This window comes from Xiphias gladius, chromosome 13 (genome assembly GCF_016859285.1).
Source record: "Xiphias gladius isolate SHS-SW01 ecotype Sanya breed wild chromosome 13, ASM1685928v1, whole genome shotgun sequence".
NCBI lineage: Eukaryota > Metazoa > Chordata > Actinopteri > Istiophoriformes > Xiphiidae > Xiphias > Xiphias gladius.
Genome location: NC_053412.1, coordinates 8,911,823 through 9,030,050, shown reverse-complemented (window position 1 = coordinate 9,030,050; position 118,228 = coordinate 8,911,823). Strand labels below are relative to the sequence as shown.

Here is a 118,228-nt window from a genome sequence, read left to right as displayed (position 1 = left end):
GTTGGCTTTGTTTTCAGTGTCTCTTGATGCTTGTTAGCATTATGAACGAACTGTTCTGAGCATTTTACAGTCTGGTAACAGCAGAATATGTCAAAGTATGGGTCATTGTAGAAGAAGACAATTAGGGGGATGGAGCAGGAGAGGAGAAGCAGAAGAAAGTGAAAAAAAAATTCAACATCTTCCTCAAGAAATAACTATAAACTCGGAAAACAAATGTCTTGCTGGCTCTTCAGAGAGCCTGACCAGGAAATTTTAAAGCATCCAAAAGGAAGCAAACAGGATCTGCAGGAGGAGGAGTGAAGAGGTGTAGCAGAGGCAATGGTAAAAGTGGAGCAGAAGTGACAGCAGGTTTTCATATCCTATAATTATAGCTCTGCCATTACTTCTCCTCGCTTCACCGCCTGTTCTGTCATGCCTCCTTTTTAACCCCCAACCTCTCACTTCCTCCCCGCAGTCGCCTCCTCTCCCTCTCCTCACACGTTTTCTCTCCCCTGCCATCCTCTCTTGCCCTGTCATCTGTCATTTCCATACCCCTCTTCCTTCTGCCATGCCCTGCTCCTCCTGGAAAGATCTGGGCCACTTGACTTTTGAGCTCACGCATGGCAAAGACTCACCCCTTAGCTCACCCAGCAGGGCAAGTCCATCTTCAGACTTGCAAGAGGCCTGCTGTTTTGTCACATACAACCGCCCTAGCAGGGCAAATATTGGAATAAATTCAGGATGAAAGGGTGGTTAACTCAGGGCTTGCTTGGACATGTGTACCATATTAACACAAATATAATCTTACGTTACCAGCCATTACTATTACAATACAGTAAGGGAAATACATTTAAAAATATTAAAAAAAATACATTTCACTATAATAATATTACTATAAAACATGTTCTGGATTTTAAAAGATATACTTGTACCAATATTTTTACATTTTTAGGACGATGCATTCTCAAGCAACCTTTCCAAATACTCCTATACCCACACATATACACATACTGCTGAACAATCTGTTGCCAGTTTATTTGGTACATTGAGCTAAAAGTCTGGGCCACCTCCATAGAGTCCTCAAGTATGTGCAAGTTGAGACGGAAACCAAGCTGATCAAACTTGGATAAAGTCAATGAATCGGTTGCCAGTAATTCTAAAGTGTTGGGTACCCCCATATTATACAGTGTGTATGAGAGCATCTAAAGAGTGTTTAGCAGAAACTGAATACATTTAATTTGCATTTTTCTGTCACAGTTTTTTCATCACTTATCCATTTACTGATCCATTCTTTATTATGAAAAAATTTCGTTCTAAGTGACTGCTGGCCTTAACAGTGGCTCTGTTAGCATGTTTTTTCAACTCTTTCCGTTACATTCAGGCTTTTGTGCCATAAAGCAATTCCACTAAATCCGGCCAAGTTTAAATGCAGCACAGACTGACGGAGGCTGAATGCCGAGTATCAGTTTTGTTTAATCTGTAACATTTAACATTTCCAATGTGTCAGTCAATTTGGTTAATGTCCTGTTTTAAAATGTTGAGCGACCTTTGGCCAAAAATGTGACAGAAATCAGACCCAAAGCTTGCTCACATAACCTGAAGAGTGTCTTTTATGTACCCGGGGATCCTTAGTTCATCCAGAAAAAGAAAACATTAAACCAAGGAATCCTATAAGTCGGGCAATATCCACACAACAACTTTTAAGTGGTGAATCAATATTTCACAAAGTCTGCTGTGCTGCACCATGGGCTGCAGAGGGCCTTTAGCAAACAATAGGATCCTGACCTGCATTATTCATCCCCTCACTCATTCACTCTTCTCTTACTCAGACACAGAGCACACAGGGGATTCAACTTTCCCAAATTGAACTTCAAATAAGAAAACCTTTCAAACCATCTGCCTCTCCATCCTTGAATCTCTTCGGCATTCAGAGTCGCTTCGTACCATCCCTAACAATGTTAACCACGCTGAATAATGCATCGCTGATTAATATCTCACAGTTGGGCCATGCCAGAAGCCCTGCAGTTGGACCACAAGTCAATGAGTAAAGCAAACAAAAATTTATTGGCAATTTTTACAATCTAGAGTGATTTCAGTGATTTTATTTCCAGATGGTGAAAAAAAGCAAACACCACAAGAGCCCCGGTGCATCACAAATGTCTAAATGTATCACAAATGATTAAAAATCATCCATCGAACATCTGTAATAGATACAGATCTATATTTAAAAGTACTCCATTCACCATTAAATATAACGTTGGGTATTCAATAAGGGTAACGCAGTTATTACAAAACAGTTCAAATACTGGCAGCAGATTTTTTAATGAACTTGATATTTAATGCTTCATGGCTTTTAGTAGGTTTGTCCTAATGTTTTTTTCATAACTTGTAATTAGGCACGGACTTTAAATAATGTGTGCGTGCAAAGGTTCCTAACAGAGTAGATGAGGATCACTCGGCCTCAATCAGTGCATTATCTCTGCACCAGACCATTACTGAAGTTAGCTGCTTAATAGTCCCTGAATTAGATGTGGATCTGATTGCACATTGAAGTGAATGAGGGCAGCGGATGTCAATTGCAACGTTCAAAGTGACTTTAAAGAGCATAGAGAGAGACACTGAGAGTATTCTGTGAATGGACAGATGTGTCTGGATGAATTCTACCCCTCAAGTCTGTCAATGAACTTAATCTTACAATGCTACTTGGAAAAGTGAGACCTCACCAAAATTACAGTAACTCACTTCTCACCAAAGGTCTCAAACCCAGATTTGTTCAAACATATAAGAGCAGGGACACACAGCCCGATATACAGCCTCGCAACTTGTGAGGGGCTGAAATCTTTCCATTGATTAGTTGTTGTTTTTTTAAATAGCACCCTAAATATGTCAGGTTCATTTCCAGTGGTCTGAAGGTGAAAGATTTTAGACATTGAGTTCTGGTTACTGCATTGCATACCAATTGTACCAAGGCCGTCCTCACCACAAAATGGCAGAATTGGTAAATGGTTCAAACACTTAAAACACACTACGTGTTTACTTTTACCCTAACAAATGCCCATTTATGTTTGTGTGATGACTCCCATCTATAATAGAAAGCCTGTGTTACAAACTGTGGACATAGAGTTTGAAAGAGATGTGGGTGAATGAAGAGTCTAACGATGAGATCTTATTGACTGGCATTGTGGGAAATGAAGGATCCAGTGTTTTTTAAGTTTGACCCATACTAGAAAATCAAAGTCAGAATATCTCGGCCTTTATTGCACCGGCTTTGATCATTTTTTTTAATCTACGTCCTTAGAAGTATCCCTTTTTTTGTCTTCCAATCGTGACCACAGTCTTTCCCTAATCTTTGCCATAGTTTCCGTTGCTGAAATATTAAGGTACCCTTTTAAAGCTGGTGCCAGTAAAATGTCAAGAAATGTAGCAATGCTCCAACACAGGCAAGGAACAAGATGTTTACTTATCACAAGTAGTATTACTCAGCGTGTGACTACTGTTGTATAATGCGCCCTGTTGTTACGAAGGGAGCTTTCCAAAATTAGAAAAAAAATAACCCTGATGATGTCATCATAACCCCAGTGATGTCATCAAGGTTATCTTGGGCTGGGCCTGAAATGTAAAATATTTTCAATAGAAAGCCCGTCCTATAAACCGAAAATGTGGGAAATGAAAGAAGTTGGCATTTGGAAGCAGGGAGGGTCTAATGAAAGATGCTACTGAGCCGCATTGTGGGAACCCACATTAGGGACTAAAAGTCAGGATATCTTGGCCTCTGCTGCTTTGATTTGGACCATTCTATTTTTAATCCATCTCTTGTTAGTTCCCAAACTTTGGGGTAGTGCACTAAATCACTGGAGCCTAAACTATGTTTAATGTACACTGATCAGCCACAACATCAAATATTATATATTTTCTTTACTCGTCTCTTTGCGAACCTACTACAGCAAGAGCAACACTTGAAAAAATAACCCCAAGAGCAACAGTAAAAGCAAGAGCAACATTTGACAGCATAACTCCGTGGATGAATATTGTCTGGGGCTATGAAGAGGTAGCGCTCATAAGAAATCAAACTCTTCCAGTGCTAAACAACCAAAGGGAAACCAAGAGGAAGCACTGATACCGCTACACCAACACGGCACTAGTCCCTGCTTCCTCGCTGTATGCCTGTGTCCAGCTTTAAAAGCCAGCAGGTGAAAGACAGGTGAAGTGACCTCAGCAGAGCTCTGTTTGGACGGCCGTATCGCAAAGAAGCCAAATGGTCAGCTGGGATGATGTGCCTGGGTCTAACTACAGACAGGATCTTCTCACTATCACAGCTCCGGAGACACCGCAGCACGGAGGAGGATTCAGCAGCAGTCACCTGGCAACCACGCTGGGAAGCTCAGTTGTTAAAAGCACACTTGGATGTTCAGTTCAACAAGATTATCAAAAGGTCTTTTTGGAGATTGAACGCTCAAAAATATGCCTGATTTTCCGACCAGACCAAAAGACGATATGATCACATGTAGACACCTGATATCATCTATTTGCTCACGCTATAAATAGCATCAGTGCAAGGTGTGTCACTTTTGCTAACATCAACATGTATAAACATCATTTTGTATCTTGTTGCCTTCAACGGCTGTGACAAATTTGGGACAGCACACATGACTGGCTCAAACAAACTAAGGTTGAAGCTTACCCCGAGATTTGTTCGGTGAAACTTTGAGCTGGCATTTGTAGAAAATCCACCTCTTACAAACATGCACACGGCAGTTGAAGCTAGAACCCTTTAAGACTCATAGATGATGATGCTCCGGTTCATTTGCACCACTACACATGTAAAGTGTGTAGCTGACTAATTCAACAGCCCCAAACGTGAACTCTTCATCTGCAATTTATAATTCAAATGTTTTATTCAGCTACAATAATTTATTCAAGTAAATTTATGAATGACTAACAAAGATCTCTCATTTCTCTCTCCCACACACATACCTACATTGTGAATCACCAGGCACATGGATTTACAGGATATGAAGAGAAATGACAGTCTTCAAGGACAGTTTAAGTATAATGTCCTTCACATCTGGTTTAAGGTGTTTTCTGCATAGGTTCTTATGCTTTGTATAGAGTTAGTACACGTACTGTACATCTTAAGGCCATTACCAAAGTGCAGTTTTTGGGTTGTATCACACGAATGTTTCAGTTAAGATAATTTGGTCAAACGACCATTTTTTGAAGGTTTTATTGTTTATGTATTCAAATTTTTTGTGTATGAAGAATACTTCGTCATTCAATAGGTACATAGTCTGACTTTAATCATAGTTCATTTGTCATAACCGCTTTTCCTAACCCCAACAATTTCATATTCCATGAGCAGATACTGTAGAAATAAAGGATTTTTAAAACATTGGCATTGAATTTGAAAAAACTGTTACCTTTGAATGTAAAGTTTTACAGAATAATCAAATGATTTAAAAAAAAAAATGATATTTCTTATTTCTGTTTTCATTGTGGCAGTACGATTCACAATCTGACTCAGTATATCACAATACCATTTTATTGTACAGTCTGATGAAGATGCAACCAAGATATTATTAGATGCCTCTAATGTGTGACATGCAATGATCCCTGCAAAGATTGCTGGGATTGCACAGTGTGTAATGGCCTTAACCTGATGTCAAACAGCTAAGATATTGTTAAAAAAAAAAATTTTCAATTAATCTGATAGTTATCCGACCACTGTTTCTGTCACCTTTGGGGTTCTTAAGTCTTCTTTTCTACTGTGAGTTCTACTCACATGCAGCATTTTCTGAAGCGACCGTTCTCTCTGCAAGCAAGACCACCGCTTTCCAGCTCAGAAAACAATGAAGCATGACTTTGTGACAAACTGACAGTGGCAATTTGTCTGTCGGGGTTCTCCTATAGAACTGGGCCACACGGTCAGTGGATTGGCCCATTACTTTCTATGAGTATAAGCTGCTGAGAAGGGCTGCGTGTTGATGTGTGTGTGTGTGTGTGAACATGTGTAACCGCATGCCTGTGTATTTCTGCTCCTGAGGGCAGATCAGTATATGTCATGGTTGGTTGGACAGTGCCCTCCAGTCACAGTGATGCAGTAATCACGCTCATGAATGAATATGCGCCACCGAGAATGAAGCATCTTCTTGCTCCTTCCAGTAGCTTTTCTATAGTTACGTGAGGTCTAAAAACACCTGTACAAGCCTTGTGCGAATTTAGTCATATTACCTTTTGAACAGTCTGTTTTTATTTTCCCATCATTTCTCAAGTTGTGACATTTGTGTAACATGTGTCGTCCTGGTCATCTCGAGTCATCTGCACTGGAAAAACAGTTGTTACCACCATTAAATCATAGCTTTGTGGGTTTTGGAGCCTTTTCCGTCTACAGCAGCACTTTGCAGGTATTGGACGTATGGAGTTCAACCAGGAGCTTTTCAATTATGGCAGAATTTTGGGACAATTCAAATTTTCTCGGTCATCCTGCAACCAAACAGAGGCAAAGGATGTCTGAAATCTTCCAGTGACACTCACTATGTCAACCAATGAGGATGAGGGTCTGTTTAAGCGAGCAGGACATCTCAAAAACTACATACTGTGTGCAAACTTTTAAGGTGATATGTGATTGAAAACGGTTTCAAAGGCCTAGTCAGTGAACTTTGAATGGGAGAGAATGTACCGTAGCTGGGTGTAGTGGGTGAATATATGATGCTGTGTTATTTTCTCAGGCAGTGATGTGATTTATTCGACAATGAATTACAGATGGATTAATTCAGGTCAGAACCTTTTCCGCATTTCTCAACATATCTATCTTCAGGCCAGTTTTTGTACAATAAGAGGCAACACATGAGAGTGAACCAACTGTGCCTGCTAATGAGGACCTTGTGGGTACGAATTCCTTTCAGGATGTGTGTATGTGTCTGTGTGTGGGTGTGTGTGTGGGTGTGTGACCGTGTGTTTTGTGCATTGGGCATGCACTGCACAAATTGCTGTCCTTATAAAACCTGCATTATGTCACATGACCCTCCAAAATGTGATAAAACAAACTGAAATCCACATTTTGTTTACTGCCATGCATGAGCTCTTCACTCCCTTTCGGGAGTGGGCCTGAGCTCTTGCACTGGCAATTACAAGTGTCTCTGTGTGAATGAGTTCATGCGCACCTATTTGTGCTATTTGTGCATGTGTATTGTAAATTGTCTTTTAGCTTGGCCAAATAGATAGTTAGTCTGGGCCAAGTCATTAGCCAATGAAATAAAGCAGCTTTGTTTTGTTGTCACGGTCCACAAAATTCTATTTAAAATCAGGCTCCCTTCCAGTAACCGACAAAAAAGACAAAAGAAGATGGAGGAAGCGCACTCGGAGTACAGTATCTGAAACAAGCTGCCCCTACGCCTTCATTGATCACAATTAGACACGACCTCCTTCAGCAAAAGACGAAACACTCGTTTCAAACACCACTGGCACACAGTACATGGCAAAAGCTTTAATCGGTGTCGTAAGGGATGCACCCTGGTTTGAGAGTTCATTTCCTCAGATAAACAGTAGGAGAGCTAGGTGAAAGGAGGTAGATGATAAAAAGAGAAGACAATGCATCTAATAAAAATGTCCTCAGGTTGTTCTTGTTGCTCGAAAAGTTTGTGTATCTGATGGCGAGAAGCAAGAATAAGATTCAAATGGTGCAATTTTGTTCACACCTCACATTGTCTCTCTGTGTGAGGGGGCAGAGACTGAGAGTGTACGGCTGAAGATGGGAGGCAGCTGATAACTGAAACAGAGTTAGACATCCAAATGCTCATCCATTACCGTTTTCAAATATCTCTAATGGTCTGATAGCAGTTCATTTCATTTTTCTGGAGGTTTTTAAGGTGATTTGATATGCTATCAGGCAGGGCTGAGGGGAATTGAAACCAAAGCCATGAAATGTTTTCAATCTCTTTTTTCTTCTTTTCACAAAACCATTAAACAAGTAGTCTTACTGTTATTCCCTTTCTTTTTAGTCTTTTTTAGCTGAGACTTGTATCCATTTGTCAACTTCAAAAACTAATTTTGTACATCATCAATTGCATTTTGGGAGATATAAGAGAGAAATTGTTCAATTGAATTTGAGAGACAGAGAATCTCAAACTTGTGTATGTGCTTCAAAAAGCTATTCAAGGCTGTTGACTGACCTCTAGGGGCATAATTGGGTATTAACATTACATACAACACTCCTTTTTTTTTTGTGCTGTAATGTTCCAGATGACAGCTACTCAAGGACTGAAAAAGAAACGCAATGAAGGTGCCAAAAAACAAAGAAAACAAAAAAATTAATTGAGTTAATAACAAATTGTGTAATCATAGACCACCAAAACCGCTACACGAGGCCTTGGATCGCTATTTCGCCTGTTCCCCTGCAGGAATAGCACATCATTTTTCCACAAGAAGCTTTATTATTTGGTGTTTCGGTGACACCTATGGAAATCAACACCTCAGGCACATCTACGTAATTTCCCGTCAACACTGAGCTAGGCTTCGGATGCGTTGACTTCTGGTCCTATTTGCATCAGCTTCACGCCCCAACCATTTAGTGGTCCGGTGAATAGTGGTGTTTCCATCCCGGATGACACATGAATACCGGAATAACTTACTAGCATGCTGCTTTCCTGGTAAGGGGGTAACAAAACAGTCAGATGTCTTCTCCGTGCGAAAAGAACCTCCGAGACTTGTTGACTCGCTTTGGCTCGAGCCCTGCATATACTTTTTTTCTGCCTTTTCGAGAGATGACTCATCCAACCATCTGACATTTTTCCATCGCTCACTAGATCACTGCCTCTATTCTTTGCACCCCTACGCACACAGACATGTATTTTTCAGGTGTAATAAGGGGCTTTTGCACCACAGCCCAACTACGGTACCTCACTCCGATAAGTTTTTGAGGGAGAGACAGTAACTGCCTGCTCATGCCTCACTTTGACATTTACAGTCGAGTGACTCAGAGTTGCCTTTTTTCTGTTTTACCTTGCACCTCGGGCCAGAGGCACAGCCATCCAGGTTAAGGGGCGTGTGGATGACATCTTTTGGGCTCATGCTGCTTTAGTCACTGTTCTGCAGACTGGTTTAGGAGTTGTCACTTCTGATTCTTAACCTTCTATCTCCTACCTCCTAACTTTCAGCAGTCCCTATATTTTGCTTTGAGCTCACTGTGAAGTCAGGAGCTGACAAAACAATGAAGACAAGACACGCATACAGACACGCAAGTGTAACTCAGATTTTCAACATTGAAGACTTCTTTGTAATATACAACCTTGTGTCTCTCCTCAGTTTGGAAAGAAAAATTGACTTTGCCTGCAAATATTTTTCAAAATGAAAAATATCTCTTCAGTGCATTGTGAGGTATCTTTAAAACTGTGAAAAGTAATGTTCAATTTATCTTCTATGAAAGCAAAAACTTGATCAGTTAGTGTTCTCTGGGTGAGTCGGGGAGTAAGCTAGAGAGCTCTGTGAGTCTTTGAGTGGACCACTAAAGGGAAAAATTACACCGCAGTAACGACATGCAACACAGACAATAATGGTAAGCCACCGGCTAGAGTCCCAGCTTTCCCCGAAACTTCTTTGCCGGAGCTTTGCATCGCAGGCAGACACACCCAGGACTTGTGGAATTCGGGGCTCTTTTGGGATCTTAAAAAAGAACCAAATATGTGACCTTTGGACTTAAGCAATGGTGTGATGTGGCCTTGCAGAAAATATAAACATGTGGCTACAGGTCTTCATATATGTACATTTAGGGGGGACATGAAATAGCCAACAAAAACTGTAAATCATTGTCATTACCCTCTGTTACTGTCCTTGTACACCAGCCATTCTCCGCTGCTGCGATATGTCTAATTTGATATAACAATATATGAAACTCTAGTACACAAAATGGTATTATATTGTATAATTTCCAGTGACACATTATGACATAATATTCATATACAGTACTGTATATGATATGTTTCATATAACATACTGCATACTATATATTTACATACAGTACTATGACATAATGCACTGGAATGTACGATATTCTGTAGTGTACAAATAATAAATGATTATATCAAGAAATATTGTACTATCACATCCCTTTAACTGACATTTGTTTTATTTGACATTTTATGCTGTGACACACTCCTTTGTTTCCAACCAGCGCCTGCCGTCATCATAAAGCACTGACTCCAACAGCAGGTGTAAACTTTATCATATTTAATTCCATAGTAGCATACTGATGATGACACACGGTACAAAAGCAATATACCAGATATTCCATTACAACTTGGACCCAGTAAACCCCACCAAAATATCAACAAAAAAACACCATAGCACAAAGTTGTCGACGAGACAAACGTGACCTTGGTTTGGGGAGACAAAGCTAGGACCGTTAGGATTATTTGCTCCTTTTTTCTTCTTTTTTTCTTCTTGAATAAAAATTGTTATATTGTATTTATATTTTACAACACTCAACAAAAAACAGAAACAATGTAATACAAAAAAATTCACAATATGAACCTTGAGCTATGCATGGAGAATCCTTTAAGAGTGAGACCTATGGCACGTTTTATTTCCTCACACAGATTTTTACATTTTCACAAAAGGTGCTTTTAATCACAAGCTTTGATTCTAATTTGAGCACAAATGGGGAGCAGCAGCACGCTGATGCAGATGGTCCGACAATAGATGGCGCCACAACCCTAACCACGATCCTTCCACTTCTTGCACTTGTGAGGCTCTCTTCCATTGTCTCCTCAAAGTAACTTACAAGTGACAAGAAAAAATAAAGGACAACATCAGAAGATGTCAAGTTAATTACAGTGTGTTTCCAGATTCGATACTGAAGTAGCGTCAAACGAGCAAATATTAAACCACAACTTGAGAAAATGTGAAATATTTGCCAGCAAATACCCACGTGACTGTGACATTTGAGAGGATTTGGACAGGTTGCTTGTGGTCGTGCAGAACGTAGATTTCCACCTGGATTTGTAGCAACACTGCATTTGGAGTGATGAGGAAACTTTCTGTCTTTTTAAGCACCTCAGATGGTTCACTGCTGGATCATTTACATTTCTTTTCTGAATTTAAGTGACTCCTAGAAAAATGAATCAAGCCCTTTGGACGGGTAATGAGAATACACCCAGTTGGAATATTCAGTCTAGCACGAGAGGTATAATGAAATTGATCGGTCAGAGTGTCATTCACAGAAATGCACTACTGTTAATGTTACGTTACGAGCATCTTGATTTAGTCATTTTATAAATAGCTGGAAATCCCCACACCAACGTGATAATGAAATCTTTGCGTGTGTCTCAAAATGAGCCTCCTTACTCCTTTACATTTACGCTGAAACTCCTGACAAACACCTACCAATGTCACAAGCTCTTGAGTCTCCTTAGAAATGAACAGCTGGATGAAATGAACACAACTGTACGATAAATATCCTAAAGTTAAAAAAAAAACAAAAAAACTTTGGCACATTGTTCCTGCAGTGCAGCAGGTGGCAAGAGCACATATAAGCAAACATAGAGCCAAGTGCTTTATAATTAGGTCTAAGCATTTCGCCATAAGTGAAGCATTTTACATTCAACATTAAAGACAGAAAACAGCAGTCTGACAAACACCAACATTTAGACTGCCTGTTAAAGGCCTGACTTATTTTTTAGGTAGATTGGCAAATTATATACTTTACATGTCAATTTACATATATATCGTATAAGTATGTTTGTCAACAGTTCACACACATATATATATATATATATATATATATATATATATATATATATATATATACATACATATATGCAGTCAAACAGAATCTGTCACTGAAAAGTATCGCACACAAAAAGTCTTCATTTAGCAGCAATTACTAATGCGTACGTCTTAGTGTGTTATTGTGAAACTTTAAAAGAAAAATTCAAAAATGATGACATTAGAAATATAACAAACTAAACAAATGGTGCTTTCCTATTGTTCTTAATTGAGATATGAAGACTGAACTCTCTCAGAATAGAAAATGTGGTCATGGTAATATTCTGAAGAGGTGTGAAAGAATAGTTTTTTGAGGTATTTCTGGTGGGCATTTTTTAATGCTCCCAACTCAATGGTCATTATGGACAAAACATAGGGGCTAGGAACAGAAGTAATTTTTGAACATCTATACAAAACATGAAATACTAGTGGCTCTTGGACGTAAAAGTCTATAAGGCAGCAGCTGCACACGTAAACAACAACGCCATGGCGCTAAAATGCAAGAGAAGCATAGAAGGTTCATGGAAAGGATGAAATCCATGGATGAATGGGTGAAAGGCAGGCCAAGAGAAAATATGAGGGTAAGGATGAGGACTGATTGTCAATAGGAGGGGGTTGATTATGCCATTGGTTGGCTCGCAGAGCAGAATCTCTACAGAGATTAAGCTCAAATTCATGGTCTGAGATCACACCAGTGTTTCAGGCAATGTGTCAGCATTGTCCGAGGACAGCAGTTGCCAGATCTGCCACCGGTCCCTCTGCCAGTCCTGCCACTCCGGGCTCTGCGGCAGCATTTGGGCCTCTGTCGTTGAGGCCGAGTTACTCTGCGCCGCACTCGGCCTCCCGTGCTGCAGAGGGGGCCGCTGAGCCGCTGCAGGCTGAGGTGAACTTTGCGAGCTAGCCAGCCGATGTTGGGCGTCATAAGGGGGTGGAGAGCGGCCGTCGTTAAGCAGAGCGGGGCCACTATCACCAGTGTTCGCCCCGCCTTGAGGTCTGGAGGTCAGGTTAATTCCGTGTCCGCTTGCTCGCTGGAGGCCCTGCGTGCTGTTGAGGTGGGACGTCACAGAGGGGTTGATGTTTATCTGCAGGCGTGGCCGGCCTTTCCCTACATGAGGGCTAGTGCACACCCTGGTGACTGGGGGGTGGGGTCTGCACTCAGTGACGCCGGGCGCTGTCTGAGTCCGTTGTAGCGTTGCCAGGTGCCTGCCATCGCCATGGAGTCCGTCAAGACCTTCCTGTGAGCTGCGCGAGCTTCCCTCTGACATGTTTCCATGGGAACCTAGGAAGAGAACATCAGCTACATCAGTGAAATTAATCAGGGCTCAACGAATTAACAAGGGATAAACACAACTTTTATTAACAACACTTTTGGCAGGTCTTGCATAAAGACAGAAACAAATAAAAACACAACTCCTGATTGATTTTTTTTTTGTTCCTTTTCAATGAAGGGATACTTAATTACAATTTTCTGCAGAATTTGGTAATTGTGCAGACAACAAACTTTTTTTGTACACCCCGGTGCTTTATTCATAAAATGTCGATCGCTAAACTTGTGCAGCTTTTCATTCCGGTATCAAAGTACTGCTGGTTTTCTGTCCTCCCAGCTAGTTAATCAGTTGAATGCATTCACCTGGCAGCCCAGGTGTAAATTAGCAGCCAATTAGATGACTAATAAAGTCCATAAAAACCAGCAGGTCTCTGGTGTCTGATGACCAGAGATGAAAATCGCAGAACAAACTGATTTCAAAGCCATGTCTGATGGTTAGTAACACATATACTGCTCTGGTTCATTAAGTACTAGGACCTGAAATGAGTGAGAATTGTTTACCTGTGTATGGTTGGTCCTTGAGTGTTGGTTTCAGAGTACTGTGCCACGTCCCCCAAATGTTAGCATGCTCCTCTGGTATAGTGTGTGAAGGAAGAAAAAGAAGTCAAATTTCTTTTCGTGTTCAGTCAAACAGTAAACAAAAGCACATGGAGTACAAACTGACTTGGTCTCAGTATTTCTTTTACATACGACCCAGAACGATACAGACACTGAAAACTGAGAGAAAATTATGTCCTTAGTGTGAATTCAGATCCTAAATACAGTGTATTTCTGATGTTAAAATCTATTGATCACTGAGGTTCACCTTTGGTTCCCCAAGTGTCAGCTGCTCCAGGCTCTCTGCTCCAGCCAGGCACCTGCCCCACCAGAGTGTACTGCTCTGGGACACGGAAGAGCTGCTCGCTGCCTGGGCTCCCTGGTTCCCCTCTCCGCTCACTCAGGACCGGAGAGTTGTTGTCATACGGGGACACCTCGCCACTGGACGCCTTGTTGGAGTCGCTGGAGGAACGGCGCTCGCTCAGGGTGAAGGGCTCCTCTGACTGCAGCAGGTCGGGACTCCTGTGGGGGGGAAAAAAAAAAAAGTTTGGATGACAAGGAGAAGAGAGGAACGAGAGACACGAGACCACATGCTGTTTGTGTGCGTGTAACTCACTGTGACGCTTTTCTCCTCAGAAGGTAGTCCACCACATCTGGATCAGTCTCCAACAGACTCATCAACACCTCATTTTGCAGATCAGGAGAAACCTACAACAACAAAAACAACAGCAACAACAACTTGACTAAAATCAATAAAGAACTTTTGTTCTATTTTAAGTTTTAATGCTTACTCTGATGCTTATTTTAGATTAAACCATAGACTATACAACTTTACAAGCTGGAAATACACAAATCTTTTGCCCTGAGTTAGCATTTATCTTCCAAATAGAGGAATGTTTTTAATTCTATTAACTTGCATTACATGGACCTCACCATGTGACATTAAAGTGTACTTTATTGCTAGTAAATAAAACTCCACCTGTTCCTTCTAATAAAAACAAGAATCCCGCTTGGCCATTATAAAACTTGGATCTCATTCAGCATTTCTTTCTAACATATTCCGATTTTATTAAAAGATCTCACTTTTTGCCCATTTCTCCTTTTTAGAAGGGAAGGGAGGTTTCCTGCTTGTTCAAGGGCCAATGTGTGAATACAGTAGGAGCAAACAATGAGAAAGCTGAATGTCTCTTATCTGTCTTGTCTGTTTGTCTGATCTTCAGGTAATTAGCTGAAATGTATGCTCATCAAGCGTGGATTATAATGACGAACACTGCCCGAACGCATGAAAGGACGATTCTCATCCTCAAATGCTTTGAACGTAAAATTTGCCAGGTCTTTAACAAATTCAGACATAAGCAGGTTACGTAACAACTTTCAGAAGTCATTCATAGAACTTGAGCTGCCTACAAATCTGTTTTTACTCACCGAGAATGAGCAACTCAGTCCCAATTCACTATATGCGATTAATAGCTCTTCATTGGCTTACTGCAGGAATGTAAGCCTCGGGGGAACAGCGGTGGCAGATTACAAAACATTGCGGTTTAAGGTTTCAGACCTGAAATGACCTGAAATGCCTGTATGTGCTGTTTTGCGAATCCCAGGAGCAGAAAGGAACAAAAGCAAACTGATGAGGCGGCAATCTGTGCGAAATCGTGACCTCTTCTGACACCGCATGGAGGATTTCATGCCTGAATCTTCTGCTTTCATTTTGAAAAAAAACAAGTTCAAGTATGTGGATGACTGGTTTATGATGTTATTGACAGCTATTTGGCAAGATTTTACTTTCCTGTTATCTTTCCCTCTCTTTATTTTCTTTTACTTTTCCCGCCTTTCGTTATTCTGTTTGTTTCTATCTCTTCTTTCTCTCTGTCAACTAACCCAGGCAGAGCTCTGTTTTTATTAACTAAGACAAAACTATTCTGTGTTAAGCCAGGAGGTATTGTCTTACTTTAAGTCTACTCAGGAATGTAAGAGGGAAAGTCTGCAAGCAAATGTGAGACTGTGTGTGTGTGTCTCCTTGAGGGGTAAAAGAATGAAAGGAGGGAGTGAGGTGGGATGAAGTGAGATGAAAGTTATAAACACACAAGCTCAGTGACTGACCATGAAGAGGGTTTGGAAGCTGGCGATCATTCTTTGCAGCACGGCGATGACGGCTGTGCTTTCCTCGGCTCTGGCCGAGCTCTGGACGCTGAACTCTTTGTCTGAGCTCTTCTGCTTGTGGAGCAGGTTAGGGCCAAAGATGGTGGCCAGGTTTAAAGACGTCATCTTGTTGCCTGTGATCTGCAATCGGGGGAAACAAACAGCTTGGATTCAGACACACAAAAGTACAGCATTGTTACTTTCTCCATGGCTCCAACTGAGACTGACTCCTCCACCACTCAGGAGGCCTTAATGACTAAAGACCCACCCGTGTTTTAAGTGATTAAATAAGCCACCAGAATTAATTTTCAAAATAAAAGCATATTTATGAAAAGAAAAGTGCAAAACACGGCCAGAAAAAAAAAAAAAATACGGAAAGGCATGTGACCGCTATATCATCATGACAGTATTTCGTAACCGATGAGACTGCTGAATGAAGGATTTCTCGAACGGGCAGAATGGTGAAATGAGAATGGGGGGAGAGAGGGCGGAGCTGATCAGACGATGGTGCTAGATGTGTGTGCAGTCTCAGTGATGGGCCCACCCCCTCACAAAAATTAAGGTCCAGGGGAAACATTTAAATCCTACCTATAGTTTACATTCAGTTTACAAAGAATTTTGCAGGTGATGTAATTACCAGTCTCAGTATTTAGCAAAACTGTTTCATCGCCAGAAGAACAACACTGGTGCATCTTTATAAGTTTGCCCTTCACCTTTGCACATAGAGCCTGCATTGTTGAAGAAATCAAGAATTGTTTTCCTCCCTTAAGAGGAGAAAAATTATTTAACTTTAAGTGTCACGGAAATGACATCACTGTATTTTGCTGCGATTACAGTCTTTGGAAACACTTCCTCTCATCCCTCCTGACTCTTATCTCCCATTTCTCCTCCAGTTCCCACTTAACATCTGCAGCCCCCATCCAATCTTCCATGTTGATTTCCTCGCCTCTACCTTCCACCATCTGTATCTCGTCACGTTCCCCCCTCTGTGTTTTTGTCCCTTTGAGCAATAGATGGATAAAGGGTGGCATAATGGGGTTTGTTAACCCTGAAAGTGTTGGAGTGTGCAACAGCCACCTCTGTTTTCACTGGGGCTGGGTAATGATGTACATTCTGTGACACAATTGCCATCTAAAGTTACAAGCCCTTCAAAGCTTGGATGACTCTTCTAATGATGAATTTATTTTTCTGCTTCTTTGCCGTTTTCCTCCCTTTCCACTCCCAATCCCCAAGGAGAGATGGGAGCCACAAGAAGCCAAAGGAACTGATGTGTTGTTCCAGGCTGAGTGTGAAACATTCCAACTTCCTGTCACGATCTCAGAGACAGATACTGGAGCCACGAAGTCGTGAAGGGGAAAACACACACACACATCAGTGTTTAAGTCCACTCTCACACGTATACACACAGAGACAACAAAACAGACTTCACACTGCGCACACAAGCCAAAACGCAATCCATGCTTCTCTTTATCACATACAGTAAACACTTGATCAACACACACACAGTCCCTCGCACAAAGTGGTGAGATTCGCACCCACGCACATGCAGAGACACTAAAACCGAAAGTTTCTCTGCGAAAACACACAAACACACATGCCCGAGTCCACGGTTTGGGAATTAAAGAGGGCTAAAGGGCTTGTGAGACTGAGAAAGAAGAGATCATCTAAACCATGAAGAGTCTTGATAACAGATTATGATGTCACTTCCTCTGTCCCGACGTCAACTCCCATCATGGCTGCTACCAAAGGATCAAAATCCACATTTTCTATTTCACTCTGGGCTGGTTTCACCATTTATTAAGCCATTTTAATGTCTTCAGCAGACTGAAGAGAGCACATTTGACATTACACTTAATTGTATGAAGATACAATTTAGATGGTAACATCATTAACTTTGTATATTATATTTAGGGACAGAATGGGATTTTATTTGAAACGAGTTCCGTCAGCTAAGAATTGATCACTATAACCTAGTTCTGACTGAAAAATAGTGTGTCCAACTTGCATTTATACACAACTAAAAACAGTAACATAGGTTTCCCTAAAAAGGAAAATTAGTAATCATATGGTTTTGCTACAAGGATTTATAGTAAATCTGTGGTACCCAATGGTGATATTTAGTGACCTAGTTGCACTTTTTGATCTATTATGGCAGTGGTTCTCAAACTTTTTCTCGCTACCCCCCCCCTCAGAAGCTGAAAAACTACTGAATTTTACAAATGTGATTTGTTGAACACCTCATTGAAAAACTACAGGCATCAATGTACTGTTACAACAGCCTCCACTCTGATGGGAAAGCTTTGTAAAAGATTGTGGAACCTGGCTGCAGGTATTTGCTCCGATTCAGCCACAATAGCAACAGTGAGGTTTTGCACTCATTTTGGGGGATACGGCCTGGCTAGCAGTCTGTGGTCCAGTTCATACAAAAGGTGTTGGATGTGGCTGAGGCCATGGCTCGGTCAAGTTCTTCTTTTCTTTTATTAACTTCTTTTATGAACCTCACTTTGTGCATGGAGCTATTGTCATGTTGAAACAGGAAAGTGCCTTCCCTAGTTGTTCCCATAAAGTTGTAGCCTGTAGCATTGTGATTGAGATATATTGGAAGTAAGGGGCCCAGAACCAACCATGAAAAACAGCCCCTGACCAAAAGTATGTGGATTTTTGGCCATATAGTGTATCTTACAAAGGGAAGTCCTGACCTTCATCATGGGGACCACTGTCTTGGGAAATCCATAGTAAAATCAACTGTATTACATTTCAGTGTTGACCCACAGTTTTATTGTGATTATATCCTTTCAAAATTTGTTTTGGATTACATTCGTTCTGAGCAGCACCAGAGAATATTTTGAAGTTAAATACCCTAATACAAGCTAGCCCTGTTTCTTGAGGAAGGCAGACAAACATTTACTATGACTAGATTTACCCACGTTAAGGAATGTGTTCTCTGGTCTTTAGACTAGTTGTTTCCTCATACATTTTACAGCCAGAAGCAGTTGAAAAGCTGAGTTGTCACCCCAGGCTACCAGAGTGCAGATTTGAAGTAAATGCAGCCATTCACATCATGAAGGATGTGATAATCAATGCAAGACTGTTTAGCAATCTTACTTCAACACTCGTGCTGTTTCAGGCCTGACAGGCAAAGAGAAATATGTCCATATATCAACCGCACAAACTGATTCCAATCACTTCTTTGGTAATTTCCTCCCAATGAGGTGGAAACAGAAGGCAAACAGGATGTTAGGAAACTTCCCATAAGCTGTTAGCACATGTTGCACGCGACTAAAAGCAACTACATTTGGATGTTTTGGACATGGTTGTCTCCCCCCATGTCTGTTTTGTTTGCTACTTAATTAATGGATTTAATGAAGGACTTTTAAAAAGTTTAATTTCCTAATTTGATAACAATTCCTAGGAATTAATCATTCCTAATTAATTTCGCAAAAACTTGCGCTCACCTCCTGTCCGTCTTTGTCCTGCTGGTCGTGGGCGTGATCGGCCACGGTGGACAGAAACTGCAGAAGGCGATGAAGCGTGTCACTGTTGCATGCTGGGAGCAGGTAGACCAGTAGCTGAGCTACATTCTGCTGCTCATCTGGGTCCAACACTGCAACACAGATTAGGATGGACTGTGTGAGGGAGAGACAATGTAGAAAAGAGAAAAGGAGGAAGAAATAAAAGGAGAAAGGAGGATCACGGTCAGGCAGAGAAGAGGAAGATAGGGATGGTGAAGCTCACATGTGGTGTTGATGAAGGCCGTGTAGAGCTCCTTGGTCAGGAGAGGGTCGGGCATATCCCTGAGGAACTCCTTCAGCAGAGCAGCCACATCATGAACACTGTGCTCCTCATCCAGCTGGACATCAACGCCACGATCAAACTCCTCACGTAGCTGAAGGAGGGACAAAAAGAAGAGAGAGGACGAAGAAGAAAGAGAGGAAGAAGGGGGATTCAGAAACATCCTCTGCACATAACAATGGACATTATATTCTAAGTAGCCCACACTCCCACACACGCTCACTTCCTGTTGGTCCTCTAAGGGACCTGGTAGACTCTCAGTTCAAACTAGTTTTACCAGCAAGGATTCTAATCTCTGCCATCTGACCTTTGGATGACTGCCAGAAAAAGAGAAAGTCTATTGTCGGCCATGATGATGGATACACATGGGTCGTCTGGATGCAGCATATACTCGTTTCCACATAAGCTGACAATTGTGGCAAATGCATAAATGTAACATTGGACTGTATCAACGCATGACCATCAGAGGGTTGCAAAATGGATATTTATACTTGTCGCACATAATATACAGATGTGTGAATACAAACTGTTTCATTTAGGGAGTCTATAATAAAGAAGAGGCATTATAAATGTTTGCGGAGGTAGAGCGGTCCATCCCACCACAGTAAAAACATTACTTTTATATTTATTGTAACCCAATCATGGAGTGAGTGTGAGTGGTTAAAAACAAATGTTAATTCTTAGAGAGTCATTTGGTCTCCATTCTTTTAAATGTTGGTCTGCGTGTTCCCACATAGTGACGCTGAAAACACGACTGTATTTTATAAGTCACATTCAGCAGATCAATCTATTCAAAAGAACAAAGACACATTTTACTGACTAACCAGAACCAGAGCATGTAAGAAAGTCTCTGAATGCCTCCTCAGAGAAGTAAACGGCAAACAAAACACTGCCTTTCATAACCACAACAACTTTTCGTGAGTGATTGTGCTGACAGCCGAGTTGAACTTTAAATGTAAAAAGATTTAAAAAACCAAAAAAGGGGGGAGGAAAAGTGTGTCTTCAAAAGCCTTTCTGCAACAGGCTGTATAAACTGAACTCACGCACTAAGATATGCAAACATTTTTTATTTCAATGATTTTATGATTATATTTTTCTTAACTGTTACACCAGCTGCCGTTTCTGAAACCACAAACAGAAGTGATGTGGCTCTTTCTGTAGCAGATTTCTGAAACAGTCATCTGTTCAAAATCATGTTTATCAGCAATTCTCGGAAAAGTCATTAAGGCTGAAGCTGATGAAATATTGCATTGTATATTATAAAGTATCCTTTTCTGAGCTTTTAAAGAGGGACCGGGTTCTCAAGGACCCCACACAGAAGATTAGGGTCACGGTATATATAATGGTGGAGGTTAGACACACTTTTTTTTCAAATGAGGTGGCACACCTCCTCTATTATAAAGGAAAACCCTGGACATCTACCTGAAGGTCAAACAAATCTGCTTGTGCCTGTTGGTGAATGAGTAACCTCCCGTCCCTCAATAACCAGTAAGTGTCTCTAGTACTCTGGAACTGCTACGAGTGAAATTGAGTATTTATAAAAACATGCAACAGAAAGGATTATGTAAAAATTACGCTACCCACATTGATTGAACCATAAAGCTTAACCTCATTTATGTATTCTTTTACTGTTTATCCACTGGATTCAAAGGCAACAGATAATGAAAGGTGTAGGAGTAGGCAGAATAACTTTTTGAATTATATTGTGTATTGAGCTGGTACGAATATATTTGCTTGAATAACAAATACAGCATTAGGGCCAGCTCTGTTGGATTACTGTGCGTGCATTTCTCAGGAATATTCAAGAAATGCGTCTTTGTACATGTGAGTTGTTGTTGGCTGTTGAATTGAAGACTATTTCCATTAATGAGGTGGCAAATGCAACAGAAGAAGCTTCAGAGGCATGAACGGCACATTTTGGTGCAATGTGTTGGTTATCACCCAATTTATTCTTAGAGAGGAGGTTTTGTTTGTTGCTTTCCGTTGTTGGAAAAGAATGTGGGAGGAGCATTTCGCACAAGTAATTTCACTTTCTGCAAAACAGGCCTTTGAATTGTGGTGGGGAAACTTGGAACGGTGCCTTGTGGCCTATCTGTGGATAAAAATGATGAATCATGACATCATGCTCCCACACAAGCCACAAGGGATCACTAAAGGGGGTCCGAATATGCAAATGATGTCAGTCGTGTGCTGTGGCCCTCCCAGCCACTAGATCTCAACCCAGTTAAGCACTTATGGGAGAGTTTGGACGGTGCTCTCCACCGCCATCCATCAAAACACCAAACGATGGAATACCCAAGAGCACTCACTTGACGGACTCTCTTCTTGGAGCTGCCCACTCTAAAGATCCCCACAGTCTGCAAACCTGAGTGGAGAAGGACAAGAAATCTGTCTGTAGCACCTGTCATTGTAGTAACAGATGACAGATTAAGGGGCTTGATGTACTTATATGATGGCTACAGTGGTAAAGTAGCTACTCACCATATTTCTCGATGTGCTGACAGCAGCTGTCGACCACCCGGGGCACCTGACGGTAGATGGGATTTAGACTCAGCCTTTTGTCCCGGTGCTTCTCCTTTTTACTCGGCGTTTCGGCCGGCAGAGAGAGCTGCAGCGCCTCGAGCAGGCGCGACTGGTTGTCGTCCAGGTCAGTGATGGAGTCCACTGACATGCCTCCCTGGAGGACAATGTGTTGCATTTGATTCAAACCAAGTCAAGTGAATAAAACACCTGCTCCTTGCCATGTAGTTCAGAATGCAATGAATTCTACCATCTTGTCTCACCCTCCTGCGTGCTCGTGGTGCAGCTTCAGGGGTGTTGGGTGATGTTGACTCATTGGCTGTCTCTGATGTAGAACTCAGTGAGGAGTTACTGCTGGATAACTCCTTATTGGATGGCCGCTTGGTGGCAAACTGCAGGACGCATGATCCAAGAGTTAAATTTGGCTTTTTCTTCATACAGTACAAATGGGATAATGGGATGCCTTTTTCTATATAGTCCAGACTAATAATATTTGTCCCTAAAATTTAAAATGAAAACAGAATTATCTCAACACAGGGACAAGCATGTAAATGAATTAACAGATTAATCTGTAGACCTGTAAAATAGAAGAGACAAGGTCAGAGGAGTCCTTGTGCTCCTCGCGCTGTGGAGGGTCCTGACGATAGCCATCCTGACGCTGCCTGTGTGTTCTGTCATTAGCGATGACCTGGGAGAGCGGTATACTGAAGGCCTGGGGTATGCATTCTGTAAGAAAGAGGGGGTAATGTTGGGAAAAGAAGGTGAGGAAAGAGAGATGGAAGAAGGAGAACATCAAGGTGGAAAGACAGAGGGGGCAGGAAAAGAAAGGGATGAGACCATGAAGAGGAAATGAGGAAGTTGAATAAAACATTATTCCCAGTGAAAAATGACCAACAAAAGCACAAAAGTGGCTGCAAGAAGAGGAGAAATAAAAGAAGAAGAAAGGTCTATTAGAAGCATCAAAAAAGCTGTGAACCTCAAAAAGGAGCTTCAAACACATCTCCAATTAAACTCTTTATAACATCTGTTGGAGCTTGCATTTTAGATGCCATTAAAGCATCACAACACAGGTTTACTATGTCAGTTAAAACTCTTATAGCACAACTACTAAAGCTGTTTTCCAAAATAAGACATCACAGAGAGAACGATGGAAAAAAATCTGGCTACGACAGACCACTAATTCTAGCGCTGACCAAAATTAAACAACTTGGATGACGCTCACTCACAAGCGATGTCATGTTCTCTCTAAGTAAGTCATTTTTTAGAAGCCGCTCATCACCGACACATGTTGATCGCCGCTAGCATGTAGTCTGCCTTATGCCTTTTTTCCATTTTCCCTAATTTTAAAGTATGATGGGACGCGGAATGGAGTTTGTTTTGGCAAAAAGTTGCAAGAGGCGTTTATACAATTAAGTGAAACAAAACTATAGCTATTAACTTGGGGCTTGTTTGTGATGCAAATTGGTGTTTGAGTGCTGAAATGCAAGCACGTGGGGACATGCACAGGACTCACTACAGGGAGAAATGATGTCAGACAGGGCCATCACAGGCTATATATTCCATTATACAGAATCCCAAAGCCTGGGCCAACAGCTGAGAAAAAAACAGTCCAGCTGTTCGGCGCATGTGTGTCTGAGTGTAGAAGAGAGGCAAAGGAGGACAGAGAGAGAGAGAAAGCAAAATGCATTCCACAACCACAAGTGCTGGGATGTGGGTTGCGAACAACAAAACCACTAACACTGTGACACAACGAGTTTGCTCTGCAGCCGCACACAGTTAAAAGGGCTTATGTAACCCGCCCGTATACGCAATCTGGATCGCATAATGTACGGGGCTTTGCCAACGTAATGCACAGCTCTTCGCAGTGTGTCCAAAGCCAGACCACATTTATCAAGCCATGTCAGATTTTCATAAATCTACGTTTTCCGGCCCTACAGCATCTTAGATCTCGGTTTTCAGCACTCTTTTTTTTTTTTATTTCTTATTCATGTCCATGTAGTGTGTTTGGATTAGCTGGACGTGTTCTCAATCCATTCAGAAAGTATCTCAGAGCCTCGGGAAAGTTATAAATAACATGAAACCTTTGTTTTGATGTGCACAGATGGGTGTAGTTTGCCTCATAAGACAATACAGCGCAAATGCCAAAATCTATTTAAAAGACCAATTAGTAAATCTTTGCTTCGACTGACAACCTGATTGATACTATCTAAGGGAAAAACTCACCCTTAAGGTACTCAAAGCAGATTGGAACAGCTATTAAACCTTATTTGCAAATATAGTTTATATAGTTTCTGAGGTCTGGTCACAACACATGCACAACACATGCACATGCTGTGGCTGCATCAAAGAAGGCAGCATTTTCCTGCAGGCTGAACCCGCTTTAGAGTGAAACGCAGGCCCGGTATTCAGGGACTCCCGGAGAAAATTAAACTTTGAATCCATTCGGCAGTTTAGACCACAGGTACGTCTGAGGCATCTGGGCTCTGGAGGGGTAGAGCCAGGCATGTAGTGGAGGGAAAACCCACCCACACTCAGTTTGTACTCGCAGTTTCACCCCGACACAAACCTTACGTAACTCGAAGTACGTGTCCTCAAATGGATTTTTTTCTCATCAACTGCAGGCCACACCTGTCACCAACAATGGTTGGTTATAATTGGCCAAAGCATGTGCATTACTTTCAACCACACAGCTGTGACACAGCATCACCATGCCAATATAAAAAAACTCAGAGCCTGACAGCTGTTTCTTCCACTTGTTGAAGCGGTAAATTAAGGCTCTGACATAGCTCTGAAAAAAATTCCATTTAATAGCATATAAATATTTTATACATGCTGCAAATTGTCTGTCTTATATGATTTCTCGACACTATGGTTGTTTTTGCCTACTTGGCACAGTCAACTTTTCACATCTGCTGCAAAAGGTCGCATGGACTGTCTTATTGAATGCTGTGGCAGGCTAAAGATGCAAACTGTCATCACTTCCCATGATGCAACTGGACAGCATCTTTCATTCCTGGTAAACAGTCGTGTCTTTCAAACTCCACACTTCCATTTTGTAACACAGGCTTTCTGTTACGGATTTGTAGAGTTCAAGCTTAGATAACCCTAATAAAATCACTGTGCCTTAACCACCTGTAGCGGCAGATGGCTACGTATGTGCACTCTGGGAAAAAAAAAGTCCCAGAGCATAATTAAGTTTGTGCATATTATGATAGTATGAAAAACAACTAAATCCAGAGTATCACATCCACGGCAGATGCTATTACTTACTAATTCTTACTTGAGAACATAGCAAGCTATGCAAGAATCGGCACTGGTTTCAGCTTGGCGGACTCTCACAAACGATTGGATGTGTGGTTGTATTTATGGTAAACAAAATCTGGGAGTCAGCACCCACAATCTCACAAATGACAAGAGAAGCCCATTTTATTTTTATCTCTTGCCCCTCTCTCCATCTGGGCTCCTTTTTGACTAAGATCCTCTATGCTTTCTGCCAAATATGCTTTCCTTAGTGCAGCAGAGTGGCTGCTTCTCAGGGCCCAATCCCCTTACAAGGAGTCCCTCCACTTAAGCTAAATATAAACTGTCGAAGCCCAGTAAACAAAAACTATGTTTTTATAACCTTGCTGTTCACCTGCCTGTGGGGCGGAGGCCACAGACTGGCCCTCTGCATTACTCGCAGAACAGTGAGATGTTAGAGTTGTGACAAAGAGAGACTGAAAGAGAAGAGAGAGAGAGAAAACCCTGTGAACTGGCAACATATCAGAATACATGTTAAAAGAACTTGGCGTACCTTTGTCTTTACTCTTCTCTTTTGCTAGAGAGTCCAACTTCCTCCTGAGGGACTTTTTCCTCTTCTGTCCATCTGTGCCGGAAAAAAAACAAGAAAAATAAATGATGTGAAACAAACAGTCTCCATTACTGCCACATCTTATCTCACTTATCTAATAAGCTTATAACAGGAATGCAGGCATTAACCAACCACGGGAGGGGGGGGGCTGTCGATGAAACTTAAAATCAGTTTAACTGAAACGTCAGACAAGGTCACCTATGTTATTAGTCAGCAGAAAATTATCGATAAAAACATATAAAATCGCTTATATTTTTTATCTACACTGGCCAATACGTGTTAAGAATTTTCTTTGGATACTGGGAAACGTTGCCTTGCAATACATGGTCACCCATAAACTTTCTTGGCTAGATTTCCCTTGAAAAATACATTTTGAATCTTAACATCTTTGCACTACCCTGATTTAAAAAATGTAAGAAATAAGTGGACAAATAAGAAAAGGACAGAAGAGCTGCAAGTTGTAATTCCCTCTCAATATACAGAGCTTATAGTGCAATAAGTATGAAAATAAGTCTTGTAAGCCTCCACTGTGAGACTGATCTGGGTTTGGAAGGCTATTGTTTGTTGTACTTTGCATTCTACAAACAGATGTATTTAATGTGCTACAATTTCCAAAAATGTATGAAGAAACCGCCAATGCAAAGAATCATATCAGCTGCTCTGAAAAATCTGTTTATATATGTGCATACGTGAGCACTTTGCCTCCAGATTTCGGCCTGCAGTTTTCTGAAAGGGGGAAAGCCACTTTGTCAGCATGTCAAGATGATGAATGAGTCCTGAATTTGCTGATTAATGATCAGGAAACTCTCGAAATCGTGGCACGCGCAACTTTAAAGCCCTGGAATCCTCATCTCGGGCCAGGATGTCAGTTCGTGGAAACCTCAGCAACTTTTAATGCTATCATTTGGTCGCTCTGCTGTTTGCTTTTTGGTATCCGAAACCAACTATTTTACACATCAGATCATTTGGGCTCCTTCAGAGTCTTCGCCTTGATCTTCTGGTTTAGCAGCCTCAGTTTGAACCCCAGATGTTCCCTTCAGCTGTATCGAATGAGTGACTTGTGGGGCTCGGGAAATTTTATCCAGATCCCACAGCACGCTCGATTGTAATTTTGGCCTCTTACGTGAGGGAGCAGGTTCAGTTTCCACTTGTATCCAACCGTCTCTGACAAATCTGAACAAGTTGCTGTTCTTTCATAATCAATTTATTGCCACTGTGGCTATATATGAGAAACATGCATGTCCATTTAAGCAGCTGAGCTGCAAAAAAAACTGCAGCTTGAAGTGAGAAGGACAAGAAGGGGAAATCTTGGGGCGTATGAGAGAAAAACAGGTGAGAAACAGGGAGGGGGGGGGGGGGTGAGATGGAAGGAGAAAGAAAGCAGATGTTGTGATGGAGAGCGAGGGCAGTGAGAGAGAGTGAGGAGGGAGAAGCAGAGATAGGAAATGGTTTGGATTTTTGACAGATGGCTCCCAAAGCCATACGGAAATCCCCCAAACCTCCAAACCTCCCCAGTTCAACTCCCAACTAGTTGTGAAACTGTCTGATGAAGCTTTGCTGCTTTATTGTCTCGTCACATCCTCCTCCCATCCCTCTTTGTCTCTCTCAGTTCTATCTTTCCTTAATCTGCTTGTCGTTCTTGAAGAAACACTACAAACATGAGCCCTGGTACTCAGATAAATACGAGGAACATTGAGGCCGAAAAGCCCACATTAGCGGAGCTGATACTAGTACTCACGCACACACCCACACACACTCTCTTGCACACAAGTTGAAATATTTCCCTTCGTTAGCACATGGCGGCTGTCAGGGACTCTGGAATTCATAAGCATCACAGACAAGTACGTATTAAATCATGGTGGGGAGAGGTTTAACCTTCAGCTGGAATGCAAGGCCCTGGATAATCCACTGGCTGCACCATACTGCTGCTAGGGGAGCCACTCCATTCCTGTACTGTGCAGTGAAAAAATGTTGCACTCACCGTGCATAATGTGCATTTGGATGAGCACGGACTGAGCATTCGAATAACAAAACTAGATCTTAAGCGGACAGATAGAGTAAAATGCTGATTTATACAACTCGGATCCGGAAATCTGGAGACATAGCAACAGCTCTATAGCAAAGTGCATTGGTGTTCAGACAATCTGACAGGCTGTAAACAAGCCAACGGTTTAGCCAGATTATCTAAACTAGTGGCTCCCAACCTGGAGGCCGGGAACCCCAAGGAGTCACTGGAGTTATCTGAGGGGTTGTGAAATGATTAACAGCAAAGGAAAGCGGACAAAGTTTCAAAAATTTCTTCTGAATTTCTCCTAGTCTTGGATTTTTTTTATTTTTTATCTGAATCACAGTATAATCGTACCTCCTCTGACCTTTTAAATAAATAAATCTGAGTGGGAAATAATTGTGTAATACTCTATCGCTAAACTGTGATCCATGTAGACATTTTTAGTATGGGTGAGCCCAGTGGGAGAAAAAACCACCAACTCTAGCAGTTTCAGTGCAGTGCTCTGCCCATTTCTGCTATATCTGGCTTAATTTGTCTAATTTTGTCATTTTGCAAACCCTCATTCATTTTATGGTTTGGTTTACGAGACAAAAACACAGTTGTTTAGCTTCAAGATAGGGCCACAAGGACAAACACAGCCTGCGTTTCCAACATTTAGGACATTTAGCACTCGGCCTCAGCTGCAGCGGAAAGGGAGTCGCATGTCGTTATGAGATAGGGGGGGTCAAACAGGAAGCACCTGATCCATATGTGAAGCATGGTTTACATCTAAATTCATGTGTTGTCACGACTTCCCCAAACTTATACCATACATGACTCCCCTTAAATTACACTTGAGGGATGACAAGAGGATGTGGTCAGAGGCTCGAGTGTTGGCTTTACTTTATGGGACATTTGAGAGTATCTGCACAACATTACACAGCAAACCCGGATTAAGAACGACTAGTGTTTGCAACATAGTGTAGCCCCCCCGAGTCAAAAACAAATGCAATTTGCCACATAAATGTCAGGGTCTTGAAAACCTGCTGCTATCTGAGGTATGTTGAAGCAGTAAATTTTACCCATCCGGAACTCGCAAACATAAAGATTATGTAACACTGTACAAGTCAGGCCTGCAATTTTCATAAAAACAACCCCCCACACACACACATAACACACGCTCCCACCTTTTGGCATGGTAATCTGACATCCCAGGTCATAGTCCTGATGTAAACGGGTGTAGGCCACTTCCTGCAGCCTGGCCCTCTCCAGCTCCGACAGGCTCTGGATGGCAACGGGTGTCAGGCGCACACTCCGCCCCGACAGGCTGCTCCAAGTGAAATCACCCTGGGGTAGACAAAAGAAAAATGCAAAGCATAGTTTAAGACTTTAACAAAAATGTTTGTTAATGGACACAGCAAATTAGCTTCATCAAGTGACCAAATATAAATACAACACTGACATATCATCGCCTGTGAACCAGTGTTAGTTTAAAGTTGCTTATTTACACATCCAGCATATACAGAGCAACATTAGCATTCACTTGGAGTCATGTTTCTGGCCACCCAACGAATGTAAGGCCAGTATTCACTTTTAGCTCCAGTCTGGCCTCCACTAACGCTTGGGGCGGCTCTTTTGCAGCTAAATGCTCCACTATGTACAAGAGCCAGTCGCTAACTTGGTGCTGAGGAGCGTGCTTTCAGATTTTCAAGCATTTTCTGCGGCAAACAGCTGAAAACTGGAAACAGCGCTGATGAGAGTGGTGAGACTCAACCGAAACAGAAAACCAAAGCATCGATTTAAAAACGAGTCTGGTGGGTTCTCACAAATGACTACTTTGTACATACAAATAGTGTCCTTATTTGATCGATTCTTAGCATAAAACTATTGATATTAACAGCTTTAACTATTTTTTTTCCACAATTACGCTCAATAATTATGAAAAGAACAGAAAACAATATATTAAGAGCTTTTATTTAGTCACGTAAAATGGTTTAAAAGCGCAGATCACATTTGACCCCGTGGGGTCTTCATCGGGACGGAAATTATAGAGAGAAAGAAAGACAGCATGCACCTAAGAAAAAAGTTCTGTCTTTCTCTAAAGAGTAAGTGAGAACATCTTCCAGCACTGACGTGGTCTTCCACTAATGGATTTGCAATATGCTCTCCACTAACATAAACTAGCATTAAGAATGCATAGCATATGTGAAGGAGGGGATGTGGTTCGTATAGGGAGAGAGCATATAGAAAACGGTCTGAGTCATCGCACCCATTTTTCTGCAGCAGAAAGGTTTATTCTGCAGCTTTGGCTTAATCTGTGATCAAGGTGGAATTGAAATGACGTGAATGGTAATGAAGTGCTGGAAACCTGGAGACCGCCTTGGCTTTGAACATTTGAGTCATCTGAATCTCTGGTCATGCATTCCGCTGTGTCTACTGACAGAAGAGGTCAGGAAGAGGTAGAGGTTAAGAAAGAGGGTAAAAAGAAGAGAGAGGAGACAGAGCTCCAATTTATCTAATGCTTCATCCAGACAGAGGGCTTACAAGTGGGCTCTAACGTGTCTGTGTTTTATAATGTCTTATTTTGTAATCCCGCAAGGAGAGAGAAACCATTTACATCACAGTTTCTATCCTGAGAACATAATATTTCATCATGTTGCCCCTTGAATGATGTTTATTCTTAAAAGTCCTCTAGAAAAATGTGTTTTTCTGAGCCGCACTGAAGACTTTATGTCAAGCACATCAGATGGCTTTTCATAATTAGACCTCTATCAACAATATTTTCAGGTCATTCCTCCCGCTGTCAACTCTCTTGTGATTTGACCCCACTCAGTGCAGTGAAGCAACGCGGCCATCATTCAGCCATGGGAGCAAAACAGAGATGTGGACACGGGCAGCCTGGAGAGCCACCTGAGTGTGTGTGCGTGTGTGTGTGTGCGTGTGTGTGTGTGTGTGTGTGTGTGTGTGTGTGTGTGTGTGTGTGTGTGAGTGTGAATGGGCCTGTCACGAGTCCAGCGGAAGACGGGTTGCATGTTGCCCCCTTTTTAATAGAGCATTTTATCCAGCACAGCTGTTATGTCTTTGTGTGCGCACACGCCTGTGTATGCCATTCCTTATCGCTGGTGGAGGAAAACTTTTCCCTCCCGCTTGACCTCACACACAGTTTAAGGGGCACATACACATGCACATGCCCGTACGCACACGCACTGCGAAAGAAAAGACGAACAGTTGGAAAAGTTAAATAAGAGGCCTCTCCTCGGTCGAGCTGCTTCTGCCCAGCAGGATTCCTGAAGGGGGTCGATGAGCTTCAGTTCTTAAGTGTCAACCTATGAAACCTGTGGAATGCTGACAGGAGAGCAAAGGGGGCGGACTAAATCCTGGTATCACTACTGGACTCTGGCAACAGTGAGCTGAAAGCCTGTGTGACCTGCAGGGGCACCCGGTCAAATTTACAAGCCGATACATACCAAAGCCAGCCTGCACAGTTCAATTGTTGAAAAAGCAGATTTTCGAATGAACTTTAAATTATGCGCTATGATTTTGTGTCATGTATAGTTTGTAGATCGTCTGTGGTGACAAAGAAACACCACATCTGCAACCACTGTCCATCATTTTTCTTTTTTCTTCACTCAATGTTCATTTTAGGATACGTCAAACGTTTTAATTTCAAATGTTATAATTTTATCTCCCCTGCATTTTGGAGTGTATTAAGATAAGACATTTATCACGGTTGGACTTGTAGTCTATGAGCACCAAATTCAGTCTCATTAGTCTAGGTACTGACTCGCTAGCTCTTCCTAACAATGCAGTTACATTTTGTGAAAACCAAAGCTACTGAACACGTGGTTTTGTAGTTTCACACATTGATATCGGCAGCTTTATTCGAAAAGATTTGGAAAAAACTGAAGAATTCAAAGAAAAAGAGGAGAGATTCAAACATCATGCAGAATGTGTGGAAAGTTACAGATTTCAGCTTTGAACGAGCCTCTTTTCCACACTAGCACTCGACTTAATGGAGCAAGAAAACACTGATATAAGATCCATTCTGGCCTTCAAGCCACTGGAGTTGTCGGCCAAGTTTACCCAGTCAGACATCCAAGCCTGGCCTTAACAGCAGCAGACAAAAACACGGAGGCTCATCGCCCTGGCGAAAAGTCAGTCTGAGTTCATGATTAAATTTCTAAGGGGAGAGATCTTTTGTTTTATTTTGTTTTGTTGGAAAACCTTCTCACATTCAGTAACACTCATCAAATCAAGAGCTAATTTCCTCACTTCTGAGATTATGTCTGTCAGCTACTATTACGTACCATAGTGAATTTTGATTTGTTTGGCCGTATAAATGGCGTTAATAAGCTAGAAACCACACATTGGTGATATGATCCACGACCAGTTTCCTAAAGTGATACTCAAACCCACAGAGGTTAATGGGATCACAGATCACATTCAAAACACATTCTTTCATTCATTCACTGCTCATAGAATGCTAATACCACAAATGTCAGGCCACAGTGCACCATAACTGAAAGCCTCTGGAACACACAACCAAAACATTCATTATCTCAGTATGACATGAATGGTTAGTGAGATGTAACACTGTTTAAATAGCCTGTATAGAGACAAATCTACCACACAGCTACTGTCACAATCCTTTAACTCCTTATGTTTGTCTCCAAAATATGGTTGGTTGCTAAGCCTCTACACAACTGCCATCATCTGTTTTCCTCCTGTATTTATTAGAGCCATTGAACCCCCCACAGATAATGTTTGCTGGAATGGCTGCAAAGATCTAATGAGATAATCTCGAGTCTAACAAATGGTATTTTCTGCCAGTTTGCTACACTTAATCAGATTTTTCATGAGCAGAGGTACGTCAATACAAATCATGAATATGCTTTGCAGGAAAGAAGGAAAGAAAAGTATTAGACACACGGGGCAAAAGAATGCAAAGTGATTTATGCGTGCAGTTCCTCAAAGCCAAACAACAGCTTTGGTGAGACGTGTATGTTATACGGTATAAAATGTTATGTAAAGCCCCAGCAAAGCTTCGATTTAGCCTGGGATTCAGCTCTTGTTGTGTTGTCATTGTTGCTGTTTCTATGTGTTCTCATCTGACAGATGTTACTCTGGAAAGACTGATTACTGCGCTGACTGGACTGGCACCATGCAGATAGATGACTAATGCCATCTAGGCCCACAGTGAACTGCAGCATGTGATGCCTGTTCTATTTCAGACAAAGTGACAAACGGCGCAAAAGCCACGGGCGAAATGATATGTCAGTTTCCATGGCAACGCACACGCAGACAATCAAAAGGGCCAGGAAGTGGGAGAAATATTACCATGGTAACGCACCTGGAAGTCACACACACGCAGAGGCAGCGGGACACTTGTTGCCGTGATGCACTGCATAAATTTTTCCCAATTCAAGGTGAATAACATCACTGTGACAATGGAAAGCTTTTTTTTTTCACATTTTACGTCAAGCTGACTTGGAAACAGCAACGACATCCTTGAACATGTGCACTCACAAAACAACATCTTAATAATATCCATCATCACAGTTATACAAAGTATTATTGACAAAGTATTATTGATAATAATGTAGCCAATAACACAGCTACCTCTTTCCCGCTCAATACTCCATATACCAGCTAGAAATCAGTGTGACCATTATTGGCCTGGAGAGCTGTGGCAGTGCATTGACAAAACTTATTGGCCCCCATCTGGTCGTGTACATGTGACTGTATGACTGTGCATGTTTGTATGTGTTTGACGTGGAAGACAGAGCAAGAGAAAACAATCCCCAGTCCTCAAGTAAATACATGCATATGCGCTGCCTTCAGGTGCTGTTGGAAATATCCTACGTACAACCATAAATGGAGACAATGAAGCAAATCCTCTTTCCAGGAAAAAAAAAAATCTGTTATAAAGCCTTTAATCCACTGGTTTGAGCAATGAACTTGGTGAAAATCTTACAAGACTCAAATGAGTTTTGGCCTATAAGAAAGCCCATATGACAAATGCCAAGGCTAAAGGCTGTAAATTAAGGCTTTTTAATGAGTTTCATGAGTTTTTTGTTTGGATATACTGTAATAGCTTTTTAAGTCAAGCAATCGATTGCTGTGGTGTGGTAAAAGGTGAGGGATACAACTTTTTCTGTTGCAAAACTGATTCCAATACTTAAACTCAGGGATATCAGACCATACCTAGTCCCACTGATGACTGGCATTAGGTGATACATACTGAAATGACATTATGCACCACGGACACTGTGGTTCTAAACATTTTGTCAGCAGCTAATGACAAAATGAATGGCACAGCTATTCATTGTTCCCAGACGATGGATCCTGATGTCTTTGGTGATCCTTCGGTTTTTACTTGTGAGCCACCAGTTTGACATTTGCCTTTTTTGTGAGGGAAATGCCTCAACAACTATTGAGACGGATTGCCCTGCAATTTAGCGCAACTACAAGGTCTTAATTTTAAATTCTCCAATACTTCGGTTTATGATCAAGTAGACTCGCAATTTTGTTTACCAAGAAAACATGGAAGCGTGACGAGTCATACAGTATTCACATTTTTTTCATTTCCTTAATAAGATGTGTGGTTCGCTACAATCGATGCAGCATGTTAAATCAATCAATTTCTGGTAAAACTGAACCAATAAAGAGACAATAGGTTATATAATTCCAATTATAAATATGCCAGTGGGTGAAAAACATTTAGCCCCTCAAAGGAATGAATGCTACAGTATCCCTCTCTTACAAAAGTGTTTTCTACAACAACATTCACACACACACAGTCATCATCTGGTAATTACAAAACCATGCTGGTCGACTTCGTATGAACTACAATCACGGAGGAGATGAGAAGTGATATTCCAGAGATCACTCATGGTGAATACAGACACTAAAGGAGCATACCACAATTCTTCACATTGTACTTTTGTTTAGTTTTCTTCCCCTTCTGTGTTGCTGCTGGCTTTAAATGACCGTTGAGCAGATCTTCTGTGCCACAACACTGAACCAGAGGAATGCACGAGTATTTTTCAACACTTCTTTTTTTTCTCTCTTTCTTTTTTGCTTTTTTAGCTCTTACAGGTTGGCTTCATGCATGCATGTAATAGATTGCTTTCGCTGACCTGGAACCGCCTCATGGTTCACATCTGCTTGTAATTACTGACCACCCTCGCCTGTCAGTCGGCAATGTTAGTGTGCGTATGTGCGTGTGCATATTTGCACATTTACCTGTCACACACTAGCGATTAATAGGCCCCTCCACCTGTTTTGGGTTGTCCCCGATGCTGCCTGAGGGAACTGAACCACCAAATTATGGATCCCTGTTATCCACTCACAAGTTACGTAACCCAATGGGAAAGTAATTCAGCGGCATCCGGCTTATCTATGGTTGTAAAATGTGAGGTTATCAACCTCCCATATGGCAGGTCATGCAGCTGGAGCATTATGTGAAGTAAACAACCTGGCCTATGGCTGTAAATGCGATTATTAGACCATCCATTCCAACGCAAAGAAAATGGAAGCTGCTGTGGTTTGGACATAACTGATCATTTACAGTTCATTAGTCAGTGCTGAAATCATTAGTCTGTAGTATTTCAATTATTCAGTCGATCAAAAATTAATAAAACTGACATTTTTGATAGTCGATTAAGTCATTTATGAAGTAAAAATGGCAAACATTTGTTGCTCCAAGCCTCTCAAATGTGAAGATTTGCTACTTTCTTTTTTATATCACTGTAAATTAAAACTATTAGGGTTTTAGAGATTTGCAGATATCTGCTGATGAAAAAATGGGCTTTTGGATTCCATGATGGGCATTTTCTCACTATGTTCATATCAGAACATAGTGAGAAAATGCCCATCATGGATTCGTTGTGTCACATGGTGGAAAATGATTTAAGCTTGACGCAGCACATGCGAATACTTAGAGCTCAGCTCCGAAACAGCCCCTTTTCCACATTAGTGTTCCATTTAATAGAGCAAAAAACAATGCTTTTTGATATAAAGTTGATACTGTCTGAATTGCAGGGGAGGTGGGGACATCATGATCTAGGGAAAAGTGTGTTTTACGGGAAAACTGGCTAAAATAAGCATTTTGAGTCTGCTATTGTTAATGACTCATGCTACATACTGTATGGGAATTACAACAAAGTTTACATTATGGTTACATAAGTTTAAACCGGTCGGAACGAGAGTAGGGGTGAGTATACAGTAATAAAATACGCCTCCATAAAAGCAGAAGAGAACAAAATGCACTCACTCACCAAATTAGTTGCCAGCATGTATCTGCCCAACACTCTCCTCTGAGAATCACATTCTGACAGCATGTTTACTTCGGTATATTGTAGTGATGATTTATTCTTTTCTTTTTTTTTTTCAAAAGGAATGAAAATGCAAAACTTGGCTGAGCACAACTGTCAAAACAGCTTTTGTGTTGACTTGCACATTTGAGGCTCTTGATTTAATTAAAGAATTATACGGCTTAATCCAACAATGCACAGCTTGAATCAGTTTAAGTTTATGAGCCATGCTTATATCTCACAGTTTTTTATGCGCTCTGAGGAATTATTTTATTATTTTTTATCTTTTTTTCAGGTGGATAAAAGAATCATGACATTTTTAAAATAACAAAAATCCCCTGCCAGCAGAAGTTTCTTTCTTGGGTGCAGTGTAGTTGCAACGCCTAGTTGCATTTCTGGAATCATATAATTCACTTTCTGTATGTTATATTGATACAGCAAAAACTGCACTTTTAATTCCTATTTTATTGACATGCTGAGTGATAAAAGATTCATTTTTAATTACATTGTTCTGGCTGTGGGAGGCCACCGCACGTTAATGAGGAAACGCAGGCACTGAATGTACTGATACCTGCTCTAATAGGTGAGTAACAGCTTTGACTTCATATCGTCTGCCTTTGCAGTTAATGAGTCCTTCCTGGCTCAGTCACAGGAATGAGCAACTTGTAGTGTGTGCTCCAAATATTTCCCCCCAATCACTGGCAAGCACATCTAAAGCCTCGGGCGAACTTCAAACATTTTAAAGAAAGATTAATATGAAGGGCCAGCAGCAATAATGAGGCCCGACCTTAAAGACTTAGGATCTTGCATAATGGATTACATAAGCTGCAAAAGCAACGAAAATCAGGTATTGTATCAGTACCACGGTTGCTGGTAATAGGAGAAGTTGAAGTAATGTGTGGGTTCGTGTGTGTGTGTGTGTGTGTGTGTGTGTGTGTGTGTGTGTGTGTGTGTGTGGTATTGGCTCAAAGCAGTCTGTGGATGGCAGGGCGACTACAGCTTACATCCAAAAATCTGTCAGGGTATTTCTCTGTCATCAGCTGTCACTGGCAGACTGGGTTTATGTCACAGGCATTATACTCCTGTTTGCCGCACTGAACTTTACGCATAACAACCCCACGTACTTAAACTGGGTATTTGAGTGTGTATTTGTACTGGAAAAGAAACTTGAGCCATTTGAAGTCTGTACACAAGCTTCTAACCTTTTCCCCATTTCTGGCCAAAATGACGGCCAGCATTTTTTTGTCTCGTAGAAGTTGTCACAACTTTTTAACCGTACATTTAACATATTTGTCATACTTCCTGGTCTCTTGTCTCTCTGCCGGGACTCTTCTTTCTATGTTTTGATGCTACACAGTTCTTTCAGTATACGTGAGGAATTGTCGGAGGTAAACCATCACAGCTAGAGAGCGAAGCTCCACATTTAAATTTTCTATAACAATTTAGCTCCTGCTTCATATTATGAACTTCTCATACCTCAGTAAGCGATGCCTTAAATGATGCTGTACGTTTAATGGCACTGTGGACAGGGAGACATGTGTGGTCACCGTGAGGTTGTCTAGCAAGGTAAACCAGGGCGAGTTCAGCTGTGTTTAACATGCTAAGAATTTGTCCTCACTCCTACTTTGACTTGCAAACCAGTGATTTGCTTGCAAGGTGTGTTCGGAAACCTTTAAATTGCTCGAGGGTCCAGGAGCCAGACTATAAACACTGGATAGCTTCACTGTTTTATTCTTCTCTGCATGCTGCATTATCTGCTTTCCGCACATTTTTTCCATATCCAATTTCCACAGAGGACGGGGATTTTCAAAATCCCATTTGGTTTCTCCCAGTTTTACAGTTTCAGTTTGATTTATTCAATAATACAGTATCTCTCTAAACAGTGTCCTCTTTCTGATGCCATTATCTGATGAGTCAAGCTCTTTTTATAAAAATGTCGATACCCTCATTTTCAGTTGCTTTTTTGATCAGCGCCCTAACCCCTCTGACTGCCGATGCAATACTACATACTAACTTCAAGCACATGCTGGAAAAGTGTTGTGAACAGTGGGGAAACAGCTCTGTGAACCTCCTGGACAACGACAAAATAATACCTGCCGCATCCTTGGAAAAACACTGAGATGTCTCTACTGGTCATTAACAGTCTGAGGTCGCAGTTTCGTGTGGGTACAAAACATTTAGGCATGTTGATTTTTTTGTATACTAGCTGCAATAGCAATAAACTAAGACAGTTAGTATACTGTGTACAATTAATATGTACAACGCAGTTGGGAAACGCTGCTAGTTTAAGTTGTTGTATGCAGCCTGAGAGAAAGCCCTGCTGACACTACTCAGGACTGTGAAAACAAGGCCACATCATTTAATTATTATGTTTAATGAGTGAAAAACGTAGATAAATGAAGGGAAATGATATGCACGTCATTTCAGTATTTTTTTTGAGTTCTGCACCCTTGTCTTTAACCATTACCCATCACCCAGCTTTCTCTCCTGCTAATATCTTGTCCGCAAGCATTCCATTTCCCTCTGCTTGTTGGACCAAAACACACACAAACTGAGCCCTATCCAAGGAATGTGTGTACTCTCAATGTGTGTAATCTCGACTGTATACAAGACAGTAAATTCTCCCCCTCTCCTTCTAACCGGACTAGCGGGCGAGCTAATGAAGTCGGTTAATCATTACTAATCCTACACGAAAAGTAAAGCAATTTTAGTGATTTGCATGTGAGTGTGTGCGTGTGTGTGTGTGTGTGGGTGTTCGTGCGTGAATGTGTTTGTGTGTGCGTATTGGGAGGGGGATGGATCATGTGCGTTTTATCATAAATAAGTGGAAAAATGTGTTGTTGGCTCCACTTGAACTGAGACAAACTGATTGTGGCCTGATGGAAGCGGTGGGGACTGAGATGGCTTGAGCAATCAGCACTCAGTCCTGCGTGCTTGTGTGTGTGTGTGTGTGTGTGTGTGTGTGTGTCTGTGTCTGTGTCTGTGTGTGTTTTGTGAGTTCCTACAGGCCTCCATGTGTGTTATGGAGTGATCTGAAACTCGAATTAAGGTCACAACTCAGCTGTAGCCTAACCACTTCCAAATAAACTGTGCAGATGACAACAACCAGAGATGAGCATGATTTTAGTCAAAAGACACATTTAGCTAATTTGGCATTTTGTTTTTCAGGCTTCTTGAGAAATTGCCAAAACTTGATGCAATAACTGTAGATCATGCCCTCTTTTATTTTTGTATTTTTTTATTTTTCTTTGTTCAGTGTTTTGTATCCCCTCCAGATCCCACCATCCTCTATGCAGGTACCCTGGCTAAACAACAGGAGTCACAACTCAGGTAACAAAAACACGGTCCCTCACTGGCTGCTCATCTGTGCAGATGTGTCCAATTACTGGCCTTGGATATAGTTGAAACACTGCGGCACAGTGGATGCATACTGTAAATGTTACCAGACATTAAAACAATCACAAAAGATTGCAAATGTCGCATTCTGGGGCCAAATATACAGTATGGTAGATGGTAGATGCCGTCGATGCAGTTCAAATAGTATGGAGTGAGTTTGGAACCAAAAGTATATAGGAGAAGCACATCGTGCAGACTTGAAGCAAGCATAGTGGCCTGGGATCAGACCTTAGCCGGAAAATAATTAAATGAGTCCATATGATAAGACAAAAAATCTGTCTAAAATGCCAGTTTTGTTTTTTTTTTTTCAATTTTTTTAAATAGGGCTGCCACAAACAGTTATTTTCACAACTGATTAATCTGCAGATTTTTTTCTCTTTTTTTCTCGCTTCGATGAAATGCCCATCGTCAGCTTCCAGGAACAGATTCAAATTGTTTGTTTTGTGTAAATATTCACATTTGAGAAGCTGCTAAAAAAAAAATGGCTTAAACGACTAATCGATTACCAAAATTGTTGTGGATAAATTTTCTATTGATTGACTAATTTGTGAAACTGACTTATTGCTTAAGCTCTACTTTTATATTTTAATGGTCAGAGTAGAATCCAGATCTCACAATGCTGTGTCTAGCCACATGTTTGCTGAATGAATGTGTCTATTTTATATTTCGGGACAAAGTGTTCACTTCCAACTTCCTCTTTCTTGGCTTAATTCTTACCATTGCATCATTTTGCCTCCATACTTGTGACTTTGTGCTGAGTTTGCTAAATCCGTTATCTATCATGCATTTTTCCTTTCATATAAATGACCCTGAATGAGTGCATTGCACACCGTTATCGTATGCTCACAGAGAATCAACCACACTGCGTTTGAGTTGAAGGCTGAACTGGATATGAACAAGTATCCAGTTGGGGAATATAATGGAATAGAATAGTTAAATTCTGTGTTCCTTCATTAACACAGATAGACGCTCAATACATATAATATACAGTACATAGCGTCTGTGTGTGTGTGTGTGTGTGTGTGTGTGTGTGTGTGTGTGTGTGTGTGTGTGTGTGTGTGTGTGTGTGTGTGTGTGTGTGTGTGTGTGAGATCCAGGTATTACTCACATTGTGGGGACCTAAATCTTTTTACACAGTCACATTATGGGGACTTGTCTTCCATATATTAGTAGTTATGGTTAAGGTTAGAGTACGTTTCCAGGAAATGAAAGTAAGTCATGGAGACACAACTGTGTATGTCTGTGTGTGTGTGTGTGTGTGTGTGTGTGTGTGTGGATGCGTGTCGGTGTGCGCGTGTGGCTGTGCATGTGCAATTTATCTGTCAATCAGTCAAAATGGTTGTGTAAGTAGCCCCATGGGCATTACTTTCCCATCGAACCTTTTGCAGTCTGAGAACTCCACTATGTCAGCACCGTGAGAACAGGATCTCGCACACACGCACGCACATGCACAGGCTTCAGAGGAACCAAGCCCAGAGAAATAATGTGCCACTTCATCAATCCTGGAATGTTCTAAAAAAAAAAAAAAATAGATTCAGAGATTAGAACTGGCATCTGTGCCAAAAGGCCATAACGCGTCAGGCCTCGGATGTAAAGCCGGAATTTGGCTTATACCGTCCACTTCGCCTTCTCTTATTCTCCACAACTGTAAAGTCGCGAAATGTGTTTTTCCTCTCATACACACGCACACACACCCGCTCGAAACCTCCAAGCCTCCGACAGCTTTTAGACAACCACAATTTGAAGTATTTCAATAGAAAAATTAATGATGCAACGAGCAAAAATGTGCATGTACACCCACACACACCCAGATGAAGATACACTAAACTGTCACATAGCAACAATACCAGAGACCCACACAACTTTGTCCCGTTACTTCCTGCTGCCCAGACAGACACATGACACCTATGACGCTGGAAAAAAGAGGGGAAGCCTGTTTTTTGTTTTTTTTTCTAAAGAAAAGAAGTGTGACTTCAACAAAACCAAACAACCAAATTTATCGTGTTTTCCAGAAGTCTTCAGACATTTCCAAAAGCACATAATAAATTCAAGAATTTCTGGCAATTAACTCCTGATTCCAAACAACTAGTGTCATTAATCTGTCATTTTTGTAACAGCTGCTGTCTTCTTTACACTTTTTGTCCTGTCAAGACTCAAGATTCAAGACTGAATTGCACGTCAAACTTGATTTCACACAGTCTGGCTGTGGAAGTTTCGGCTGAGGGGTGTTTTTGCAACCATGCACTGGGCCCTCTGGGCTCGCCTAAGTAGGTGTCCTCGCTGAAAACGTCCATGCAAATCAACTTCACATGAAGGACGTGCTGGTATGTTTTCAGGAAGTGGGGTTACAAGTGGAGTTTAAGATAACTCCGACATCTGACTGAAGCATTTCAGAAGCACATTACTGCTGCTCGATAAATGCAGTTCAACTGTTTCATCTGGGCCCTTTTTTTCTTATATTTTCTGCATCTGTTTAGACCCAAACACCATCCATTATAACAGATGAGAGAGTGAGTGCATTTTCTTAACACCTCAGTCTTTTTCATGAATGTAAGCGTGTGCAAGATTATATGTTGATCCTATTAAGGAAGAGTTAGTTTGTTTTTCACACCGGTGGCGAGACCATGAGCCAACAAAAGTACAGCACATTCCCTTGGTCTTCCCTTTCTGTGCTTCTTCCACCGTATCCATTTAACACAGCAGGATCAGGGCAAAGTCTCCATAAGACTCTTTATTTTCCACATGGGTGCCAAATCCAGCCCCCCCCCCCAGTTAATCTTGTGAGGTAGTTAAAGAGCAGGGATTAAAGCATGCTGGTCTGCTCCTCACAATCCGGATGATGTTGATGATGAAGATGACAGAGTTGAGACAGAGCCGTGGTCACTTTATGAGGCACATGGCAGCGCTTACGCACAGCTTAAAAGCAACGTGCGCTCACATGTCACACATATGTTCAGAAGATTGCACATGTATGCTCCGCTTGAAAAAAAAAAAAAGGGGGGGGGGGGGGGCATATATGTGCAGACAAAATCTTTGCACACAAAGAAGCAAGAACTGCCTGGAAATTTTGGGAGAAAAAAAAAACCCAATCCGCAATCATGTACCTGTAGGGTACCTGAAGGGTTTGATCTATTAAACCAAGTGATATCTGCTGTCTGTCAAAGAAACAAAAGGAGAGAGATGTTTTGGTCAGGTATTCTAAATGTAGAAGAAGCCGCCATGAGAAATGTAGGCATAAAAATTGTGCTCTCTTGTGAGTTTGATGAATTGAGTGCTTCGCCATGTCTGGCCAAAGCTGCTCTTTGTTGTTGTTGTTTTTCAGTCTGTATCCCTGTTTTTCCAATGACACATGACAAGCCGACCGACGCGTTCCACTTTATTTTTCTCCAACAACCTCCGGGCCCCTTTTTATACCCGAGGCTATTCCTGCAGGAGGAGGCGGAGTCTGGACTGACTTTGCAGCTTCCGATGGAGACTGAAAACCATCCATGACTGGGCTGGAATGTATGACCGGGCTGACACATGGCAGATTTCAGCCCCTGGGTCCTACTGACAGTTCAACAACTGGAGAGCATTTCCTTCATGATTGATACTTGTAACTGCGCATCAATGGGGTTTGAATCTGGCCAAAGACCTTTGCCACATACAGTATCTAACACCAGATCCCCTCTTTGTCTCTCCATTTCTCCATATATCAATGCACTCGCCATTGAAAAGTTCATATCAAAATAAGAAGAGAATTGGGCATTTGGTAAAAGTTTTAAAGTAATTCTTTCACCAATAAACCCATCAGTGCTTTCAGTATTTGACTCAACCACACTCTTTTTTTTAAAGTAACTTAACTCCCAGCTTTTCTCCTTAGTTTCAAAAACAAGACGAACTTCTTAACTGTAAAATCCGTTGGTCATCCTCTTCTTTCAGCAGTAAAACACAACTTGTAGTTGCATTGGGACAAACAAACCAGATGGAAATACCTTTTTTAAAAGAAATCTTTGGATTTTTCTATGAAAATTGGTTTTAAAAAAAAAACTGAAACAATAAGCTTTAAAATTAAAACCATAAATGACCATAAACTGACTATTTGTCAGCCAAAGTAGAACAATAAGAATATGATGTAAGCCACTGAGATACAATGAACCACTGCATATAAGAGAAAACACTTTAAAAGTAATTAAATCAACGTTTAAAACCGCCAGTCTTGTTTCAGTCCACTAAGTTCTAGCCAAGTGTAACTTCCTGGAGACCCACGCCACACCCGTCACTGCCCATCAGTGCTTTGTTCTCCCTGGACAGTGGATGTGCCAGTGCGTTTGTGTGTGCCTGTGTGCATGCTCTTTGCACGTGTAACACAGGTCATAGCCGGGTCAGCTGGTCTATTATTGATTTCCTAGCGGAAAGAGAGCGAACACAGCGCTCCGGTCCCGCTGTCCATTCCTGACAGACCAAACCAACCTTCAACTGACCGAAACGTGTGTTGTGTATGAATGTGTGCCACTAAAGAACGCTACAAAGCGTTAACAATAATCACTCGGTGTAGAACACTTGAAACAGATGCTGATAAGTGCTAATGGGGTGTTTAATTAACACGATAAACTACTTATCACATTCCCACTGGCACTGCTCCGTGTGAGCCTTCAAAACTCAATCAAAGTTTGTTTCTCACAGGGTCTGTTTGATGTAGGCTTGATTCGTGCCGAGAGTCGGGAAACTAGACCGACAGAGCACGTACCACCAGGCTTAAACCGGATCCGGCACTGAAACGTGATGACAACAAAGCCGTCTAAATTTACTCCACTGTCCCCTGCTGAAACTTTGAAATACACTGAGTGAAAGGGACCGTATGAAAAGGATTGGGATGGGGAGGGGGGCTGAATCTCACACTGTACTTTTTTTAAGCAAAATCATCAGGATTAGAAATATTTGCTTCGAACACTGCCCTTGACTTCGTAAAAAAAATGCAGCACTGGTACCGCAGCTCGCCCCCGACTTCAAGCTTCACGTGTCAGTGGAACAATAATTGTCAAATAGCCCAAATTGCAAATTAGCAGTGGAGTCAGCAAGTGGTAAAATTACGGAAAAAGATAGCGCGTGGTGCTTTCTGTTTACCACACATTCCAGGTGCCGCTTATTTTTGAACCGAGAGCTTCTTAATTACTAGGAACAGTTATTACCACTGACGCTGAATGAGTGAATGTTGCGCAGGCGGCAGCTCTGTGGACGCTAAGGCGCCGTAATATCCCCATTTCACCCATTAGCAGAACATGATGGTTTGCGCTGAACATGATTTATACCACAGGATAACACTATATGGTACACTTAATGTCACTATAGCTCTGCTGTGCTGTTGGATTTTTTTTTTTTTACATTTTTTTGCCCATATTTCCTCTGCACTAACTTGGATTAAAAAAAAAAAAATCTGGCACAGAGTGAAATGTATCATTTTTTTTAAAACAGCACTTTCCAGGGTTTACTTTTGCTGTTCCTCAGTGTTTTCATAAGAGCTGGAGAGTGGATTTGTTCCCCTCATTTGTTCCCCATTTTTGGAAAATAAACACTAACACTTCTGATATACTGGGCTTGTAAAAATAATTTTTTGAACAATATAAGTCCATTAGTAAACCTAAAAAGTGTTACTTTGGACAATGCTAGTTGTAGATGCCAACTATCAGTCTACACAGTGTGTAGACTGATAGACTTAAATATTCCCACTATCTTCCACATGTTTTAAGAAGTAAACACATTGTGCCTCATATAATCACTGCAACCACTTAGATAAAACTAAAAACACGTTTTTTAAAATTTAAAAAAAAAACTTTTTTCACATGGGACATTTTCTGCTGACTTTGTTTCTTCATCCAGCAATTACTTTGACCTTCGAACAAAGTCTGTCAAAGATTGCGAGGAGATTAAGAAGAAAACTAAAACCTTTCTCTATCTTTAAGAGCCTGTTTGTTCTGTACTTTTCCTGACCACAAACATTAGGATTTGGTTTTTCTAAATTACGACCACAACATCCTCAGGGAGACAAACAATGGCTGTGTTTTCAATCAAATTTCATTTCAAGTATTTGAGGAAGAATTCCTGACCTGTCTGCCAAATCTATCACTATTCCAAAATGTTCAAAAATAAAATTTTATTATAACAGATTGATACAGATGTAACAAATGATGAGTCATTTCGGTTGCACAAAGTTTGAAGAAGCAGTAGTGCAGAAAGTGAGACACTACAAACAACACTGCCTGGTGGATGGAGTTGTTCATCCACTCATCCATCAATCAACGCGCGTGCACATCCTCGCTCAGCTATCCATGGTCAGCATACACACAAACACACACGCGGGGACTTTTTTCCCGTTTACGTACTCCCATCATTTTACTATAAGCAAGTGTCCACCAGGGTGACAACACACCCTGAGGATTTCCCGTCTGTGTAGCTTTTCTTTTCTTATGTATATCTTTGAGGTGCAAGAAGCAAAAACGAACGCCACCTCTCGCTTTTTTCACAACTCGTAGAAAAGATGCACGAGAAAAAAAAAAACTTTTCCTAAAATCAATCGGGAATGACGGTGAATTGACAAAATTTTGAGGCTGTTTTTTGTATCTGTGGAGCTCCCTGCAACTTGATAGAAGGAATCTATTACGAAAACAGCAATTAATCTCCATTTAGGCCCATGCCAAGCCATACACTGAAGTAAAGGATAAAAATAGCCACTTGTTTCCCCCTGCCACTGGTGCTGGTCTCATGAAATCCAATTTACAATACTTCCAGCAAGAAAAGATAGAGAGTGGAGAAATATTAACAGACTGTAATAGACTGGAAGGTAAATAGTAAGTGTGTCACAATGGAATGGGCGTGTGTGTGTGTGTGTGTGTGTGTGTGTGTGTGTGTATGTGTGTTTGCATGCACCACCACATTCCAGTGGCAGCCTTGAGAGCAGCAAATCCAGTCTTAGTCAAAGGCCCCTAGAACTCCAGGGTCACACTTCTTACCAGTCCACACACACAAAGACAAGCTGCAAGTTAAATGCGTTGGCACATGAATGCGCACATCGGCTGCAGGCCGAAACTGTTCACGGTATCTTCGACGTGTTATTGCTGTCACAAAAATCTGTGTTGTTCCAGGGATCATCTGCGTTATTCCTTGTCTGACGCGGAATATTCCTTTCATCGAGGCTCACTGAGATGTCGCCAGACTGGAAATGTGACTTCCGCCTTCCTGCATGTCAGCTCGAATCTTTTCTATATGCCTGGCCTTGATTCTATCAGTCCATCTGTCTCCATCTATCCGTCTGTCTCTCAGAGGTTGTTTTTTTTTTTATGCTTCCCATACTCTGCAAACACAAACACTAATGATCGATGGAGCGAGTCCCTTCGGGCAGGTCAGGTGGACGTATCGGCTCATCTCTGACAGGTCGTGACACTGACTGAGAATGAGGCAGTTTATTTAAAGTCACATAAGCAACTTGTTCACATTTGTTTGTAAAAAAAAAAAAAATACCTCGACGAGCTGTCTCCAAAACTTCGAAACAACGTTCGCTGTATTGTGTTAGCTAAATACACTCTGCTGTACTTTGCAATCTCAACATTTCCTTATAATACATTAGGCGTCTTAAGTCCGGTGCACAGCTCTAACATAGAGCAAATTAGCTCCGCTGCACGAAAAGAAGTTCGCCAAAACAGCGCGGCAAGTGGCGCGGACAGCAATAGTGTCACACAGTGTTACCGGGAAAACGCGTGAGTATGTTTCCGAGGTTATTAGCACTTTTCTCTAAAGGATTAGAATGTTTTGGTTTCGGGAACTATGCAGACAGCATTGTGAGATAGATGACGCTATCAGCAACAGCAAGCATGGGAAAAAAGATCATTAAGACGACTCCTTAAAGTAAGAAAACATCTACTTCTGTAATAATGCAATTTCTTGGAAATACATTCCTGGAGCATAAGCTTATTCTATGCTTGTCTACACAGGCATAGTAACGATGTAATATCCTATTTATTTAATTGTTAATTTTTGTTTAACTGTGTTAAAGTCGCAAAGTGCTGTAGTACATACTAATTTGTCTTAGAATATGAATAATAAACCGCTGGAACACGTTCGGACTTTTCAGAAAGACGGATGAAATTAACCCTAAATGAGAAATGGCTTTTGGACTTTGGGTCTCATCAGTAAACGTGATCCTGAACCGGATCTCTGGCATGTGAATGATGCTTAACTCCTCCTCCATTATTGCACTGAATGTCCGTCTCTGGGATTATTCTGTTATTTGATACAAAGACATCCACTGTGAGGTCCTTCAGTATGTGGCGCAGATTGGTACGTGAGCATTCGCTCAGGGAAAAAAAAACAAAACACATGCACCTCGTTAGAGAAAAGCGCTCGCGGACGCACTTTGCTGCTGAGCCTCGGAGACACACCGAAGCAGTGAAACAGAAGACCTAATGCTCGATGCCAGCGTGACCCTTTTGACTTGTTGACCTTTTGTAAAAAGTTTCCAACCCCTAATATTTGGGTAATTCTTTTTTGTGGGCAGCTTCACTGCAGCCTCAAGTCCGCAGGCATTACTATTGGTCTTAAGACTGCTAGGAGGGGCAAATACACTGTTCTTGATTTTTTTTTTTTTTTTTAATGTGCAAGGCCGTGAAGTGTATTCTGCTAAGATTTAACAGCTTTGGCTAGTTTTGGCAGAGCTGTGTTGCTAAGGTCACCCAGAGAGTAACAGCTGTCTGAGGTGTTGAAAATACAAGCAGGGTTTTCTCCACTGGACAGCACAGTCTGTTCTTACAATTTAGCATCTAGTTCTGCTTTGTGTGCATGACTCATGTGTATGTGTGCATCCATGTGTGGCTGTGCGGGTAGAGTGCAAACACCACTGTGCACGAGGTAGTGGATTTCAAAACTCTTAGCACGCAGGATGGTAGCTTTGATTAGTTCTGTATTGATTCCACTGCATTACACCGTTTTGCAGTGCAGGGAAATCAAGGAGAACATGCTGTTAGAGGTCCTTTTAAAATTGCCAAACTGTGATGTAATACTTCTGCACTTCACACGGCAACATGGTGATTGAGACCATGCCCTCATGGCTGTTACACAAGCAGCCGGGAAACATGTCTAACCGTTTCTTGAACCTACTGACCAACTCCCTTAACTTTCTCAACCAAGAAAGAAACACCACTGGATGAAGTCACGACGAAACCAGGCAAGAGCTTCAGCTGTAAATCAAACTCCTTAAAACATCTAGAGCACATATTTTCTTCAGGCCCGGAGAAAGACTCCTGCCTCTGGAAGCACATCTCCCACAGCAAACAGTGGCTCAGATCTTGCCAGAACTTTCTCCTCTGTGTTTACTCCGCTTTGTTTTCCCCTCAGCCTTCGTCCATCTCCATAAAAAGACAAGTCTTGAGGAGGGCGGACTTCTCTTTTGCTGTTGATAAAAGTGCCTTTCCCTGACGGGGTCTAGAGAGAAAAAGGAGGGACAGACAGTGTTGTCATGACAAGCCAGAGGTGACGGCTGTGGAACGTGGAGAGGCAGTTTTCGACTGTGTGGTTTCCTTTTTCCTGCCATGCTGGAATGGTGTTACACATGCAATTCCAGAGCAACGATCATCTCAAGTGCCAGGTTAATGAATGCACAGATACGTGTCTGGAGTGTCAACACATGACCTACATGATAAGGGGTCAACAAGCCCCGCATACGCTACGAAAAGCAGTCAAATGACAGCTGACATGAAAGTCGGACTTTTCTCAAAATTCACAAACGTCTTTCCCCAATATTGGACTGACAGGTTTTTGTGGTGATACCAAAAAAAAAAATCCTTCAGTATCTGTGTGCATTCCTAGCAACTGCACTCCTGCGAACAAAATGTCCACTCCTGGTAAATTCTCCCTCTGGGTCAGATAATACTTAGGAAAACTTATTAAAACTCGTTGTGCTGATGACTAAGGAGCTGTATGGATGGTTGATGCCATCCGCCCACACAAACACACACACAGACACACACGCAGACATGCATGAGCACAGCTGTTCATTACAGACGTGTGAGCACCAAGGATGGGCATTCAGGAAAATCAATAAAGATTCACTCATTCTATAAAAACCTCCTTTCAATTTGCCACAAGACTGAAGGCTTTGTGGCTTGTTCTGCCGGAGCTGTTTGCACTGGGAGTGGCAGGGGAGTAAAACAAACACACCTACTGCAATAGAACAAGGTCACACATCGGCAGGTAAGGCGAGGAAGTTTGTTGCTGAGTTGCTCTCAGCGTTATGCAGGTCGAGAAGGACAGGAGCAGGAGGAGGAAAAGGAGATTTTGAAGTCTCAGAAAATAATTGACCACAGCAAAGACAAATGTCAAGAGAAACAGCAAAGAGGAGACAAAAGGAGGGAATTTGGTGCTTGTCTAAACAGGTAGCTGCTCTCAGGATGACAAGGGTCCCTGCATGGACAGAGGAAGGCAGAGTATTTTCTATTTGGTCAGTGATGAGAGACAGACTCGAAAAGACAAAGAGAGACAGAGTCGAAGATGAAAAAAACGATAGTGGAGGAGGGTAATCAGTCATTTCATCAATACTTTCTTTGTCTGGCTCTCGGCTTCTTTACTCCTCAGCGTCAACCACCGCACGGGCACCTCTTTTCAATCCAGTATAGTCTGAGCTGATTAAAAAATCAATTCAACATCTTTTCACACTCTGCGAGCCTCTGGACAGTGATCTTTTAGACATTTTGGCTGTAAATGCACGTTCTGCGAAAAGGATGCAGCATCGCTGTCTCAAAGAAAGTGTACAAGTTGTAATAGTTGGCCCTCGTTGGCACTTGTAAACACAGAACAACGTTTCAGGACAAAGACAATCATTATTTGCCTGTTGGCAGAAGCCTCAGTGCCGGCTGGCTCCTCTCCAGGATCAGCTCACTCACATCAAACTCCCATCCTAAAACCTCCTTGTTCTTTCATTTCTCTGTTGTCATTGTTTGACATCCAGACAGCATATTCCTTCACGGTGCACGTGACCTATGACCCAACTCCAGTCCAGAACACTAATCAGAGCGTAAAAGCCATTGTTGTTCTTCCTGGTTCAGGTCAGGTTCTATGAATCTAATATTTGCAGTCATTTGAATATTACATAATGAATAGGCCCTCCAGAAAGAATAAAGCCCATGAGCCATATACTAATGAGATATTCAATGTTACGGGAGAGCCCCGTAAAAAAACAGGTTAAACAAGCCACGTTGTCTACAGAATCAAATTTTATTAATGCCGGTTTGGATCACCTGACAGTCTCCTGATGATGACTACATGACTTACATTTCCTGCCTCATCTAGTGTGATGATTTCATAATTTGTTCAGTTGCTAAATAAATTAGTTAATTGCTCATCTGCTGAAGCTTAATCAATCTACTGGGCTGAGCAAACAGTGTCGTTGTTCAAATGATTCGGACAAGCTTGATCCACTTGTTCAGCTGGTTCAATTACATTACAAGCGAGGCAGTGAATGCAGTACAAGATGACACAGTACGTGGCTCTACTGATGGCAAAGTCAGTCTGTCTCCCACTTTTGTCCAGAGAGATATTCTTTCAACAACTGTTGGATGAAACGTCATGAGATTTTGTACAGATATTCATGGTCCCCAGAGGATGTAACTACTGACTTTTGTGATCCCCTGACCTTTCCATCAGCACCACCATAAGGATGGGGGATTGTCGGGTCAAAATGGTCATTTGGCCAATATTTTGGTTTATGACCCAATACCTGCAAAGCTAATGACCTTCTCACCAACTGTTCTTTGTGTTTAGCGCTAATTACAGCCTCGCAGAGCAGCTAGCATGACTGTAGACTCCCACTCTTGTTGTTCTTTACCTAGCAAAGGCACGACCAAATCAAATGCACTTCAGCACATACGTGAGTAAACGACTGCTTCCTGGTCATCATGCAGGATTGTTACGGCACTGATCGTGACTCTCTTGACTTCAGTTGTAAATTCAGCCTGTTGTTAGTTCAGACTGTTCAAAGCACTTTCAAATTTACCTTCAATATTACTTAACACCAGATTATGAATATATATCATATCCAATTCACTTATCATATTCTAATCCGCAAAAAGGGGCCACGTCAGCTTGGTATTACTATTGCTGATAATCCATTACATTAGGAATGATTTGTTCCTCTTGGCATTTTCATAGCCTTTGCAGGTGATGAATCTTCCTTCTGTTGACTAAAAAGGTCGGTATTAGTACCAATTAATCTGTAATCTGCAACTGGAAAACAAATTCCTTCCACGACAAGACCTGAGTGATCCATCCAAATATATATATATATATATATATATATAACATAGCTATATGTTGTCCCTGATGGTATTCCATTAGTACAATGCCTTGACGCATAAGCAGAATACATCACACGTCACTACAAGTGGAACAAATGCACGGCTGCCTCGTTTACGCACTGGCGACCACGAGGTGCCTTTACACATATCTCTCACTTGCCTCCTGGTTCTGTGTCTCAGTCTTCTCCATCCCTGCGTGTCTCGAGTCTGGTAACCTAGAATCTGAAGTATTTATCTGCCCTGGCAGGAATGATGACAGCCAGCATGTGTTTATCATCAGTGGCCGACGGGCGGCTTGAAGGGGCATAATCCTCCATTAACACAAATTCAATTTTATTTGGAACTGCTTCTTTGTCATATTTTAACTGCATTCTTGTACCATGTTCAACTGAGTGTTGGGGATTTATGAGACGGCAATGAGCAGCCTGGCTGAAAGTGCACTAATATTTAAGTATGACACACTGTCAGGACATAACTCTTATTCCTCTGTCTGCTGCTTTTTGTAATAAAGTGTTGGTTTAAGTTTTCCTGAATAAAGATTTAACTAGTTTACAATCAGCGGATGCTGTCTGAATGAATTTCTTACCTTATAAAGCCTGCACAAAGTAGATTACCATGCTTGCCTTCTGTTTCTTCTGTTTACTTTACCAGATTTTTAATGCTTGCTCATGAAATGTAGAGCATCAACATAAGGTTTGCAGATGTGTTAATAAGCCTTCAGTACACCCACAGGCTCATAGTGTATCCTCATGCACCGGCTGGGCTAGTAATCTGATGAATCAAAGAGCTGTGACACTCTCTCAAGGCTCATTCAACTGAGACAACTGATATAGAGCTAAAATGATTAGTTGAATATAGGGTTATTCCAATGGCAGAAAATTAATGAGCAACTATTTGGATTCATTGTTTAATCGCTTCATTTTTCATGCAAAAATATAAAAAAAATTCACTGGTTTCAGCTTCAAAAATATAAATATTTGCTGGTTGAATATTTTTGTTTGTTTTTTTTTACTATTTTCTGACATTTTATGGTCCAACTGATTAATCAATTAATCAAGAAAAAAATTAAGAGATTCACCAATAAGGGGAATAATCGCTGGTTGCAGCCCTACTTATGCATTTCTCAACGAATATCTCTGTAAATTATCTCGTCTTCGCAGACGACCTAGAAAGTATACATTTCCCTCATTACTTCCATCCATCCTCTTCTTGCAGGGCCCTGAGGTATTCCCAAGACAAGAAGGATACATGTGATCCCTCTGCTGTACTCTGGGTCTACCCTGGGGTCTTCTCCACACTGGACTTAATTGGAATACCTCCACAGGGTGGCATCCAGCAGGAACCACAGCCCATTAAGATACCATTACCTCAGCTGGTTCTACTCCGTCTGTAGGCCGAACCGAGACATCCAGCCAAGGAAAGTCATTTTGGATGCTTGTATCCATCCTCTCATTCTTTTAGTCATTCCCCAAAGCTCATGACAACAGGACAACAGGTGAGTGTTGGAAAAACTGGTAAATCTAAAGCTATTCTCACCGGTATTGTCTCGTTTTCTATACAAACGAAAAAGAAAAAAAAGCCATTTGAAAGGTTCTATAATCATATAGTATTTTGCCATATTGTGGCTTTAACATTATTAAATGGTATTAGTGTCACTCTCAAGTCCAGTTAGATCACCCATATACATGATTATTGAGTGGGTTCACAAAAAGAGGTGCACCGAACCCTTATCAGCCTGTACTGGATGAATTTTAGACCCACTGCCGTGGGTCATGTGGCGAGCCCCACTGTAGCCCCATTGCCAAGCACTAATCCAGACCACAGCACGCTGCCAGCCGAGCCAAAGAAAATTGTAAAGTTGTTCAATCAGTGTTCGTAGGTTTATAAGGACTTCCAGCTACGGAAGTAGCCAGTGTTCATAATGAGCAGATAGACCACTGGGGCGGTCAGCAGAGGATTCCTCACCACAGGAGAGGAGACGAAGGAAAGAGATGGAAAGAGAAGGAGGGGACAGGGGAGAGAGGGCAGATGATAAGACACCAGCATCTGTGCATATTTAAATCTGTGTAGTTCACCAACCAACTCGATTCCCAAATTTGAATGAACCTGTTCTGCAAACAACCTTTTTGCTTCTCAAGACTTTGAAGGCTTTCTAATCTTTGTCGGAAAAAATGCCACCTAATCAAATATGAGCTCCAAAATGCTGAAGGTTTCATTTTGAAGGTGCAGTTCTCATCAGAGCCCTCACCATTCCTCACAGCCTTGACCCATATCTGTGTGTTTTGCCTTCATCTGGCCACCGAGCTCTGAGGTGTAGTGTCAAAAACAACACCTGCGGCTCGAGAGTGAAGTCTGATGCAGGTTTCTGTGTCTCCACTGAGCTACTTTCAGAGCAAAAGTCTCCTCTTCAAACCAGGAAACCTTGCGGTCTAGTGTGCCAGCATGTGTATATGTGTTCTGTATAACACATGTCACTTAAACTGTTCCACCACAGGAAGTTTTTGCATGTTGAGGAACCTTTGCTCTTCCCAGTTTCAGATTTTCGTTTCAGTTTAAGTGTCATTTTACAGGAGACTTTTGATTTACTAAAACCTTAAGAGTCATAATGATTTATTGCATATCTTAAAAAATTCGGAGTGTAAAGGGGGTCGTAACTGCCTGATGATACAATGATGATTGTTCACTAAAATACAGAAAATAATAGAAATTCTGCAAGAGCGCTTTCTATGCATATTATCGGTTATACACAGAGACAGACAGGCTTTATATATATTATATATGCAAACATGTCTTAAAGTGATATTCATGCAGAAAATAAACACCTTTTTCTCTTTGTTCTCCAAGCAAGCACACGCACTGACTGTACGTGCACGCGCCTACGCGCTCTCAGACAACAGAAGATGTGAGCCCTCAACCCTTCTAACTGCACATCCGAGTCAGTATAATTAGTCCATGGCTAATAAACTGGGTACTTACGAGATAGGAATTTTGCCTGTCGAGGAACACGGAGTCTCCCATGGTCCCGAATAAGTATCCACATATAGTAAACACCCCCCCACCCCAAAAAAAAAAAAAAAATGTAGATGCAGCAAATGATATCCTGTTAGAAAAGAAAAATAAGTCCGAAAAAAGAGTGTGTGCGCGTCGGAACGGAGCGTAAAGGGAAGTCTCCACGAACCACTTGTGTATTCTCTTTCCTCTGCATTAAAGACAAACAGACACCTTGGATGTTTTTTAATTGTTTCTTTATCACTGTAAGTCACCGCAGAGCCTGCGTTTTAAGAGCTGATGCCTGTACACCAGTCAGAAGCGCGTGTCAGAGAACCATCCGTGCCAGAAAGGACACCATAGTGCGTAATGCGTAACGGATCCATACTGCGCGCTCCGCGGACTCAAGACAGATGCTGACCCAGGCGAAGGGAGGCTGCGAGGCCACCGTCAAGGTGGCGACAAAACGACGCGCGGCTTCCGGTACGGGTTTTCAAAATATAATCGGCTTCGGCGAGGGTCGCATCTACACGCAAAAAAATCAGACAGGAACGTGGAAACCACCTTTACTGAAAGAAAAAAAAAATACGTTTAGACAGAGATGTTTTTATTAGTTGGGGCATTATGTTCAGTTGAAACAAAAACCGCCCATTGATGACTCAAACACGTCTGGTTCCTCAGTGCAAATTACAAAAGCTCCTAATAACAAAAATAAAACAACCCGTTCGGCCCTATTATAGGCGCTAATAAATACTTTTACATCACATCTAGTCATGTGCATCAAATAATCTGATTGCACTTTATGTTTTTCTAACGTCAGTCAGGTCCGAAATATGTGATGCATTCACCCTGAAATACCCGACTAGTTCAAACCCAAGTCACCCGCCCTATTAGTTGTATTCAGCCCTAATTTTACGCGTGCACATACACAGGCATTGTTTGTAACCCGATCCATTTAGCATACCATATTCCACATTTAGCCTCATATATTTTCATCCCTTTTTTTTGAGGGGGGGGGGGGGGTGCTTTGATTTTGAAGGCAATGCCCTCTATGTCCGGTCTAACTCGAGGTTTCTCTGGGAGATGGACGGTGAAAAGCGGAGGCAGAGAAGGAGGGGCGGGGCACTGGAGCAGGAGGAGGAGGACGGGCAGTGGAAGGGGCTTTTGATTATCAACAGCGGGGCTGCTCAAATGTTTTCAAGTCAGTGACCCACAAATGGAGCTCCACAGCTGATAAGATTTGACTGAGGAAAACCCATATAGGGAGGTTTTAGATTTTTAGGTAGTTTATATGTAGAGCTATGTTTCTGCGGTAGGGGAGGCATAAGCAGCGTGGAGAGTGACCTACAGTATCTGTGTTGTTCTGCCAGCCACAACTTTCAAATCAAATCTCTATTCCTTTCATTCTGGGCAGATTCATGTGGACCGTTTCCGCCACCCTCACTGGAAACGTCCAGAAATGCATGGTAGTCAACCTAAAAACAAACCTATTTATCTTAGCCTCTGGAAAGTTCTTATTTTAGAGACACAAGGTTTCTTCCAGCAGTGACAGATAGCTTGGCGTAGGCCTAATTGCTGTGGCAAGTAAATCACATCAGAGCGAATTTACCAAACAACCCGCAGGGCCAAAAACTGTGATCGATTGCCTCCAATGTGAAAATCAGTAGTAATTTTATTTTATGAGCATTCTCCTTTTTAAATATGCTCTTAAGAGCGACCACAAAAGGCCAGTCCACCACTAAAAGATTTGAAAGTGGAGGGGGGGGGGCTTGTCAGGGTTTGTGTAATACTTGATTTGGAACCAGAGTTGGGCAATCTGTGTCAAAAGACTCCTGCATGCATCTAACCACATAAAAAACAGAAGTATGCAAAACAAATGGAGCACAACCCAGTTTTATCAAGGACACGGTGGCCGAGGAAAATGAGCTGGCCTCATACACACGCGTGCACGAACTTGGTGAGAGTTAATGAAAACCATTTGCTTTGCTCTGCGGGAGTGGGTTTATTGAGAAGACGCAAGGTAACCACGTTCTTCTCTCTTATTTCACATACAGTATGTGTGAATGAGTGTGAGTACATGAGTCAGAGAAACACACTGGATTCTTCTTTGCTTATCAGATAGTGCCGAAACCATTTAAAGAATGCTGAAAAGTTAAAAGGAACACTTATTTTACTCTGAAATCTGGAGATAACAGATAAGCCGCTGATGACTGACTTTGCCAAAAACCACGTGTAGTAGTTTACTAGGCTGCGTATCTCACACAGGCATCATCAAAACACTGCGGTGTTATACAGTCACGGGCGACAGAAAACCTGTCCTTGCATGGGGTTTGGATTTTTCTTCAAACATTTGGGGTGTTGTTGCTCGATACAGAAAAAAGAAATCCTTTTTGCATCGAATGAAATGTCGGGCCAAAGGTGGAGTCGTGTTCAGATTCATATTGGCTTATTCAGAGTTGCAGAGGTGCTGGAGCCCATCCCAGCATGCATAGCAGAGGTAGACGCTCACATTCTCTATCTGCATACGAATCTCCTGAGTTACCTCTGTTTGGAATGGGAAGGAATACCATGAACACAGGAAGAACATGCAAACACCACCACAGTGACTCATTTCTGAATGCGCAGAACAACACTGAACAATATGCACACATTGGTCTTTAGGTTTCTGTTATGTAATCAGCTGCATGTAGGTTATTTGGAATGACTTGCAATTTCTGATTGGAGATTATGAAGCAATAAATGATAAAACACAACGGATTCATAAAAAAATCTTGTTCGAATTCCAAATATTTTTGCAGAGTTGAAGGTTTCTGTAAGGTCCTGTTTATTGTGACATATTTTTTCAATGTTGTGACACTGAATAAAACACTTAACTATGCGAACATGATTTCCGAAGGTAATCCTATATAACTACTTCAATCAAGAAAGAGAATCATAATCCAGGCACAATATTTTGCTAAAACAATCATAATTTAAGGTCCCCTTACTGGCTTTTTCCTGTGCTTTCAACTCTGACGCAAGCTCTTCATCAGTGGATGGAGTTTGCTCAGGTGTCATGGAGATGGAGTTGTTGCCATGTGAGCTCAGGAGCTGTTATGATTTAATCTATAGCAATTTTAGGGCTTCTTGCTAGTACGTGGACCTTCAAGCGTGTTTATTTTTGAAGGTGAAGAATTAACTTTCATGCTTAAATATACCTTGAATGGAAATGATTTCCACTGCATTTTAGTGGACAATAGAGGTAAAACAAAAAGAATCATACTTTTTGTCATTTGAATTGTCAAGTGCAATATTTGTGATGTTTCTGAACAGTAGTGTATTCATCCACTGTATGACAAGAGAGTCATTCAGAAGAAAAAGAGGCATAAAAAATTGGACTTAGGAAAACTGAGCTACATTCTTGGGGATGATGTGGAGGGTTTAAGGAAGGGAGGAGTAAGATGTAAAGACAGATGTAAGCTTTTCCCCCCCCCTTAAAAACACTGACTAAGTTCAGTTGTAAGGTTGGGAGCTGTTTACGGTCCTGTAGGAGGAGCCCATTGTCTCCTAAAATGGTGTTTCAATGGTCCCACTGTGACATTGGCTCCCTCTCTTTCTCACACACACACACACACACACACACACACACACACACACACACACACACACACACGCACACAATATACAGAGCCTGTGGGGGAGGGAGGGGAGGCTGGAGGAGAGGGAGTCCAAGAAGAAGAGGAGATGGGAGGAGAGGAGAAAAAGGCAGACAATAATCTATGGATAGGAGGTTCTACATACGTGTTCCAGTTGGCAGGAATCGGCTACTACTGCCAGTAGAACATGATTAAGTTGTTTGTGGAGGCCCCGGCAAAGCAAGGCCTGAATCTACACATCCCGTCAGCTGGTCATCACTTCTCATATCATCTTGAAATTGTTAAAATAATGCTGAAATGAGGCTGCGTATGATCATATATCAATTTCAAAGCACGCTCAGGATTTTCCACTGTTGAATTTGGCATGGCCTGTTTGTGTTGATATATCAAATCCCTACTATTAAGTGTCAATCTCAAGAAGAAGCAGCTTGGAGTTTGGGCAAGAGAAGTGACAGTGGGGATTATTAACAGCGATTTAAATCTACATCATGATTTCTTTTCTAATTGGCCTCTAATACACCTATTCTCCAATAAAAAAACACCAAAATATGAATACTTTGGACCCACACTGCTTAAATCCCCCCCTAAAAATGCACATCTTGAGATTTCCAATATTATTTTACAGAGAACAGATGAGGCGAGTCTGTAATTCCACTGCTATATGGTAAATGTGGGCTGCAAAATGCTAATGTTTACATTGTTCAGCTGGAGGTGCACCTCCCTCCTTCTAAAGGCCGAATGCCTGAGCTGTGAAATCACTCCATCGAATGGAAAGTATCCTGTTAAATTGCTTTAAGACAGTAAATGAAAGTGAAAATTCTCGCGAGGCCTTCGATCTGTTTAAAAAACACTTGCAAAAATTGAGGCTCCAAGACTAAGATCGAAGTATGTGCATGTGTTGCATCACACAATGAGTCTCACTCTCAGAGGACACTTGTTGAAAAGTGTGAGCCAAAGGTCAGGAATCATATCTCGTTAAAAACCACAAAGAATAGCCTCAGAGAGCTGCTATCATGGCTGGTGCTGGCCTCACCAGCATCGAAAAAAAATGAGCCCATTCCAACGGAATCACCACAATTAGTGGATCCGCGCGCAGGGAAAGTAAATCCACGCTTGCTAAGTGACTGGCAGCTTGCTGTAACTGAGGGTTCGCGAGCAGTTAGCGAGCTTGTTAGGCATAAGAGTTTTTTTAGTCCCACTTCAAGCAACGGTCTTTATTAAATGGAAGGATGCCCAATCCCGAGAACAATGCCAGAGGGGAGTAAAAGGCATAGTACAGAGGAAAAAAATAGGAAAAGGCTCAAGGAGCTATTGTGATTGACTAATGCTAGCATGTTCCCTGCTGGCTAGCTTGTTAGTAGTTATGCTACAGTAACTCAGTGACCAGCCCTGCAGGTGTTGTCACTGCGCAGCTTTTGGAACCAAATATTTCGCTAAGAAGCCGTCTTGTTTCCACAATCTTCACAAATATAACTCCCTGCTTAAAGACATGTTTTCTAGTAGTCTAAAAAATTCCTTCTTTTGACAAATGTATCTCAGTCTGGTTAGTGCCAGTTTCTACCTGTTGTTAAATCAGACACAGCTGATCAAATTTGACAAAAAAACTAAACTAAACTGACAATGGTACAGCTGATAAAGAACAAATGAGCAAAACTATGGATTTGTTTGCAATAGCCCCACGTTTGCCTGCTTATTAGCCTGTGGTCTTTGAGTTTTATCTCTGTTTCTTTCAGATGCAGAACTTTGACTTTGATTTCACAAGAGGAGAGGGTCGGGCGGGGGGGGGCTAACAACTGGGCACACATAAACGAATTTACAGCAGGAGAGGCACAAAGCAGCTCTGGGGATGACCTCAGAATTGGGGAATGTGTGTGTGTGTGTGTGTGTGTGTGTGTGTGTGTGTGTGTGTGTGTGTGTGTGTGTGTGTGTGTGTGTGTGTGTGTGAGTAAAGGAGAGAGACAGTGCTTCTCCACCAATGTGGGTTCACTGCTTCACTTTGGAAGTAAATAGAGTCACACACATCCAAACAAATATTATTAACAAATGGTGTCTTGTCAGACCACAATCTCACTCCAGAGATGACCCTTGTCCAGCGGAAAAGATGTTTTTTTTTTTCTTAGAGGAACTGACACACACACACACACACACACACATACACACACACACAAACACACAAAATCACACTCACTAAGTGACGACAGTCTGGGTCTGGTTTCAATCTGGTTGCTTCTATCAACAGGCCAACCCACTTGTCCTAAATCTCCCTACTCTGTCCTGAGGGCCAATAGACGTGGAGACGGGGAGAGAGGGGGCAGGTGGGGATGTAAGTAAAGGACTTTGGGTGCTCGCCAAGCATGGCTATATGGCTTTCATCTTCATACCACCTCCATCAGACCATGCTTAAAGCGACTGACAGGTCAGAACAGCGGGTAGGCTCCGGCCTGACCTGCAGGCCACAAGATTTTACAAGACAGACAAAGGTTTTATGCTGGAGGATATGTTTAGTGTATCAAAGTAAAGAGGTGCGCTTCTTAGTGTGAAATATTTGATTATGAGGGTTTTATGATGATTGCATTTTGTAATTTGTTCCAAACCCTGGCAGGTAGACAGAGGTGTCACAGAACTGCAAACATTAATTAAAACAACAGGAAAAACCTGTAGTAGAAAATACACATTTGTAATTCTCATCAGGTTTTGTATCCTTTTAATAGAGCAAAAAAAAAAAAATGCTACTCTTTGATGGAACCATCTCTGATCTAACAAACATGTTTGACTTCAGGAACCTTGAATCTTACAGATTGCAGGTCAGAATCTGTCAAATGAGTAATTGCATAGTTCAATATTTCCCTCAACTGACTCTCCATCTTGTGAAAATACATTAGACACTGTTTGATCGATGAAAAACCATTCACTCAGAGAAGAGTTTCCGGCAGCAGGCTTACTGAATCCGGCAGACAACTGACCAAAGTACAATGCTCTGTAAAAAGCAAAATTTTGGCTTTATCCATTGACATTATGTTTGAAACCTCTCGGTGTATTTGTTCTGTTTTGAAATTACTTTAACAATTCCCTATGCATATAATGTCGGTTTTTAATGTAGGATTGGAATTGAGTCAGGTTTGGAGGTGTGCACTTTTAGTTCAATTGGTTGTAGCCACACCCACGGGTGGGACCTAGACTATTTCTTCAATGACACACACCTGTGTCCGTTTGATACCTCTACAGCTGGCAAAGAACCACTTCGGTGCTTGAAATGTTGTGCTTTTCTTTATGTAACAAGACATTTTAAGAGGTAGAGTTTTTTTGGACTCAATACTTGCAAATGATGTGTGTGTGTGTGTGTGTGTGTGTGTTTTCACAGTGATTGTTTCTCAAACAATATCAGATAGAGCTTTGCATCCTGAGGCACCGTAGAGGTCCCACCACACTATGATCAAAGACGATCTAAAATCAACTGTATTCCACATATTTGATGGAAGGATTTGGACACCACTGATTCACAACTGCATTTAGAAATTGCTTATGTTAAGGAACCAGATGGAGAAACATGTCTGAATAGAACGGCAAGGACAAACAATTCACCCTGAGCACTTTGTCAGAAATTTATTGTGAATAATCTCACATCACATCATCTCATTTAGGTTTGACACGGAAGAACTTTCTAAATCTTTGCATGCTTTCTTGTCGTCGTTTGACTGTTGTTTGCCCATAGTTAACTTTGTCACACCAAGCTCTCTAAACATGACGAACCACTTGCTATCACATCGGCATTCATTGTCTTGCACAAATGCTTTTGTGTCTTTTTTGGCGGGCATTTCCTGTAGACCAGTGAATAAAACTAAAGGAAAGGGCGAACCGCATTTTCAAAAACTGATCCAAACACCTCTGGCATGAATGCAGCACATGAGAAGGCAATTTCATGTTGATGTCATTTTTTATTAGAACAAGAATAAAGAATTTTTTTTATCCATTTTATTAATTTATTAGTTTATTTTGCAAGCAAGCATTTTACAGCCTGTAAATGTGTTCTTGGTCCTGTTCCAGTTGAAGCATGCTCTTTTAAAAGCAGCACTGTGGTGGACTGAATGAATTGCTACACGTATAGCAACCTCTCAAATATTATTATGAGGGTAGCACCTGCAAGTGCGTGGTACCAATCACATTGGACTAGTAGATGCAAATACATGTTAGAACCATAGACATGGTTGTGCTGTTTTTTTTTTTAAAGTTTCATTAAAAACACTGTTATATTTCAATAAAAATAATCTGGATTTGGACAGGTCAAAGTGCTGACATTTTCTGCTTGGAAGACAAATGGAATCCGGTACCAGCATGTGTTTCTCAGAGTTTGTGTGTGTGTGTGTGTGTGTGTGTGTGTGTGTGTGTGTGTGTGTGTGTGTGTGTGTGTGTGTGTGTGTGTGTGTGAGTGCGTGCATGCGTGCAGATGTCATTCATGTCAGCATGCATACCTCACTGAGCCTGTGTGTTTTCATCACCTGACTTTTGGTGACGTCATCTCCATCCGAGGAAGAAAAGAAATCAGGTCTTTGTTAGTGAAGGCAGCCTGTGTGAAGTCAGTCTTTCCACTCGTGTGTGTATATGTTTATCTGTGTCTGGTCTCATCTGTCTGTCCCGGTGCTCATGTAAATATCTGCGGATCTGACCTTCCACCCTTCTATCCATCTTTCTGCCTGCTGCTCTGTCAGCTTGTTTGCCTGACTGCTTGGTTGGCAGCTTTCCCCCCCCGTGAATCCTTAAGTAATGCTGGGTAGGGTTTCCTTTAGGGCCAGGTGTTTTGAAGGCATAAATGGAGTGCAATAGGGTGTCTTTTGTTCTGTCGCTTAATCTGAAATGATCTATTGTGTGCGTGTGTGTGTGTAACTATGTATAGTATGTTGGGTTCTATGGGTTCTCTATGAACCGCATGCAGGGTCTGGTCTAAACGTATATGAATACATAGTTCAATGAAATATTAGCAAAACTTTATGGAAAGATGAAGGAATATCTGAATAAATGTCATAACTTAATCAAAAATAGCATCATTTGTTTCAACTTTGTGCATTTGATCATACTGTACGCATGAGTCCCCCCTCTTAACGTGATGTGTGACTGTTTTATCTACTTGTTTTCCCTGAAATGGATATTATGAGGAATGGCACGTGTTCATATGGAGCACATGTGCGTGAGAACTGGATTGGTCCTCAAGTGCAACTGAATGGTCTTTATAATAAAAGCTTTTTTTCCCCGTACAGATGCCTTGTCAGCTCCAGCTCCTCCACCTTAATGTGCACACACACCAGCACACACACACACCCACACACACACACACACACACACACACACTGTCCTCCACCTCCCACGCCTCCTGAATGTTTTCTGCCACAACAGTTGCCATGGTGTCTCAGCTTGCCAGCTGTGCCGGACAGCACAATAACAAGGACGTGTGTATTTCTGTGATAGTGTGTGTATGTATGTGTTTGTATATCCACGTGTCAGCATATAATAAGATGCGTTAACGTGGTCTAATACTGGATTTGAAACCCAGTATGATCCCTCAAAAACCATCAAGTATTTATTTCATATTTTATCGAATATTTGTGTAGTGTCAAGTCTGACAAATCTTGTTCTATTATCGTTTCGAATAACTGCCGCCTCCAATCCTGCCATACAGCATTATTGTCACATCAAACCAAACTGTTGAGAAAACATAGCAAGTGACCGTGGGAAAATGAATTGATGCTGTATTTTTATGCTGTGTGATGCATTTGCTGGCAACAGGAAAGCAGAAAATAGCCTTTACTTGTTGCCATAGCACCACAGTAAAAGCTCCTGGATCATTATGGGAAACAGGGAGGGTGATGTGAGATCAACATGCTCACACAAGCTTAGATTTTGGACACAAAGTCACATACGCATCTGGGGTTCTTAAATATCTCTTAAAAATATCAAAGTGCAAATTGGAGTTATGAGACTAGACATGAGGCTAGACATATTCAAGTAAAACACCAGACCAACAATAAACTATGGGTCAAAATACGCTGTAAGTCTAAGAAGAAAAAAGTTTGAGCGCAAAATTCATTTAGTGTCTGATCCACATAACACAGTGAAGCACACTGTGACTCATGCTTATTTTCTCTCTCCTGCAAACTCGAAAAAACATGGAGGTGTTCGTGCAAAATCAGAAGATTCTCTTTAATGAAAGGTGGCAGTACTTAAATAAGCAGCTCCACGCCTGCTATAAACCCTCCAGTGATCCACACTTTGAAAAACAACAACGCAAACCCCTTTTCACTTTGTCTTCTCCCTTTTGTCACTGACACAGTTCTGCCTGGCGTGGAAGGTTTAGACCGACTCTTGAGTAAGCTAGAGGAGCAGCCGTTCAGGAGTCTGTCTCTAGTGAGCAAATCTCCAGAGACGCCTGAGTGCGAGGGTTTGGAAGAGCTTGAATAATAGAATAAAAATGTCCACTGAGTGATGTGACGTGAGTGTGCTGGTTCAACCTCCGTCAGCTAAAGAATGGCATCTCTCTCGGCACATTTATCCAAACACTTTGTGTGCCGGAGTGTGTAATTGCACACAAGCCTTGTGTTTATGAATCTGCCGTCATGGATGCCTGAGATATTAATGACCATTCTAGGACGATTTGAAGACTCTTTTTATGCTTAGTGTTTGGCTCAGAGACTGAGGTGGTTTTAAGTATTCCAAGTCAAAGATGTTGACTCAGGCTTGATTAACAACCCGGCAATGGGGGAAAATGTCCCAGACCCCCAGGGGCCCCACAAGCTCCAGGTTCACTGTGTGTCAGTTGCTTTTCGGTAATTTGATTAATTGCAGATTTGTCAGGGAATTTGCAACACTAAAGTACTTTATCAACTAAGACAAAATCATATTTTAACACCTGTATGATTTTAGTTTATATGCTGGAAAATTTCTTGATTAGGAGCAGCAACTTCCTGGAATTTCCACTTATCACTTGGCAACTGCCCAGAGCCAAGAAATAGTCCGACACATAACCCTATGTAAAACAGCAAATTGTCTTTTTATACTTTGGCTTTTGTTATGTGTTCGGGATCTGCCTACCACGGGTGCTGGTAGGACTGAGCCAGGCTAGCTGTTTCCCCCTATTTCCATTCTTTGTGCTAAGCTAAGCTAACCATCTGCTGGCTGTAGCCTTATATTTAACAAACAGATATGAGAGGGGTATCGATCTTCTCATCTAACTCTTCTTCAGAAATCAAATAAGCCTATTTCCCAATGTTGAACTGGAGGACTTGGAGGCGAAAGGGTAATGCACACCACACACACATGATGAGACCTGCTGAGTGGGGGACAATGGGGGCCCAGTAGCCAGTTTTTGTCCCGTGGCCCCCTAACCATTTAATACAGCTACAATCGTGACCCTCAGGCTCTCAAGACAAAATATGATGAAAGTATGGCAGGTGATGGCACACAAATATACCATAAAGAACGATTTGCTACAGATATATCTGTCTTATGTATGGCTGCTTGCTATAATTTGGTCTGATTTTCCTTGGCTTTAATTGAGCTAGTTTGCTTATTAAATTGTTGGCACAGGTATTGGAGTGGGACCCACCAATGCTACCATAATTGGAGGTCATTTATTTTAATTTCCTCTCCATTTATTTATTTTTTATTTGATTTTTCGGAGAATTTGCTCCGTTCCTTTCGGAACAGACCTGATCCCATAGAAGACTCCTCCCAGTCAGTCATGCACTGTGAGCAGAGACTCATCCATACACACGGGGTGGTGGGTGAGTGCGCATCCAATCACCTGCTTGCATGTAAATTAGTTTGCCTAGTGTTGTCAACACTTTGTCTAATTACATGTTTGTTTATGCAAATCCGGTTTAGATGAAATCACAAAAGCACCACATGCAGAGACAATGACCCGGTAAATATGGAACTGAGTGGCTGAGTGTAACATGCATGGCTTGAACTGCCCTTATTATTCTGTTTTCCATAATAATCAGCACAATCTGACATCAATTTCACTTGTTTTTCATGCAAATCAACTCGTCTCATGAATTTTCAGGTCTCAGGTGTTTCTCTAAGCTAGTACTGGACATAGGTTTCTGTACTTGAAATGATGCAGTTGTTTAAAAAAAATATGAGATACCACGTTGAATTATTGTTCCTTTCATCTGTGTTTATCAGTGTGTATGTGTTACTGTGTGTGTGTGTGTGTGTGTGTGTGTGTGTGTGTGTGTGTGTGTGTGTGTGTGTGTGTTTGTGTTTGGATTCCGCAGATTTTTCTGATATTAATTTTTTACTAGTATGCATATATTGAATACATGCCTTCATATGCTTCCACAGAACCGCAGGCACACTGTGTGCAGCATGTTGAATAGCTGTATACACAGTCTGTGAATGCGGTAGTGTGCAGTCTCTACAGCATGTTTGTAAGTCACCTGGCATAAAGCATATCAAACCTTTTATCAAAATCAAACCAAGCAGCCTCAATTCTTCTCAGCTCAAGGTATAAATATTTAGTCTGCAGTATAAACACATCAGCCTTCTAGGAATGTTCTGTTCACAGACGACAGCAATGCTTTTATAGTTCCACTGATAACAAGGGTTTCAGACAAAATTGTTGATTCATCCGAATATGCAGCCCGTGTAGCTATGAAGTTGTGCCACACGGCTGAACTGTCAGGCTACAAGTCTGAAGCAGCTCTTTGAAATTATCAGGGTATGCGGAGATATGGTTCTTTTTTTGGAACAGTATTACAGGATTATGGTTTTGACGGAGATAAAATTCTGACATTATGAAATACAACAAAGAAGGATCCATATATCCTCATTATCATTATCTTCCGCGCTTCATACTAATACCTCAATCTATGATTCATATAAGGGGGCTTATGTATGCTTCACTCTAATACTAAGGGATTACCATTATCTTTTAAGGTGATAAAATGGGAATTTTGAGCAGCTCTAAAGCTAAATGGTAGGCGATCTTAAATAACGTGTGGCTAAGTCAGGCTGACTTGTTAAGTAAACTGGTCGAATCTATATGAAAGGCGTCTGCTGTTCTGAACTCCCGGGAACTACTTTTCTACTTCCACAGGTATGTACTGTACGAGTCACGGGCAGTGGTAGACTCTGTACAACTAAATGCCATTGCACGGTGCAGGCATGCTCACTTAAAACGGCTCCAAAATAAACCTGGGCACATCAGCAAAATAAAAGGTTCAATCAAACTTTTACTTAGTACAGTGTCAGTCCTCTTACTTTTGATTATGCCAGCTAACTGTTGGCACAGAGATACCAAAGTGAATAATATACCACATGAGATTTACTCAAAATAAAGTGCAGTGGCTGTGCTCGTGATATTGAAGGAACATGTCACGTGTGGCTAACTGTTTGTGTTTAAAAGTATTTTAATCTTAACAACAGTGGCGCTCTATGTTACGGAGGGATAAGGCTTCGGCTACATGGACATAATTTGATTATTGGATCAATCGACCTTTGGTTTTGGTCCTTTTTATGGGATTTGTTTACAATAACAAAAATCTGGATTATCGCCAGCCTCCTCCATCACAAAATTGACCTACCAGCCCCCCCCCACCCAAAAAAGGCATTGTTCCTTTATAGTATCAGTGGGGTTTTTTTCCCCATTATTCTTGCAATGCTTCGGTATGCTCCACTTGTAAATTGTTCAGCTGCTTCAACAATTTGTCCTAACACAACTCTTGCAACAGAACTTGTCCACAGATAGTTTAAACATTTACTTTGTCTGATTTGGACTTGACCACTGAAACGTCTAAATTTGGAGAAGCAGCCTAAACTAAGGTTTTTGTGCAAACACACACACACACACACACACACACACACACACACACACACACACACACACACACACACACACACACACAAACACACAAAAAAAGGTTTTATGTTGTGAGGAGGGTTTTCATTTCCCAGACGGTATTGTCATGTGGTTTAATATGAGCCTCACCAACCAAACTCAGTTTGTGTGTATATGTCTGTGTATGTTTGGGTGGAAGCGTAGAATGAGGAGAAGAAAAAAGAAGAGAGAGAAAGACAGGGGGTGGGGGCTGACAGATCCATCCCATCTCTTTTTCACTCTCTGGAATGCAGCTGGAATCCAAGCTCCACTCCCCTGTTGGCTCCACCCACACTCCCACCACCTCATATCATGCTTCACACACACACACACACACACACACACACACAAACACACACACACACACACACACACAAACACACACAAGTAGGCTGTGTTTGCACAGCTTATGTGTGTGTTATTTCTTCTTTTGGGTCATTTTAACCATGAAATAAGTGGTTGCCTGTTCTAACCTGTCAAGCTGATATGTAGCCTCATGCACACTCAGTTTGTGGTGTGTGTGTGTGTGTGTGTGTGTGTGTGTGTGTGTGTGTGTGTGTGTGTGTGTGTGTGTGTGTGTGTGTGTGTGTGTGTGTGTGTGTGTTGGAGAGGGAGTAGTTGTCCGTTCGTAGCAGAATGAAATTCACAAACTAGGCCTTGACAGTAAAGTAAGTGGTTTCCAGGTTGTCAACCAAGCTTAAGCTTTAGGTTGCCCTTTTTTTTCATGCTTTTTACATAAAAGAAACGATGAAATCCTGATATGTAAAATGTAAAAGATATTTCATATAAAAACAAATCTTTCAGGGTTTTTTTGTAGTGTTTTTTAGAGGTTTTCACCATTAAACACATGCATATATAATGGAGTTTGCTAAGAGGGGCATCTCAGGCTCTCTAATACTTTATAAAAAATGAATAACGTTAAACTTACATTTGCAACATGCATATCAGAGGGTAATGCTTTTGTAGTAAATTACAATAGACTAAAAAATGAGCCATTCTTGGCACAAAGATAGAGGGACAGAGCTCTAAAACCTACCCCACTATATTCTCCAAAGCTGGATATACAGACTGTAATATAGTGGTTAAAAAAAAAAGGACGGAAAGTCATGATCTTTAGATGATTCAGCCTTTTTCCCGTAAAACATACCAAAGTTTGAGTTACAAGGACATGTACTGATACCTCTAGAGGTCACACATTCTGCGCAGAAATCATTGCTCAACTTGTGCTGCTGAGTTACTCAAAAATGTAAATGTTCCCCGTAAGTACCACTCTCAGTCACTCCTACACATAACATTATGCAGCCATAATGTCAGGTAAGGTATAAAAGATGTTTATGGTAGATGACGTTTTCCACCTTTAAACATCTTTATTGCTATTTTCAAATCTATTTATAATTTCAGTATGTTCCTGGTGTCTGATTTTTCCATTGCCAAGAACTTGCACTAACTCCTCCAGAGCCTTTGAACATATAAACTATCCTCTTAATGCTTACATTCAAGAAGGATGCTTTCATTGTTCTCAATCCTACAGCCAGGGTCAGCGGCGTGTTTACATCGCCGAGTTGTTGCCGCGGCAACAGACGGAACCTAACAGTCAGAAAGAGGACAGTCTGCAGAGTTTAGATTTAGAAATCCTAGAAAAATAATGTGAAACAAAGCAAAACAGGAACAGCCTGTGCAGTTGCATTACGCTGCACAGAACTAATTATAAGTTATATGTCGTGCAACCTTATTCAAAATAGTTTGCTTACAAAAACAGCTTCAAATTTCAAGATTTCTGACTCCTAATTTATGCTGCCCTTTAAACTATGAAAATGATTTTGCAAGTATTGACTAACTCCTTGATAAGAGACGTGACAGGAGTTTGACAAGTAGAGAAATGAAGACTTGAACTCCCTATTGATATATAGAACTCTGTATTTGGAAGTAATAGTAAAGTAGCACACACCCAGATATGGTTCGACTCTTGAACCCCGAGCTGCATTTCCACAGAAACGGAAAAATGAAAGAAAACTGCCATTTTGTACTCTGTAAGCATCATGGTTTGACAGCATAGTGACCTGTGGCCCAACACACACACCTGTAAACAGAGAATACCTAAACCTGATATAAAAAGTCTGAAGCTGGGGTGAGGAATGGGAGGATAACTATGGCCATTACAAATACTGTACACGGAGAGGCAGAGCTATTGTAACTAGGAAAAACCAAGAGCCCAGATAAATTGGTATCAGCAAACAGCAAATCTTGGCTGAAAGTTACACAAAATTACTGTACAAAAAGATGCCTTGGAAGTAATTTAGAAATAGTGTCACCATTATAAAGTTTGGAGAGCACTGAGTAGTCAGTTTTTTAGCTGTAAAATGTGCCGCTCATTACATATCTTGCTAGTTATACCACGTTGTGTTATTTGTTTATGGTGAAAAACTCAATATCGTCCAATATATCTCTATCTATTATTGGATTTTTAAAACTCTAAAACGTCTCTAACAGTATCAGCCTTAAAAATAAACCACACTGTTCTAGAAACCACACTGAAGAAATGCTGGTACATGGTACCAGCATCCGTCACTCTTCCCAACTAAATCCTGTAAACAAAAGTCAATGAACCAAATGTAAACATCTATTTTGTATCGGCATGATTGCCCAGTATGTTTGCTTTTTCAATAGCCGGCTGTTTCAACTGCCAACAGAAAGCAAAATGGAAAGATTTAATAACTCCATAAAGTCAAAAAGCATGTAGATATGCAGGTAAACATTCAAAATACACATTCAAGCACACACTGCACATCTGCACACAGGCACGCACGCACACACACACACACACACACACACGCACACGCGCGGTATGACTGCAGTAAGTCATTTCAGAGCCTATTAAATCTCCATTAACACACAGCCTCCCTGCTAGCCTGAGCTAATCCAACCCAGGTGTGTGTGTGTGTGTGTATGTGTGTCTGTGTGTGTGTGTCTGCGTGCGTGCGCGCGTGCGTGCGTGTGTGTTTTTGCTCCATCCCTCCAGTGGTCCTGCATTCTCAAAGGTCTCCTTTTCCCACACTCTCCCTTAAACCTGGCAGCTCTGCAACAGCAAACCTCCTCCAATTAGGTCAAATTAAGGCAAATTGCAGTTCTCAGTGGGAAACCAGACTGACACACCTCACTGTTAATCTTATTAAACCCTGTCATCTCTATAGTCACCTACAGTCTGGAAAAGACATTGGTCGATTTCTCCTCTTTGAATGGATACGCCTCCCCCGTCATCAGCTCAGGTTGGGGGCCTTCATCGATTGCTTAAGTGGGCGTCCCACATGCTAATCGACCCCTGGGCTGCTACATCCATCAGTGAGCCCCCCCCCCCCGCCGCCACCATCTCTTTAGCTTTATTTAAAATGTCTGAGAGTGAGAGACAAATACAGACAGAATGAGAGGAGAAACTCCTAAAAGACAGAGCATCTGTTTTCTATTCATCTGAGTGCCTGAATAATGAGGCTGAAAGATGATGCACAGCGACAACGGGGTTATAAAATAGGTGGAAATGAACTGACTCCAGGCAGAGCATAGAAAGATGAGATGACGGATGGTGTCTTTATCTCGCGAACATAAAGCTGATACACATTAGTCAACTTTTTCCAGGTACTCTCAGCTACGGCAGCTACCGCTGCTCAAGTCAACAACCCGCCTCTTCTTCTGTTTATTGCAAGCAAGCAGCTTTTCCTTCTGCTGGAAACGTAAAATGCTCCACGTCACTTTTCCAGGAAAGACCTACTTGACGCCATGTGTTTAGAAAGGTAAAGCTCTTCGTGAGCCGGAATTAGGCTGAACTGCTCATGTGCTAGAGCACTCATCGCGCATAGAGTAGCAACGGGAGCTTTTAATTTATTAGAAAATGTAATTTTTAAAAAATCACTTTTTAGCCTCCAAATTGCATGTTTAATATTTTTACTCAAATCCAGGCCCAAACTCAAACTCCCCCTTAAAACTTTTAAAACAAAAACATATTTCCCCTACTCCAATTCCCAAAAGTAGGCCAACAACACTGGAGTTTTGGATCTTGTGGGGACTACTGGATCTCAAAAACTAATATCTCGTGCGCACACACACACACACACACACACACACACACACACATACAGGCACTCACTTTCTCAAATACACACACATTAATGTTCTGGGAAGGTACTCTGCAGGAGAGAATATGATCCCTGCTTGGAAGTGATGCCGTTCCCTATGAAAGCAGTACAAACACACATTGTTATTTGTGAGTGTGTGGGTGTGGGTGTCTGTGTGTGGGTGTGTGGACGTTGATGACAGTACAAATAACTCCACTCTACTGGAGATTTTTTTATGAGAATACTTTGCAAGTGTGTAATAATAACACTACAGGTCCACATTTACCAGAAGACTTTATTAGTTAAATGACTTTAACAGGGTAATCTATGTAACTTTACTGTATAAGTGCTCTGCAGGCCACAACGGGTCTAGTGAGGTTTATATGTAAATACTGAGGTCAAACATATTGTCACCCAGTAAAACAACCTTATGAAGTTAGCTCATTTCAGGGAGCTAGGTTCAAACTGTTGGGTTTGTCTCCCTGTTCAATGCATTTTAAAACAGTTTTATTTGGCCCCAGTGCTGTGAAATATGCTCTGACGGCAGCTGGTATCAGCTATTGTAATGTTTTTGTAAGATACTTATGACATAGAGAGGCTTAGGAGACAGATGTGCGCAGCTGTGACTGGCCACAATGCAGCCCACCCACATCTTCACTGTGATTCATCAGCCGCGTAGATGTGAGTGTGTGCCTGTGTGTCCAGATACTGCTGAATGTTCCCCAAGGCCATCCGCGTCCTGGAAGATTTAGTAAAAGTTGACTGGCGTCCTCTGTCGGCTAAATCAACTCATTACATTTACTTTAAATCTGAACTTTCACAAAAGCTTTGCCTGCATTTCACTTACATGTCCACTAGATGGGAAAAAACAGCATTATCAACAAAAATTGCAACAGAAGGTGTTTAATATCGTTGATTTATAACTGTTTTGAATTAAATCTGGCTCTTCTGAAACCTCACAGCCTTTACTTGAGACTCTGAGGTTGGATCGGACGGAGTAAAATTTCTACTGACGACTGGAGGGAATCTTGTCATTTTTTAAAGGGTCTTCATTTCTGTTTTGCTCAAACATTTCAGCAGGGAAAAAACATCGACGCCAGTGGAACACTTAAGAGTGCCTCACTTAAATACATACATGAAATAAATGTGCCCATATTTCATCAGAAATGTACATTCTATAAATTAAATATAAGGGAGAAAATGAGGGGAAGTGGGAGGGAGGAGGTTTGCCACATTTTGCTGTTTACAATTAGTTTGAAAACGCGACAGAAGAAGGCATGTCCTGCACATGCCTTCTTCTATGTATAATTGAAAAAAAAAAAAAAAATAGAAAAGAGATTGCCAAAATAAAAACGTCCAGTAGATGGCATTACCACATTATGATCCTAATTCTTAGTCAGCATTCTTATAATAATGCCTTTCTGATTAGCTAATGCCTCTGGATTGTAAGTGCGAGTTTCATCACAGTGTTACCACAAAGTTTGCACTATGAAGCTGGACTGACTGTAATCGAACGCAATCGCAGTTTAACTGCAGGTATACGCACAATCTTCAATACGCTCACACCTGCAACCAATACGCCTCTTCCCCTCTGGAACTTGAGTGTGTCAACTCATTCCTATGCTGAGCTATTTCTCTATTTATAGCCCCGCAGGTCCGGCTGTGTCTAAAATGCCTGCGGTCTTCATTCTGTTTTTTGCTTCCTTACTGTCTGACAGATCTGGGAGCCGAGGTGGGACAGTAAGAGGTCCTCCGGTTTAAATTGCTTTGCTTTTCAGGGCCAGGAGTCGTACCAAAAAAGAAAAGAGTGGTCTGTCATTTGTCTGATGTTCAAATTATGGTAAATCCATGAGTAAGTGTAGATTATCTGTATAAGTGTCACTCGAGTATCTACCTTAACATGACTTCACCTCTAATCCTTACCACCCTACTGACCTCTTGACCCTCTTGCACCAAACTGACTCCCCAGTTTGTCACTTCAGTCAATTTGCAGCAACATGGATGTTTTTCCTCTGCATTGGAAGGCCGAAACAAAAACAGAAAATCATAGCCAGTGTTTATGTTGTACTTCGTTACACAGCTGAGTTACAAATCAGAGTCGTTATGGATACACTCCCGAAGGTATTTCCAACAGAATGCAGTCAGTGTTGGCCAGTTGTTTGTTAGCCCAAGTTTACTCCCAGTAGATAATGGTGACTCCTGCCCGGCCCGGCCAAGAGGAGCGAGGAAGAGAGCGGAGGAGATAAGACTCACTCTGAAATGAGCCCAGTGTGTGTGTGTGTGTGTGTGTGTGTGTGTGTGTGCGCGTGAGAGAGAGAGAGAGAGAGAGAGAGTGAGAGAGAGATTCTGGAAAATCAAAGGAGGTACTCACACTTAGTTCAATACGAAGGTCTGACTGCTGTCTTTGTCTAGTTGTGTCTCTTGCTCTGTCTGCCCCCCCCCTTTACGGAAAATTATTTTTAGAGCTGCATTCAAAGGTTCATCGGGAGAATAAAGTTTGAAGCTGGGTTAGCGCACGAGCGTTTCTGCTGTCCGTGTCTGTTTTGGAGTATATCAGGGCTACAGCTAACATGATTCATAAATGAATCAATTACTTGATCGACAGAAAATTTTGATGATTGCTTAATTATTTAACGGATTTTTCAAGTTAAAAAAAATACCCAGCAGTTGGTGGTTGCAGCTTCTCATATTAGAGGTTCAGAAGCTTTTCCTTGTCTTACATGGCAGTAAACTGATTATCTTTGGGTTCTGAGATCAACCTGAAATGAAAATGGCACTTCGGGCTTTAACAACTTGTGATGGCCTTTTTTATTACTACTTTCTGCTGGTTTAATGATTTGTCAATTAATCAAGAAATTTATGGACAGATTCATCAACACTTTTAATGAAACGTAGCCCTAATCAGGCCCCTAAGATCCTTACCAGAAGTCTGTGAGTGAAAATGAAGAGCTAAGCTATGAAATCAAGAGACTTTTTCCTCTTAGGAATCTCAAAGTGTTCAGCAGATTTCATGGAAATGACACGTAATGGACATTTTCCTGGGGGAAGCGACAGAGGGAAACTCATGTGGTGTCAAAAACAGACAAAATTCACATGCCCAGTAAGTTTTAACATGCCCTCTAAACTTTGATGTTTTACATTTCGTCTAAATGGATTTTTGTGGTTCTGGCCTGATGGCGGAGCAAGATAAAAAGTTAGGAGGTCATCAGAAACATTAAGATTCATCATCTGGGGACCATGCATATCCACACGCTAACTCGTGGCAGTCTGACCCCTACTTTTCGAGACAGAAAGTGAGGTCGGGGAGGAAAAACAAGTGGAAACTACATAAACAACGGTTTTACGCAGCTGCTTGAAAGATGACACTCGTTTAGTTGCCCTCAGCTCCTCGGGCAGGTCAGCTCAAAGGAGCATTCATGTCCGAGAACAAATTGCTGCATGCTTTCAGTGAAATCTTTAGAGGGGCAAAGCTGGACCTGTCTAACAAACCAAGGCTTTGATCCCAGCTTGATTCTTGTTTTCTCAAAAGTAAAATCAAGCCGGTGTGAGCTCATATTTTTACTTCAGCTGCCGCATTTAGCATAAGCTGGAGATTAGAAAGAAAGGGGTTTGGCAGTCCAAATGAGAAGGAGAATATGGCCAGGATGTCTGTAAAAGTGAGTCACTAAAAGTGAAGAATGGACGGGAGTCAGCTTCCGTGTAGAAAAATGAAACCAGGCAAAATAGGGATGGGTGGGTGAAGAGGAGAGGAGAGGAAAGGAGAGGAAGTTGGGGGGTAACTCAGTCAGTAGCCACCCCTCTTTCAGTAGGAGCCCTGGGGCCTCGGCATGAAGCTCTGACCTGGAATTCCAAATAAATAATTCCCTAACCCCCCCTCCCCACTGAAAGAGACTGGAGTAACACACACACACACACACACATGGTGGTGCACCAAGCAAAATACATAATTTCTCCAAAACCATGGCTTATTTAAACTAGTTTTCCGAGTATTTGAAAGTATTTTTGATCGGCGGACACTCGTTTAGTCACTGAGGTAAAATCACAGACACATGCATACACAAAAGCGCACACGCTCGCAGGTATTAGTTCTCAAAGCCGAGTAGCCTAAATCCTGCATGTGTGAGCAGGAACAGTTAGCTAATCCTCACTAAATACAGCATGAAACAGTTTTACTCACTAATAAATAGGCCTGACACTGACACAAGGCATGACACTGAGGTCAAAATGAATTGATTATTAATTAGTAAGAGTGAAAGGAGTGACTGAGCTACCAACCTGGATAAGACAGGCAAGAATTCGCCACGTAAAACCGTAGTGCAGCCAAAATACGTAAAGGTTTATAATACCTCTGTGTGGGCTGTAAGCAAGATGTCCTACGCTGAACTGAGATGCGCTAATGTAACAAACCGAAATTCCCATAAAAACCGAAGCTTGACAAAATCAATTGGATTCTATGAACTGGATATGGACACGCATCGGCCTTTTCGATATTCCCTATGAAAAACTGCTGCGTGCGTACACACACTGGCTGAAACGCAGACGCCCACCCTATATCCATAACCACAAGGAAAACATCAAGCTAGAAAGACTCGCTTCATTAATATCCTCCTAGAGGTCAGCAGACACATTCAAATAGATACTGTTAAATGCTGTAAAGATGTCTGCATTAGTTGTACCTCTCATACTGAGGCTCATATTTAGCAGAAATTGAAGGATAATTCTGATTTATTCAAACCTGAGACTTATTTTAGCAGTTTTGGCCATTGCTGCTTTCAGTACAATTTGCTCACCAAAGTGATTTCTGAAATCTGGGAGCAGGGGGGGGGGGGCATCCCCTCAGCAAAGTCAGGCAGGGCAAGAAAACACAAGCACTCAGAGGATCACACCGGTTGTAAGCAAGCCAACAGATACAGAGGGCAAAAAAAAATAAATGTTGGTTCGTCCAACTTAAAGGTTGAATGTGGCTCCGTTTTTTGCCACAACGCAATGCAATGTCAACCCAGCAAGGCTCGGCTTTGGTCAATCTTTTTGTTTAATTGTTTTTTTTTTTTAATGTAAATTCGAAATGTGCATTTAAAATTGCCTCAAAAGCAAATTTGAGGGGAGCCGAAGTATTTTTTTTTTCAGAAAATAGTTCTGCGGTCACTAAATATACTCATTTTTAGATTAGACGGAGAGCGGGGGTGTTTTCACATGTTGTGAAACATTTTCACCCAGTGTGAGTATCGTATCACCAGAGTTTACACTGATTGAGATGAATGCCTAACTGGGAAGTTGTAAACTTAACACACCATGGCATATGTGAGAGGATGTTATCCGTGCTTTCCCCCTCCGGCCCATGACAGGCCACATTAAAGAGAACATTAGTGGACGTAGGGGTCACTGTAATACACACACACAAATACACAAGGGGATGGACATATTTGTCTTCAAGACTCTAAAGTGCACAATTAGATCATCCACCCACTGCCCTTGGATTCTCTCCCACACACATGAAAACACATGCACACAAAAAGTAACTCAACACTGCTGCTTTCTCACTGGAGGAGAGGTTTAATCGGCAACAGACAGAGAGATTCTGGCTGCGGAAATTAATGTTTACTTTTCAGCCGTCTCTATTTCAAGCTGCTCTCTTTTCCTTCATTGTTGAGAAAACATCCCAAAGGAGATGTGAGATTGCTAAACCAAAACACTGCCAAACAAAACCCGCTGTTTCATATGGTTCTTTTCAACAGAATATCATGCAAACTTGTCAAAAAATTTGCCCTGTGAGGTATCATGTTTTCTGCACACCAATGAGAGGTAGCTTAGAATATTTCTTTTTCACACTCATTATACAGTGTGTTGGGGTCTCTCTCTCAGACACTAGTTACCTCTCACTGGAATCGAATGTTGATGTCATATCCCCCTGGCCTCTAAACCGCAATTCATACAGTGTGCTCTGCCATGTCAGGTTGTCTGATTACTTTAGGGCACAAAGGGATATTGCTTTACAGCACGAGACAAGGGTGCCTTTTCTGTGCTCAAGAAAAAATCTTAAGGAGCTTATGAGAAATCTGTGATTCGTGAAAAGCCAACATAAAATTGACCTCTATTTTACAGAGCTGAAACACGCGTCTCAACAGGCCGCCAAATCAGATTTGAGAACGCAGCAGATGCAAAAAAGAGCGTGACTGAAGGGCACTACGACCAGAAGGGCACCAGCATTGCCATCATTGCATACTAAATTCACTACATTGTTCAATTAGGTGTCGGCGGACACTTCGCACATGCCCAGTAACGCGCAGCAAAGATGGAGCTGCCCGCGGCTCCGAAAAAAAAATCACAACGGGTGTTTAAATGGCGCTGAGATAACCCTGGAGGCACATCTGAAAGGCAAAATATACGGCTGTCAATCGATACGCGAACGAGCTTCTGCTCTACCACTCCTCTCACACTGAGGCCGCAAGCTGGTATCGGCTGCCGGGAGAGATCACGGCGACCGACTCACAGGCCAGCAAGCTCCCGGTCCCTGCATTAGCCGAGGCATGACGAGGACGTAGGTGAGGGACTGGCCAGGGCAACATGGAGCAATATACTGTCAGAATAACAAGAGCAATCCTCCGATATCGACCAGGAAAAAAACATTCAACTACAGCAGTTATAAGATGGTAAAATGCCTCTATATCAAATGGAAAAGCATGTTTAATATGACTTGGAGTATTTCTATCACTTCCATTGAAAGCAAACAACATTATGGTCTGTCAGTAGGTTGTACATGTTAACAAACCAGGCCCATTAAACTTAATGAGGACCATAATCAAACTACAGCCCCTTGCAGACCCACATACATAAATCCAGAGCTTCTCCCTGGAGGGGAACTGTACAGGAACATATGGCAGAGGCCATCCGTACCATACGCAGGAATCTTTAACAACAAGAAACAGCAGGTTCAATGGTAATATTTTGAAGAACATTTTAGTTCATCTGCTAAAACTCTTGAGTTGGCAGCACACGGCTTCAAAGTGAATAAAACATGCAAAAAGAAAATCCACCGATAATAAAAGTGACTTAGAAGCCCTTTAACTGATGAGAGCCCTGACTCAGGATGCTGTGAGATTAGACTACGACTTTAAGACAACTGTGAGCAGATCCAAATCAGAAACTACTGCTGTAAGCCAAGCAAATCAACCTGTGTTCCATCTCAGTTTCAGTGTTTTGACAGAGGCTCTTGCAACAGCGTGATGACATCCTACTTATGACTCCGTGCTCTACATTGTGCTCCGCTAGCGCTGCAATCTTGCTACGGTGATACTGTTTGGCTCAAAAACAAAAACAACAAAAAAAAAAAAAAAAGACTTTGTGAATCTTGGCTGAACTTCCCAAGGTAGTGTGTGAAATTGTTTTTAGTGTATATTTTGGTGCATTCCACAGATGTCGAGCCGTCAAGGTCTTGCTCCTTCGACGCAGCCTCCTCACTTTGAGGGAACTTAGGGAGGAAAGGCAAAATGGATAGCAGTTAGGCTCACAAACTCAAGCCTCTCTGTTTCCTCAAGCATGTCCAAGAGAAAGTATATTGAAACAGGGTACCGTGCGTATCCAAAATTCAAGAGCACCCTACCAGCAGCTAATAAAATGAATTTACATTTTCCCGCTGGATTGCTTCTTTGTTTTGTGTTTGGTCTTGATTTTCGTTGGAGTTGTTGAACCTATCAACTGGTTGGATTTGTCTCATTCTGGGAGATTTTATGATTGATGAGCCGCTAATCATAAAAGCCTGAGAGAGACCACAAGTTTTCCCAGAGTGCAACACGGGCAAGAGCAAGTGTTAATATGAATCATAGACTGTACGGCTCATTTTTTGCTAATGACGGGGATATCAATCTATGTAGACCTCTGTTTCTGTGGTAGTTGCCTACTGTGATTAGATAATAACCTTTATATAGAGTAGAGCTGAAATTTTCAGTTGATTAATCAATTAATCTATCAGCAGAAGTTATTTTTTAGGTGAAAAGCCTCTAAAATGTGACAACGCCCTTAAATATCTTCGGGTTCTTGGCTGTTGGAGACACCAAAATTGTAATTTGGGGGAAGTGTAGTGGACATTTTTTACTATTTTCTGATATTTTTTACATACTACACGATTATTAAATTAGTCAAGAAAAATAATCAGCAGATAAATCAATAATGGTAACGATCGATAGCTGCAGCCTTAGAGAGCACATTTCACAATTAAGTTACAAAGTGCTTTCCAGCAAACAATGGCAAGAACATCAGAAAAAGCATAGACAACGATGAATAAAAGCAATGAATTAAATCAAAGCAAGAGTACTGTCATAAGTAAAGGCAATTCTGTCCAAATTCATTTTAAGCTGAGTTTTAAAGGAATGCTCCACAGAAAATTTCAGTTTTCGTCACACACTCACTACCTGCCAGAAAATATGAGTGTATCGAATATACAGAAAACAGAGACGGAGACTTTTCTTTCACCATAAAATGTGACAAGTTGTAACTGATTTGAATCCAAGCGGACTCCAGCTGCCTTCCTTCATGAAAGAAAAAAAAAAACTTCAGAATCCCCAGTAGGTGATGTCTGATAAACAAAACATTGTTTTTTGGTGGAGTAATCCTTTTAGGCAAAAAGAAAAACACCCATATGGAGAGCTTGATTTCTTTGGGCAGGCTTAGAGTGCTGACAGCAAAGGCATGGTTGCCTTTAGTCCTCGGCCTGGACCTTAGAATTGACAGACGGGTCCCGCACGAGGATCTCACAGTGCAATCCAAACGTAATAAAATCAAAACAATCCTTTCAAGCAGTTAACCAGTGAACAGATATTAAATCTGTCCTCCTGTTTCAACCAGATGCTTGCTGCAGCATTTCTTTCCAATGCTCAGAACATGTGTTATTATTTTTATAAACACCTCAATGTGGACCACTCGGTGAAACTTGGTAAAAAAAAAAAACACACACACACACACACGCACACACACACACACACACACACACACACACATGCACACACACAACTGTTGCCTCCTGGCAGAGAGCATTGACCTGAGTCAACGCCCTAGCCTGTATGGTTCTCAGCATAAACCATGGCAAACATGTGGAGCAGTCCCAATGCTGCAGAGAGCATGGAGGCTGAATCCGACTGCAGGAGTTCTGTTTTTACAGGATGAGTAAGCTTGCAGCACGAATGTTTTTTTAATTACAAATTTAAAAAACTGTGCGAGGGATTCTATCAAAATAAATCACAGTAACGTTACATAGGAAATTCTACCCCGTAGCCAACAATCTGTCTTGAATAAGTTTGAGCAGCTCATGATAGTCGTGTTTAATTATTAACATTGCCGTGGAATTTTGTAAATGTTACCTTTAAAGGAAAGCTTTTCACTCCTTCTCCGCCAGTTGTCTTTTACTGGAAGAGTGTATAAATGAAGTAGAAAATTCCAAATGGTAATCTTCCGAGGTCCCAGTTGTCATGACCATGCCTCGGCTATATTATAAATAGAAAACGGGGATTTGCTTTGAGCAAACACACAGTAATAACCTCCCGTAATCATACGTGCCACTGAAACAATCAAAACAGACTAAAGTTGGGGATCAACGGTTTTTACTGACTAATAGCACCTCTTTAGCCTCTACAGCCGGCATTACCTTTTATTGACTCACTAGATTAGATTACTCATGAGGGTGAAGAAGGCAGGCCTACGTATTTTTTTTTTCTTTCCCCTCCACTTTTCCACCAACTCCACTGAGTGTTGGTCCGTGGGTTTGACATCTTGACTGCGGTTGTGAATGCATGCAGATTCCAGTGTCGGAGGACAAAACTCCCACTTCAAAGAGCCGCTGATAAACTGCTCTAAATCATCTGTTATCGATCATTTTTTGTAGCAGCAGTTGCAGTTTATTTTTAAATCGCGGAGATCTCGTTTTGGAATGATTTTTCTTCACTTGGTCTCCTTTCTAAAGTATTAGGCGTAAGTGGGCCTAAAAATACACACGTACAATGTCGACATTTTTGGCACCCGATAAACCAGGATTAAATTAGCCGACCACTGTTTCCTCTCTGAGTCTTCGTGCAAGTGCGTCTGGTCGCGTTGTGTTTATGTCTGCCTGAGGTACGAAACGCAGAAACACTGTGTACGTTCAGTGTGTACTTCACACGCTGAAGTTACGGGTTCCACTGTGTCGGAGTCCCTATAAAAACCTACACTGTTTTTAAACACGTGTTGATATGATGCCCGACTTTTGAGCCAGTCACTTCGCCAGAAGGAACCGCTTCCAGTCACTGACCCCTCCTATTGTAAAAACACAGAGGGTACTTTATGATGGTTTTTCGGTGTCATTGTTCTTTCAACATCGACGACCTGGCCATGGAAAAAGGCTATTAAGCAATCATGCCCAATATAACTGTCATGCGTTGCTTTTTGTGTAAACCCTTACATCTCCACTTTGTCTCTCTCTCTCTGCCTCTCTGTCCACGTCTCCCTCCTTAAAAAGGCATAGCACAAGACTAATCTGCACAGGTTGCCCTACCCACACACAAGGCGCACACACACACACACACACACACACACACACACACACACACACACATGCATACATGTGGTGGTGGTGACATTTGTGAAGTGTCACAGACAGTGAAAAAATGGGGGTTTGGGACATTTTGGTCAAAACTGGTCAAAGTGGCATCAATACGATGATGAAGTAACTACCCTGATTTTTCAGGTATTCAAATCGCGGGATAAGCCCAAAAAGACAATGCCGTGGTTATTTTTAAAGGGGCACGCCACTCGTTTTACAAATCAGGTTCAGCTTTTCTGTGTTTGTCAGTCAGAGTTCGACTCAGCTGGTGAAAACAGTTGTACAACTTCTTCTGTGGGTCAGGAGGTGCTTGGGAAAACAATACTGATGATGTTATAGACAGAGACAGCCTGGAATACAAAGTGGATGTGGAATATGAAAGACATGGCTGTTGGGTGTAGTGAAAGACACTGTTGCATTATGGTAAATACAGGACCTGGTGTTTTTAGGAGTTTGACCCACACTAAGATTAAAAGTCAGGATATCTCAACCTCTGCTACTTTGATCTTTTTTTTTTTCTTTTGTCTCTCACAGGTCCCCCCACTTTATGAAAGTTACATACTTTATACCTTTGAAATACCCTTTAACCAATATACATTTCTGATATTAGATTTCCAGAAAATGTACTGCGACAACATGAAATAGAGGATCTAATACATATCACGTACACCTACCATCCATGCAGCTATCGTTCTAGCATGAAAATCGACTTGCAAAAACTTCATTGATCCTTCCACTGGTTTCATTTTTGGTCAGTTATATCATCATCATCACTTGGAGCTGGAAACTGGGGCTCTTGATAGTCAGACAATGAGCCAAAACATGTAAACATGGAAAAATGTGACAAAGACATAGACGTGGGAAAACTGGGCGTATGCACAAGGCCTTGGACCCAATAGGGAGTCTTTGCCTACTTGTAAATAGAAATGCAATGTGATTATACTTGTTTGGTTGTATGGTAAAGTACCCAAATGTCAATATTAAGTGTCAAATGCAATTTCAGCAGGGGAAAACACACCACCGGTAAACTGTGAACTTCAAAAAGAAACAGGAGCTGGAGATCCAAGCGACAGGGATAATCAAATAGAGTTGTAACCGACATGAGCCAACACTCATTCCTTTGCGATCCCTCTCGCTCCCTCTAAAGTCCTGTGTTAAACAGACACTTCTTTCTTTTTCTTTCACCAGAACCGACAGACAGAGTGAACTTCCCCAACAACCACTAGAACCACTGCCAGACTGTGGATTACAACTGTGTCTGACACCTCCTGTCAGCAAATGCAAGATGAAATTTTATGTATCTCAACTAAGTGGAGATGCATGTCCCGTCTGCGGAAAGATAATCATGAAATATCAGGTTTTCCCTAATTTATAATATCTGTGAAAAATGAAAAAGCCTTTGTTTACACTTCATTTCAGGGTATTACTTCACACCCAACAGTGTGTGAAACATCCCAGCAGACCAGCAACACATCTTGGCTCTGTATTTTTACAAACACTCTGAGGTGCAATAACTTCATGGTCCAGATTGCACTAACGACTCCAAACTGATGGCCTCATGTTATCCTCAGTGGGCCGCGGTGTGTGTGTGTGTGTGTGTGTGTGTGTGTGTGTGTTGGGGGGGGGGGGGCATGGAAAATACAGTTACAGCGGTGGGAAACTCTGCTGAGCGAGAGCTTCTCGACATCTTAGAGAGGAAGAGAGGGAGGAAAAGACAGTGTGGATGCGTGCCTGTGTCTGTGTGTGCGAGGGGAAAGAGAGGCACACAGCAAGAAAGTGAAACAGAGAGAGTGAAGCTGGAGCTGTTCTTTGTAATAGGAAATGATGGGAGAGCTGTTTGAGGGCCGTATGGTTTTGACCCCGTGACCGCTCCCAGTCGTGAGAACCGAGTCCCGGGCCATGCATCCTTAAGACCCTCGCATCAGCAGACACACGCGCTGCTGCACGTACACACACACACACACACACACACTGAGTGCAAACAGACAAGCAAAATACATATCCACTAAGGCAGAGAGAGAGAATAAGTCCACAAAAGAAGCTGGAAAATGATTCTACCTTACCACCACTGCGTGTGGACCTGTGCCAACTATGCAGCCTATAAAGCCCCCCCTCTAAAAATAAGTTGCCAGAGTATGTTTTGGTAAGGACTTAATAAGCTACCTTCGCCTTATTCACACTCTATTTAGAACCCATGTGAAGACAAAGGCCCAACCAGTCCAATGACAACAACATCAGGAGAAAAAAAAGGACTGTGAGGGAAAAAAACTAAGTGTGCACTTCATTGCACTTTTTGTTGGAATTATTTAATCCGCAGAAGCTCCTTAAGAGCTTCTTTAGCTTTCCAAGGTGTACCTCTATGTAAGGTGTGACTCTCACAAGGCCTGACAACACAGCAGTGACGAGCCATGAAAAGATCCAGGTGGTAGAAGTGGAGCAGTGATGCCTGCGCCCCCCTTCCCCCAGTTAATTACCCCCGTGCCCTTGGGCAAGACAACTGCTCTAGTTGTAGGCTGTGGTGTACTGGTTTTCGTACTGGATGGCTTCCAGGTGCAGACGTCAGAGTCAGGTCAGCACTCCCTCTTCAAAACCCATAAATCTTCAAAGTTGGGCTCCAACATCTCTACACACGCACACGCGCGCACGCACACACACGCACACACACGCGCAGACACACACACACACACACACACACACACACACACACACACACACACACACACACACACACACACAAACAAACACACACACACCTCAAGTCATGATGTCTGACTCATGATGCACAGACATTTCTGGGTCCAAGAATCAAATGTGCAGTTTGCTGAGTGTGGCTGATCTTAAAGAGATTTTCAGCAGATGCGTCTCCTGGCATTCTTGCTTCTAGCAGAAATAAACACTTTAGTTAAGTCTGTTGATTGCTTACCCCCCCCCCCAATTATTCAGGTGTCATATAGACTTTCTAGCAACAGGTTAAAATCAATTAAGGGATGGATTTGGAGAAGACCTGAATTCTGTTAGGCCACTTTTCTATGCTGACTTACAGCAGTTTAGCCTGCATGTATAGTGAGGAACCTGGTGAAGACATAAGGGGAAAATACATGATTTTGTACAGATGGTTTATTGCCTTATGATGGCCATATCTGCATCAATCCACTGAACAGAACCTGGACTCTTTACTTTAAAAAAACTATGACCCGGTTGCTCAGGATGAATTAAAACCACAGAGGAAGATACTTATTATACTACGCTGGAAACTGTACCTCTGATTTCCACACAACGTAAGCGTGAGAGCTGGACGGCTGCACTTTCTTCTGGAGCCACCTCCGCGGCGAGAAGAGCGTACCGGTGCTCCCGGACGGCGCGGCACCGGGTCCCCTCACCAGAAACGGTAAATCCCCGGCGGTATTCCTTTTGGCTCGCTTCACGATGTCATAGTCAAAGTGGCAGTTGGAGGATGGCGATACGTCCAAAGGTATGGAAGGAGAAGAGACGGACGGGGTTATGGGCTCCTTGAGTGTCGGGATCTTGGTGCGTAAAGCCGGTTTGACGGCCACACGCTCCGGAGACGCACCTGCGTCCGCAGAAAACGGTGCTCCACTCGCTCCATCAGTGCCGGTGCCATAATGTCTTATGATTGCGGGGTCCAGGCTCCGGGTCTGGCGCAGCCTCCGTTTGGTGATGGCTTTGGAGGCAGGAGAGGAGCAGGAGAAGACGCTGTTGAGAAGTCCTTGAGCGGCAGACATGTCTCCTTGTTTTGGATCTCACATCAGCGCTGCTCGGTGCGTCTCTTTAAAGCTCCAGCCACAGGACCGGAATTTGGTGCTGTCCCATCAAGAGGAAGTTCCGATGTACGAGCTGGTGAGGAGCTGGAATGTGCTGCATTCGGCTGCGGACGCTGCGCAGTGTGGAGAAGGAGCAAGTCAAATCTTCTCTCCCTCTGCCGTGGTCTTCTGCACTTTGGTCACCGCCAAACTGGAGTGAGAGTGAGAAGACAGCGTGAAAGTGTGTGTGGATGAGTGTGGGAGGGGTTCAGAACAGTTGAGAGGAATGCTTGCATACTTTCATTTATTGCTTAATAACCAATTTAATGTCAAAATATTGTATTGTTAAGAACTTCCTTAGTTTTTGCAGATTTTGCTTTTCAACTCTCCAGGTGAGTTTGCAAAAAGAGTCAACTTCAGACCTCCTCGGCGCTTCAGTCTCTTTACTGATAAAATGTAAATTACTTCCAGATGATCAGTGCGCGATCACTAATCTCATCCACCAAACTCCATCCAGAAAAGCATCACTTTATTCTCTTTCGCCTGAAACAATTTACACCACTTTGACGCTGCTGACTTTGTTTCCTGCTGCCTTTGCAACTAAAACCGTGGGGTAAGATGAGTTTCTATAATTAAGAACCAGGTTTCCATGAGGGCTATTCGGCAAGTAGCCTGTCACAATAATCAGACAGGAAGAAGGTCATTCATACAGACAGACGTGATTTAGCCAGGGCTGAAAATAGACGTATTAATCCTTGTCTCACATTAATCCACCTTGCTGTCTGAGAATAATAGGCCTATCAGCGAAGCCTGCTGTGTGTTATTATTAGCTAAACAATAAGTGAGCCATGGGATTAATAGCCAGTGCCTCTCTTTATACACCTGTGTATGAGGCTATATGCCAGAAATTTGTTGACACAGATGCTCGTAGAAGAGCTCGGCGATTTCAGCCTATTAACATGGCTGTGTGAGCGTGTGCAATTGTTTTCAAGGAGGGGGTGAGAGAAAGAGAAGCACTGCGAGAGGAGAGGGGCAGAGGGAAATAGAGGGAGAGAGAGAGAGGGAGGGAGAGGGAGAGACAGCAGGAGCATGTGTGGCCCAGTGTGTGAAAGTATGGGAAAAATGAAAGGAGACAGCGGGAGTCCGCAGAGGAGGGTGCCAGCCGGCTGATAAAGGAGCTTATGAAGCTGCGCCGCATGACACTCTCACACACATACACACAACACAGCATGACATGACACTGATAACAGCTGAGATAGATTTGACCCTTCTAAAAACAGTCCGCTTGGGGAAAAGAAGGAGACGCGGACTGAGTGAAAGCGCAGAAGCAGGAATTATACAATGAAAACATGGTGTTTTGCATTAGTGTATAACAAAGTTTATGGAAAGAAGCCAGCGCCTGAGCAATCACTGCCCTGAACTGTGCCCATAGCCTACTACTCCTACTTGGGGAAAGAGCCAAACACAACAGTAATATGGACGAAGAGTGCATAATTGAGAAGGCATTCAACAGATATGTTCCCGTACCACAGAGCTCGAGAGTACTGACCCTTGCAGCATCCTTGACTTTTTCATTTTGCTGCCCTCAAGCTCTCCATCATATTTTAAAGACAATCGGGGCATCGACGGTCTCGGGTTACCAGTGTGTAACCATGGAAAACATTTCATGTGAAACAGTGATGATTTGACATGACTGTCAAAATATATCAGACACAGTCAGGGTCGAAGGGAAAGAGAATAAATCAACAGAGCTGCACATCAGCCAGTCATGTTCAGTGTTATATACACACTGTCCATATTTGGTATACAATAGTAGAGCTGCACTGCCTGAAACCTTTTTAAGCAAAATGTGTCTAGATTCAGCCGCAGCTGCAGAGACATGGTTTCCTGTGCCAGGGATCCGTGTTCACTTCATTGTCCAAGGCCGTTAGACACATATGAATGAAAAGGCTACAAGGTCAAAAACAAAGGGAAGAAAATTACTGGTATGAAATATGAAACAATAAACCTGTGATACTGGGGTCTATTTTTATCTGTTAAAAACAATTAGCACTATTTATGGTGGAAAGGGGAAAGAACAATATTGGTCCTGATTTCTTACTCCTACAAATGAGTAGTCAGATCTCTTTAAGTGATTATAGTCTGACGCTGGAGGAATAATTGAATGTGTCTGCAAACATACACACATAAACACACAGTTTTATACCCTAGAGCAACGTATCTATCTCACCAAAGACTTCACGTCTTCCTGGCTGCAGATGTAAACGCCCCCATACTGTATATTTTTAGAGGCCCCATATTGTTCCAATAGAGGAAGATTAGTTTATTGAATCATGTTGAATTTTCTTTTACTGTATTTTGCCTCAAGGGGAAGGGGTCTTTCCCAAAACTGTGAATACCAAAGCAATATGTTTTGTTCTTCTAAGGTATAGGATGTATGTTACCCGGGTTGCTTAATTTTTATAGGCATGTGTAATTTTAGCTTGGGCTATTTGCAATAGGACAATATATTGCCCAGAGGTTATTAATAATTTTCATATCATGGATTCCAAAACAAACACAGATGGCTTTCCTCTCTGGTGAGATTTTAATCCAGCGACCCTTGTAGGACCTTTATTTTTTTTTAAGTGCCTGTGGAGATTATAAACATATTGGTAAAGTGTGTGTTTAAAATTGGGATGAATTGCAGTAAAAGCCTGTTTCACATGACTGTCAGGTAATAGATGCAGCCTTCCACATCAGTTTGGAAAGTAGAATGTCCCATGTTGTCGCTCATACACGTGGTCCACGCAGATATTACTGCACCTTTAGTGTCAAAGCATGTGTCGCTTAAATGCAGCGAAGTCGTATTACATGCTAATGTGTAGCCTGTATACATGAACTAAAGCTGATTAAAAAGAAAATGGAACAAGATCAGTTTGGTGGTGATTTAAAAAAATGTGGCGTGAGGTTCATGTAGACGTTTTGTGCTCAAATACTGACATCTGCTGGCCAGATTTATAATTGCACTACTAGTACGGTGTTCGTGAAAGACCAATTCAATTTATCAAATCGAGTTTTTTTTTTTTTTTTGTGTGTGTGTTGCCTCCACACTACAGGAAATGTGAAAAATGAAATGTGCTGTGGTTTTCTGTCTCTGGCCGAAAACCACAGTGCTATAGAAGAATGGTGAGTGATTAATAACACATTGAACAAATATGTGCCCACATCTGATCCTTGCTCCCGAACTGCAGCGTCCTTGAATCCGTTTGCTGCTTTCAGGTTCCCACGCATGGAAATAAAAATTTGAAACCTTGAAAATGTTGGTGATGTTTATAGTTTGTATAGCCCAATGAATCCAATGGCTGAAATTGCGACAATCCACAGACCAAAATTTACATACGTGTGATGCTCAGTGTGGCTCACGCAGCCTTCAGTTTTGCCTGCGAACAAAAACAGACAACCTACTCCTACCGCTGTAACCGAGATACTGCAAAAAGTGGGGAAATTACGAGGAGTCGCGGAAGGCAGCTGCATTTTTATCCCAGAACAGCGCCATCCCTCCATAGTCTGTTTGGTGGGAGACACCTCACAAAAAAAAAAAGTGTTTGGCAAGGAAAGGGTTAAGGAGGTTATACGGTCCAGATCGATGCTTCCTCTCACACACGTCGCCATGAACAAATGAATTCGCGGGGAATTAAATATCAATTTCACAAAGGAGAAAGAGTCCTGTGCTTTGAACCCGACCCTACCAAGGCTAAAGTGTTGTATGACGCCAAGGTAACGTTTTATGCAAACCAACGTAGCCCCGCCGCGGTCCCACTTTGTAGAAACGAGTAATTTATACTGGAAAAGCAGTGTTGTTTCTGTAAGGAGTGGGATATATGACCCGGCTGTTAAGGCCACTTGGGCCTCGCAAAAATAACAGTAGCTGTTAATTTAACGATAACTGTTATGGTTTCGTGCATGGTTTCCGGGTTCCCTCCATTGCACGTCTGCTCTCGAAGCGCATGATTTGAGTAATAAGTTAAAGACAGCTACGATATTTCTTAGCCTTTAGTTAACTTCGAAGGAGGCTACTGGATGAGGCATTTCACAGCAAACTATTACCAGTGCATGCAATGATGTTATTTAAGCAAAGTTTTAGAGATCTTTTATAGAACGGTAAAGCAACAGTAGTAATATCTTTGGTGTCTGTCACCCAAAGAAGTTTAATGTCAACATCTAATAAACACCCGCACCAACATATCTGCCCCGCTAACTCAGCCAACACTGACCATGGTAAAGTATCAGTTATTGCTGGCCAGCTATTTTAATAGCATTAAATGCTACCTCAGAAGATAACGTTGTTTTGTTTCAAGCAGACTAAAATGCTCCAGGTTAGTTTGAGTATTATTTTAAGTGCGCAATGTCGTTCTAGCTGGCTAGTTAGCTAGCTAGCTGATGCTAATTGAGGGCAATTCACGGTATGTTCCCATCAATACATTCTAGCTTGGCTTTTGCTAACCTAACTAGCTAACAATTGGCATTAACTGCCGTTAATCTGCATGTTTGTGGGTTGCGTTGCTGGAAGAAGCTTACTTACTCTAGTAATAATACTACAAAGTAAAATGTTAATTTACAAGAAAAAGTCCTGCATTCAACATTTTCTTGCTGTTAAATGTGGCTACCTTAAGTATCAGAAGCAAGATGAGAAATGCTGTTTTATCATTAATAAACCTGTAAGGATCGTTTAAGTTATGTATCTGGTTTATTAAATGCCAGGAGTAAGTGGCATAGTTCTGTGTATTTTAAATTTCATATGTCATTCTGATATTGATTTAATTGCCATTTTGTTTGCACTTTGCATATGTTCTGCAAATCTACAGTCTTGATTTGCTAAGGCAGAATGAAATACAGTGGGATAAAAAGGTATACGATGTGCTTTTGAAATGTAAGGGACTGAAAGTATTACTACTCAAAAACTGAATATACTCAAATTATAAATGTGATTATATCATATAATTATGATAAAGTAAAATACTTGAGTAAATGTACATTTCGCCTCTGCTAACTTGGGTTTTTGGGTGTTGTTATCAGCTAAATTGTGATCCGAAGCACTGTCCTTCAAAGCACAGGAGCCTTAAACAGGATTGTAATTACTGTTGTGTGTTCACTTTACAGGTCATTGATGTCTTAATAGGTACAGATGAACATGGAAGAAAAATCCCAAAGTACCTGATTCACTTCAACGGTTGGAACAGAAGGTGACATTAACTTGTGTTCATCTACTGTTAATAGAAGAAAGCCATCTACTGTAACCTGCCTGCTTAACTATGTCATACTCCTGTAGTGTTTATCATTGCAAAATCTCATGTTCATCCAACTGTGTAATGATGTAGCTGTAAACCACAGCTGTCAAATCAGGCATTCTTTTATTTTATTTTTTTTATGTTTTGCGTTTGTGTAGCTGGGATCGTTGGGCTGCAGAGGATCATGTCCTAAGGGACACTGAGGAAAACCGTAAATTGCAACGTAAACTGGCTCGCAAAGCACTAGGTCGCATGTAAGTTCATGTTATGTTCATTAATTCAGTCTTGCAAGTAAACTTATCATCAAAATATTCAACTTTCAACCATCTCACCCCCCAAGAATTCAGGTTAGAGTATTTTCATGGAGTTTGTTACTTTATTAACAGGCTATAGAAAAGTTTTCTTAAGGATTTCAGATAGGCCAAATGCTGTTGACTTACATACATATTACACCTGAAGTTCAAAGTACAAGTCAGATGCATGGTATGTCAGTCTCTGGCCTGTATCCACAAGTTTTGAATTTGACCTTTCCATTTGTTTATTCTATTTATAGACGAGTCTGTTAAAGATAGTGTGTGTTTTGTTTCCTCTCCTCGTGGTAGGAAGAGAAAGGGATGGGCGAAGAGGCGTCGTCGTCAGTCTGGTACTAAATCTTCTCTGAAGACTCTCCCTAAGGAGGACGACAGTGATGACGCATGTGAGAAATCGCTCTCCGTCTTTGTCTTTTGCGCCCAGTGTCCCTCAGCAGTCAGATTAATCCGTGTGTATTTTTCGGTCTCCAGGTTTGATTTCATCTTCAGAGAGCAGTGACGGGGACGATTCTGACCCTGAATCTTCGAATAGCGGGGACAGCACCTTCTCTGAGGATATCAACAAAATGGTGAAGTGGATGAGTTCAGTCTCTTTTTCTGAATATACGGACCAACAATGACGCTTTAGTTGGTCCTATTGTAAGGACTGGCAGTGGGGGGCCATTGGAAATAACCTTAATTTCCTTCATTCCCTTGTAAAGTCCATTTATAGTAAACTCATAGTACACCTGTGACCTTGCAGGTTGAACATGACTTAGATCTTTACTGTCATCAGCTCAGTAAACTAATATTTTTGGGCAAATTGGCTGATTGACCCTAAAATGAAAAAAGCCAAACATGACTCTTACGAGCAGGACTGTTGATAGAGAACTGCTTCCACTTAGTTTGTGTGGACCGTGTGCCTGAAGGTTTATATCTTGGTTGTTTCAGAGGGTTGAACCAGACATTAATGTTAAGAGGGAATGTGAGGACAGGATTGTCCATGTTGACATCAGCATCCCCGATATTCTGAAGAAGAAACTGGAGGATGATTGTTTCTACATCAACAAGAGAAAAAAGGTACATGCAGCAGATATTAAGCAATGCTGCACATTATTTAGAAATTTGATAAATTTGTCTGCAGTATATAAGTGGTTTGCATTCCATGTTGATTCTTTCGATTGTGACCATCCTTTTCCCCTATAGCTGGTGATGGTTCCCTGTCAGACAAATGTTGTGCACATCCTGGAGTCCTACGTGAAACACTTTGCCATCAACAAAGCATTCATGGCCAATGAGAGGTACCGGCGGCAGCAGAACACCACACAGAACAGCAACCCACAGCCAGTCCCTCCAGAGAAGAGGTGAGTCTTTATAAAATAATGTGATGGAAATAGATGCGCCTAGTCCTACGTAGATCATCAGTAACAGATGAAATACATGTTGGTTCAATAAATGAATATCATTTGTCATCTTCTCTCCCCATATTCGTATTGTGGTAATTCTTATATTATGGATCACAGTTCCATGTTCTATGTTATATGATTATGAACATTAACCAATTATGCTTAATTTAGTACTTCAAGGTCTCCTACTGTACTGTAGCTTTAGTGTTTGTCCCTCACTTGTAAGTCGCTTTGGATAAAAGCCTCTGCCAAATGAGTAAATGTAATGTAATTTGTATTAAGCGAGGAGCTGTGTAAGGAAATGGTTGATGGCCTGAGGATCACGTTTGACTTCACCTTACCCATGATCCTCCTCTACCCCTGTGAACAAGCTCAATTCAAAAAGGTCAGCTCTTCCAGGCTCTTTCTGGCCATGAATGAAAGCTCCCCCTGCTCCAGCAAGTAAGTGTGCTACAATAAATCAAGTCATATGTGCTGTATCAGACACCCCTGCTTGGTTGTGATATACTGTTGTGCTCTTCCATTAAGATAGAAAGCTTTTTCTCTCCCTGCGTCTCTAAAGCACCCAACGAGAGCGCAGCCCGAGCCCGTTGGGACACAATCCCCCCACTCCTCAGTCCACAGACAGCCAGCCGGCACTGAGCGACATCTCTGCCACCACACCCACCGCCCCAGCCCCCACCCCAAAGCGCCGGCGACACCCTGACATGGACTGTATCTCATACCAGTCCCAGTCACTCAGGCGCTCTACCAGGAACACGTCTGGAGGAGACCGGCCAGCTGAAGGAAGCAGTGGAGGTATTCCGCTTTTTCAGAAATTGGTGATATTTCTAGACTGTCTACATATAAATATGTTGCGTATATAAAGGGATTGGATCTATAATTGTATGGTTCAGTACTCATTTGTGATCTCTTCAACCATGCAAAGCATATAGTAACTCTGATTACACTTGTGAGTTATAAACGTAATGTATGTAACGATCCAGGTGGAGGCAGTGCCACAGCGTCCCCACAGCTCAAACGGCGTTTGGTCGACACCTCATCCCAGCCCAAGTTCTTCCTCAACCTAGACAGAAGTAAGCTGACACTACATTAAAAAAATAATAATTAAATAGCGGTGTAATATTATTCTAACTGTAAAATTTAAGATGATCTTAGGTGGAATTTTCTACTACTAGTTATATTTTTTTGGGGGGGGCCATAAGAAATATTTGGTCTTTTCTTTCTGTTTAGAGCATTTGTTATCTCCAAAGCGAATGACTATGAGTTTAAAAGTGTTGCTCATGGTGCTATGTTGATTCCAGTTTACAGTCTGTGAAACTCATCCTTGGTAATCACCAAATACTGTTTACATGATGTTACATTCTTCAGATTATAGACCTATTTAACAAAACACATTTTTTGCACACACATTTAAAAGTATCGGTGTAATTAACAACCTAAACAATGGCTCTGTTTGATTTGTTGTTAGTTAGTAATATGCGTTTGAAAAGTCAAGAAGTATACATTGGGACAGGTCTGATGTTCTAACCAGATTAATATAAAAACAATGCATTTCATGAAAACATTAGGCATCATCATTTTTGAGTGAAGGGACAGCTTGTTCTTACGTAATAGCCAGTTTGGCCCACTAGATGGCGTTATCCTACTTCTTTCTTCCCACATTCATCCCCTCCAAAGTACTTCAGAACTATACTCTCACAAGGATACATTTAATCTCAAAACGTTTTGTTGCCTGCATAAGTTTTTGCTGTCATTGGTTTATCTTGTTAACCATGTTCCAGCAGGGATAAGATACATAGCAAGAAGGTTATTATAAATTTGTTGTTTTTCTTCTGTTCTTCCTCCATGCCCAGAAACCCCAGTGCACAGTGGCTCATCTTCCCCGTTGCCCTTGACGCCAAGCAAAGAGCGAAGTGGGCCATTCTATGGCCTGGAGAGCCGGAGAAACAATGAACTTAATGAGGTGATGCAATTGTGTGTGACGAACGTACTATTACCTGGAATGGAAACGGTGTCTTGCTCAAGGACTCTGGGATAGTTTTATAAAAGGCATGCCTCATTGAAGGGAGAGAATTTACACATGTATGAACCAGTAACAAATCCTGTGTATGAAAAAGTTTGGATCACATGGGTCTACCATATTGGCATGTTGTGTTCACATTTACCGGTCATCAGAAACATATTGAACATTAATCATAACCTTCAACTGTAGTCAATTCAGAACTGCATATCGCATTTGGAAATAGTGAATGTGTACTGTAAGTAACCTGTGATTTTTATATTTGGCAGTGTTAAAGACAGTGGACCCAGAGGTATTCACTTGTCATGCGCAGTGAAAACCTAACTAGTTTTTTCCTTTACTCTGTCACCCAGGTCCTAAGCTGGAAGCTGACTCCTGATAACTACCCTCTGAATGACCAGCCTCCTCCACCTTCCTACCTGTATGGATCACAGCACCTCTTGCGGCTTTTTGGTTGGTGTCTCTAATCATTTGACTCTCACTGGATCACCTGTTATAGATGATTTCAGTGGATTGGTTGTGTTGGAGGGGGGAGATTTAGCTGTTACTTTATCATTTTGATCACATTTCTTTCAGTTTTTCTCCTTTTGTGCAACTTCCTTACATTCCCCTGCTGCTTGTCTTTTCTTCCAGTGAAGCTTCCTGAGATCCTGGGAAAGATGCAGATCCCTGAGAGGAATCTCCGAGCCCTGGTCAAACATTTGGAACTATTTCTCAGGTAACTGATCAGTGTCATAAAATCAGTATTATTACCTTTATGCATAAGAGATCAGTCTCAGAGGTAAGTCCTTTACAAACCAAGAGAGGGACAGAAACATTACAATTAAAGTGGACTAAGGAGACAAAGTACGGGTTTCAAGTTTGTTCACACTGTAGAAATGCTGGAGTACCAGTCTTTGACTCACTCAGGTCTAAAAGCTAATATTGAAATCTCAGCTCCTTCTTGAAAAATCGAATTTGCTGTCAGGTAGACACAAACTGTGTGAAATCCTGTATAATTTCATTGGAGGATAAATCATTAAAAAGATGTAGTGCTGCAATGAATTAACAAGACATTAAATAGGAGGCAGTTTGAGTTCAAATGCACCTTGCTAATAACCAGCACGGTTCATTAGCAAAGGTGTGACCTAGCTAAGCATTAAAGCTCGAAAGTAACTGCCAGGGTTGAGCTGCAAGACAAGGAGAGGGAGGCAGAACCTGGAAGCTATCAGCACACCCTCGACAAATACAATTTATGCCATATGCGTGATCCAAATGTCCTGAAGTGTTTTGTAGTCTTCTTCATAGTAGCACATTAAAAGCTATAGACTGCAATCAAATTCATAAAATGGCAAAAATAGTGATGGTCAGGAAATTATATATTCACCAAAATAACCCAGAGACACCAAAACAAAAAGGCAAGGAAGAGGAGTAAGTAAATGAGAACAGGAGGGGGAGTGAGAAAGAGCATGTGTTGGAGGGAGGGAGATGAGTAGGCGTTACACAAGCACGGGAGTCTAATCTTTAAATCCTCCCTAGCGATCTTCAGTTCAGCTGGTCCCAAACCTGGGGGATTTAGGTCCTCTCATTCTCTAATCAAACACTCGCAGTACTGCCTTATGCCACCAAGTAGCGCTATGGAGCGACACCTGAACGCACCATGGAGTGGGCACAGGAACAAACCCGAGTCTCGGAGCCAAAACTGCCTCTCTTCCACTACTCAACCAAAAATGATAGATAAATAAACTGGAGCTCAGTACTTGGTGCCATAAACATCTTGAGGTGGTCTCCCGAAAATAGCTAGAGTTGGCATTCATGTCAGTTTGTGGGAAGAGAGCGGTGTGCTTTATGAAAGAGAGGATTACAGCATTCAACTTAGCATGTGATGCATCACCTTCACCAGATTTTTCTCACAGCAGGACAGAAGGGCTCTGAACCAACATTTTCAACATGTGACTGTAACACTCCGTGCAAAATAAAATACTGATACCTCCTTCTTTGCCAGCAGCATTAGCAGTTCTTTGTGGCATAGCATCTCGTGCAGTGTCATCAGTAGTAGGGGAAACATAGGAAGATCGTCTTATATTTCACTTCAGTGGCACTGGAAAGCAAATCACCGGTCCATCTCTTTTCATAGAGCGTTATTCTGCAGAATGCTAGAACTGGATGCAAAGAGTTAAGTGCTTAAAAGTAAATTACTTTTGCAGTTTCAATCTCCTCTGTAGCTCTGTGATGAACTATAAGTCGTTAAGACAGGATTGATAGTATTCAGTTCAGGAAACACTCCAATTTTTTTTTCCCAGTAACTAATTAATATGTTAGTCGTGTTGGAGACTCTGCAGGACACTGGCCAGAAAGTAAAATGCTGGTGTCTTTTGGGAAAGCCTCATACTTTTTACCCTGAATTCAGCCTCGTGGCAGATTGTGCCGAGCAGGCAAAAACTGATTGATGTTGCTGAAGTGCAATGCATTCTGGGAATTGGCCACAGTTGATCTCTCACTCTCCCTTTCTCTGCAAGAATGATTATGATTAAGTGTGGGTGTGGGTGTGGGTGTGGGTGCGGGTGCACATGTGTACGCACACGTTATGCTGATTTACAATGTGTATGCCTAAAGCGGCTTGCCTTGTGTTATTACTGATCTAACAGCAAAAAAGATTAACACAAGCCTGAATTTCTGGCACCACGGAGCCAAAAAAAATTTTTTTCTGATTAATAAATATATATTCAAACCTGTTCATTGCCTTTTAAAGAACTATTTGAATCAGCTTTTTTGTTTGTAGTGAAGAATTGGCTTAAATAAACTTAATTTCTTTAAGTCAGCTCTTGCTTACCTTTTAGTTTGCTCACTGTAGGGTAATCACATATTTCCTTTATTGTCCCCCTCAGGTGATCCTGTTTGTTACTCGTTGTTAAAGCGTTCTTAAGTTCCTCTCTGATGAGGATAATTTGTTTGCATTGAGATTAGGAAGGCCGGTGGAGCTAAGATGAGATGGCAAGATTTAGAGGATTTGGCCGAGTAGCGGATACTAAGAAGATTCCGGATTAGTTTTCCTCGCTACTGATTAGATGGGAGGAGGGGGGAGGGATTTTTCACTCTTTCCCTCTCAGACTGTTGGTCTGTCGTTTGTCATGTTCTCAGTCTTTCTGCCATAGCGATTGGTTCTCTGGTGGTAGTATATGGATGAGGGGGTTTTGTCTCTGACATGTATACCCGTGGGCAAAGGGCAAGGGGTCTAGGATTTATGTGGAATGAGCCAGGGATATCTAGGAAAACCAGAATTCAAAGTGAACTGGGATGAGACATTTAAGATCTTTCCTGCCATTGATTTTTGCTTCATGTACGAATGCTGTTTGTCATTTGACCCACAGCTAATGTTGAATATTTAATGTGAAAAGAGGGCTGCTGAACATTGTTGGATTGAAACGATCTCATTAGAGCTCCTTGTCTTGTACTTCCTTCCCACCATCTCTCTCAGGTTTCTGGCAGAGTTCCATGAGGATTTTTTTCCTGAGTCTGCATATGTGTCAGCATCAGAGGCCCACTACAGCATGAAACAACCAAGGCCCGTCTACTGAAGGAGACACTGGCCATTGTGATTCCTTCCCTTGCAGTCTTTAGCCTGACCTACCCCTTCAGCTTGTCAAGACTGACCTGTCTGGGCTTGTGTACGGAGGGATAATCGCAGCTTTCTCCGGATTACGCTGTATTGTGCTTTCCTGGACCTCCCTTTCTACGCCTCTGGCCAAACATTAGTTTTCCTCTTGTGCGCCTTGTGGAACAAGTTATTTCTACCATGCCACTAACCCTCGCCTGTGCTCTAGTTGTGGTACTGTCGTGCATGTGAAGCCACCCTGCGCTGCTTTGCTTCAATGTACTGATCCAAGGCATGGCGAGTGCTGTGTGTTGGCTGCCTTTTTGTAGGCCCAATGTAAAATTTAATTCTTAGAAGACAGCTACTACTGAGCCCCCTTTCCCAGCCTTTCCTCGTGTCATCTGCTTTTTTGTTACCCGTCCTACACCTCTTAAGACCAGGCTAAGGCTGCAAAATTCTCTAGCTTTTCATATATTAGAGGCTGGCCAAAACAAAACAGTCTTGAATCACTTACATGTGCAAGCAGACAAAATCACCACTATTTGGCAAAGCCCTTTTTCTCCTGCTATGACTCTCCCAATCTTCATAGCCGCAGTTTTGGAATATTATGGTTTCTTCATAGAAGGTGGACAGATTGAAAAGCCCTGTAGTCTTGTTCTGCCTGTCCTATAAACTAATTTGGATACTCCTTGGGGCGTTGTATGCTGTTTTGGCTTTTCGGAAGCTTGGCCCCTATTAATGTAGTGACTTCCTGTAAGTGCTTCCCATGCAGTGCCGCCAGTGATCCTCCTCTGGAAATGATTCCTCTAAAGCTACAGTAGGACTTGTTCTTCCTATAGTGGAGATGCTTTGCTGCTTTCTCTAAGCAATTCTATTTTGCTGACTCTTAAAATACCTTTAATCAGGAATGTTGTTTTTCTTCCGGATTTGATATGACACTTTTTGGATATATAATGTCCTCTAAAGTGTCAAATGAGAGATTTTCTTATTTCTTGCTTTGTCTTGTCTTTGATGTTGTCCTGTGCATGTCTGATAAATGTCTGAGCTTTTTATTTAACTTTGTTCTGTCTGTTCCTCCCACCGTAGTCCCCTTTCAACAGGAAGGATGGTTCACAATGATGAAAGACTAAAAAGACAATAGGTGCTTTGTACAACATATTACAGCCAAGTTTCTGTTAATAAAGTTATATCTTGCACTGAAGCTAATCTTAATATACAGTTAAATACCAGCGGCTGTTTAGTTTTTTGCAAATATTACATAAAGATTGTTCTAGACTAGTTCATTTCAGTGCGTTCAACAAAGATTAGACAATCACTTAAATGTGTCAAAAACAACGTTAGCATACATTTATGTGATTTAAACCACAATGCTTGGTACAGTTTGCTAAACATTTTATAAGAAATAATTAAACAAATGCTAGGAATTATTTGTAAAATGCAACAAAAGGAATCATTCTGGTTTCTCGTCATGAGATTGTGAAAATGTAAATACAAAACACTTGTTGGAGCAGTATGTAATTTATTTTTCTTCGCACACCACTGGATCACTTTGTTCATTTGTTGTTAAATGGTTTATAAAACACTTGACAAGGCCCAATTTAGACTGGTTGATAATACCCAGTTAGTTTGTCTCAGCTGTTTCTTCAACAAATATATCTGTAAATACAGTGTCATATAAATTTCTGGATTGTAACACAGTTGTAGATTTAATACAGTGTTTCTATGATTTGCAGAGCCTGTTAGACTAGTATTGTATTTCATTTGAGCTTTTTTCTGTAAAGTCAGTTTCCTTTTATCATCGTCTTCATAGTGTAGAGACGATATTTAAATAAAGACTTTTTCTAAAACTTGGTATCTTATTTACATGTATACACACATAATACACTGATGTGTATGCATATACTCTACCGTCCCAGTCAGTTTTGTGCATGTCAGTTTTTTAAATGTGTTGTACAATCTTTATTGATACCTGCTCATTGCTGGACCTTTTCTTGCCTTTATACCTCTGACTCAGCGAGTGCTCTATTAAAAGTTAAATGTGGACAGGAGAATTTTATCAGCCACCTTGACACGTCGCTGGACTATGACTGATTTAAAACTTAAATCCTGAATATGTCGTTGCCTCAGTTTGACATATTGACTCTATTGTCCTTGTCAGCGTGGCTCTTCTGTTTGTGTTTCGGCTGCTTACAAGCAAACTGTATCTAATCTAGTGGTTGTCACTTATATGCAAACCTGACACTGCTCTGCCCTCATTTAATCAAAGGTAATAAAAACGGCCCGAATAAAAGCCAAAGTGACAGGACAGGTTTATCACTGATGTTGTACGATACTGCCACTTTTACCCTGTGGAGCATTAGGGAACAAGTTGAAATTTCTATCTAATGAGTACACCTTTGTCTGCTGAAGATGAATGGGAGTCTTCTATTACTTGTTCTAAGCGGACGTGGGCATGCTTTCGGCAGAGATAAAAGTCCGGTATGTTGTTCCAAATCAGGTACTTTTGAAGATTAAACACCACTATTTAGCAAAGTTGCAGAGTTTGAGGTCATAGGGGCCATCCTCTACGTCATTAGTCCCTCCTGCGGCAGCCAGTGTTGTGTCCATCAAAAGTGAGATGTGAGAGGAAGTGAGAATCTTAAAGACCTTAGTATGCAGACTTCACTCTGCTGAGTGTCCTTGTTCGGAACAAGTAAAAACATTTTTGCCCTTCATCGTTTTCAGACGGCACTAGTTAATGTAAAGCATGCTGAACCCTTTAGGTCCTATGTGCTCTCCATGATTAAGAGCGTCAGACAAACTGACAAACTACAATCCTACAAAAAGTGAGCTTTGGAAGGTATGTCATGAAATCATAACCAAACCCGACGCACGCACGTATTATGAGTATCTGTGTAACATTTTGGGAAATATATCTTTTGACCTCTTGCCTAATGATGATTTGCTATCATTTTATGTACTTCATTTAGAGAAGTTAGAAAACCAAAAACCGTTCCAAGGTTAATGCTTCTATCTGTTCTAAAGGTCGGTCTCTTGTTATTCTGTTCAGATCATCGTGTTTTGTCCATCATAACCACAGCAAATGTCTGGGACTTTATTCTTGATTTCTCAAAGCTGATGTTGCATAAATCTTGATACAGCGGCTTCATGTAGAAGATGGGTGATACATGGGCACAATAACTACTTAACGTAGACATGCTGCAGGCCTGACTCCTACAACTTCTTCCCCTCTCCTCTTGCAGTTGACCTGCAAGCAAACACTTGAATATCTGCAAAGTCTCTTCTTCTATACCTCTATACTGTATCTTTACTGTCTGCAGAACTATAATCTTATTCTATTCCCAGTGTACCTATGGGAGGTTGGCTAACCTGGCCTCCCCTATTCAGGGTCCTAATGGGTTTTAGTGGTGAACCTTAATTGTATTAGGACTTGGGCAGACTTGTTGTAATGAACCGCTTATCAGTGCAACCCAATACAGCACACTCTTGCCTGCTGCTATCATGTAGCCACAGAAGCCACCAGTTCAAGCTTTTCCATGCATCTCAAATCGATTTCCCTACCCACGCCATCTCTTTCCACTTACCACATGATTCAATCATTGGGGGGAATGGGATGTAATGAGATGTGAGCTTTCACCTCGTAAGTGCTGCTGCCCGCACCTTTCACCTGATTCTGCTGCTTCTTTTGTTTGTGTTCACCCCCTCCAAATGCAGCAGGTGCTGTCCCATCTTTCCATCCCACTCTCCGGGCTACATGTCTCACTTCTTCTTCAGTCCCTGAGTGGTTTTCTTCTCCTTCCCTGACATACATATCCCCATCTCTTTGTCAAATGCGCCTCCCGGTTGGTCTTTTGTCTTTCCATTCCCCTCCTCACTCTTCAGTACTTTGCTGAGACAGAGAGTGAAGGAGTGAGAAGCCTTTGGCCAGTGGGAGTCTGCAGACACATCCCTATCCATTCATTTATCTAATTTCAAAGTGTTTTCTGCCCTTCCCTTCCTCTTTTCATCAACTCCAAGCTTTTGCCATACCAATATATCCTTTGACACAGTCATCTCCTTACCCATCCTCATCCAAGTCTCTCTTCTTTTTTTGTCTTTGTCACTCATCTTCACCCTCTTGTTTTTTACCTTCCATCATCCTGTTCTCTCACTTTCATTCTTGCACCATGGACCTAGGCGATGGATTGCAAGAGAAGAAGGTGGACACCAGCCCCTCTGCCTCCTCTGATTCTTCTTGGACATCATTCGACTGTAGCACTGACCTCACATCAGTCAGCTCTGACCAAATCTTGACTCCAGTGACAGCTCACAGTGGCTGTATATTTAAGGACCAGCAGCCAAAGAAGTCTTCTTCAGTCAGGGTCTCTTCTGAACTGCAAACCAGGGAGTTTGCATGGAGGGAGACATCTTTTCTTGGAAATGATGAGTAAGTACATCACTGTAATAACTACAGCATTCATCAGGGACCAGGTGAAAACAAGTGACTGAAATACTTTCATGTGTAATCTGCTGGTGAGAAATAGGAATTTGGTCAATTTTTTTTTTCACTATAATCTGATGATTTAAAATCAACAAATGCACATAATGTAGTTCGACGTGAGTCACACACATTCATATCACTGTCTTGCCCATACAGTGCGGTTGCTTGCATATGTTTCATAGGACATATGACAGGAAAACTGAATTGTTATCATGTTTTTTGTGTAATATTTTTAATGATTGTATACAAAAAACACGCATAACAAGACTAAGAGTCTACAGCCATGCAAGCATCTCCGTTCAGTTGTTCAGCAGTGCTTTTTCAGTATGCTAGCCTGCTCACAATGACAATTTTAACATGCTGCTGTTCAGCAGCAGGGAATAGTTACCATATTCAACATGTTAGTTTAGCTAATAAACAAAGTAGAGCTGAGGTTGATGGGAATGTCATTAGTTTTGCAGGTAATGGATTTTCTAAACCAAAGTATTGGACAACTTGAAAATTGACCCGATGATTAGATTCAAATTTAATCAAGGCAAGAGTGAACGTGCCTTCCCTTATGATGCAGTCTGTTTTAAATATGCCACCTTGGGTCTGACCTGTAATCGTGATAGCCCTTTCATTATTTCTGTGTCATGTGTTACAATGATGCTGTAGACTACAACCTAATAAAATGAGTACCTTGACACCAACACAAGGTTCAATCAATATGTTTTCATTAAGTCTGCCAAAGTAATATAGGGTTCTGCATACTTGTGAGCTTGTGATGGGATTCCGATTGACAAATGCCATTGGAAAAAAACGATTTGTTCTGTGATGGCAAGGATTGCTTTTTTCCCTTTATGGTTGAGAATTTTAGCAGCAAGAAAAATAACAGTAACCTCTCCAGAAAGGATGGGAGAGAAGGGAATTAAAGAGCTATACCAATAGCACATGAATGCAAGTGCTCTCACCGAGACTTTGCTTTCAGCCCACAGTGGCAATGATTATCTGTTTCTTCTGATTTTAATCATGAGTGTTTCTGTAATGGGAATCTGATTCCCCATAGTAGGACTGGGAGGATAAAATAAGCCCTGCATTAGTTTAGATAGAGACTATAAATCACCCCTCTCCTCCTTGAATTCTTCAGAGAACCTCAGACAAGTGGGAAAACCCACGGTGTTGTTCATCAAGCCTTTCTTTATCCCTCTCCTTCCATATTTCTTTCCACTCTCCATCACTCAGCCATGGCCTGATATATATAATTATCCGTCCACAGACAGACAAAAGTCTGACCCTCCTCACTGGCAGACACACTCACCCTGTCTTTAAATGACCCCTAACTCCCTGTGGAGTGTTCCTGTAACTTTACACGAAGACTGATTGAACCTCGTTTAAAGAATATTTTGGAGCCAGCTGAGGGATATAAATGCGTTTCACACCTTTTCCGTCTGTCTTTGTCAGTAGCTGGGTTTCCATCTTTGAAATGTAATGGCTGAATAGAAGTGGCAAATGTCAGCTACACTTTTTTGTATTGTTAAACATTTTTCACATTCAGGTGTTTGAATAAAGACAGTGAATGTAAATCTTTTTGACAATAAGATTTTGCAATGCACTGTTGTTCTTTGGTGTAAGGCATACATAAATGTGCATAGTATATAAAATATATACAGAATGGCATTTTTTGGTTAACTTTTCTTTTCTTTTTTACATTTTTCAGATGATTTTTCTGATGATGATTTTTCGCTAAAAATTCTACCTTAAAAGATTAATTCAGCTATTTGGGAAATAAACCCATCTGCCTTTTTTTTTGCCAAGAGTTAGATGAGAAGATCGAGGCGCAGCAGCCTCCTGGAGTGTTGTTGTCACTAAAGTATACCATGTAACTACTGCAACATTGTAACTGTACTTAATGCACAGACATGAGAGTGGTATAGACTCAATCGACTCACTATTACTGTTACTTTAATCAAACCTATTTATTCATGTTAACCCATTTGATGGTACCACAGCAAATTCATTTTTTTTTAGTTTTTTGTGACAAGCTTTAGCAGAATCTGCCTGACGGTTGGATGGAAACGTCGCTAGAGACTCTCCACTCTTCCTCTTCGTCGTCCAGATCTCTTCGTCTAAACTTTCCCTCTTTGCAGTCATTTCTCCTTGTGCTGAATTATGTCTCAGTAATGTGCACGGAAACAGTTAATGTTCTTGTGCTGTATTTAAAGTCTAAAAAGGTTACAGTGGTCAGTGTGCTTAAACCCTATTGGCTAGTGCATTTAGTGAAGCTTAGTGATGATTGGACCAGAAGATGGGATCCCTCATAAGAGGAAAAAAATTATGATATAATTACCGTTTCAGAACATAAATCACTATTTCTGTTACTTACTTTTTTTTTGTTGCCATTGCTGGGTAGTATTTTTTCTGAACAAAACTAAACTAAAAATCAGATCCCATGTGGGGGTGAAGGTGAGAAGAAACGAAAGGCAGCTTGAAGAGATCATACCACAGAGGGAGAGAGCTACAGAGATGTAAAGAAAAGGGGGGGGGGGGCAGATAAGGAGACTGAGCTATTTTCTGCTTGCTGCTGAATCACCTGACCCCGTAACACTCTTTAGGACCTTCTGCCCCCATATCCCCAGCTTTCTCCAGTTTCTCTTTGTTCTCATTTTGATTTTCTCCTCCAATTTCTGGTGTCACATCTGCTTTACAACTATTAACTTTTTTTTTTTTTTTTTTTTGCATCCGTCACCCCACCCTGACTGACCCAAACGTGAAGTAACTTTGCTGCAGTTGTGCTCATGATTTTTGTTGAAGCCTGCCCCCCTTGCTGGTGGCAGCCTGAGGATTTAGGATACAGTTGGGCAGAGAGACGCAGCAGGATGGCAAACTGAGTCATGAGGTAAGATAATATGTAGTATTACATCTCATCCTCCATGTCCATATGATGCAACGATGAGCTGTATTGATTGTAGTGAGTGTCCAGTTATCCATGCAGGAGTGTAGTGAAGGTGCAGGGGTGTTTATGTCTATTTGGACATGAATATTCAGCTTTGCGTGTGCATGAATTTTTTTTCTTTTAATTTCTTTCATTTTCTTCTATCCTATGTATTTACTTTTTCAAATGTTGGCTTTTTAATTCATATTCATTTAATTCATTTTTTTTTTTTGAGATACTTTTATGCTCAAAATTCGGTAACTATTCAATTTGACCTACTTATGACATTTATAGCACAGATAATCACAATATTTTTCCCTGTTACAATGTACTCAGTGCCTTATTTCATCTGCGCAGAAGCTGTAAATAGTTAGTTTTTGGAGAAAGTTGTTTCTATCTCTCCAGGCAAGCAGAGTGTGTGGCAGAAAGACATTTTCACAGTTGGGTGGAGGCACTCTGATCGGAGTCCTCCCACTTATCTTACTGAAGTAACTGCATTTTCAACTTCTTTCAAAGCTCTGTGGTTTTGCCATAAAATTTGAGAGGATTTAAAGTCAGGCTTTAGTGTGAGGCTGCATAAACTCCACTTTCTACACTGCTGTTTCCCGGTCTCGACTGATAGAAGTAAACAATATGAACACTTGTCACTCACTCAACAGTGTTTCATTTGAGGCATGACCGAAGCCAGTACAGATTCTTAACAGTGGGTTCATAAAATTTTGTTCTTGAGTTGTCTACCCTCATAATAGTAGTAATTTCATTTGCTGTTTGGTATCAGACATGATACACTATGCGTATTGATAACCAAAGTTACAAAACACTAATTTTAACCTAAAGCTGCACTTATCTATATTTTGGATCAGTTCACTATGTCCAGTGTGAGAATTGTCGCCCATAATAACAAACCCATTCAGAATTATCGCTAACTCTGCAGTTGCCCTCAGCTCTAGAGAGCATTTTAGCATCTTTCAGCTCATTGTTTTGGTTTTACTACCCACAACTTTACTGTTTGGTTCAGTCTTACAGCTCAAATCAAACACCTTCCACAGCGCGCAGCTATTTTCACTAAAAAAAATAAACAGATCTGATAAATACACTGTACGCTCAGGGACACAAGGTGAGTGAATGTTAGATATACGTGCATCACGTGGACTCAAATACGATGCCAAATTAATATTTCTCCGGGTCTGCTAAAAGTGTACATAGGCAACTGTTTGCTAACACATTCACAACAGTAAAAGCTGTTAAGGTGATAATATGTAAATACTGTGTTTACAATTTGTTGCATCACCTCTAAGTGGACAAATAGTCAACGCGGGTTTAAAAATACTTTTTAACATTATATCCAAGATATATCTTCTATGCCTTTTCAGAGCTGTTATAAATTTATGATGTAAAAAATGTTTTATTTTGAAAAATTATTATAAATCATGTGTTGTAAATTGTTTCACAAGTGCAGTCAGAGATAAAATTCCCAACGAATCACGACAGCAACAGGATCAGTAAGGGGGAGACAGTAGAAGAAGGGATGTAAAAAAAGAAATAGAGGTTTAGCCTTTAAAAACTATTGTTACCTGATAAGCATTATGCAATGGTCCTTTGGGACAATTGGCTCCTTTTTAAATTAGTGTACGGTTACACCATTACTAAGGTTGAACTGTAACATGGTTACACAATGATAACAGTGTGGCTTTCGTTATCCACTCACACTAATTATTATATTATAGCATTATACGGCAGGTCTTGATGCATTAAAAATCACATTTTATTCATGACGGATGTTCGACCCGGATATGGAACTGGTCAGAGAGAAGAGAAAAGCATGTACCTTTTGAACAGTAGAGAGCAGTGCCTACATGTCTAAATCACTCCAGCGGTGTCTGATGCATCACATGCATTTGTTAGCGTAGCTGGACGAGCCTGGAATACAGACTCAAGAGTTACGGGCTCTCAAACTGAGATATTTTGACATTTAATTACTTGATTTTATTGGGAAAATATACGCAAGACTTGTTAAAAAAAAACTAGAGTAGTGGTATCCGAGATAACAGGTTTTTTCATAACAATTTTGACCTTTAAGCAATAATTAGATGTGGAGTTATCGACAATTAAGACATTTAAGACAACTGTATTGGTGCAACAATATGGAAAAATAGAGCACAGGAGGCCGAAGCAACAGATTTTCTGCACTGGTCAGCTGATAGCTGGGTCAGTTAAGTCGTGGTTTATTTTAAATGATAGGAGAGGGTGTAATTAAAGAGAGGATGAATCTCTATTTTTTTTTTCATTTTTTAATGAAACTTTAAAAGACCTTTTGGCTCTGTTGAGTGAGCCGGCTTTTTTTTCGAATCCTTCAGATGAGACTCTTTCAGCTGTGAATGAGATGTGAATGATACAGATTATGAGAACTGATGACAGGTTTTTGCCTTTGTTCTGAATCGGGGCGCCATTATTATATTTAGCCAATTAACAGTCTATTCACCTTGAAGTGAAGTCAGTCATCTGGTATTTTGCAGGCTGAAACATCAGAAAAAGATCATCCTCTGTCCCTTCATCTCTCCATTCCTTTGTTCCTTCCTTCTTCCACTGATTTCGCCCTCCCTTTTTCTCTACTGCTTTCCTCGTGTTCTACATTTCATCCTTTCATCTGTCGGACTGTCCTTCCTCCCATCCCCTGCTTTACCATGACAATCCACAAAATATTACATAAAATATAGCTCATTGTAGTAAGTGGATAAAAAAAAAAAAATTGTCTTTACTTAGGAGATGCCTTTGTTTGCTTTTCCCAGTAAACAGACAGGGTTAAATTAAGTCTACAAAGCCTCCAGATGGACACTACCGAAGTCCAGTCATCTGGCCAAGAGTAATTTCTTCTATAACTTGCACACAGAACACACACACACCCGTATCTGTGTGCTTTTAGGGCATTTACGAGCGTATTCTCATTACATAATCCTATATTTGTTCCTTACATGCTCACCTTTGCCACTACCCAACATTAACTGTCATAGTAGCCTTAGTCTCAGTTTAATTCTAAATCCTAACCTTTCAGGCAAGATGTGCTAACACATTTTTTTATGTGCAGGAAAATATGTCTGAGCAACTGTACCTTTAATTGTATAATTTGTTTGTGAAAGACATGGGTAAATAAGTGAGTTGAATTAGGAAAGAAAAAGGATTCATTTGCATCAGACTGCTTCATATAGTAGTGGTCAAGGAGGAGCCTCCAGATGATGTACGATATTTCATATTGACACAATATAGTGTATCAGCAAATATTTCAGTCTGAACTTAATGTTTCTTGCCGCGCTGTATGCAACATTAGACACACAGGGGTCACGGGCATGTACGAATCAGTAGTCACGTCCCTGTAGACATGGCTATAGATAGTCTTGGCCAAGAGTCAGTACCAGGTGGCATCTCAGGGGTAGCAAACTGAACGGGGATGTGCAAGGCCAGCACATATATCTGCAAATAGACTATAAGATTTGACTAGAGAATATATGGAATTTTATATAAACAATCATTAACCATTACCATTGTCCTGCCAAAGCTCCCTTGTCATGTCTTCAAAAGGCAGCTTAAACTGCTTTATTTGCCTTTGATTGTCATTTGTCATTGTGCAACATCCATTTGCCTTTTGTAATACAAAGAAACTGATGTTGCAACATACAGAAACCAAATTTAGCTGTCAAAAGAATGATGTATACACCCACAAAGGGTGACTGTAGAGGACGTCAGAACATGCAGTGATAATTCTGCAGAACTATCAGACAGACAGCACTTCTCACCACCCAGCTGGATGTTCTAAGGTTGGGATTTGAGAATGTAGGTGCTGTATATCACTTGGCTCATCAACGTAGTGCTTGCTATCACAGATGTTTTATTGGATTAGGCCCGCAATACCTCCAGCAGGCTTAACTGGGAATTTTGGCATCTCTGAACCTTCCACCTTAACAGTGGATGATGGGTTGATGAATAATGAGTTCTTATGAAATGTTACCTTTCGGCCTCAACTGGCTTATTTCTGAAGTGTTGTTCTTTGTGGAAAGCACACTTTCCTGATCCTTCGTAACTTCTTGAGCTCTCTTCTAGATCCTGTGCAATCAGTGCTGGACACCTTTCAAATTTCCCTACTTTTTGGATTTCCTTCCAGGATGCTCGTTTGATGCTGAGCGACTTTCTTGGTCTCTTTTCTCCACAATTTGCATACCATACCTGCAACTGTGCCATTTGATTGCTTGTTGGTGGCACTCTTTGTTTTTCTTTGTTCGGCTTTATAGTCTGGGCTGTAGCTACCATTGTGGATACCAAGGTCACCACATCTGTATTTGTCTGTGAATTTGTGGGTTTTAGTAACCTGGGGGAAGTTTACATTCTACAGTTAAAAATGTACACCTTGTGGTTATTTTACAGGCTGATTCCAATAGTTTTAGACTCTTAAATGTAGCGAGGGCTGGGATTAGATTTTGATACCTTTTACAATATCCTACTTTGGGGTACATAAACATGCTTTGACCTTTTTTTATTTCACAAAAATGATCAAACTGCAATAAGCAGTTTCAGTCTTAAATGGAAAGCTTTGCCTGACTGGAAATGTTGAAAAATTCCCGATAAAAATAAGACATATCAATTTAAAGAATAAGTTAAAAAGACTAAGAATCTGGCTGAACATTCAATACCAACATTTGATATGTGACACTTTATAATACATCGATGTGGATAGATTTTTTTTGGTACTCAGAATGGATTGAGGTTCGATACCCTGCCCTATAAAGGTAAAGGTAATAAAAGTATTTCGCTACCAGAATCTTGATCTTGGCAGCATGGAGATGCCTTTGAAACAGTATTTAATGATTAATGTTGGGGAATATAATTTGCAGAAAATATAATTCAACAAGTGACTGCAAAAATATGAAAAATCCAAACAATAGAAAAACAGTGGGCTGTTTGCCATCCTTTTTTTTTTTAAATCACATTTTACTTTATGAATGTTTTAAACCCTCCACAAGCTATGCCCTTGAAATAGTAGTTGTCCATATTTGGTAGCAGAGGGAGTAAAGACTATCAGTGATGACCCTCCCACACAGCCTGTCTTATAGCCCTACACCCCCACATAGATCAGATGGTGATGATTTTACAGTTTCATATAGTTCATCCCCCCTATTCACTGAGACATAGAGAGAAATGGGAGCGCAAAAGCAGTTTGTGATGCTGTAAGAATAGATTTCCTTTTTATTGTCACCAGTTTTTTGTTCATCTCCTCTACTCTAGTCAGCAAGGACAAATGCACCATTATGTTGTGTCTTTCTCTTATTTTACATACATTACTGTCGTGTTAATTGCTCACTGTCTGCTGTATGCCCTCCGGCACAGTTGACCTCTGTCTGCTCTGACCGGAGAGAATCGCTTCACAGGCATTGATTCTCACATTCACACACATACTGTACACATACATACTGTACATACATGAGATGTCTAGTATCTGTCACACACACACACACACACACCTTGCTCTGTGGCATCAGGGTTTAAGAGCGGCATCAGACATCTTTGTGTCTGAGATACACACACACACACACACACACACACACACACAAATATACACACATGCATGCTGTAAGTGCAGCTGCTGATGTCTGTGCTTAGTGGCAGCTCTAAAGTTGGCACACATCTGTTCATGCATTGATCCACCCGGTGTGTGTGCAAGCTCTGTGTGTGTGTGTGTGTGTGTGTGTGTGTGTATGTATGTTTGTGCTGGACATACTGTATATCACACTTCTTGTCATCTCTCTGATGATGCCGGAGGGGGATGGGGGAGGTTTTCCTAACATTGTCCCCTGCGATCTCAACCCACATGACACTCTGTACATGCGTATGTCTGCCGGTGTCCATGCATTTATGTGTGTGTGTGTGTTTGTGTGAATGGAGTTTATCCCCGCTGGCCCAGATGCCCCGGCTAAATCCATCACCAGTGGTGCTGCACAGCGGTGCTAAGCTGGAACATTTGGCACCAAGCTAGGAATGAAAAAAAAAAAAAAAAAAAAAGCAGGAACACACTCAGACATACACATATGCACGCACACACACACGGAAAATTGAATTTGGGGATTTTTTTTTTTTAAAGAGATTCAGAGGAAGTGGATTTTTTGGTGGAGGAGTTGGACTCGGGGAGCGGGACAGGAGCTCTTTCTCCGACGCTCTGAGCCTTTTTGGTGGTGAGTGGGGCCGGGGCGTCCATCCCACTCTCTCCACCCGCTCATTCCTTCATCTGTCCGGCTGACAGGATGGAGCCATGTGACGACGATGACGAACTGGGGATGTTAACCGCTTTCCAGTAAGTTCTGGTGTCCCTTCAGGCTCCTTGTTGTTTACTTGCTGTGGCCATTGCCTTTAATACATGTTGTTGCTATGTTGGACTTTTTTGGGGAGTAGAATTTCTTTGAGTTGAAGATACATGTGCAGCCACTGCCAACTCTTTCAGCATTTGCTAATCAGTTTTTAAAGCTCTTTTCAGAGGGCTTTGTTGATGAAGCTCCTTGGGAGGTTTACGTAGAGTTAGCTGCTGGTTGTGAGAGCCTGTTATGGGCCTCTGGCTCAAGGAAACAGATTCTTTATAAGTGATGCATAGGAACTTATGATGCCTTCAATTATTGCTGTCTAAAACATGTACATGGATTAACTGTATTGGGGATAAAGTGTATGTGTATATTTCTGGTCTTGCCATCCAAAATCAGCTCTGCATTGTGTCTAATGATGGCGCTTTGAGTGTAATCAGAGCCAAATTATGAATTGTAAAACTGATGTAATTAAATGTTCCGGAAAAATTTGAAACATACTACAAAGCTGAAAAACATGTGACCAAGCAGCAATCAGGATTTAGTTATAATCAGTGGTGGAAGAAGTATGCACATAATTTACTTATGTAAAAGTAGCAATAACAAACCAAAAACACTCCATTGCAAGTACAAATCCTATATTCAAAATTATATTTAAGTAAAAATATTAAAGTATTAGCAACAAAATATACTTAAGGTATCGAAAGTAAAAGATTTAAAAGAAAGAGTACATGATGGAGATTTGCCCCTTTCGGTGTCATATTATTATATTGGATCATTATTATTGATGTATTATATATAAGTGGTACTTTGATGATGTAGTTGGTCAAAGTGGAGGTAATTTTATTTTCTTCTTATGCTGTTGCTTAGTTTAACCTGTAATAATGCATCATATGTTATAAGTGGTTGATATGTTATGCATATTAGATCCTGATCTGAAAAGAAAATAGTGACAATAGCTGTCACAAAATGTAGCGGAGTAAAAAGTACAGTGTTACAGTATTACAATTGTAATTACAATTGTATTACAATTGTAATTACAATTGTATTACAATTGTAATTGTACTTAAGTACACTACCTGAGTTGTACCTACTCACTTTCCACCACTGGTTATGATTGCACAAAGATAATACATGAGGTTACTGTAGAAAAAAGCTCTCACAAGCGTAATTTACATTACAGAACCATTTTTTCTGGAGTGTTTGACTCTCTCTGCTACTATGTGGTTTTTAAAACCCTTTTTACAGATGTATATTACAGCGTGTTCAATGTGGCCATTTTGCATCCCCATTCAAATTGAACATAAAGATGGCAAGCATATTGACAGGCGTGATGATCTTTAATATAAATTTGATTATTGTTTATTGATGTATTAATTACTACAAATTGTACCTGATTGACTGACTGACTAGCATTAATGCTAATTATCCTTGAGGTCCCGTCATCTCTTTATTTTTATCATCTCTTGACCATCACCCTAGCTGGTCTAAGCAAGCTGATGGATGTAATGCCCATCCGTCTTGCACCAGGCTTTAGGGGAGCCATACTGTAATCTTGCTCACTGAATTGACAGCACGTGAGTCGTCCATTACATAAGGCTGAGGTGGCTCCAAGCAGTGGAGGACTCCAGGACCTTGTAATTACTGAACACACTTAGAGATTACATCATGGATTGAAGAGGTTTAGCTAGCTGGCTGCTGGGAAGTGTGTGTGTGTGTGTGTGTGTGTGTGTGTGTGTGTGTGTGTGTGTGTGTGTGTGTGTGTGTGTGTGTGTGTGTGTGACTGTGGTCTCATAAAATGTTACTCTTTAGTGCATATATTCGTATGCATTTTTCTTTCCTGCACTGTGCATTTACAAAATACAGGCTGCACGTGTGTATACTGCACAGTATATGTGTAGCCCGTATGTGTGACTGTGCTGCCTGCTGTAAGGTTCAGGAGTTGGCTTCACTTACCACACTGACTATCTGAGGCTCAGGAGGGGATTTAATTGTTTTAATATGATCCCTTCAACAGCCGGATGGTGTATTTACTCCAACTGATTGTCATTTGGAGTGGTAATCCACCTATAAACCTACACACACAGTTTTATCATGTGATGGATGGACTCAGCTAAACCTATTTATTTCCAACACTTCAGTGGATTTGTGATAAGACATCACATCTAGTACCGATTCCCAACCAGGGGTAGGTGTACCACAGAGGTTACTTCTGCAGTCATCAGATTTTTTTTTATTTAAAAGCATATATTCATACGTATATCGAGTCAGATGCAACCCCTGAATACCATGTTTTGAGATTGAGCGTGTGAAAATCTAATAAGCAGGTGAGAGAGAAGTCTAAAGAGTTAGCTAAAAGTGTTGAAATAGATGAAAAATTAACAGCCATGACTAAACAATTCAAGTAGTTTGCAAAAAGTTGAAAAAGATAACTAAAATATTGGCTATACTGGGAAATAGCAAAAGTAATTGATAAATGGTTAAAAAAAAAGTTGGGAGTAAAAAGTAAAAAAAGAAGAGGGGAGCTGGCCCCTCCGCCCCCTTTTTTTGTTCTTTCTACCTAAACGTAAACCCCTGCAGTCAGCAGTGGACTGTGGGACTGAGGAAGCGCCAGATCACCGCATCATTGTCGGAGGATTACAGCAACAAGGTGGTAGGTCATTGGCCAGGAAACATGTGGCCCAGAAAGCAGACAAATGAAATTTGATTCAGATTCAGACTCAACTCTGCTGTGTCAGTCAGACAGACAGACAAACAGGCAGGCCTGGACTGATTTTCTTTCAATCTTTCCACCTGCTGTTCTTGGTTTTTAAACCACCGATATTCCAAATATTTGAGCGCTGACTAAGCAGCTGCACTATAGAAGGCTTACCCGAAATCTGTAGCTGTGTCCTGCACTATGGAAAATAAGAAAAACCATAAACAGTTTGACTTTCTTTCGCTCTTACTTATGCTAATTCTAAAGCAAGAGAGGGTATATTTTTTTGATTAACTCCAAAACAAAATGCATGTAAGGCTGCGGCTCTGACCTGTGAATCTGTAAAGGTGTAAGACCTGGAAATAATCAATGGAAATGAGAGGAGTTGTTCATTTCTTGACTCTGATTATTCATCTGAGGTTGAAAGTGCACCTACACCCCCTTGGGCAATCTCCGTCTTTCCATTTTTACCCAATTTCATTTTCATTGGACTTGTACATAACATGGAAATTAGATTCTGAGGTATGGCAAACTTTTTATATTGAAATTTGAGTACGAATTGAATGTGATGAAATTCAGTGGTTCCGTGTAGACACTGTAGCTCTTTAATATGAATGAAATAAAACAGCTCGGCTGCTTTGTTAGAGGCCAAATCTAATTATCTCATTCTCAAAAAAAAAAAAGTGCAGAAAAGTTTTGTGTTTACTGAAGGTGCTCTTCCTCCGGTTATAATCTGAAGCCGCTTCACCTCTGTGTCCCGCTGCAATGCATCTTTTGCTTGGAATGGTCAGGTTGGGCTAGACGGGCTTTGAGGCCAAATCGGTCATAGGCCGATTAGTTTGCTGGCAGGTGCTCAAAGTCCAGTCCTTCTCCTCCTCCTCCTCCTCCTTTTCTTCTTGTTCTTCTTCTTCCGTCTGTCAGATGGAAATTCATGTAAATTCCCGTTGGCTGCGGAAGGCTAGCAGAAATGATTTGGCATGAAAAACACCACAGTAGCAATCACCTACTCTGCTCTTCCAATTCAGATTTCAAAGGCCCAACATCTTTGGAAGGATATGTACAAAACACGGACAACAGCAAAGTTTTAAAATATTCCAAATATATTTTGAGTTTTATTTGTTGCTGTACACTACAGGGTTGCAAATCAGACTGCCATCAGAAATGGGATGTCAGCTGCTGCTGTTGATCTGATAGCAAATGTCTTGTTAACTACCTGCTGCCGTTTGTATCCGCATGTGGCTGACTCTGTGACGGGTTGAGTGTCTGCATTTGTAAATGTCTAGAAAATTTCTTGACAACTTATATGAATTTGACTTACCAATGTCAAGCTGTATTTATATTTTAGATACTTTTTAGATACTTTAAAAAAGTATGAAAATCAAAAGGGCGCGCTATGAACGTTCTGATAAAAGCATAAGTGACATATCTGCTGACAAATCACAAAAGAACTGCACATTTTCCTGACATGTTGTGGTGCACTATTTTGCTGCAGATTTCCCAAAATGTATTGTGATCCACAAACACGGACAGGATGAGTAACAGGGGGCCAACTCCCCTAGAAACAAAGCCATGGGTAATGACCTTATTTTATCCCCCAGCTTCTCTTACAATGAAACTCCAACCCTTGTATCCAACTTCTGGGGTGATACTTTTCTTTCTTCCATTTTCTCTCTAGTTATTTGTTTATTTTGTTTCTATGTTAGTTTTTGTTGTTTTGCTTCTTTTTATTCTGACTATATAATGTTCAGACGCACTAATGATGTATGCCAGGTAATGGGGCGGCCTGGAGTCGTGATATCATTGGTGGTGATGTAACCTGCTACCCATTAGTTCACTTCTTTTACTATGATTAATTTAATATTTTTGGGATTGTGCTCACCCCTGGACCTGGATGTCTGTCTTAGTTGTGGCTGACTTGTTGGTTTTCTTTTGCTTGTTGGGTGGATTGCTTATATGGGTGCCTGTAGTCAAGGTGTTGATAATGTTAAAATAGCAATCCAAAGGGTGATCAAATTTGGCGGCCAAGGGCTGCCATGCACCAAAGTGTATCTAATGTACTTTATAAACAGACAGCTGCAGTTGTGTGTATGTTTCCTGGACTTGTAATAAGACAGAGCACCACTGACAAAGCTGTGGCCACAGCCACAGCAATGGACAACTAGGTAGAACCATCAATACCACATTGCCAGCTGAAAATCCTGAGTGTGTGTGTGTGTGTTTGTTTGGCAGATAAGACGTCAGCAGGATGCTTGCGTTTTGTTTTTCAGTTGGTTATTTTTGTTGGACTTGCTCAGTCTCGTTGTTCATTCAGGAGCTAATGGAAGCAGATGATGATAATCTCACTGGGAGTGCCACTCATCACACAAACATATGATAAGTGGTATTCCCATG

The 118,228-nt window shown here is 41.3% G+C and overlaps 2 protein-coding genes and 1 long non-coding RNA gene across 6 annotated transcripts; 2 read left to right on the top strand and 1 right to left on the bottom strand.

Annotated features, from left to right (window-relative positions):
* Positions 1–11,786: 11,786 nt before the first annotated feature.
* LOC120797946 (rho GTPase-activating protein 6-like) lies at positions 11,787–90,360 on the bottom strand. 2 transcript variants are annotated; one of them, XM_040141777.1, is made up of 15 exons: positions 90,227–90,360; positions 86,344–87,055; positions 29,076–29,235; positions 25,845–25,916; positions 22,629–22,777; positions 22,315–22,443; positions 22,013–22,208; positions 21,841–21,896; positions 19,475–19,625; positions 19,195–19,343; positions 15,701–15,880; positions 14,217–14,308; positions 13,869–14,122; positions 13,565–13,636; positions 11,787–13,015 (listed from the first exon to the last, which is right to left on the bottom strand). In XM_040141777.1, exons 2-15 carry the CDS (start codon positions 86,824–86,826, stop codon positions 12,423–12,425), a joined length of 2,736 nt encoding a protein of 911 aa, XP_039997711.1. In that variant the 5' UTR covers positions 86,827–87,055; positions 90,227–90,360; the 3' UTR covers positions 11,787–12,422. The 2 variants fall into 2 exon arrangements, with proteins under 2 accessions (XP_039997711.1, XP_039997712.1); XM_040141778.1 differs by lacking the exons at positions 86,344–87,055; positions 90,227–90,360 and adding an exon at positions 54,896–54,970 and having other exon boundaries at positions 11,788–13,015.
* Positions 13,400–14,377, top strand: LOC120797948. Its single transcript, XR_005708599.1, has 2 exons — positions 13,400–13,497; positions 13,884–14,377. It is a non-coding gene; the product is annotated as an uncharacterized LOC120797948 (long non-coding RNA).
* Positions 90,361–90,389: 29 nt separating the features above from the next.
* On the top strand, positions 90,390–101,226 carry LOC120797947 (male-specific lethal 3 homolog). 3 transcript variants are annotated; one of them, XM_040141781.1, is made up of 14 exons: positions 90,390–90,603; positions 91,987–92,069; positions 92,273–92,368; positions 92,717–92,811; positions 92,897–92,994; positions 93,356–93,484; positions 93,611–93,768; positions 94,093–94,251; positions 94,373–94,608; positions 94,797–94,886; positions 95,667–95,776; positions 96,187–96,286; positions 96,467–96,551; positions 99,291–101,226. In XM_040141781.1, exons 1-14 carry the CDS (start codon positions 90,505–90,507, stop codon positions 99,388–99,390), a joined length of 1,638 nt encoding a protein of 545 aa, XP_039997715.1. In that variant the 5' UTR covers positions 90,390–90,504; the 3' UTR covers positions 99,391–101,226. The 3 variants fall into 3 exon arrangements, with proteins under 3 accessions (XP_039997715.1, XP_039997714.1, XP_039997716.1); XM_040141780.1 differs by having other exon boundaries at positions 95,661–95,776; XM_040141782.1 differs by lacking the exon at positions 90,390–90,603 and adding an exon at positions 90,707–91,104 and having other exon boundaries at positions 95,661–95,776.
* The last annotated feature ends 17,002 nt before the right edge of the window (positions 101,227–118,228 follow it).

Excerpts from the sequence above, each read along its gene's own strand:
- LOC120797946 (XM_040141777.1), bottom strand. The coding sequence starts at position 86,826 with ATGTCTGCCGCTCAAGGACTTCTCAACAGCGTCTTCTCCTGCTCCTCT. Across the intron at positions 22,444-22,628 it reads TTGTCTCTTCTATTTTACAG|TTTGCCACCAAGCGGCCATC; the intron begins GTCTACAGATTA and ends TGCGTCCTGCAG. Across the intron at positions 19,344-19,474 it reads GGCCTTCATCAACACCACAT|TGTTGGACCCAGATGAGCAG; the intron begins GTGAGCTTCACC and ends TCTGTGTTGCAG.
- LOC120797947 (XM_040141780.1), top strand. The coding sequence starts at position 90,505 with ATGAATTCGCGGGGAATTAAATATCAATTTCACAAAGGAGAAAGAGTC. Across the intron at positions 92,995-93,355 it reads CTGAGGATATCAACAAAATG|AGGGTTGAACCAGACATTAA; the intron begins GTGAAGTGGATG and ends TGGTTGTTTCAG. Across the intron at positions 94,609-94,796 it reads AGCTGAAGGAAGCAGTGGAG|GTGGAGGCAGTGCCACAGCG; the intron begins GTATTCCGCTTT and ends GTAACGATCCAG.